At 37.9% G+C, this 121,896-nt stretch overlaps 1 protein-coding gene across 5 annotated transcripts; it reads left to right on the top strand.

Annotated features, from left to right (window-relative positions):
- Positions 1 to 7,434: 7,434 nt before the first annotated feature.
- OPA1 (OPA1 mitochondrial dynamin like GTPase) lies at positions 7,435 to 98,635 on the top strand. 5 transcript variants are annotated; one of them, XM_046002095.1, is made up of 31 exons: positions 7,435 to 7,681; positions 14,124 to 14,442; positions 15,098 to 15,194; positions 16,841 to 16,948; positions 17,443 to 17,496; positions 18,176 to 18,243; positions 27,205 to 27,315; positions 32,085 to 32,138; positions 35,653 to 35,757; positions 37,430 to 37,516; positions 38,208 to 38,321; positions 43,028 to 43,108; positions 43,234 to 43,308; positions 43,619 to 43,690; positions 43,774 to 43,873; positions 44,212 to 44,342; positions 47,171 to 47,243; positions 47,338 to 47,410; positions 49,238 to 49,353; positions 50,214 to 50,278; positions 51,049 to 51,125; positions 57,411 to 57,576; positions 59,780 to 59,932; positions 61,619 to 61,727; positions 62,444 to 62,523; positions 66,215 to 66,355; positions 68,130 to 68,246; positions 69,795 to 69,888; positions 70,589 to 70,703; positions 93,060 to 93,127; positions 95,299 to 98,635. In XM_046002095.1, exons 1-30 carry the CDS (start codon positions 7,650 to 7,652, stop codon positions 93,088 to 93,090), a joined length of 3,018 nt encoding a protein of 1,005 aa, XP_045858051.1. In that variant the 5' UTR covers positions 7,435 to 7,649; the 3' UTR covers positions 93,091 to 93,127; positions 95,299 to 98,635. The 5 variants fall into 5 exon arrangements, with proteins under 5 accessions (XP_045858051.1, XP_045858050.1, XP_045858052.1 ...); XM_046002094.1 differs by having other exon boundaries at positions 7,459 to 7,681; positions 70,589 to 70,699; XM_046002096.1 differs by lacking the exon at positions 17,443 to 17,496 and having other exon boundaries at positions 7,460 to 7,681; positions 70,589 to 70,699.
- The last annotated feature ends 23,261 nt before the right edge of the window (positions 98,636 to 121,896 follow it).

The raw sequence follows: 121,896 nt of genomic DNA, 5'->3' as shown, positions 1-121,896 counted from the left end.
ATTCTGATGGATTCCTGTCTCACATTGAGGTCTTTTATCCATTTTGAGTTTATCTCTGTGTACGATGTAAGAGAATGGTCGAGTTTCATTCTTCTACATATAGCTGTCCAGTTTTCCCAGCACCATTTATTGAAAAGAATGTCTTTGTTCCACAGTATATTTTTTCCTGTTTTGTCAAAGATTATTTGACCATAGAGTTGAGGGTCCATATCTGGGCTCTCCACTCTGTTCCACTGGTCTATATGTCTGTTTTCATGCCAGTACCACGCTGTCTTGGTGATCACAGCTTTGTAATAAAGCTTGAAATGAGGTAACATGATGCCACCAGTTTTGTTTTTGTTTTTCAATATTTCCTTAGCAATTCAGGATCTCTTCTGATTCCATACAAATTTTAGGATTATTTGTTCCAACTCTTTGAAAAATACCGGTGGAATTTTGATCGGAATGGCATTAAAAGTATAGATTGCTCTAGGCAGTATAGACATTTTAACAATGTTTATTCTTCCAATCCAAGAGCATTTCCTTAACTTTCTTAAGACAAAACAATCAATAGAATGATAAATGGAGCCCCGATTTGTAGGGTTTGCTTACTTCTGTGGTATAAATATTGCCACCAAAACTAATGTCAGGCTATCAACTAGATATCAGTGAATGTAGAGTTGGAAAGAGATACACAGTAACATGCTATTATATATTTTCCCCACACAGATTTACTGGATATAAATAACAGTGTGCATAGAAAATAGTTCTTTTTATAATTTTTATAATTATGAAAAGTTTTTATTTTTATAATTTTATAATAAAAAATTTAATTTTTTAATTTAAAAAATTAAAATTAAAATTATTGTTAAAATTAATAAATTTAAAATTATTAATTAATTTAATTACTTATTAATTAAAATTAAGTATTAAAAACTTAAGAATTAAAATTAAAATTTTAATTTTTAAAAAAAATTTATGATTTTATAATAAGTGGTCATAGGTAATCTCTGTTGTCCCCCAAATTCCTAATTCTCATGAACTTTTTGAATCTGATGGTCCACTGTTTCTGATCATGCTTAGGTGGAATCTTTTGAGGGGCTGAGAACCCTCCGAGATCTTGATGTCTCCCAAGTATGGGAACGGTAGTTAGGGGAGAACATTCTCCTCTTTCTGGCCTCTATAAATCTCTACCTTCCAACTTTTGCTTCTCCAAGGCCCTCTGCACTCCCAGGCTCCCAGCAAAATCCCAGGACAGACTTAGGCTTTCTTAGAGAGCTTTTACCAAAAGAGCCATTGAATTCCCCACACATTCCTTCCTGCTAATATCCCTGAGACAAGGAAATTATAAAAACTGCCTCTCCTTTCAATGGGGGAAGGAAAAGAGAAGTCTGGAAAATTAACATAAATTCAGTTCAAAAGTTTACATCAACTAAGTAGTGTATACATCTGGAGAAAGTCTTCTTTTTCGGTTTGAGTGTCCACAGTGGAACCACATTTTCTCAGTCAATAAGGTATTTGACTAGCAGTCCTTGATGCAGCTTTTTTTTCCCTAGTCAATTACTAAAATACTTGTGGAAACTCAATAAAAATATGAACATTTATAACCAGATTCACAGGACTAGCCACTAAGGATAAGACCTGTGCAATAGAATTAAGATTATAGTCATTGGCCAATACATCTTTTGCTGCATAAAACAAAATAAACCCTCTGGCCTTAGGAGAACAAGAAAGGGGGAGAAAAGATGAAGCCTGTGAAAAAATATTGTAGGAAAGAATGGAAGGAGATATTATACATAAAGTGTAACATACCACCTAGCACATTACATGGGTGTCCACTGGCAATAGTAGTAACAATAGTCTTTGTAATAAAAAGATCTATTATAACAAAAGATCCAAATTCATATCAGTAAATTTATTATCTATGAGTTTATCACTATAGGGACAAGAAAAAATTTTAAACAGTAATTTTACACCTTTAATATGATGAAAAAACGCTTGACCTCTAAGATACCTGTTCCAGAAAGCAATAAAGATAAGTAAAGGAAAGATTTCAAGATTTACAATGCAAAAGTAAATTTTAGAAACTACTTAGAAGGCAAAAGTGCCACTGTAGAAAATAAAATTTGTGACATGGAATGCAGACTTGAGGTTTCTTCTTAGATTGTAGGAAAAGAAGAAAAAGGTATGAAAGTCATTAAAACTAAGAAAATGATAAATATAAAGAACAAATATTAGAAGTACAGTTTTAAAGCAACAGCTATTTCCGAGTGTGACTGAGCTGCATAAACTTGATACTTCAAACATACGCACACACTCCTTAGTATCAGAGAGACCTCACTGAAAAGAATTTAAATGGAGCTGTGAGGTAGGCAGAATAATGCCTCCCACAAAGAAGTCTGCATCCTATTTCCTGGAACCTGTGAATATGGCAAAGGAGAATTAAGGATGCAGATGGAATTAAGGTTGCTAACTCCTGACTTTAAAATAAGAAGATTATGTGGTGCCTGGGTGGCTCAGTCATGCTCAGGTCATGATCTCAGGGTCCTGGGATAGAGCCTCATATCGAACTCTCTGTTCGGCAGGGAGTTTGCTTCCTCCTCTCTCTCTGCCTGCCTCTCTACCTACTTGTGATCTCTGTCTGTCAAATAAATAAAAATAAAATCTTGGAAAAAATAAATAAATAAATAAATAAAATAAGATTATCCTAGAGTCTCTGGATGGTCCCAATGCAACCACAAGTGTCCCTAAATGCAGAAGAGGAAAGCAGGAGAGTCATGGTCAAAGGCTATAATATTACAAAGATTCAACCAGTCATTGCTAGCTTTGAAGACAGAAATGAGCCAGAAGCCAAGGAATGTGGGGAGCATCTAAAAGCTGTAAAAGGCAAAAAGCCAGCTTCTTCCTGAGAGTCGCCCTCCAAAAGGAAGCAGCACTGTACACACTTTGTTTTTAGCCCAGCGAAACCAATTTTTTAAGTCTGACCCATAGAACAGTAAGATAATAAGTTTGTTTTGTTTTAAGTCATTAGTCGGGGTAATCTGTTGTAGCCGAATAGGAAACAAATGCAGCTAGAATAAATTCTACATAGTACACAGGCTGTGTGCCTTTCATATTCACCACTCCCCTCCTTCATACACCCACAAGACTGCTTTTCTGTTACATTCATTTTGTTTTTCTTCCTGCATCATTTTTATAAGAAGTATGTGATAAATTTTAGTCATTATGATGAAAAATTTCCAGTATGTACAAAGTGAACAGAATAGTATAAGGAGCCCTCAGGTACCTACCACCCTGCTTCCATAATTATCAACATTTTATCATTCTTGTTCCCCCTAGTCTCCACCCACTTCAACCCTCCCCACTCAATCAATTATAGATGCTTACAAAGTGTACATACACACATCTGAAACTTGGAATGCACAGTTCTTAGCTACACATTATGATAAACAGATACATCCAAGTAACTCAGACTCCTAACATTTCCATCTTCCTAAAAAAGTTCCCAAATGTTCCTTTCCCACTCCCAACACCCATTTTTCCATGTGGAACATCCTCTTTGATTTCAGCATGTGTGTTAGACTGATTCATGTTGTTACACGTCCAGTAGTTATTTCCTGTGTGGTGTTAAGTAGTATTTCCTTGTATAAATTCATTTATCCATTTTCTTGTTGATGCATATTTGGTTTGGTTCCAGTTCTTGGCTACTATGAATAAAGCTGCTATGAACATTTTTGTATAAGCCTTTTTGTGCACAACATGTTTTTTTTTCTCTTAGATAAGTCTGTATGACTGGAATTGCTAGACCAAAGGAGAGGTGTATGTTTAACTTTGTGAGAAACTGCCAAATATTTTTCCAAAGTGGTCATATCATGTACATTCCCATCAGCAGTGGCTGACAGTTCTTGTTGTCTCACATTCTTGCCAAACTTGGTATAGTCTTTGTAAGGCTTGTAGTTTTAGCGAAGAGAGTGCTATCTCACTGTGGCTTTAATTTGCATTTCCTTGATGACCATTAACATTGAGCACTATATGTGTGAGCACTGTGTGTAAGATATATATATCTTCCTTTGTGTAGTGTTTGGATTTTTAACTGGGTTGTGTCTTAGTCCGTTTGGGCTGCTATAACAAAATACCATATATTGGGTAGCATATAAAGACACAAATTTCTCGCAGTTCTAGAGGCTGGGGAGTCCAAGATCAAGGCGACAACGTGGTCTTGTTTTGGTCAGTGAGAGTCTGCTTTCTGCTTCATAAACGGCTGTCTTTTTTGCTGTAACTTTATAGCATGGAAAATTCAAGGAGCTATGTAAGGTCTCTTTTATAAGAGGCTAATACTATTCATGAGGGCTTCCCCCTCATGATTTAAGGCCTCCCAAAGACCCTAAATCCTAACAAAATGGGCCTTAGTACAAACATTCAAAGTAAATTTTTTATCTTATTACTGAGTTGTAAGAACTTTTTATATATTCTGGAGATGTATACTTTGTTAGATAAATGTTCTAAAAATACCTTCTCCAAATTTGATGCTTGTCTATTAAATTTTCTCAGTGTTGTTATTTCATGAGCAGAAGTATTTCAGTTTGATGGAGTCTAATTTATCAATTTAAATTTTGTGGTATTACATCTGTGACCTAAGAAATCTTTGTCTACTTTAGATTTATAGTTTTTTTTTTACATTTAGGACTGTGTCCCAGCTTACATAATTTTTGTTTAAGTATAATAATTTTTATATATGATATAAATTTATAATAAATTTTATGTGTAGCATATGCAGGGTATATTTTTTCCCATATAGATACTCAATATTTCTCACGTCATTTATTGAAAAGACTTCCATCTTTATTGAATTGCTTTGGTGCTTTTGTAAAGAACCAATTGACTGCACAGAGATCTATTTCTGAGCCCTCTAATTTGGTCCCTTCATCTATTTCTTACTATACTATCTTGATTATAACATTAAGTTTTGAAGTCAGTTGGTTATAAATACTCTAGTTTTGTTCTTTGTTTTGGCTATTCTAGGCACTTTGTATTTCTACATACATTTTAGAATATATTGTTAATTTCTACAATACTTGCTGGGATTATGTTGGGAATGGGCTGAATACATAGACCAACTTGGTTTCAGTACCTTGGCAGACTACTAAGCAAACCAAAATGGAAGCCTATAAATGCCTAAGGTTAAGAAAGCAATACTGATGAATTACTGAACTCTACATCTGAAACAAATGGTATACCATATGTTGGCTAATTATGTTTAAATTTAAAAAAAAAAAAGAAGGCAACCAATCACAGTTAACTAGACTTTCCCAAATAAGGCAATCATGTAAGCTATTAGCCAAACAAATAATTTCCTTGCTTTTGCTTCCCTTTCTTCTCTATAAAAGTCTCGTCCCTGGCTCCTGTTGATGGAGCACTCCTAATCAATTCTGGCTTGGCATTGCTTAATTCAAATCAATTTTTGATCAAATAAATGTTTACAATTTTTATTATGCCTCAGTTTATCTTTTAATGATATAGATTCCAATCTTTCACTATTTCATACAATGCAAAAATAAACATCATGCCTTTGTCTTTGCACACGTGGGAATGTTTCAGTATTCATTTCTGCCTAGAAATAGAATTGCAAAAAAAAAAAAAAAAAAGGGCTTTGTGAAATGTAAAGGTAACCCATATATGAGAGGGGTTACCATTATTTGGTTTCTCTTATTTTTTAAAAACAACTGGGAAGTAACAGTAACAAAGGAGTTTTGCACAACTCTGCAATCCTGGAAAAGCTACAGTTTGCAGAGGTCAGTATAGCAAGTTCCTAACTGGACCTGCCATTAAAATAGTCACCACAATAAATATAATAAAGAAAATCCCCAGAGTCCTACATTTGGGAAGTTTACTAGCAATGACTGGGTCTAATACTTGGCTTTGTTGTGAATGGATGGATACTAATTTAGGATTCTGGTGATTAAGGGAAAAGGAGTGGGGGGAGGGTGCCCTTGAAGTGAAGAAGGAGGAATAGGGCCCTTTGATTTTGGTCTTGGTTAAGCCAGCAATGGAATTTATTACCTTTCATGGACCACATCCTTTTATGGGCCTCAATTTCCTCATAAAACACAGAGTGTTAAGGGAAAACAGTATTTAAAGTCATAGAACGGATTCAGATAAGGTAGGAAGAGAATGAAGATAGAGAAGGAAAGGGGTCCAGGATCTCTGCGATCTGGAAGCTTCCTACACCAAGAGTTTTGGGAGTGGAAGAACTAGCAAAGGAGGATGGGGAGTAGCGGATCCCGGAGAAAAAGGAAAAGGTCATGTCCTAAAAACCTAGAAAGGGAAGCCAACTAAGGAGAATGCTGGTTACCCAACATTCTTTTTTTTTTTTTTAATATTTTATTTATTTGATAGAGAGATATCACAAGTAGGCAGAGAGAGAGGGAAGAAGCAGGCTCCCTGCCGAGCAGAGAGCCCAATGCGGGACTAGATCCCAGGACCCCGAGATCATGACCCGAGATCATGAACCGAGATCATGACCCGAGATCATGACCCGAGCCAAAGGCAGCGGCTTAACCCACTGAGCCACCCAGGCGCCCCTTCCCCATTCACTTTTTAAATGGCTTTCATTTGACTTTTAATCCCACTCATTTGTTTAAATGGCTTGTGTCAAAGACTCTGACAGTTCCATATTATCAGTGGCCACTGGACTTCAGCATTTAGTTTGGAATGTTGGGGGGCGCCTGGGTGGCTCAGGTTAAAGCCTCTGCCTTCCGCTCAGGTCATGATCTCAGGGTCCTAGGATCGAGCCCCGCATTGGGCTCTCTGCTCGGCGGGGAGCCTGCTTCCCTCTCTCTCTCTCTGCCTGCCTGTCTATCGACTTGTGATCTCTCTCTGTCAAATAAATAAATAAAATCTTTTTTTAAAAAAAGTGAATGGGGAAAAAAATCATTTTCGATGCTTTTATAAAGTGCACAAACTTACTCCAAACCCACAGCTGCTCATCCGAGCCCTTCTCAGATGTGCCCTTCAGAGGATCCTAAAGCACTTAACCAATCCAGGACTCCTCTTGCTTCCCAGGATTGCTCTGAAAGTGCTTTGTAAACAAGGACACCGAACAATCCACTGGCAACCACTGGCTTTTATTATTCTATTACCCTATCACTGTATTCATTTGGTACTACTCCATGCCCCCCCTCCCGGACTAAATTTTCTTAAATCCGTAGCCGATAGCCACCTAGTGAGAATTTATCAACCCGCTTTCTTCGCCCTACACTCCGCCAGTCCCTGTTGAACTTTCAACTTCTTCCCTCTCCAAATCTTTGACCAGGGCAACTCAAATTTCGTTAATTCCAACCCGGAAACGAAGAGGGAGGGAAAGGGTGAGGGGAAGCGGAAAGTATTTCCTCTGGAGTCTCTGAGCGAGAGCACTACTCCTCCGCGGACCGTTTGTGCTGCCCTCCTAGGAAGGATGGGAGGGTGCTTGTTTTTCTGACGGACCGAGTACGGGTGCCGGGCGGGCTCTCGCGGAAGTCCATGCGCCATTGGGAGGGCCGCAGCGGCAGCTCTGTGCCCTTGTTGCAGAGGGCTTCTTCTTGGGTCATTCCTGGAGCAAGGGCCGGACGGGGGCTGACACCCGGGCTCCCGCGTGGCCCTGCAGGCGCCTGTGTGACCTCCTCGCCGGCGGGATGTGGCGACTACACCGGGCCGCCGTGGCCTGGTAAGTGTGGGCTCCGACCTGGCCCCGTTATTTCTGGGGCCTCCAAAAAGCCGAGTTATTTCATCGCTGCCTCCAGAATATGCATGTAACTCTCGGGTCAGGCGGAGGAAGGTTGGAGGATTCCGCAATATTTTTGAGGACCCGTGGTTACAGGAGCCCTGAGCCGGCTTACCTGAGGTGCCGGCTGCAGTACTGGTCCTTGTTCCTGTCCTGTGCCACTCGAAGATTCTGGGCTCTTTTCATTCTTGGCCTGTCTCCGTTGTCCTTTTGTCCCTGCCTCTTTCACCTTTCTGTCCTTGCTGTTATCGCTCTCTCTGGTTGCTTGTTTCTGCCCTCTACCTCCCGGCTCCTGGCTCTATTCATGTGTCCCCCTCTCCGTCTTTCAACTATTTCTTCTACCTCCACGACAGGTGTACGTTGCTCTTGCGAGTACTCGTTCTTCTCCCAGAGTGAAGAGGCTCTGCCTATTGTCCTAATCGTCTGAATAGACTTGCTTTGGAGTCTGATCTGGGCAGTGACGCAAATAGTGTCGGAGATAGTGATTAGAGATGCCCTCTCAATAGCAGCTTTTCAGTGTTTAGGGAGGAAGATTTGCTTTGGATGAAAAATGGTGAATATAGCATCAACTTTCTTATCACATGGTTATTGCTGCCCTGGCCTGGTTTAATTCCAAGTAAAAAAAGTCTTAGGATCTTTTCATTTCTGTGGGTTACTATATACATTTTAATAAGCTTTAAATTTGACTTTATCTTTAAATGTATTTGTGTTCTAATATCCTTAGATACTTTCAGGCTTAACTTATTGTTGCAGTCTGTTGATAAGAAGTAATATGCATCAAATAAGGTTGAAAGAACTTGGTTTTCCGGAATTAGCCTCTCAACACCTGTCTTGAATTTTTTTCATACCATTGTTTAAAGAGTGTGGATAATTTATAGTTTTTATAAGGAATGGTATCCATTTTTTTATGAAGGTTGAGTCTAAATTTAGAACTGGATGACATACAGTAGTTATAGTCAGTTGGAATAATTGGATAGTTATTTCTCATTTTATGGAATTTGAGTTTCTGAGTAAATCCACAGCTCTTGATACTGCAGTAAATTATTTACTACCTTTTTATTTATACTCCTCCCTGTTTCCTGGAGAAACATACCTAATGTCATTCAAATAAAAAGGGGAAAAGCTTTGCAGAAAAGAGCATGCTTCATTGGAACAATTGAGACATGTAGGAAAACTTTAAAATTTGAACTTAACAGACTGATTAATAACTGATATTTGTTTATTCAGGTGGATGCTGTTGGGCTAAATTGTTTATTAAGTTATTATGGACTCCACAGAGTCATGGCTTGAAAGTGTTTTATGTTGATAGCACAGTTTAGCTTTCTTGCAGAAGAGGATATGTGGAAGGTTAGAAGCCTCAAGCTCTGGAGTTTGTCTTTTGCTGTATTTCTTCTGTATGTTTGTTATGAAGGAGTACATTTAAATTCCCATTCTTAAGCAGATCGGAACATAAACATTTTTTGATATAAGGTATATAAATACATACTCACTGACAAATAAGATAGTGACCAACATTTATTTAGGTGCAATAAATGTTTGTGTAAATTTGTTGAAAAAAGAATTCGTATTAGGAGATGTTATATAGTTAAAAGAGATGAGAGATGAGAGAGAATACATGATTTCGGGAATCATGGAGGGTGGTTGTTCTGCATCACATTGATTTTTAGTTTGGCCAAATATAGAAGTCTATATTCAAAATACTTTTTCAGAACAGTAAAGGCATTGGTACATTTTTTCTAGCATCCTTTGTTACTAATACAGACTCTCAGGACAATCTGATTTTTGTGGTTTTGTAGGTATCAGTTTTTCCCTTCAGAGGAGCTTTCAGGATCTTGGCCTTATCTTTAATTTCTCAAGGCTTTGTCCTTGAGAAAGGTGTGGGTCCCCCCTCACCCCCACCCAAATCTGGCTTGGTACTAGTGGGCCTTTCGGTTAAAAAGATTCTTTCTTCAGTTCTTCAGTTTTCTTTATTTTCTTCCTTCCATTTTTCCTCTTTTTGTTTTTAGACTCCTGTTAGATGGATTGGTGTTCTCAGATTGACCCTGTATGTCCATGATTTGCAAAATATGACCTGTGCTTATCATATATTTTAAAAAAAATAGTAGGCATATGCCACAAATGTGCATATACACACTTATTTTTGAATTACATATATCTCTGTATTACTTAATTATTTACATTATAATTCTACCCTTACATAATCTTGAAAGATGAGATACAAAAAAATACTGTATTTAGAAGCATTGGTACTTTTTCCTGAATCCCAGTGAGTTATTTTGTGTATCCTTTGAAACACATTCCACACACATCCCCACTTTGGATACCAGTTCTCTGAGTCACTTTTTTCTCATGGTTTCCACCTTTTATCTTTATGTTCTACGTTCCCAGGAGTTTCCTTAATGCATTTTTTGGTGTTGCTATTCATTTTTTTTAATTGACTATTACAGCTTTAATTTCCATGAATTCCTTTCAAGCATTTATTAAACTCAAACTTTATAATAGTATCTTAGCAGTAGGACTACTTGGGTCTTTATCTGTTTTGGATATATATTTGGATTAACTCCTTTTTTGTAAAAAGCAAACTTTTGAGGGATACAGTGTACTCACCGATACATTAGTAGAGGTTAGTGTGGTTAATGTTGAAATGACATTTATTGAGTACTTACTCTATGGTCATTGCTAGGTTCTTTCACCTTTTATTTTGTTTTCGCTATTGTCCCAATTACATATGTTCATTCAGTGAATTTATTAAGCATCTACTACTTGTGAAGCACTGGACTAGGCTTTAGAAATACAGTGAAAAGTAAAACAGGACCACCCTGGCTTTATGAAGATTGCATTTTACTGGTAGAGACAAATATTAATCCAATAATTACACTGTTATTTAATACCAATTTTATGTGCACTGAAGAAGCTAAGAACTATAGCAAGGGACTCGAATTAGAATGTAGGTTCCAAGCTAAGCAGGACCGGGCCTGGTTAGTACTTGGATGGGAGAATGTAGGTTCCAGGAGAGGAGGGAATGCTGAGGTGAAACCATTTGTGACCAGAGTTAACAGGAGTAATGGGAGTTAAGTAGGTAGAAGAGTTTGTCCAGGCACAGTGGGTATCAGGGCCTTGAGGTGGGAAGGAGTATGGCACAGTTGAGGAGCTAGATGAAAACTGGTCTGGGTGGAACTGGGAGGTGAGAGGGAGAGAGGCAGGACCAGACCATGGAGAGTTTGGATTTTATTCTGAATGTAGGAGGAGGCATTGAGATTTATGCAGGTTCGTGACAGCGATCAGATTCACATTTCAGAAGAGTGTTCTGATTGTGCTGTGGAGAACACCGCAGTCAGGACTGTTACAGCAGCCCAGGTAAGGAACCCTGGTAGTGGAGACGGGATAAATGGAAGCTTCAAGATCTGTGTTGGAAGTAGAACTTGAGGATGAAGAAGGTATCAAGAATGAGCCCCAAGCTTGTGGCTTGTGCAACTGCTGGACAGATGTTTTTGCCATTTCCTGATACAGGAAGTACTAGAGAGGGTCTGGGTTTGGGGGAGGGAGGAAAGATATCATGAATTTGAATTTGGACATTTGGGGTACTTTTTGGTATCTAAGGGGTGATGTTCAGTAGGCAGTTGGACACAAGGGTCTGGAACTTAACTATTTGTATTAGACATAGAAGTTTGGAGAAACATGAATATGTATATGGTAATTGAGGAAATGGGTGTAGATAAGATTAGCTAGGAAGAGTGAATAGAATGAGAAGAAAAGTGACTTTACATCTGAGTCCCATGAACTCCCAACATTTAAAAGGTAGTTGGGAAGGGGTGCCTCGGTGGCTCAGTTGGTTGAGCATCTGATTCTTGATTTTGCCTGGAGGGGTGGTCTCTGGGTCCTAGGATCAAGCCCATGTTGGGCTGTATGCTCACTGGGGAGTCTGCTTGGGATTCTCTTTCCCTCTCCCTCTGCCCCCCACCCTCCATGCTCACAAGCTCTCTAAAATAAATAAATCAAAAAGGGGGGGAGGGATAGTTGGGGAAGAGGTGCTTGAAAAAGAGTGGCCAGTGAGTAGGGGTAAAGCTAGCAACTTTTGGTGTAAAGGAGTTCCTGCAAGGAGGGGTCAGATATTGCTGAGAGAAAGAAAATGAGAATTGAAAAAACAAATGCCCATTGGAAGGCATCAGGACACTCAGTAAGGGCTGTTTCAGTGAAGTGATACAAATGGAAATCAGGTTGGTTTGGCTTTTAATAGAATAGCTAGAGCAGGGAACTGGAGGTTTTTTTCCATCTCTTCATTAAATTGGGAGAGACTTGACTAGTGATTCCTAAAAAGGCAGAAAGAATTCAGAGGAAACAGAGGGAGTTGCCTTTGAAGGGAAGAGGAGTACTTACTGTAATCTTACAGGACTCAGGGTTCAGGGCTCCGGGGATTGGGGGGGCAGCTAGAGGAGGGTGGGCGTAGATGCAATAGGAAGCAAGGAAGCAACAGCGTGTCTCCTTCAGATGGCTTCCATTTTCTCCAGAAAATTGCAGGAAGTATAGGGAGAATATGGGAGGGTCGAGGAGGGGGGAAAACATCCGAAATGGTCCTATCAGAGAGTAGAACAATGGACTGGTAAACAAAGTAGGATTGTCAGGCATTCTTGGTGAGATGTCTGTGCAGTTTTCTTCAGTACTGCTTCATTCCCTTGGTACAGCCTTAAAGTGATGAGGTTCATATAGGGTTTGTATTTTGCCAGACAAGTGTAACAAAAAGCCAGAGGGCAATTGAGTTTAGACTATTTGCTATTTGCAAAAGAGTCATTGAAACTGTGAACTATGAACTATGAACTATTTATAAGGTGGGTAAGTAGGTAAATAGATAAGGTAGAGACTAATAGGTTAAAAAGAAGATAGAAGGATCCATGCCTTGGTTCTTCCACTAGGATCAAAGATGGTTGTAGTGAAGGGGATTATGGTCTGAGAAGAAGATAACCTAGATTAGTGATTATTGACAATAACTCTGATGTAGCTATTATCCCATTTTAACAGATTTTTAAAAACTGAGCCTTTGGCACGTTCATAATTTGCCCTTGACTGCACACCTAAGCAGTGAAACTATAATGGAACCGAAGTTTATCTGGCTCAAAACACTAAGTGGCTGTAAGAATAGAGCTAAAAGAAGTTTGAGATAAATATTATGGAACCGTGGGCTACTCCCCCCAACCCAATTGGTTAGGCTCTTGATTTTTTTTTTTTTTTTAAATATCTGTAAGTGGTAATGTTAGTCTCCCAGCAAAAATGTCAGCATTACTATTTGCTTCTTCCCTTGATTCCCATGTCTAGTCCATCATTCTGGTATCTGTCTTTCCTTTTTCAGTGCTGCCACCTCAACTCACTCCAGCGTGTTCCCTTATATCTGCACAACTGATATACAGTCACCTTATCACTCCCCAAATTACCAAAAACTGGGTGGCTTCAACAGTAAACATTTATTTCTCACAGTTATTGGTGGCTGAGGGCTCCAGGATCAAGGTGCCAGCATATTTGGTGTATGGTGAGGACTCTCTTCCTGGCTCATAGTCAGGCATCATCTTTTTGTGACCTCACAAGAAAGAGGGGACAGAGAGATCTGTGCCCTTCACTTCCTTATAAGGGCACCAGTCCCAACACAGGGGCTCCGTGTCCATGACCACATACAAAACAAATTACCTCCCAAAGGCCTCACCTCCAAATACTTCATGTTGAGAATTTGGCTTCCATATATAAATTGCGGGAGGACACAAATATTCAGATGGTTGCACATTGCTTTTAGTATCTTCTTTCATTACTCTTTAATTAATTTATTCTACTCAGAAACTTTCAGTCAGGTGCCTTATATAGAGTTAATGATTTTTCCTTAATTTCTATCCCTGGGCTGTCTCAGGATCCTGAGACCTAGAGGAGAGGCCAAAGAATAGGTATTCTAAGCTGTTGGAATTTTTGTGCTTAAAAGCAGGTTTGCATTCATTTTGTTTTCCAGTTTTACTGACAGCAAATAGCAGTTAATAAAAGAAGTAAATGAGAGGACAGGCTCTGGAGCCCAGCTCTTGGGTTTGAATCCTATCTGTGTGGACTTGGGCAAGTTATTTATGTGTGTGTGCCACCTTTTCTCATTGGTAGGATGGAGGTAATACTAGTATTTTCACCACAGGATTTTTAGCAGAGTTAAAGGAGGTAACGCATGCTGCATGCAGCAGTGCCTGGCGTGTAATAAATGGTTAGTAAATGCGAGGTGCGGTTCGACATAGTGGGTTTGGACACGTGCCCGCAGGTGTGTTTTCTCTTGTACATATTGCTCTTTTTTTTTTTTTAATCATTTCCTTTGCACTGTTACCCAGTCTGATCTTTGTCCCATGCTTTTTTTTTTTTTTTTTTTTAGTGAGGTCTGCCAGTCCTTAGTGAAACATAGCTCTGGAGTCAAACGAAGCTTACCACTACAAAAACTGCATCTGGTTTCACGAAGCATTTATCATTCACATCATCCTACCTTAAAGCTTCAAAGACCCCAATTCAGGACGTCATTTCATCAGTTCTCCTCTTTAACTAACCTTCCCTTACGTAAATTGAAACTTTCTCCAATTAAATATGGCTTCCAGCCACGCAGGAATTTTTGGCCAGCGAGATTAGCTGCAAGACTCTTAAAACTTCGCTATCTCATACTAGGATCTGCTGTTGGGGGTGGCTATACAGCCAAAAAGGTGAGTCTCATTTCCATTGTTTTTTTAGTTTTTTTAGCATGATTATTTGAAGGGTTTAAAGCACAAATCATTTTTCTTTAGTGCAATAGACTATAATTTGATATTTTAAAATGTATTGTGTATCTCTACCATGTGCTAAGTTGTTTTAATGATGCTAATAGAAAACTGCTCTCTGAATCTTGGTTATACTTATAAGAGATCAGAATGGCCCTAATGGAAGGAGCATTGGGCTGGAGTGAGGTACCTAGGTTTGATTTTCAGCTTGCCACTTAGTAGCTCAGACAAGAAAGTAGGTGGCATGCTAACACAACCACTTTTTGGCAGCTTTGAGAGTAGAGGCAAGGTGTCATGACCCCTGGTTTGTCTTCTGTTCTGCAGTGTTGTTTAAAGCCAAATCATGAAACCTGTTTAAAATAAGACTGTCTTTTGAATTTTTACATTTTCCGTATTTTGTAAAGGAACATTTACATATTTTATATGCTTGCCAACTAATTTATTTTTAGAAGCGCCAAGGCTACTTTGTTTCTAAAATATTTGTACATAATACATCATTTTTAGTAGATTAGCATGTTTTAATTAGATAATTTAAGGTAGTTTTTCTCTATTTTTGTATGACATTCAGAGCATTTGATTGGCATACTTTCTTTTCTTTTAGACTTTTGATCAGTGGAAAGATATGATACCTGACCTTAGTGATTATAAATGGATTGTGCCTGACATTGTGTGGGAAATTGATGAGTATATCGATTTAGGTCTGTATCATCAACATTAAAACATGTTTCTTGGTCGTATCTTTGGGAAAGAGAAATAGTGGTATTGAGATTTTCTTACCTCGTGAGCTGTGTAGCAGTTTTATTTGAATGGTAGACGTAATAGAATATCAGAGAAAAAATTGTTTAAAAAAAAATAATGCCCTCACCCATCACTCTCACATGTTCTTTCAGTTGCAGCTAATCTGTGTGTGTGGTTGATATTTTAGAGCCATAGTGAACATAGGCTTTCATTTTTTATCTTTTGCTAACTAACAGATTTGTCAGCTAAGCAGCCTTCTAGACATCACTTTCAGTGTTTTGTATTATTACCCAAAACAGATGCACCGTGACCCACCTAACTAGTTAATTTTGACTAGCTGCCTTGTTTACCTCCACTTCTTGTAACCAGGTCCCTTAAAGTCTGCTATGTGTCCAGAGTAATTTCTCCCCATAGTCAGCTACTGTTCCCCTTTTTCTATAATGGGTAAATGAGAAAAAAGGATATTTGATAGTTCTGAGTGCCAAGATAAAGTTAGAGTAATTAAAAAAAATTTTTTTGAATGAAATTATTTTCCTCAGCCTCTATTTTTAGACTTTGTCTAATTTCTTAGCCTAGGTGTATATAGGGGTAGAATTAATTTCTCTGTGTACTTACTCACATGGCATTTCCTTAAAGAGAAAACTGTGCTGCATTGACAGAGGAACCTGCAGGAATTTGAAGTATTCTTTGAGTATTTTTCCAATATTCATGTGGAGAGCTTTCGACTTTGATGTATTTGCCAGTACCACAGTATGGGGCTGAGGACCTGGATTCTGAAGCTGGCCTGGCTAGGCTTGAAGCTTGACTCCCCACTTGTTTGCTGTGTGCACAGGTCCAGCTACTTAACCTCAGTGGCTCAGTCCCTCACCTGTAAAGTGGAGTTGATGATAACTGTTTTGTAGGGTTGCTATGAAGATTAAACAGGTGAATGCTTTTATAGCACTAGAACAATATCTGACATATATCCTTATTTTGAGAATATTTATGTGTTTTGGTCTTCTGCAGAGAAGATAAGCCTATCCTAATTCAGAAGATACTATAAAGTTGTAAACAAAAGTGCTCTGACCATTTTATAAATGAAGCTAGCAAAAATAAAACCAAAGCTTGCCTTGGGCTCATAGACAGTTATTTCTAAATGGTAACAAGTGTGAATTTTCAGAAAGTCTGTGAAAGGACAGAGAAAAGTAATGGAACTCTGTTTCTGAACTTGAACTGAGATTTCATTACTTTTTTTGAGTTTGGACCAGGTGTTACAGGAGGCGTTTTCCCTTTTTTTGATTCTTGGCCTCTTCACTGTGACTTTATCCTTAAAACTACCTCTGATTCCAATACAGTGTTAACCTTGTTAATTTCCTGCTTGCTTTAAGGCATTTAACTTATAGATCAAAGCTGTCCATCTAAGCCAGACATTCGGTGAGTCTTTTTAAACAAATTTCATGGCTCATGGAATATTCTCAGAATTACACATTGTTCCAGATACATGTAGCAGTTGTGGTTGTAATAGGATGAAAAATGCAGACACTTATGTACAGTATTATTTAAATTTTATAAATGTTTTAATAGTGAAATTCTTATTTTGAGAATTTTTTTTTTTTGTCTTCTCCAGAGAAAATTAGAAAAGCACTTCCTAATTCAGAGGACCTTGCAAAATTGGCACCTGACTTTGATAAGATTGTTGAAAGCCTCAGCTTATTGAAGGACTTTTTCACCACAGGTAAGGATGGACCTATTTGATCTCACTTAAAATGTCAGAAACCCTGAAGGAAAAGTACTGAGATATATTCATTGTTGATTCCAGTCTTTTAAATGAAAACATTTAGTACAAATGAAAAACAGGTTTTTGAAAAAAAGACAAAGTTTTGGTGCTTATTGGTTTTAAATTTTGGTTAGTGCAACAAAAATGAAAATTTGTAAGAGTTTAAACATGCTTGGCTTTAGTCAATGAGGGAAAAAGTATTTCTTGTTCCTGACAAGTAGATGAGACTTCCTATGTGCTTGCTTTTCATAATTGGTTAGAACCAATTTGGTGACTTTAAGACAAACTTAATTATGACGGACCATAATGAGTGGAATTTATTGAGGTTAATCCTGTTGTATTTGCCCAATTCATGCCCTATCGTGATATAACTCTGAGATCTCAGACATACTTGTTTGCTCATTCCTGTCAAATTTTACATTTCTATTTCCCCTTTTGCTGGTTTTTCACAGGTCACAAATTGGTTAGTGAAGTCATAGGAGCTTCTGACCTACTTCTCTTGTTAGGTGTGTAAACAGACATTTTTGCTGACCTTAACATGCCTTTTAAATGCTTCTAATAAACTAGTTGCAAATAAAATTGCAGACCAAATTTATGCTGCTTATGCTGAATTTTAAAACTCCAGAACTATATTGGGCAAATTCTTTATCTTACAGGAGAAAATAATGAAATAATTATTTTGCAGTAAAACTAAAATTCCTAAGTATGTATCTATAAGATTAAAACTATTACTGCCTAACCAAAATATTTTCTCAAAATATCACTTGATTTGATTGTTTCTGATAATTGAAATGAAAAGTAATTTTAGTTTGTCTCATCTGTCCTGTCACAGTTGACATTTTAAATTTATTTTGTTACTATCTGTGGTCTGTAATGGCAGTGGTAAATGGCTGAGCTGTAAGTACTCTCATGGAAAATAATCCTTATCAAATATTGTCTTCTTTTTTTTTAATTGAAAATTTCAGTGGAATTTTAAAAACTTGTCCTGTAATATTTAAAAAGGTTTTTTGGGTTTTTTTTTTTTTTTTTTGCATAGGTTACCAGTATGTTCCATAAAATAGGAATAGCTTTTAATTTTCAAAAAAGTGATTTTTGCTCTAAAAATCTACTTGCCTTTAAAATAAGTTGGAATTTGGGCTTTTGACAGCAATGGAGAATTTAAAGGACTACATATTTATCTTTAAGGTTCACCGGGAGAAACAGCATTTAGAGCAACAGATCATGGATCTGAAAGTGACAAGCATTATAGAAAGGTAAGTACAAAGGAGAATTCATTACATCAGTAGTCCTGAAAGAGATAAAATAGTTTTTACTCACCTAGAAGATTTGACAACAGTAACATCTGAGGAGCAAATATAAAAACATCTAAGTAGAGATGTTTTTAATCTTGGTACAAAGTGGAGGTACTATGTGACAGTTCTGGAAATATTGGAGAAGCCCATTTCCTTCAAATATGCTCTATGAAATACTAGTTACAAGCATTGTTTTCAGCAAAGGGCTTTATTGTTAAATATGTATAGGAAAAGCTGATTAAGTGAAATAAGCAGGCTTTTTTTTTTCCCTAGGACTTCTCAGACCTTAATATACTTGTGTGCATTGTGAATCCCAGGAGAAGTCAAAGTGTACAGAGTCATCCAGATTTATTTAGCAACAGAACCTTTTTCCATGAAATACATTCTGTGGACTACTGTTTCCATGGCATATACTTTGTGGAAATATTAAGGGAATAGGAAATGGGCTGTTGGAGGATAAATTGATTCTCTCACATTAATAGTTAACAATTGTGTATGGATTTATTTCAGTTATGTCAATTTCAGTTCTTGTGTTAAAATCCATACGAAGATTTGGGAGAACGACTGATATTACATATGCATTGCCCTTTATTTATATTCATATGTTAACCTGACATTCTCTTAGTCTTCATTTTTTTCATCTTTTGGAATTGGCAACATAACGATTCCTTGGAAGTTTTTCTGAAATAATATTTATATAAATAGATACCTGCAAAAGATATTTAATGAACATTTCAGAATTAAATATGGAATATGTAACTTTTATACTGAAGGTTATTATTGTTTTTTATAAATTGAAGGGAAATTAATTTTATGTTTATTTGGAAGGCAGAAAGAAAATAATTCCTATGCATAGGTTTCCATCTCTCTCCTTGTCCTTTAACTTTGAACTTTTTATGTGATATTCCAAGTTTGAATTCTAGTATTTCAAAAGACTTTTCTCTTGCCTTTTAACTAGATCTTTCGGAGAAAACATTTTAAAATGTGTGTATGTGTATGTGTGTGTGTAAGTGTATTTGCCTTTTAACTTGATCTTGTTTGATACCTTTTCCATTGGCATTTTTACAAAAGGAACACCCTTGACTATTCATGCTACCGGGGAGAAAAATTTGAATAGCAATTAGCCTATTGTGCAAAGCTTATTTTGGGCCAAGTCCTGGTCCCTTAATGCAGGTAGACTTAATATGCACAGAACAGCTAATCTAAAGAGGGGGTAGGAACCTCTCTTACTGGATTAGTAGTGTGGTTTTAGAGTGATGAGGCCTTGTTGCCTAGATCAGTTAGGGGAGGTCTGCATCTTTGCTATTCTCTGGTATGGCCAAGAAGGATTGCTTTGGTGAATGAAAAACCTGTTTCAGGGTCTAACTCAGATAATCTCCTTAAAATTCTGCTAAGATGCTTAATGAATAATTGGTAAGTGATCAGGAGCTTTGCAGTACAGAAGAAGCAAGAGAATGGATCCCTAGGAATATAATTATATTCTCAGATGTCATTTTACACAAAAGACATAAGAGTAAATTTACTGCTTTATTTTATAATTTACTTCGCTTGAAGGTAAATGTTCTCATCTGCTATTTCCTTTTAACTTCTTCATAATTTATGGGGATTATCTTTCCCATTAAAAGCTCAGCAATTAATATTACTAAGTCTAGAGTTGTAATTAAGCTACTTTCATTACAGTTTAAATTAAATTGTAGCAAATGCTAGTATAAGAATTTATTATACAGGAAAAGTATTTCCAGCCTCAACTAGTGGTTTTGAATTTTGTTGATTCGCAACATTACGGGTTTCAAGGCTTGGCTGTTAACCTATGATACGCTTACCTATGAGAGCCCCCAGATCAGAAATGGTATTCAGAGTTTGAAGCAGTCATGTCTTAGCTTAATGGTTGTCTGGGTTGTACCAAAATTTCTGGCCAGACTTAAACTACAAATGTAAAATTTCAACTAAATGTGAATCATTTTATTTTTTAAAGTAGTGAAACATTTCTATAGCTAGAACTAGGAAAGAGATTTGTCCTTTCTAATAGAACACAGGGGCACCTGGGTGGCTCAGTCCATTGAATGTATGACTGAGTTTCAGCTGGGGTTGTGATCTCCCCATCCTGAGATGGGGCCCTATATGGGGCTCCCCACTCATCAGGGAGTCTCCTTCCCCTCTGCCTCTCCCCATACTCATGTACTCATGCACATGCACTCTCTTTCTCTCACCCGCTCCCCCTAAAATAAATAAATAAATTTAAAAAGAACAGGAACAGGTAGGACCTTTCAAAATCAATTGAAGTGAAAATGACGGAGTTGAGAGAATACAGATTCAGATTGTTTGACTTGAGTTAGACAGAATGAATAGCACAATGAACTGATTACCTGTGGCGCCCGGTCTGGGGTCACTAGACTTTTAGGTACTCTGGAAAGTTGTAATTGAGGTCTACCAAAAGTCTACAAAAGTGAAAAGCATGTATTTCTGCATGATGCTGCACAGGTTAACTAAACATCAAGTTTCTTTGACTTTGCAGATTTATATCCATTCAGTTTATGGACAGTAGATATTTACATCATTTGACCAGAAGTTCTGATACATATTACCAAATTTAAAAAATGGAAAAACACCAAAACCACTTTTCAATAAATGGTGTTAGTCAGAAATTTTAGAATTTGTATCCACTGAAGAAAAATACTAGAGCCCTTGATGTCAACTGAATAATATCCTTGAGACCTTCAGAACCACCTGAAGGCAAATTGAGAATTGAAGTGATGAGCCTTTTTAGTGAATAATTTGCAAATCTGCAGATTTCTGTATATCAGTCACAACATAGATAGGTGACAAGACCAGTTAGTGAATCTCCTTTTTTTAGATTCAGTAAGATTGTCTGTGACTAGTGAAAACTAACTTGCTGAATGACAGTTATTTTCTGTGCTTTTGTTTTATCATGTTTTTGATTGGTCATAAACATCTCACAGAAGTAAGCAGTATGGTCATTCTGAAGGTTACAGACACGTTTATAATTTACAGGAAATATTTGAAGGACCTTTTAGAAGTCTAAATCATGAAGAATGGGGATACTGTTTTAAGTATAATTATTAGGTAGTAATTAATGTTCTTCCTTTTCACATATTGCTCTAATTCTTATTTTTGTGGCTTTACTTCTGTTGTACTTCCAGCTGAAATCTCTCTTTGCTTTTCTGCCAAATTTTTTCTCATCCTTAAAGCCTTACTCTGTTGTCCTCTTCATGAAACCTTGCATCATTATTTTAGTTCCATTAACTATACACTTAACACTGAAAATGGTTGCCAGCTAAAACATTATTTACTTCTGCTTGCATTCTATCATAAAATCTCTCTCCTCAGATTAGCAAAATTGAGTGATTGATTTAATATGGTAAAAGAGATGCTAATTGAAGTATATAAATTTCATTTAATGCCAACAAGTAGGCCACAAAATTTTATATGTGTTCACTCTGATCACATGTGAATTTTCCTTGGCCTTTGATATTTGGCAGCTACTGAGGAGCATGGGAATACAAAAGTAGAACCTATGCTTGGTAACTATAATGAAACAGCATTGCTTAAGTAGGATTTATGTTTCTGGGATTCCTTGGGCAGCAGATAATGTACTACCTGTGGCAAAATAAAATTCCCACCACCAATATCATCAAGCAACCACAGATGAGTATACTTAAGTTCCCAGAGCAGCTAACTGGCAACAACTAGAGTAGGTTAGAATCTTAGCTAGGAAGCCAACCCACTTGTGAACCAGAGTATAGTAGTTAGGAAGCAGAGGGATCAGAGGAAGAAAAGCAGGGAAGATCTACATGAAGAAAAATGGAATGGCAAAACAGGCAATCCTATTTTATTCCTTCATAAGCATACTGTCTTTTTATGTCTTTTAAGAAACATTAAGTACATACTCTGTATTTAATACTATTTTTTGGTAACAATTTAGAACAAAGGAGATTTGTAGGAATTATAATATTGATAATAACTATCCATAATAGACTGATTTATTCATCTCTTAAAAATTATCATTTGTAGAAATGTCTAACTAGTAAAATAGGAAATGATATGTCTGAATAGAAGCAGGTTAAATAATCCAAAGGGAAAGACATATTTCCTTCTGATATCCATGAATAAACATTTTTCCATTGACCATAAATACCTTGAACAGTACTATGTATTACTGGGAGGGGGGAAAATAGTTGTTTTTAGCTAATCAAATAGAATTATTCAAATTTTGAAAAGTACTTTAATGCATACCAGTATTTTTTGAATGGAAGGGAAAAGAAGTCTTCACTTTCATAAAGTTCTTTTCTAGACCCAAGTTACTTTTAAAACTAATAAAGCAGAGGTTAGCACTTTTCCGTAAAGAGCTAGATAGTGAATATTTTTTTTTCCATTTTATCTATTTTTTCAGCGTAACAGTATTCATTCTTTTTGCACAACACCCAGTGCTCCATGCAAAACGTGCCCTCCCCATTACCCACCACCTGTTCCCCCAACCTCCCACCCCTGACCCTTCAAAACCCTCAGGTTGTTTTTCAGAGTCCATAGTCTCTTATGGTTCGCCTCCCCTCCCCAATGTCCATAGCCCGCTCCCCCTCTCCCAATCCCACCTCCCCCCAGCAACCCCCAGTTTGTTTTGTGAGATTAAGAGTCATTTATGGTTTGTCTCCCTCCCAATCCCATCTTGTTTCATTTATTCTTCTCCTATCCCCCTACCCCCCCATGTTGCTTCTCCATGTCCTCATATCAGGGAGATCATATGATAGTTGTCTTTCTCCGATTGACTTATTTCACTAAGCATGATACGCTCTAGTTCCATCCACGTCGTCGCAAATGGCAAGATTTCATTTCTTTTGATGGCTGCATAGTATTCCATTGTGTATATATACCACATCTTCTTTATCCATTCATCTGTTGATGGACATATAGGTTCTTTCCATACATAGTGATCCGAAGGGGCACGTGTACCCGAATGTTTATAGCAGCAATGTCTACAATAGCCAGACTATGGATAGTGAATATTTTACGTTTGTAGGCCCAAATGTCCTTGTGGACTACTCAGCCAGTCCACCTTCTTAGTGATTCAGATATGCCTTCTGGTATATTGTAGTATTACCATTTTCTTCTTTTAAATGTGGATTAAATCGGATGGAGTCAAGGCTACTTTGTAAATAGACCGTCATTGCAGTAAGACAGTATCAGACACAGATTTTTGTAGTCACACTGCCTGCGTTGAGATCCTGTCCTGCTTGCTTTCTGAGCTATGTGATTTTGGTTGGACAAGATCAAACTCTGAGTTGCTGGTCTCCTCTTCTGTAAAATGCAGGCCCCCTGCTTGATAGGGTTGTTTTATGTATAGCCCTTTAGCACAAGATCTGCACATAATAAAACTAAACAAATACTGGCTATTTGGGTGATGATGATGGTGATGATGATTACCTTACATTTTTAATCACTATGAGTTTATTGCCTAGTAACGTTATTTGATGACTTTTCTCCCCTTTTCTTAATTTCTGTGGCGTCTGTTCTGGGGATTATGAAAAATGGGAAAATAGATTATAGGGCTGATGTATAGCTTATGGCCAATATGCATTTTTTGGGAAAGCCAATTTGGATTTTTATACTAGAAACTTCGTGTGCATCATTATTATTAGGTAAAAGTGGGTCATAATTCGATTCACTGAAGGAGCAAACATGTGCCAAGCCTTTCCTTAGGTGTCAGCTGTAACACATCTCAAGTGTCAGGTCTTATTCTAGGTGGCGGGTATGCAAACAATGTAAGGGCCTCGTTCTGCTATAAATTTTTAAAATGCTGTTATAAATACAGTATTTTTTTTTTAAGATTTTATTCATTTTCTACAGAGAGAGAGAGAAATCACAAGTAGGCAGAGAGACAGGGGAAGCAGGCTCCCTGCTGAGCAGAGAGCCTGATGTGGGGCTCGATCCCAGGACCCTGAGATCATGACCTGAGCCGAAGGCAGAGGCTTAACCCACTGAGCCACCCAGGTGCCCCTAAATACAGTATTTTAAATGTATTCATATATGAATGACTTCTAAATTTAAGATTATTTAAAATCTTTCCTATCAAAAGGAAAGACTTTAAGGTTTTCACAGCATTTTTGGCTGATGTTTTGGTTTCTAGAGTTATCACTGATTTTCTTGATCTAATAATATTTTTAAAATCTGACAATTCTATAGAAATATGGGACTGTGAGAGATGCAGTATCAAATTGACAATAACTAAGAGATGTTTAGAGAGCATATCATCTGTAAATAACTATCATCTGTAAATAACTATTGTTATTTACAACAATTATTTTTATATATAATGTGTACGATTTTAACATAATTACGTGCTGTTTCTTGATGGAAAATGTCTGAGGTTGGGAAAATATTTATTGAACAAAATGTATTTTGTCCATTTGTAGCCACATTTCTTTCCCTTCCTTATTCCACATGGCCTTAGCTCAGAAGCTGTATTTAGGGTGAGATTTGATGCCCCAAATTGAATAACAGTAACCTCCTTTAGTCATGTAACATAGTGTAAGTAGTTTTTTCCGTGTCTAATTCTTGTTTTCTTCCTACTCTTTTTAGGAGGTAACAGTTAATTTCAGCTACCTTCACATAGCAGTGCTTCAGTAACAAACTTGGAAGGAAAGTGAGGTGTCACTAGAAAGAGGGTGTTTGCTTGTAACGTAATAGATATTAAGTATTTACCATATAATTTATATATAGATATATATGAGCAATGGATTAGGAAGGGTATTTAAGCTATAGATAAAAAGGAATCGTGTGCCTGGTAGACTAGACAGTTAAGAAATGTGGAGTATTTGCTTACTGCTTTGATATTCTATAAGTTTGAGTATTGGTGGTATGTTAATCAAACCATAAGTACACTACTGTATAAGCTAACACAGAAACCTTTAAAAGGATATTGTTTTGAGACGTCTAAACATTTGGATGATGAGAAGTGATTATAGTAAATGACTAAATTAATAAAAATAAGTTGGATTACTCTTTTTTCTGCTTTATGAAAAACAGTCATACAAAAAAAATGAAAAAATGACAGATGATGAGGGGAATGATGAGAACAGTGAGAGTAGTTGGTTGGCATTGTCTTTTCTTTGATAGATATATCTATGACCATAGAAATGTTCATTTAGAAGAGTTATCTCTAAAGACAGCCACAGGTTTTTGTAAATACATTTTGTACTGTTGAATTTGGAAACAGATGTGGACAGTTCAGTTATGTCACCTGCCATTTTGATATTCTCTTGCTTGTCACACAGAAATTTCAACTAGTTTCATCTTTTGATGTATAGTAAATCTACCAGTTTCGTTACTATTGGCATAGCCTAATATATTCAGTCTAAGAATCAGACAAAAATCTCCCAAATTATATGCTAATACTTTCCCTTAATTTAAAATGCCTTACTGTTTGTATTTTTTTCTTTTCTGGGAAATTTTTATTTATAGTAGAAGTCTTTGGGTTATATAAAGTTAAGCCTCTGGATGAGTCTATTAATTAAAATTTTGAATGTAATGTTAACTAGCATTTTGGGAAACTTTCTAGTTGTATTATATAAAATATATTTGGACAATTATTTTTAAAAACTCTGAAGCTATTTGAAACTGCCAATTTAGATTATTTTAATGAGTTTAGTTTTCCTAACTCTTATTTTTATAATGTGGTAAAAATTGAGCCCATTGTTCTCCCAGAACACTGTTCTTGTGCAAATTAGTGACCTCATTCATTGAAACTTTACCCTTTTGGGGTGTCTAATTGAAAAAATATTAGGCTTGTGACATTGTCAATTCTTAGTTGTCTTTTCTCCCACATCTCTTGACGTCTCTTATCTGATAGGCCAGCAGTTAAAAATACTGTACAGAAAATAACATGTATTGAGTACCAATCCACATGTAAATACATTGTGATAAAAATTGCACCAGTTAACATTTCACAATTATTAAATGGAATGAATTTTAAGCATAGAAATGGTGTTTGTGTTGTATATGGGTAACTGGGTTTTGTTTCATTTTGAATTTTCAGAATAACTGTATTATCTCCAAATCTCAGTTATGTTCTTTTATAGTACTTCTGCTTTAGCAATTATAGATTTTTACCTACGTTCTTAGAGGCTGCTTTTACTGAATGTCACAGCAGCTCATAAAAAGTGAAAATTCAGTCAAACTACTTACTTTATGTAGTATAAAGTTAAAACAGTGCCTCAAATGTCATTTTTTAATTTGGAAAGAGATCCTAAATTGTAGTCATATAAGCTTGTGTGAGAAGGTATATAGAATATATGAATTAATGTAAAACTGTGATTAACTTGATGCTTAGAAACTCAAATTAATAGTTTTGAGGGGCTGTAATCTTTAATTGAAGTCATTAGATATCAAGGAAAAAATACTTAATAATAATTTAATAATTAAATAAGCTACTATATATACTCCAGTCTTGTGAGAATTATGGTTGAAAATTAAAAGCTTTTTTCCCCTTTTGATTCAAGTCAGGAGCATACACTAGTTCATATTGGCAATTCAAAAACAGGGGTTGAAATAATAAGTTGTTAATGACAGTGCCACTTTCCTTGAGCATTCCAGTTAGTCTAGGTTTTACTGTATCTTAATATTATATGTCTGGCTCATTTTATTCAGCTGACAGAAGCGTTACTTTTCACTTTTTAAACTCTGCTGTTTTATATTTCTGACACATCTAGTTTTAGTGAGGGGGGAAAATGGAAATGCAGTATAGAGCCCTGTTATATAGCGGCTCGAGAGGTACAGAAATGCATTTCCATTTTTGTTAGAAGCTATCCATTCTTCCCTAACTTACACCTGTTCCTTGCTTGTGCCCTTTGGTTTAACATTGTTCTCCTCCCCAATTTTCCTCTTCTCCTCATTGTAAACTCATGGCAGGGTCTGCTTGGTGAGCTCATTCTCTTACAACAGCAAATTCAAGAGCATGAAGAGGAAGCACGCAGAGCCGCTGGCCAGTATAGCACGAGCTATGCCCAACAGAAGCGCAAGGTGATGGATGATTTAAGGGGGCTACTGATGTGTTCACACTAACCGGGCATTGCTGCCAGGATCATGTCCATAATCCATTCGAGGACTCCAGTGATGGGAAATTATTTTTAACAAAGTAAAAATATAAAAGACACCTAATACAAATATGTAACTTTCCTGGAGTGGATTAATAAACCCAAAATATTAAATAAATAGGAGTTTATTTTCTGAAACTGAGATTCTCTGTGAGGGTCCATGGATTTGTATTTAGAGAAGAATTATGAATTGTGGTTCACTTGGTCCAGTGACTGTATGGAGTCACCCCAGTTTGTAGCCAGCTTGTCTGTGGTTCGCCCAAGTTTTCATTCCTAAAATGTAAAGGATTACTGTGGATGACTACTATTTAAATTATTTAAAGAATGCAATTTACTTGTTTTAGTAAAATGGGTCAGCAGAAAACATGGCTATGTCTTGTAGAAGAAAATATTCTGGTATAAATTTTGGGCAAAGTTATTCAAATACACCCTGATAAGCTCATTGATTATTTCCACAATCATCAGTGAAGTTAGCACAAATAAATTTTCACCTTGGACTACTGAAGGATTGAACATTGGAAATTTGATATGATTCAGGTCCTAAAGAACAGATTCTAATAAAAGTTGGCATAAATCTATACAAACGTTTGGTTATAGATGTAATTAAGAAGTCCTTAAAAGAGTGCTTTTGGCTATTAGATGATTCTGTGGTGTAGATCCCAAGGTTAATGTTCTGAAAAGACTTGAGTCAAAATGAAAGGAACGTAATGACTTCAGAGTTACGTTCTGAGATCTTGACATCAGCTTAATTAGGTTACATATATTAGATCAGGAAAGTTTTTAAAGTGGTATGTAAGTTTTACTCAGGAAAAGAGATTTCAGCCATTTAATTAGCTTCCTGTAGGTTCTGGTTTGAAGTCAACCAATATTGTAATGATTTAATGAAGTTTTGCTTACTAACCTTACCTCATTTGGTGATGGGTAATACTTGAGAGTACTCCTCACAGTTTCATTTATCTTGTCAGTGTCACTTCCTGACTTTTCACAATTCCATGGCTGTGGAATCAATTCCTGTATATTTAACTTTCAGTGAATGAACAACATAGGTAGAAATTGAAAAAAGTTATTTTCCTATTTGGTTAAGTTAAAGTACATGCCTTAAACCAAAAAGGGCTTATGTTAAATGGTGCTTTAGCATTCTCTGCTCTGTGTGTCTTTGAAGTGCCATAAATAGTCTCACAAATTGGATGCTTAAGCCGAGCCATCTGTTCTTAGGATTGTTACACAAAGAAGGGAAGGAGTTACTATGTTCTGGTATGTTAGAAATATGAAGAGCTCTACTTACAATTTCTTGTTTTCTCATAATGGTAAAATAATTTGAAATGAGCACCATAGATCTGCCATCCTAAGATTCTAAGATGTGGTTTAAGATTATCGATACACTTTTGAATCAGATGATTAAAAGGATCTTAGTAGTGAATAATGTTAATTTTCTACATTGCTCAAGGTTAGTGTTCATTTGAGGCCTACTTTACTAGGCTGCTTTCAGGTTTAGAAATCTCATTTCTATTTCTGATGTCATCAGATTGTCCAAGGAACCTTTTATTTTGCATTTTCCCCATTTGTAAAACAGTAGCTGGCAGGATTGCACCTCCATGTGTGTATGGCTCATTGAGGCGTACTTAGTAGAGTACCAGACAGTCTGGCCCACTCCGGAGTTACTCGGTGCAAAAGGAAATGGAACTTCAAAAACAATCCATGCTCTTCTGTAATGAGATCATTCCCTATCTGTCCTGAAAGATCATTTCCTTACTTCACCTTCCCCTGTTTGTCCCTGTGGTGAGTACACAGGTGATTTTTCAGCCCTTCACTGTCCTCATGATCTGAACCCCAGTTCATGAGATTTGTGTCATTCCTCTAAACATTTGAAGTTTTCTTGAGGTGCAAAACCACAGCTTATTGTTGCGTTTAAATTATTCTTCCTCCCTTATCTTCCTGAAAATGTAGGTAGGCCTTAACTTCTTTATATCTTATTAGTAACAGGTAATAAACTGTCCCTATAGCTCATGCAGAGACAGTAGATTCAAACTGCCTTTGGTAGTTCTGCCTCCTATGAATACATAACATAAGTGGAAATGTTTACGAGTCCTTTACCTTTGTATTTTGGTATTTCAGAATGGCCACAGTGCTTAGTAGGAAGAAACACTTGAAATATGAAACTCAGGCTTGGTTTTGTGAGGAGCTAGTAAAGGTTTTTCTTTTTCAGCTTTAGCTTGTTTCTGCGGAGGATTCCGCTCTTTCTCCATCAGTTTCACAGCCCTGGAATTGTAGAAAAGCTCTGGTTTCAAGACCATTGATACCCATTTCTGTCAGGGTGAGTTTTAAATTAATTTCATAATGCAAACTGAATATATTGAGCAACGGGACAAGAACTTAACTCTTGTCATAAGTGGCAGAACTGTACCAGCGAAGTGCATCAACATTAAATATAGCCAGATTGCTGGTTAAGATACTGAATAGATGACAGGTGAAAAGTCAGATGTGCTGTTCCCTTAAGAAAATACGGAAAAGTATCTTCTCATTATCTTTAATATTTACTTTAGAAACCTGAAAGTTTTCATCTTATTTGCCAGAAAATATTAGGTCTGATTCTTGACTTCCACCACAACACCTGTCTTAATATGTTAATTCTGATATTCCATTAAACTGAGCAGATAGGAAGCATAGTGATAAATCTGTGCATGAGTTATGCCTAACACTCATGCCAAAAAGGCAAATGATAAACCTAAAGACTCCTAAAAATAAAAATTTATAAAAATCTTAAGTCACTGCTACTAAATACTAATGTTAGCATAAAGATTGTAATTAATAGTCTAATAACCTTGTATCATTTAACTTACCCTTTTTATTTTACCAAATTACCAAGTTAAACTTCTGTAGACCTTGGTTTCCAGTAAGCATTCGAGCTGTTTTGGTGTAATTAGTTACTTAATTATTGTCCCAGATGTAGAGCCCTGGTGGGTTTTTCTATTATAATTTAGGGTATATTGCATGAAGCCATTAATACTCACATTCAAAATTAAAACAGTTTATACTAACACTGCTTATATATTTCATACTAATTAGCTGCAGTCAGATGAGTATTTAATGAACAGTTACCCTTTTAAATGAATTGGGAATTGAATCGACATAGCAGAATTTTTATGAGTGCATTATTATAGTATGATGGCATGCCATATGAAAATAGTAAGAAATTATTTATTTCTCCATCGGTCTTCAAGATTTTGTTCTTCTGGTTGTTGGTGCCTTCTCAACTTGCTTATTTCCTCACATTTTAGGAGAATATTAATAATTCTTGTCCATTTTACACAAACACAGTCAAATGAAAAAGCTTTTCTCCATAAGTCTGCTTGCTATACAAGAATGAGAAGACAGTAATACAGAGTTTGTTTTATATTATCTTTTCTTCTAATTACTGAATCATATTTGCAGAGATTTTTAGGCATAGGCTTTTAAGGAAAAAACAGTATGTTCGTAGCAAGCGTTGCCATTTTTATTTAAAAGAAGTTTGGGGAATGTTTTGAGAAACTATTTGGAAAGAGGAATTAAAACCTCAAAATACATTTTTATGTGTGGATAAGAGTTATTAATATCTATCTCAATAAGTAAATCACTTAAAATTTTCTCATATGTAGTTGCTACCATAATGTCTTGATTTCTTAAATAACTTGAATGAAAGTGAACAAGAACTTACATGAATTTCACCTTGAGTTTTGTCTCCTATGAAATAAAGTCATGTTTATGAATTTTGATTATCAGAAATTAGATAATTATTTTGAAAGACCGAGTATGACAGCTTCTGTACCTCACCAAGGAGTCAAAGAGCAGTTATATGGATTTGTCATAAATGACATCATTTTAATAAAATTGATCAGTTGTTCTATATTTTGAATCATACTGTGATTAGAGCCTGTTAATGCGATAAAGTTCTTTGTTGTTTCGGATATTTTATCTTAGAACTGTTAGCATTAGTAACAATTGGAAGTAGTTTCCACAGTAGCGATAGATTTTATCCTACTTTTGTTTTATGTTTAAATCAATTTTAGTTGCCTTACTCAATTTTATTGCTACTGATACATTCACTCTGTTGTGGGTTAGCAGATCTTGCACTGGAATTGAATTTAAAAACAAGCATCTGGCTCTACTTAAAGCTCTGAAAATACAAGTTGTTCTTTGATTTATTAAATACTTCTCTACTTACAGAACAGAAATGGGTAATAGATGCTTAACATATACACTGTGACTAGTGAATTTTTTTAGTAGCTATAAATGATAAAATAAATGCATCTAAGTTCCCAAAACACATTTCGGAGGTGTCAGTGCTCTTTTTCTCCAAGCATCCAAATGCCTGGGGCAGAGTATAAAACAACCTATGAAAACTATAGTAACTGTATGTGCTGATCTCTTATTTTTTTAACAAGTCCTTCATCAGAAATGACTAAAATAGTGTCTGGAAAAGGATTGGTTTTTAAGGCTTTTACCTATTAATATAGTTAAAAATTTTTGATAAGCAATTTCAATGTTGAATACAGATTTTTTTACTTTATTAAATCATGTAACTTAAAATTTGCTTTGATTAAATATGCATATAAAGTCAATAGATTTTAAAAATACTTTTCAAAAAATTTAACTTACTGTACATTTTATGTAAATCTATTTCTACTGAAATAAAATTAATTTATTTTAAATATTTAGGTGACAGACAAAGAGAAAATTGATCAGCTTCAAGAAGAACTTCTGCATACTCAGGTAATTCTGATGAATAGAAAGAACGAGGGACTTGAGGGGCACCTGGGTGGCTCAGTGGTTAAGCATCTGCCTTCATCTCAGGTCATGTCCCCAGGACCCTGGGATCAAGCCCCGCATCAGGCTGCCTGCTTCTCCCTCTGCCTGCCACTCACCCTGCTTGGCTCTCTCTCTTTCCCTCTCTCTATCAAATAAATACAATTTAAAAAAAGAAAGGGACTTTATCTTATACTTAAGTTTGATAATGGAATTTTTTTAAGAGAGCAAAATTTGGAGTGGTTTGATGATACAACCTTATTATAAATAGATGTAAAAAAATGCAAAAGTAAATTAAGAAATAAAGAATAAAAAAGAAACTTGGTAAGTGTGCTTTTCTCATTTATGTGTAAAAACCTATATCTGAGTGAATTTTATACTTCTAATTTTAATGAAAAACTGCTGTGGAAAAAAAAGTGGGGGAAAGTGACTTGTTCTTATGTAGACCTATGCTTGCATTTTTACGTAGATAGACTAGTAATTCAAGTCATTTAGTAGGTTGATTTGAGTCTACTGTAGTTCTAATCATCCCTCAGTATCTTTTTCCTTTACTTCTCTAATCCCAAAATGAATCAGATAATGGCTTTTCTAAATGTATTTCTGACACTGATTTGGAAAGCTCTTCTCCTGTAGTTGGTTATAAAACCTTGATTATTTTAAAGACTTCTTATTCTGTGCAATCTGATGAGTAGGTAAATTCTAGTGCAGAATTGCCATATCACTCACTCCATCATTAATTAATATATTTTTATGATTACTATATGATATAAATACAATTGAAATATATAATCTAGTTATTTTAATTTACATGGATAACAACAATATGCAATAATAATTAAGTTTTTGTCTTTTAAATTAACACTTTTTTTAAGGAGGGTCTCTTTTTTGGGGAAGAAATACAAGGGACAACCTAGATGAAATTAAACAGTATATTTTGAGTCACAGATTCTCTTAATATCATTGATTTCGTGATATCTATGCATTGATCCTCATGCCTGACTGTACCATAGAATCACTTGTGCTCTGGCCATCTCCATGTATATTTTTAAAGGCTTCTCAGCCAAGCAATTCCAATCTTCAATTCAGCCAGAGGTTAGAAATCATTGGTCTCAAAGTGTGGTCTCTAGAGCAGTTGCATCAGTATCCTTCCAGGAGCTTGTTAAAAATGCAAATTATTGACCCCTTCCTAAACCTGAGTCAGAAACTCTAGAAGTAAAACCCAGCAATCTTTCTTTTTAAAAGCTCTCAAGTTACTCTGGTGCATCCTTAAGTTTGAGAACTATTGTTCTTGATCTTTGGAGGACAGCTCAGCAACACGTATCTGCAGAATGGCTAAAGATTGGCACCTGTACCGGGGCACCTGGGTGGCTCAGTGGGTTAAAGCCTCTGCCTTCAGCTCAGGTCATGATCTCAGGGTCCTGGGATCAAGCCCCACATGGGGCTCTCTGCTCAGCAGGGAGCCTGCTTCCTCCTGTCTCTCTACCTGCCTCTCTGCCTACTTGTGATCTCTCTCTCTCTGTCAAATAAATTAAAAAAAAAAAAAAAGATTGGCACCTATACCAAAGAATTATTCTATCCCCAGAAAATGTAGATCCGCATAATTGATTCCATATTTACAAAGAAATGAGCCAGGGTAAATCCTACCACCCTTGTGTATCTATATTGATATCAACTCTTTGACTTGTGTAATGTGTAGTGTCAGCCATGGGCATTGACACAAACACTATGAAAAATTCTTGATATAATAAACCCTAGGGTTAGCTATCTATACCAGTGATGTGCAGTCGAAATACAATGCAAGCCACATGTGTGATTTAAAATTTTTGCATTCCAAAAAGGTAAAAAGGAATAGGTAGAACTGATTTTAATAATATATTTTATTTAACACAGTGAATTCCAAATTAGGATCATTTAACATGTAATTAGTATAAACATAGTAATGAGGTATTTTATTTATTCATTTATTTACTGAATTGTAAAAAGTCTGGTGTGTATTTTACATTTAACAGTGCATCTCATTTCCGACTGACTACACTTCAGAGTGCTCAACAACTCCAGTGGCTAGTGGCTACCATATTACACAGCAGAGATCTATTTATGTCAGAGTTTTGTTGTATATATTACATATACAATGTATAAATGAGCAGGTATTGCTTAAAAATGTTTATAGTAGAATCTAGCTTCTTGTTCTACCTGTCTCATATTACTGAGTTCTACTGCAGAATATGTTTTTTTAAAATTCGACTATAGTTGGACATTGTCTGAGGATAGACCCCTGATTGCCTATTACTTTATTCTTGAAAGATTACAACAACCTAAAAATTTTCCAAAGAATGATTTTTCCATCTTGAAAGGCATGATATAAGTTGGACATAAACATTCTGCTGGTTTTAGGAAGAAGTAATTCTTAATAGTGTCGGAACATTGCTCATATTTAGAGAAGAGATGATAGTATACAAACTGAGAAGATCAAGTAGAAAAGGATTGCATTTATTTGAGAAGAAAAGTGTGTAGCTAAGCATCTACTTTGACAAAGCAAGCTGTCTACATGTATCAGTCTTTTTAAAAATTCTCTTTTTATATCAGTATTTTAAGAATTAATGTGAAATCTCTGGCCTTGGAAGCTTAACCAAAATTTGGAGAGTTTGAGTTCTTGACTCTGACCTATAATCAAAACCCTGTGATAAGCTACCAAGGGACCCTAACCTCAGATCCCTAATCTGGGGAACCTTTGCATCATGTAAAGACTTTAGGAAGCTAATGCTAATAAAACATTCAGTATTGGGGCACCTGGGTGGCTCAGTGGGTTAAGCCTCTGCCTTCGGCTAAGGTCATGATCTCAGGTCCTGGGGTCGAGCCCCGCATCAGGCTCTCTGCTCAACAGGGAGCCTGCTTCCTCCTCTCTCTCTGCCTGCCTCTCTGCCTGCCTCTCTGCCTACTTATGATCTCTCTGTCAAATAAATAAATAAAATCTTTAAAAAAAAAAAAAAACATTCAGTATTGGGCCTGTCACATAATACATGCTCAAGTACTATAGCTGTTGTTATTTCATTTTAATATACAACATAAAATAATGTGGGGAATGGGAAGAATTTGAATTTTTGTCAAATGTCCCTATGGTAAAGACTTAAATGTTTGATGTAATAAGAAATACTGTTTCAGTAGAGTATACGTAAAAACTTGCTGCTTTAAATTCTTACATTTTACTATTTTTAAATAATTGAATTTCTTCAATGTAAATAGCAAAGAATTTTCCAAAGAAAATGCCAAGTTATAATAGAAAAATGAATTCCATTGTTTGTATGAGAATTTTCATAATTTATTTTATCCTCAGCATTTTCAAAGAAGCTTCTTAAATGAAATAATTCATTTTAAATATTCGGAAGATATGACTTCAGGATTTTGGAAGATCTTAATTTAGACTTAATTAAATTGTTAACTCATCTTTTTCTTATGTAATTATGGTGTTATTTTGTTACAGTTAAAGTACCAGAGGATCTTGGAACGGTTAGAAAAAGAGAACAAAGAATTAAGAAAATTAGTATTGCAGAAAGATGACAAAGGCATCCATCACAGAAAACTTAAGGTATTTTCTTAATTTTGCTAATTCCAGAACTTTGCCACTTCACATTGTACATTCATCAATACCAGTTTTTAAAGCCATAATGTGTTCTATCCTTTTCTTTCTAACCTGATATCCTTTGGAGATAGGGAAGTCTTTTCCTATATTAAGACACTTCATAAATTATAGTCTACAGATATTTGTTTCATATGAGGCCCATAAAATCTTCATCCTTTTAACAGTCATTTCTTGTGAATCAATTTATTTTTCAGAAATACCCCATTTGTCTTTAGGCTGATTTAAGTTCTACAGTTATAAAATAAGAATTGTGAGTTGAGGGACATTTAGATATGACTTGGCATCATATCTTAAATTTCCAGTGAATGATTAGTCCATTTTCTTCAGTTTTATGAGAATTACTGTTTTCTTCTGGAAGGTTTCGTAGGCATTTTACAGCATTTTTGTAAAAAGTGTATGCTGGTATTTTTATCATCAGCACGTTGGTAATTACCAGTATCAGTAAGTTAAATCTCGTTATTGCCCACTAAACCAAACTGTATGTGCTGAATTAGTTGAATTAGTAACATTTTTAACGTATATCTCCTATAAGTAAACAGAATTTATATATAGCAAACCTACAATAAGTCATGGCACATGTATTCTGAAGCCAGGGTCCAAAGATATGTAGTTCCTCTTTAACCAACATGGGTCCAAAGATAAGTAGTTCCTCTTTAACCATCATGTGTTAATAGATCTAACTGTAAATCATGACTTCATAAAACAGATAAATAGCATGGCTTTATTCATAATTTACATGTGGCAATGGAGTAAAGTCATGTCCACATGTAATATATTTTGAGAGTTCACCTCAGAAACGGTATTTTTTTCTCATAAAATGAAATGGTAATGAAAATTTCAAGAATTTTTTGTTTATTTTTTGAAGGGATAGCAGTTGCTTTCCATTTAATTACTTCTAGGTGTTAAGAGCTGAAAGGAAATGTTGGCCCTCATTTTGTTCCTACCTTGTATTGAAATTTGTCTTTAATTTAAATGCTTGGCATGGTAGTCCTTTTTTTCCTCACTTGTTTATTTGTTCATTTGTTGTTCAAATACTTTATTGAAGTATTTGCCGGGTACCATGTTCTGTCCTGGTTCTAGAGAAAGAAACAATGCAGGATGTCTGCCCTTGATGCTCTCACACTTGAGTCTGTACAACTGTCACAGTACACTTACTCATTCTTACTGATTTAACAGTCTTCTTAGTGATTTCTTCTCTACTTTTATCCTTTCTCCAGTTTCTCTCTCTCTCTCTGCCCCCCTCCCTCTGATAGGGGATGATTTCCTTGTAGTTGGTCACCTGGCTCCTTTTTGGCCTTTGTGGTGTTAATGGTCTTCCTTTGTTGGGCATTTAATATTTGTTCTTCAATATTAAACCGTAACTTCCCTCTTTTAACATTTAATTGGAAGGTTAGGAAATCCTCAGTTAATGTACCATATTAAATCAGCATATCTCTAAATTGAGTAAAAGAAAATGGAATTTTATTATATACTGTTTTACTATGAAAGTATATTATGTAATTAGGAAAAAACAATATAATTAAACATTATGGAAAAACATTTTGGATTTATTGACTTTTTTTCTCTTGACACATCTGATTTTCTTAATTTGTTCATATTAATTTTTGAAATTTTCTAGAAATCTTTGATTGACATGTATTCTGAAGTTCTTGATGTTCTATCTGATTATGATGCCAGTTACAATACACAAGATCATCTGCCAAGGGTAAGTGAAAAATTTATACATAGTGAGCTTGCTCTTCAGCAAAAGAACACTTCAGATTTTAAAAAAGTTATGTGTGTGTGTATTGTATGTATATACTCAGACACACAGTCTAGTCCATTCATACATATGGACATACGACACATATAAACAGAGATATATATTTTTTACCTATATGATATTATTTATGTGCTTTAGGTGATGTCTTAAGCATTGACTGTTGTTTGACTCTTGGTCCACTGGCTTACTTATATGTAATGAAGTAAGGTTATCAGGTACTTGGCATTATGTATTTGTAACATCCACGAAACTAAAATATTGGAACAGTGGATTAAATTAGTCATGAGGGAAATTTAACATCATAGAATTGAAAATGTCTTTATAATGAATAAGCTAGCTATGGAAAAGATTCATAGAACATGAGTGATCTGGTTTTAGAAGTAGTAGTTTAATTTAGCACAACTTTTTGTTAAAAATTTGGATATAAATACTGGATCCAATTAGTATTTTACTGTTTATATTTTCAGTATGCATAGAGGTAATGACCATCTTTGTTTTTATGGATGGGATTTTTTAAATCATTTAACTGTAGTATTTTAAAAGACTGAAAAAAATCTCAGTGATATTTCAAATCTGTTTAAGTAAAAGTGTGTATTTAAAAAATCTGAACTGATGTTATTTGTTCTATGGTAAGGTTGTTGTGGTTGGAGACCAGAGTGCTGGAAAAACCAGCGTGTTGGAAATGATTGCTCAAGCACGGATATTCCCTCGAGGATCTGGGGAGATGATGACACGCTCTCCGGTTAAGGTAGGACAGTAGGCCATCTGGATGAAGCTCCTCGGGAACATAGCTGCTGCAGTGAAGTTTGTTATGTTGAAATGAAGAATTATAACGAAAAAGAATGGATACATAGCCCTGGGAATTAGTCCTATTGTGGAAATTGGTGCAGACAGAGCCTGGAGACCAGTGTGACAGGAGCGGAGCCGGTGATAGATGAGAGATGGAAGAGGAGGGCAGAGGTGTGGTGGGACCAAGCTACACTAATACATTGTTAGGACTCTGGATTTTATTCAGAGTGAGGTCAGTGAGAGGTTGAGTCAGAAAATGAGAATATTGGAAGTGGAGTCTGTAAATGTAGATAATTTTCCAGTTTTACTCTAAGAAGAGTGGAGCAATGGGGCAGTAGTAGTTGAAATATGTTGGGTCAAGGGAAGGATATTTACAGACTGATTGTAATGAGTTTGTAATGAGGTAAAATGATGATGTAAGGGACAGGGAACAATTGCTCGCAGTAGCAGTCTTTGAGGACAAAGGCTGGGACTCAGCATGCAATATATAGAAGTTCTCACAGTTCATCCATTGCCACAGGAAAAAAGTCTATGGCTACAGTCTTTCATTCAACAAATATTTATTGAGTGCCTAATATGCTCTGGCACTGTTCTAGGCAGTGTGTTAGTTAAATAAAACAAAGATCCTTTCCATAATGGAGGATGAGTTCCAGTAGAAGAAGCAGGCAATAAGTAAGAAGCAAAATAAATGACTAAATTACATAGTATGTTAGAAGGTGGTAATTGTTGTGCCACAAAAAAAAGAAGGTGAAGCCAGGTAAGGGTAGGGTGCCAGGTAGACTGCATTGAGACGGTGACATTTGAACCAGGACTTGCACAAAGTGAGGGAAGAAGTCATGTGGATATCTAGTTCAAGAGTGTTCCATGCAGAGAAAAAGTTAGTGCAAAACCCCTGAGGTAGTTAGGTGGCTGTTGTGTTCAAGGCCAGTGTGCCTAGAGCAGAGTGAAGAGTAGTGGATGATGAGATCAGAGGAATTAATGGGAGGCAGGAGGAAACAGGTCATTAGGTCTTTGTTGGTCATTGCACGGACTTCAGTTTTTATTTTGAATAAAATTGGGAGCCAGTGCAGAGTTTTGAACAGAGTAATGCTACATTTTTTAATAGAGAAAGTGCTCCTGTGCATACAAGTGGAGAGAGCTCAAAGGGAGAGGGAGAATATCCCAAGCAGACTCTGTGCTGAGTGAGAGCCCGACACAGGGCTCCATCGCAGGACCCCAAGATGACGACCTGAGCCAAAATCAAAAGCTGAATGCTCAATCGACTGAGCTACCCAGGCGCCCTATAATACTACTTTTTAAAAAGGCTCACTGTACCTGCTGTGCTGAAAATAGATGTAAGTAAGATGGGTAGATAGAGAGAGACCAAATGGGAAGCTATTGGAATGGAATGTTCAGGTGATTCTTTCACCAGGGAACTAGCCACAAAGATGATAAGAGATGGTTGGATTATGGATCGATTCTTAAAGCAAAATCAGTAGGATTTCTTGGCATGCTTGATATGAAGAAGTGTAAGTCAGTTATCAAGATGATGTCAGTGCTGGGGCGCCTGGGTGGCTCAGTGGGTTAAAGCCTCTGCCTTCGGCTCAGCCCCACATCAGGCTCTCTGCTCTGCGGGGAGCCTGTTTCCTCCTCTCTCTCTGCCTGCCTCTCTGCCTACTTGTGATCTCTGTCTGTCAAATAAATAAATAAAATCTTTAAAAAAAAAAAAAGATGATGTCAGTGCTTTTGGCCTGAATAAATTAGAACATGTAATTGATATGGGAGAGTTTGGAGTAGTGGGAGTTAGCTCTGGAGAGAAGATTGGGAGTTTTGGACTTGCAAGGGATATTAACAAATAAGTAGCAGTTGGAGACCTGGGCTAGAGACATAAATTTAGACGTCATAATCAAATATCTAAAGGTGGTATGTAAAGCCATGATCTTACTAGGTAAGATCACCGAGGGAGTGAGGAAAGAAAAGACATAGGATGAAGGATTTTGTCCTGGGCATACCCAAGATTAAGAGGTTGAGGGTGGAGCGGACAACAAAGGAGCTTCTCAAGGAGCCAGCAGTGTAATAGGGGGAACCCAAGCAATACAGTGTACTGGAAGTCAGGTCAAGAAAATATCTAGGAGGAGGCAGTGATCAGTGAGGTCAAACACTGCTGACAGATCAGGAAAGATGAAGACTAATAATCAGCCATTTTACCAGTGAAGGCAATTAAGTAGAATATGTGCAAGTATCCTTCTGCTTGCTTCTACTTGCTCAGTGAAATGAGAGGCTAGACTATCAGCTGTGAAGTATTGAGAGGGGAGAAGGTATTAAAAATCAAGTGAAGGGCGCCTGGGTGGCTCAGTGGGTTAAGCCGCTGCCTTCAGCTCAGGTCATGATCTCAGGGTCCTGGGATCGAGTCCCGCATCAGGCTCTCTGCTCAGCGGCGAGCCTGCTTCCCTCTCTCTCTCTGCCTGCCTCTCTGTCTACTTGTGATCGCTCTCTCTGTCAAATGAATAAATAAAATCTTTAAAAAAAAAAAAAAATCAAGTGAAGAAGTCTTTCTAGGCAAGTGGTGACTCCAGAAGTGAGTTGATGAGATAAAGCAAGATATAATAGGATTCCTGAGCCATACTAAGGTCTCCATTAAGATCTGTGGATATAGGGGCGCCTGGTTCAGTCAGTTGAATGTCCAACTCTTCAGTTTTGGCTCAGTTCATAATCTCAAAGTCATGAGATCGAGCCCCACGTTGGGCTCTGTTGCTGGGTTGGGGCCTACTTAAGATTCTCTTTCTCCCTCTGCCTCTCTGTCCACCCCTCCACTTGCACATCTGCTCTTTCTCTCAAAAAAGAACTGTGGACATAAATTTGGGGGAAGCTATCGTATGGTTATTTTTTTTTTTCTTTTACTTTAGCTGGTGGGTGTAGAGTAATGGGTGAATTAGAAAATTGACATCACCAAGAACAAAGGCCAGAATAGATAATAAGGCTAGTGCTAAAATCTTCCAGAAATGAAGTCTGTTCATAACTGCAACAAGCAGTCTAGTGTGATTTATAACGGAGTGCACTGTTTTGGATCTGGGCATGAATTCAACTATGTTGTGTAAAACCAGTTTCTTTTCCATTGCTCCATGGTTTTGTGTGAACACACCAAGCTTTATAGATCCATTTTACTATTGATAGGCACTTGGGATATTTGCGGTGGGGGGAAAGTCTGTACCTCATAGCTTGCTCTATAATCATCTCTAAAAAAAGAGTTGTAAATCTACCTTCTACAGGTAGGTTGTAGGTTGTTGTAAATCTACCTTCTACATTGCTACCAGCACTCTATTTATAGTGGCTCTTATATGAATAGTGTTATGAACGATGCGTTATATTTTAGGAAGGAATTAATTTTCTTCTGGCAAGTGAGTAAATCATGGACAGATTTCCTTGAAACAGACAAAGCTGGTTTCTTTCCAGTTCACCATTACTTCTCTAGAATTTACCAGGACTTCTCCTCTTTGATAGACTCTGAATTCCGTGTTTTTGTCTCCCCTAGACAGATTGCCAGAATCTTGATTTAGCCTCTTTAGCAGATTCTTTCTGTTTTGCTAACTCATGTGTAAACATGTTATGGGGAAATTGTGGACAAAAGGTAGGGCTTGGTTTTGGGAGATTGATTTCTGCTGTCAGTTTTTTTTCTGGAGCTTTAGCACCTTAAGCCAGGCCTGCTTTGATACCCTCTGATCTCTAATCTTGTCTCCTCAACCCAGTAAGATGCTTCAAGTTTTAACCTTTTCTCTTACGTTATCCTGTGCTACAAATCTGCAAGCACCCCGAGGAAAACAGCCATAGGAATATGCCTCTAAAATCCTCTGGGGTCTTGGGCCCAGTCCAGGATGCCATGGCTGCTCTCTGATGCTTTCAAACAGCTGAGTTTTGTTGGTTTTCTTAGCATGTCTCAGTAGAAGGAATTGTATTTTAAAAGTAAAATTGGGTCATTGTAAAGAAGCCTGAAAAGCTGCAGTTGAAAAGCAAAGGAATGTGAACTTTAGAAGTTCTCATGAAAGCCCTGACTGTTCATATATAAGTTGTTAGAGAATTCTTTATGCAGATATCTCTCACTCCTTGGGTAGAGGCTACATTAGCTCCCCTGTGGTCAGTCTTATGTGCGCCTAGGTTTTGCTGCACTGTCCATTTAGTTCTGTCTGTTATTTCTCCCAGGAGGTAGTGAGGATAGTAGGTTCTTTGTTTACCCTCCAGCAGCACTTGACACAGTTAGTCCTGAATAGATAGAAGTTGAATGAATGAATTGTCCTTTACCTAAGTTAACCTTTGAAGTTAAATCCAAGGTTTCTTTTTGTTTTTCCAAGTTGTAGTTTGATGGTTCTGTGCTTAGTAGTCTTATAGCATTGACTGGAAAAGGATAGGGGCAGCAGCATTTTGTTTTAGGTCATGAAAGATCAAGAGTAGCCAGCAGTCTTGTTGGGAAATCAAAGCGCACATGCAACAGATACATGGATAATACAGATAAAAAATTCTGTAGTCTTTGCACTGCCATGTTGACAGCCCCCAGGGATGTTCCTTTATGTGTACTGTGAGGGGATGCCTGGATTTATGCAGTGAGGTGGGCTGCTCTAGACCCTGTAAGTCCTATGGGATCAATATGAATTGTAAATGTATTACTACATCTTGATTTTCCATTAATTTCAGGTTACTCTGAGTGAAGGTCCTCACCATGTGGCCTTGTTTAAAGATAGTTCTCGGGAGTTCGATCTTACCAAAGAGGAGGATGTAAGTAGAATTTGTATGAGGTTCATGTGTGTAGCTTTTAACTCCTATAAGCTTATGAAAGACAGCTAAACTGGAATATTTGTTAGTTGAAGATTTTCTAGGATTTTGTTGTTTTCTCTTAATAGCTCGCAGCATTAAGACATGAAATAGAACTCCGAATGAGGAAAAATGTGAAAGAAGGCTGTACTGTTAGTCCTGAGGTAAGTGTTGTAATTCATTTTAACAATGTTCTATGAAAATTCAGAGTTTATGATTTGAGATAAATCATGATTGGCATTTATGTTTAGATTGCAGCTATTCTAAAACACACAGATTTTTTTTTAATATTCCAAATAATGTATCATTTTGTGAGTAATTTTCTAGAATAATTAAATAAAAGGATCAGAGAAAGAATAACTTCTTTCTGAATGGATGAGGTACAGAATTTTCAGAACATATATATCATGAATAAATTCCTAACAGATTGCCCCCCCATGGTGAGTTTTGTTTTGTTTTGTTTTCCCTGAGTAGACCATATCTTTAAATGTAAAAGGCCCGGGACTGCAGAGGATGGTGCTTGTTGACTTACCAGGTGTGATCAATGTAAGTATATATAGAACATGTATTTTGTCTTGTTCCTATTGTGGAAAATATGTATAACGATATTTAAAACCTTTTTCTTCAAGACTGTGACATCAGGCATGGCTCCTGACACAAAGGAAACTATTTTCAGTATCAGCAAAGCTTATATGCAGAATCCTAATGCCATCATACTGTGTATTCAAGGTAAATCTTATCAAAAGGTTTTAATTGCACTGTTATGCTTCCCTCTTTAGCAGGCTAAGCTTTGCTCTAAATATGCACATTCCATAAACATACAAGATAAATGTCTTGCCCTCCCTAAATCATTCATTTATTAGTAAATAGGATTGATATTGACAGTATTTTGATAAATTTCACTGTAGGCAGCGCAGATTTTTATTAGCTAGAAGTTCTTTTCATAACTAAAATAAATGTATTAAGAACAGTTTTCTTACTATAATGTAAATACAAGGGTGTAGCATATAGAAATTTTAAAGTCTACTTTGCAGTTGTTATAGTGTCATTTTTCAAATTTTTTTCAGATGGATCTGTGGATGCTGAACGCAGCATTGTTACAGACCTGGTCAGTCAAATGGATCCCCATGGAAGGAGGACGATATTTGTTTTGACCAAAGTAGACCTGGCAGAAAAAAACGTGGCTAGTCCAAGCAGGGTGAGGGCAAGTTCTTCATTGTGAGAGAACAGATTCTTTGTATAAGCTTCAGCTATGATAGGGACTGGTAATAAAAACAAAAACACAGAAGCAAAAACTTGTGGAATACTTTAGTGGGATTTTTCTTCTCATTAAAAACAAAGTATTAGAAAGTTAAAGTAAATTACTTAAGTGCAATTTTGAGGTTTAAATAAAATTCCATAATTTCAGTTTGTTTGCTTCAGAAATTCTTAGAAAACTATTAATGCTGCTTACTCTAATTTAAATAATCTTATATGCTGACAACCATTAACCACTTATTAATTAACCACAAATTAATAATGATTGTGGTGTTTCTTTTCTAAAAAAATTTTTTTTAAATTAGTGTAGGCCTAGTGACACTACAGATTCCTTCTGGACATTGTGTATACTTTTTTTGTTGGTTGTTTTTTTTTTTTTTGCAAACAAACATTACCTTTCCTAACTGATCAAAGACTATGAAGCAGATTTTTATAATACGGAAGGCAATGGGTTGGTCTCAGGCCTCACAGTTGTTACTCATGCTCCACCACCAAGCTGTGTGTCCTTGGGCAAATCTTGATACTTCTCTGCATCTAGTTAGTGCATAATCCATCCTATTAGTCTAGCTGATCTCTAGGGTCATTTTCATTTCTAAGATTCCGCAGCTTTATACATCTTTATACATGGGGTTCAGTGTCCCTCTTTCTCCTCTAACAAAGAGAGAGTTTTATTTCAACATGACATTGTAACTATTATTAGGGAGCAAGTCATGACTTAGAGCGAGTTCTTTACTTAGTTCTAAAAGCGGAAGGCAGTGATTGAAAGTATAGAGTCTGTAGCCAGATTGCTTGGTTTCAAATGCTGGCTCTACTCTTTGCTAGCTACATAATGTTGGGTAAATTTTTAAGCGTTTTTAGTGCTTTTGGCTTCCTCATCTGTTGGAATGAAGATGTTAATGGTACTATCTCATAAGTTGCAAAGATTTAATGAGCTAAATATTTGTTGTGAAGTGGTTAAAATAGTGCTTGGCACTGTCTTATATACATGGTGGCTGTCATCTGTTATTATTATATCTTGATCCCCCATAGAACAACTTCAGGTATAAGTACCCATCCCTTGTGCTACTGCTTAGAATTTCTTTCCTTCCCACCTGAAACTTGCTGCGTGTGTGCCTCTTGTGCTGTGTTCCCAAGGCAGACCACCCCAAAGTTCACCAGTTCGATAGAAGGACTCACAAGACTCAGCACATAGTCATCCTTACACCAGCATCTGTTAACAGTGATTGGATACAAAGCAGAATCCCAAAAAGCCAAAGTACAAGAGATGGTATCTGGAGGAAACCAGACTCAGGTTTCCAAGAGCCCTCTCCCGGGAGGGTCCTGCAGCAAACGCTTAATCCCTTCAGCAACAAGTTTCTCATGAGAGACTCAACACCCATTTTTTTTACTGGGGGCTGTTCATGTAGGCCCCCTCAAGTACCAAAATTCCAGATGCCCAAAGGAAAGCAGATGCTCAGCAGAAACCACATTACTGACACAATGAGCCACTCTTTTGCGGGGAAGGTTTTGTTGCAATGTGGGAATTGTTTACCAGTGAGGTCCTCGGATGCCAGCCAAGGACAGCACGAACAGGCCTTTCTAAGGACAGCAGTCTCATGCCTGCTATGTTAACTCTTTTCTGCATAGCGTCCATGACCTTTGCTTTGCCTTGTTTTGAGGGGGAGGACTTGCTGTGGTGGTGCTGGTCCTGGTATGGAGACAAGTAGAAACAAAGTAGAAGCGAATTCTGTGCCTCCTTCCCATGTCCCTTCATTTCTTTCATTCCTTTCCCCTCTTCCCTAGGATAGTAAGTTTATATTTCTTTTGAAATGCAGTTGAAGTTTTCTATCAATCCTTTTTTATACCAAAGAGACAGCATTAGCTCAGGGTGTAACTTGTCTTGGAGGAGTGATTCTTACTGCAGTGTTAATGTGAATGGGCTTCTGGGAGCAGAAACTTCAGTTGTGTGAATGATGGATCTCTATGCATTTATGCATTTTTATGGGGACAGAGTTTATAGTTTTTACTACATTTAGAAAAAGGTTTTTGACCCTAAAAGAGATGAGAGCCAATGGATCCCAGTATTTTTGAAAGTAATATAAGACAGTCCACCTTGGTTAGAATTTATTTGAAGAAGAGTATAAGGAAATAATCATTGCAGCTGCCATTTATCAGAGTGCCTCTGCATACCTGGCACTGTGGTACGTATTGTAGTGCCGCAGAGAATCTTCTCAACAGTCATTTTGAAAAAAGTAAATAGCGGGGCGCCTGGGTGGCTCCGTGGGTTAAAGCTTCTGACTTCGGCTGGGGTCATGGTCCCAGGGTCCTGGGATTGAGCCCCGCATTGGGCTCTCTGCTCAGCATGGAGCCTGCTTCCTCCTCTCTCTCTCTCTGCCTGCCTCTCTGCCTACTTGTAATCTCTGTCAAATAAATAAATAAAATCTTAAAAAAAAAATATTAAAAAAGTAAGTAGCTTCTTCAGGCCTCGTAGCTAGTAAGTGGTGGAATTGAAATTGAACTAAGGCCTGACTCCACTGCACATCATTCCAGGTTTTACCAATGCATCTTAGGTCTTAATAATATATCTTTTAGTGTAGTAAAATTAAATATATTCACATTTTTCCCACAAATAGCAATTGAGAACCATTTTAATACTTTTGTACAGATTTATATATTTCACTGAACATATATGTATGCAGCGTTATTAAATTTTCTTTTCGAATAGTCTGTTGTGCTTTAAAAAATTACGTAAGCATATATCTCACATTTATTTCCCACTTTTAAAAATAGATTCAGCAGATTATTGAAGGAAAACTCTTCCCAATGAAAGCTCTGGGTTATTTTGCTGTTGTAACAGGAAAAGGTATGGAAAGAGGGATTATTACATAATTATTACATAAGTTTTTCTTGTTTTCAAATAAAATTAATTTTCTTAGACCTCCATCATCTTTCCCTAGGAAATAGCTCTGAAAGCATTGAAGCTATAAGAGAATATGAAGAAGAATTTTTTCAAAATTCAAAACTCCTAAAGTAGGTATATGGTTTAAATATTTTAAAATTTTATACTGAGGAAGTAGCTTAAACTGTTTTCACTTAAAAGTTTGTTTTATAGCTGTTAGTTTAACATTGGATTTCCAGAATTTTTCCCAAATAGCGATCTCTATCTAAAAGGCAAGTCCTCAAGCTACTCAGAATGAGAAACAGCTTATCACCTGGTACAACACATGCTCGTGTGATAAACTGCCCCTTGGACTGTGGGCACTGAAAGATAACACAGACACCTCTTTAGTTTTACTTATGAAGTGATATTTAAAAATCAGTACTTAACATTTTTATTTATCTTTTAAAGAAACCCATCTTGTATTTTATATTTATTTTCTTTCTTTCTCTCTCTCTCTCTCTCTCTCTTTTTTTTCTTCTTTTCTCTTTTCTTCTTTTTTTTTTTCTCTCATAAGTAAGTAAGTAAACTCTGCCCCTGATGTGGGTATCAAACTCAAAATAAGCTTCGCCTGCCCTAGGGGGCGCCTGGGTGGCTCAGTGGGTTAAAGCCTCTGCCTTGGGCTCTGGTCATGATCCCAGGGTCCTGGGATCGAGCCCTGCATCCGGTTCTCTGCTCGCTAGGGAGCCTGCTTCCTCCTCTGTCTCTCTCTCTCTGCCTGCCTCTCGCCTTTCTGCCTATTTGTGATCTCTCTCTCTCTGTAACATAAATAAATAAATAAATAAATCAAAAAAAAAAAAAGATTCGCCTGCCCTACCAGAGTGCCCTACCAAGGGGTCAGTCGGTTCAGCATCTGACTCTTGATTTTGGAGTTCAGGATCTCAGGGTTGTGGGATTGAACCCTGTGTTGGGCTTTGCACTTAGTGGGGAGTCTGCTTGAGATTCTCTCTGTCTTCCCCCTGCCCCTCCCCCTGCTTGCACCCATGCGCACACTCTCTCTCAATAAATAAATAAATAACATATTGTTTTAGTGTTTCAAAATTTTATGTATTATTTGAGAGAGAGCGGGGCAAGCAGGGGGAGGATCAGAGGGAAAGAGACAAGCAGACTTTGTGCTGAGCACAGAGCCCAATATCAGGCTCAATCTAATGACCCCAAGATCATGACCTGAGCAGAAACCAAGAGTCAGACAGTTAACCAACTGAGCCAGGCATCCTTAAATAAATAAAATCTTTTAAAATCTTTTTTAAAAAAAAGAGTTACATGCTGAACCAGCCAAGTGTCCTCAACAGTTACATTTTGAGTACACATATTTGGTTCTCTTTCAGTATTGGGGAAAGTTGGAGTAGGGATGGGGCTGTCAAAGGGATATCCCTAAGTAAATATTGACAGAAATTAACAGAAAATAAGAGCCAGACAGAGAAACAAAAAGGAAGAGTTAAGGGACAACTGAATTATATTAAAACCTTATATAGAGATTGTCTAAAAATGACAACATATATTTGCATCTGTATTAGTATAGTAAGTCAAGATAGCTCTTGAAAACATAGTCTTGAGTATTATCTGGGGGTACTGGAGCTGACAAGTATATGGAACTTAGCTGTCCAACATGATAGGCACTAGCCTCAGGTGGTTATTTAAATTTGAATTAGTTAACTTCAAGGAAATTTAGACTTCTGTTCCTCAGTCATGCCAGCCATACATTCCAAGGATTCAAATACCCCATGCGGTTAGTAGCTCCCATGTGGGTAGCTCAGACAGAGGACATTTTCTGCATCATAGAAGATTTTATTGAACAGCACCAGTATAAAATGTGAGAGTCACTATTCTCATATTATAACAAGCACATTTTCAAACCTGGTGAGAGTGTTGTCCTTTTTGCCATTTTTATGTACATAGCTTTTGTTATTTTTTAATAGGACAAGCATGCTGAAGGCACACCAAGTGACTACAAGAAATTTAAGCCTAGCTGTTTCAGACTGCTTTTGGAAAATGGTACGAGAGTCAGTTGAGCAACAGGCTGATAGTTTCAAAGGTAAGTTAACAACTTCAGACATTTCTTTAGTTGGCAGTCCTAGGTATCCAGCAGATTCTTTATTCCCTAAACAGTTGCTTTTTAGCTCATTGTCTATTAGCTAGCATGTGGAAAATGGGAAGAATAGAAATTTTCAGTTGTTCAAAAACACTTTCTCCTTCAGAGGAAACCTCGCAAGGAGCACTTTGCAGAGTTTAAACAGAGTGAAAAGTTTGCAGTAGTGTTTAGGGGAAAGCTTTGTAAACTAGAGATTCCCCTGATTCCTCAGATTCCTCTGTTTCAGGGGGAAGAGGGGAATGGTGTTGGAGGCAGAGCAGCCTCTGCTTCAGCTCTGTTGTCCTAGTTCCTGAAGCCCACACTTTCCTGCTCTGTGGCTTTGTATCCATAGTTTCATTTGATGGGAGTATACTTTCCTTCCCTTTTCCCACTTGGGAATTCTACCTGCTTAGTCCCTCAGCAACCCTATGAGTATTGTTATTGTTCCCATTTTACAGAAGAGGAAACTGGGACACCAGGGTAGCTTACCTAAAGTGAGGCACTCAGTATCACACACAATAAATAATAGACCCAGGATTTGAATCGTTGTGATGTGACTCCAGAGTCCATGCCTTAGCAGCTGTACTAAGCTGTTTCAGCTCTGTGCTGTGTGGATTGAAGAGGAGAAGCAAGTCAAGAAGATTGGTTTGGAAAACTGTTGCAATAGTGAGATTCTGAGATGTTGAGAGCCAGAATACTCAGGAGCCGTAGATACACACCAGAAATTCAGTTAGTACAGAGATAAGTGAGATCACCTTTAACCACTGCAGCTGGATAGAAAGAGAATCCTGACTGAAACTGGAACATCTTTCCTTCTTCCTTAGCAACACGTTTTAACCTTGAAACTGAGTGGAAGAATAACTATCCTCGCCTGCGAGAACTTGACCGGGTAATGTTTGTGTGCCTCATGTATTTTGCATATGGCTTGTTTAATATTTTGCTCTAACAGAATTTATGTTGATGAGCAAAGTCTGGTAAGCCAAACTGCTTTGGTTTTGACCATAGCATTACTAATTTAGAGCTGCAAGTATACAGTCTCTGTATAAATGCCAGAGTGCAGTTCTCTCTTCTATAATAATTTAAATTATTTAGCACACAATATTAAAAAATAATTTTAGATCATAAGATGCTAAAGCAAGTGTTTAAAAATGTTTTCTGAAAAAGTGAAGAACATTTCTTTAAAGGTCTTAATAGAATTAATATATGTGTAATGTAAACTTTTAAAAATTATACATCAACTTTTTTACCTTTTCAGTATTTACCATGGAGAAATATACTCTAATTTAGTGGGACTTAAATATTGGTTTTCTTTGATTTTAAAATGCTATCTGTTGTAAAACACTGCATCAGTTTACTAACGCTAATAGACTAAATTAATATGTATTGATATTTTCATGTAACATTTGTTACATGAAAAAATACACTCAGAATTGAGTGAATAAGATAGACGTCTGTGTCCATGTCTTTGTTCTTATCTGGCTACTGGTATTCCTAAAAAAGAGTAGGAGAGAAGAACATTACTTGCTGGTCATGCATGCTTCAGATGTAATCTAACCCTACTAGCCTGTCAGAGGCCTTCTTTTTAGTTATCTCTGAAATTCACATTAGGGCAGATTAATCTTATGAAAATCTTACTTACTTGTTATCTATATTACCTAGAATGAACTATTTGAAAAAGCAAAAAATGAAATCCTCGATGAAGTTATCAGTCTGAGCCAGGTTACACCAAAACATTGGTGAGTATTTGACCTTTTCTCAAAGATTTTACTATATGGATTATAACAAAATATTAAAATTTAGATTGATAGATCAGTGATTTATTGTAGCCTTGGCTCATCCCTCCAAACAGTAAATAGCATAAAAGTATTTCTTTTTGCAAAATCTAACTACTATTGTAGTCTAACTAATTTTTTAAAAAAGGCTATTTCAACTGAACTCTCAGGAAAATATTTGTATGGCTTCTCCCAAACTAATTTCTACTGTAAGATAATACTACAACATACAAAAAACATTCTGCTTACTGAAAGTGGTCAGTCTTAAATATAATAAATTATATATTTATTAAGTATCTTTCAGAAAAGGTATTCTGAAAAATTGCTTTCTGCATGGTCTTTTTAAATCTTAATTTGTCTTGGACTTCTTTTTACCTTGTAAAAATTTTGATTTCTGTCAAGTCATTTAGGCAAAAGTTATATTAAGTTGTGTTTTATATAAAGATTAGTCTATCAAAACTGGTTATTCTTATAGGGAAAGGGAGGGAGAAATAAAACAAAGCAAAGTCAGAGAGGGAGACAAACCATAAGAGACTCCTAATCATAGGAATCAAACTGGAGGGGCGGTGGGTGGAGAGATGGGGGAACTGGGTGGTGGACATTAAGGAGGGCACGTGATATAATGAGCACAGGGTGATAGAATGATCACTGATCTCTGTCTCTGAAACTCATAATATACTATATGTTATTTAACTGAATTTAAATAAGAAAATAAATTTTAAAAACCTGGTTTTCTTGTTAGATTAATCACAGAGAACAAAACTATAGTGAAAACTAATTTGTAAAGGGAAAAGAGTATGTATTTTCAAGTTCTCATTTCTGAGTAAGAACAATTGGTGCTTATTTATTTATTGTCACCTTCTATTTATGTTTAAGTGAATTTTGGCACTCTTAAATTTGTTGGAATAGGGCACTGAAACCGAAATAGGTTCTTGTACCTCAGGCAAGGTGTGTATAAATAGCCTTGATTTTTTTTTGGGGGGGTGATCATATTTTAATTAACAAATTCCTTGTACATGAATTATCTTTCTAATGAAGTCTATAGTGTTTTTAAGAATTTATCGTTCTTGGACTAGAACTAAATATTTTCTGTTCTTCTGTTTGCTCAGCTGAAGATCCAGATTGAGCCTAGAGAGTATATCCAGTCCTTAAATTTGAATTTAATATTCAGTATTATTAGTTTATTTAGTATTGTTAGTTTCCCCACATCAGTGTCCTTTTTCCTCTTCAAGGAGCCAAAGTTGGTCTGTTTCCAGTCTCTTCTCCTATCCCCAAAAGGATTCTTGATCTTATCTATACTTGTTGATTGATTAATCAGGTTTATATACACAGTCCAGCTTATGTTTGTTATTATTTGTATTTTAAGCCAGTTCTATGGCTTTCTGTAAGCCAATTAGCTTTTGAAATTGCAAGATATTATGTGTGTGTGTACACAAACACATGCACACATGTGCACACAAAGAGTGAATACTACTTATGGTACTAGGTTGTATGAGGATAATGTACATGAAAAGTGATTTGTAAACTATTATAACTAATAATGCTGTTTATGGGGGGAAAATATGGTGCCTCTGTAAATTTCTGTCATCATCATGAAATGGGTAATTTTGTATGCCTGCACTAAAGTGAGCAATGGATACAGATGTCATTTATTTAACACACAGGTGGCTGAAGGGAATTGTGAAGGGATGAGAAGCCTGTATTTCCAGGCTGCCTACTGATAAGGCAAGGGAAAGAAATAGGACATATGGCTGCTAGAGATTTATTCTGTGAGCTGCTGGATCAGATGATTCTATATTTTTTCATCAGCTTTTTTTTTTCCCCCCTGGACTCTGTAGCTTAACACAAACATAGATCAAAACAGCAGTTCCTAATTGGAAGTGTTCATACCACACTGAATTCAACTGCATTTTACCCAAAGCATTTTATTTTTGCGACATAGTTGTTACTGTCCTAAGTAGTATTTTTTGTTACTGTTGCATATGCCTTATGCGATATTTTAGGGTTGACTAAGATATTAGTTATTTAATTACCAAGACTACTTGATCTATACTTTGTGATCTGGAAGCAGTGTTACAAGTATTTATGTCCCAAATTTGATTGTTTATAATTTACTTATAGGCATTCTACTGTACTGTAACTGTGTTTTAAAAAAATTTGTTAGGGGTTTATATTTGACATATGATGCATTATAGGCAGAAATAGGCTCCCAGCAATTTCACGTAATATACCTCATCATCAGGAATTGATTACAAATATTAAGCAGGAGATACTGGTATACCATTAACATTAGGTGACCATTATTATAGTTTTATATGTTTCTCATAGTCATTTAGAAGGGTAGCTGGCTATATTGATAGAAATACACTTTTTAAAAAATGGTATGATGGTATGCATATAACTTTTGGTTAAAAATGTTAAGTTTATTTTTTTAAAAGAGTGAAAGGAAAATGGGAATGCACAGTCGAGTTCTCTAACTCAGAGCTGAGGAATTTAAAAAATTTCTGATATCATAATTCTAGATTTAATGGGTAAAAGGTGTTAGGTAAAGGCAGTGACAGAAAATTGCAGAACCCAGGAGGTGAGAGCAAGCAAGGTGACAAAAGTAGCTGAAGACTGTTACCTATGGCTTTAGCATAGGGGAGGTGAGTAGCAGGAGATAAAACAGTAGATACAAACAAGGGCCATATAAGCCTTGTTCAGAAGCTTGGAATGTATCCCATGAGCACTGAAGGCCACTGAATAACTTTAGGGCAGATTTGCGTTTTAGAAAGATCTTCGTACTAGGAAAAGTGGAATGTTACGAAGAAGAGGGAAGTGAGCAAAGAGACAGTTGGCTGTTGAAATTATGTAGCTGAGAGGTGATGGTGGCTCGAACTTGAATAGTGGTTGTGCAGATGGAGAAGAGGAGACAGTTTTGAAATATCTGAGAAGTTACCTAGAAGGTGGAATTGATAGGATTTAGTGATTGGATGTATAGGTAATAGAAAAATTAGTTAAACAGTGAGTACATTTTTATCCAGTCATTACATTGCTGTGAATTTGTAGGAATAAAGATATATTTGACAAAGGTGAACACATAAGAAGCTTCACTGTTGTTTTACTTATAAGTGTAAAAAAATTGAAAACTTGTGTTTTCTCTTTGAATTAACATATTTGATTTATTCATAGAGTGGAATACTGTGATGCCGTTGAAAAATACAAGATGTTGGGGCACCTGGGTGGCTCATGGGTTAAAGCCTCTGCCTTCAGCTTGGGTCATGATCTCAGGGTCCTGGAATCGAGCCCCGCATCAGGCTCTTTGCTTTGCGGGGAGCCTGCTTCTTCCTGTCTGCCTGTCTCTCTGCCTACTTGTGATCTCTGTCAAATAAATAAATAAAATCTTTATATATAATAAAAAAAAAAAGAAAAAGAAAAAATATAAGATGTTGACATGGAAAATTGTATAATATGCTTTTAACTTTTAAAAAGTATTTATAAATCAGTCTGTGTAATATGATCCACCTATGTAAACACACAAATATTTATGCAAGCATTAAATGTTTTTATTGATAAATTAAGCTGTGAATTATACTACTGAAAAAGGAATTATGGAGGACTTCTTATATTTTCTATATTAGTGGAAATTATAGAGTGAGTCCTCTGCTTTAAAACAAGAAATTTCCATTTTGAAAAGTTTTTTCATTAAAATGGAGTAAAACAGAGGTAAAGTTCCTGGAGATAATGAGGGGAATAAGTAGAACTATAATGTTAAAGTTATATTTTGTGTATTTGTGGAATTTTCCCTAGATGATGGCAAAATGTAGAATAGAGAAGTCTACAGTCACATAACATGTTAGGAAATGTAAGTAAGGGTGCATGTCAGGGTGGCAGACAGTGTAAGCACATGAGCTGGCCTCAGCACAGGGATTTTTGCATGAGAGTTGAGGACTAATGGTCCAGAAGAAAGATTGTGGGGTGAGGAGAACATGGCTTCCACTTCCTAACTGTGAGCAGCTTCCAGTCAGCAGAATGTAAGGACAACCACTGTCTGGAAGGGAGAGCCAGGAAAGGTTTGAGGATATAAGGAACAGGCAAAGAGTGAGAATGTAAAGTGGTTTGTTTGTTACAGAACAGAGTGTAGAGGGCACAGTAAACATGATGATGATGAAGGCAGGGGAGCAGGCGGAATGTGGACAGAGGACAACAGCTTGGTGGTGAAAGGGGAGGTGAGGATTGGGGGGTGAGGATAGGTGACAGCAGCTACCTGTGGTGAATTGGAAAGAGACCTCCTGTAAGAAAGTTACCATAAACTTGTCAGGATTTGATGGTCTGGAATTTTGTTACTATTTCCTTGAGAGGGTATCTGAGATGTCAATTCTTGGCCCAGACTCCAGGGAAGAGATGACAGACCATGTCTGTTCTGAGACTGGAGCAGCAAAAAGCTTGATGGTGAGAGGTTGGATCCTGGCCTTTTGTTCATCCTTCAGAAATCTTGAATTTGTGTTTAAAGTTATATGAATATGAATTAATTTGGAATTAATGAATAAGAGACCCTTAGAAGCTTTATTTTTCCAGTTTGCTCCTAAAAATCTCCCTGTCACTATCTGTCATTAACACTGACTAAATTAACTTTATCCTTCCGGTCCCCTGTGGTATATCCTTACCTCCTTACACTAACTCTTTGGTGTTCTGGTTGTCACTGAAAACAGACCTGAAAGTTAGCAAGGGGAAACCAGCAGCTAACCTTATTGACTCAGTAAACTTGTTTTTACACAAGATGTTGAGTGAATATGAGGAGTTTGGATAGAAGGGAGTGTTGACACTTCTCAACCAAGAAAATTGCAACTTGGCCCTTGGTCAGCTGTTTCTGCTACCCTGAGCTTTGTGGCTGCGTAGTAGCAGGTTGAGGTTACTCTTAAGACTGACCACTTTGGGGGCGCCTGGGTGGCTCGGTGGGTTAAGGCCTCTGCCTTCAGCTCAGGTCATGATCTCAGGGTCCTGGGATCGGGCCCCACAACAGGCTCTCTGCTCAGCATGGAGCCTGCTTCCCTTCCTCTCTCTCTGCCTGCCTCTCTGTCTACTTGTGATCTCTGTCTGTCAAGTAAATGAATAAAATATTAAAAAAAAAAAAAAAGACTGACCACTTTGGGTAAGCAGAATGTTTTTTATGTGTAGTATTATCTTATAGTAGAAATTAGTTTGGGAGAAGCCAAATAAATATTTTCTTAAGAGTTCAGTTTTTTCCTTGATTGAAATAGTTGTCTTTTTCTTGTTTAGAGATCTTTGTTCTTCTAAGATGTCTTTAAGGCAGGAAGGATTCTCAACTCGATTATCCATCTTTTACATTGTTACCTTTATTTATCGTGATGTGTTGGACAGTTTTATGTAGCAATATCCAATAACATCTCTGTGCTGTGTGCTGTGGTCTGATAAATTATTAAAATTATACCAAGAAGTTCTCAGACTTGGACTGCCCTTCACCATCAATACATACAAAGTATGTATTAATATTAGGCAAATAAGCCCTTGAAAAGATGCTCAGAAGTATTAACTATTAGGGAAGTGCAGAAGAAAACCACAGTGAGATACCACTGTAAACCTGGCAGAATGACTGACCATATCAAATGGTGGCAACATGTAGAGCATCTAGAACTCTCATACTGTCTGGTGGGAATGTAAACTATTTCAACCATTTTGAAAAACAGTTTTGGCAGTACCATAAAAAGTTATTTGTATAATTGCCATATGATACAGCTATTCCAATCTTAGATGTTTTACCCAAGAGGAGCAGCAGTATGTGCCCATGCAGTGAATGCTTGTAGCAACTTTATTTGGAATAGCCAGTAATGGGAAGCAACCCAGATGTCCATTAACAGGTAAATAGATAAACAGATTCATATAGTGGAATACTACTCAGCAGTAAAAAGAAGTGAAACATTGATAAACACAACAGTGTGGATGAATCTCAAAATATGCTGAGTAAAAGAAGACAGACAAAATAGGAGTATGCTGTATGGTTGCATTTATGTACAGTTCTAGAAAATAAAGCTAATCTCTAGTAATAAAGTGGATACAATGGCTAAAACTTTTGGAGACGATGGAGTTCATTATGTTGATTATGGTGATTCACACAGGTGTGTTCATTTTGTCAACATTTTAAATATGTGCAATCTATTATAAGTGAGTGATGCTTCAATAAAGCTGTTTTTGAAAACAAGGTTATGTTTAAATTTTGGTGTTTTTGAAACTTTTTTTTTTTAATTTTAGGGAAGAAATCCTTCAGCAGTCTTTATGGGAAAGAGTATCAACTCATGTGATTGAAAACATCTATCTTCCAGCTGCACAGACCATGAATTCAGGGACTTTTAATACAACAGTGGATATCAAGCTTAAACAGTGGACTGATAAACAGCTTCCTAATAAAGCAGTAGAGGTTAGGATATAATTTAATTAAATGGGTAAGAAGCATTATCTGAAGGGAGTAGGAGCTGTGAACTTTAGGTTTTATTCCCATCACAGCCATTGTCTCTCCTTTGGGTCATTATGCTCCATTTATTCTGTACTCCTCCTCTCTGTGGTGGGATTAACCTTAATGCTACTACTGGTGACTGCCATTATAAAAATTTACTAATTGGTATGGTGGTAGCCTGAGGGTATTTGTTCTTTTCCAAAGATAGCATATAACAAAACCAGCAAAATTTGCTCGAATGTGAAATGCTTTTAGCTTTTTCTATGGTTAAGGATTTCATATGGAAAATGTTTAATGGATAAAACATTTCATTTATTGATTTTCTGCAGAGCTCAGTTGTACTTAATCATTTCCTTAGTTTGGGTCCTGCCAGAAGGTTAGACTAGGAATTAAAAGAAAGTACCTTGAAGAATGCTTTTCTGTTACACATGGTCTCCCACTTAGTAGCTGTGTGAGCCTTGGACTGGTTGCTTAAGCTTTTTTTTGTCTGTACGTTAGGGATGGTCATGTTGCCTACCTCACAGATTGTTATAAGAGCTAAATGATATGTGGGGTGCCTGGGTGGCTCAGTGGGTGCCTCTGCCTTCGGCTCAGGTCATGATCCCAGGGTCCTGGGATGGAGCCTAGCATGGGGCTCTCTGCTCAGCGGGGAGCCTGCTTCTCCCCCTCCCTCTGCCTGCCACTGTACCTACTTGTGATCTCTGCCTGTCAAATAAATAAATAAAATCTTTAAAAAAAAAAAAAGTAAATGATACGTAAATGTATGTAACATGTAAAATATTTAGACATACCTGGCTCACAGTAACTGCACAGTTAGTGCCAGCTGCTATTATCTAAGTTGATCTGCCATACGTGTTACTCTGAAGAATGATTATTCTAGCAAAGACTCAGCGTTTCCTGTGCCTCTGTGTGAGGTTGCTCACAAAATTAGAATCAGTGTTAAAGATAATTTTATTTTTCATTTTCTTAAAGAGAAAATTTCAACTTTTTAATTATTCGGGTGTGTTTCCCCCTTTCCTGTCCTGCTCTGCTCCTGGCTTCTTCACCTCTTTTCTCAGCTTCTTTAAGCTTTCTAAGAACTGACAGCTGTTCTTCCAAAGCTGCACAGAGCTGACGCCTGTCAGTTCTCGACACATGTACTTCAAATAACTAGGGGGCTGCTGCCACCACTCCACTAGCTCTTCTCACAGCTGGCCTTGACATCTGTCTGGGCCCTGTCCCTAGGTAGGATATTGTCACTGCCTAAGGCTTAGCTGGGAAATGGTCATTCTGTTTCCTGATGCTTTCTCCCTTCATGGCTGTGTGTGGCAGAAAGAGGTAAATCTGCTGAACAGTCAGGAAATACAGATTCTCACACCTCACTGGGCATTTTTGGACGGTCACGTTGTTTATGCTCTGATTTCTTAATGTTTAAAATGAAGAGGGCTAAATAAAAAATACAACATCAACTAGCCCACTTAATCCTAAGTAGATTTAGTTCTTAGTTACTTTGGACACTATGCTCTTCCTTTCACTGGCCAGGTAATTATGAGTTAGTTATTAATATAAGTTGAATATTACTTATGTGGTATAAGTAATATTCAATATGATTGAAGGTATTGATGCGTTGGTTCATATATTTGCATAAAGGCAAAGATTTGAAGACTGGATCTTCACAATGATGTGAAGAAGATAAATTATTATGACATTTTAAACTTTCTACAGTATGGAAGAAGCAGGCAAACTCACATGTTATACAGAATGAAATAATTAAGTGAACTAAGTGTGGTGGCTGGTTGGAGTGCAAACCTATCTCAAGGGGGTAGCCCCAGTTCAGCTGCAGCTAGTGTTGTATGGGAACGCTGGTACAGTGCTGTCATTCAAGAGAGAGGCTGGAAACACAGGTTTTATATGAAGTCTATTTTTAGTGTTGGCTACTAATTTTTTAAAATTTAAAACACTATGTCTAGGAAAAAATGTCAGGACACCGGCTCTATCCTACCAGCTACCAGTGTGAGATATCTAGGCCAGAGTTTGTATTTGCTGCCTTTAAAAAAAAAAATTGTGGTTTCATATGTGTTTTGTGACAAGCTGACTTATTACATCCGTTTGGCTTAAATTCACGTCTTTGTCATGTTACATATTAAAGTATGTAGTATAAATATAGCTTTTTTTCTTTTAAATCTAGGTTGCTTGGGAGACCCTACAAGAAGAATTTTCCCGCTTCATGACAGAACCAAAAGGGAAAGAGCATGATGACATATTTGATAAACTTAAAGAGGCTGTTAAGGAAGAAAGTATTAAACGCCACAAGTGGAATGATTTTGCAGAGGACAGCTTGGTATGTCATTTGATTATTATATTATATTACATATATATATATATACTTACAGATATATAGTTATATGTAATTATATATTACTATGTATTATATAATTTGATTATTCTATTATAATGTAATATAATTATATTACAGTGTCATCCTCACAGTTTTATATAATTTCTCAAATTTATACCCTTTTTATAGGAAGTTGTTTCTATATGACTATTTCATTTAGGATCTGCATTTAAAATAATGAGGAAAAGAAATAGTTTAACTGTCCGTAATGAGCCCTTTAACAATTCTCTGCTATTTCTTTCATGGCTGTCATTTCAGAGAAAAGTCAAATTTCGCAGTAAAAAGCCTTCTTTAAACTTTCACAAATTGTTGTAGACTAGCCATTACATGAGCCTGAACCACAGATGGCTCAGAGGATAGCTGCTTCTCATTTTTACCCTTGGGGGTAATGAAAGGTATTAGATGCATTGCTTTTCAGTGGATTTGAGTCACAAAATATTAGACTCCTAAAATAATGCTAATTACCACATGTTGAATGATTAAAAGGTGCCAGAAACTCTATATTTTCTAAGCACTATTTTATTTAGTTCTTAAGCAGTTTTACTACTGTCCTTAGCAAAGCTCAGACTCAAGCCCTGCTCTAATTACAAAGCCTGGCTCTTGACCTTCACCAAATCCTTCGCCTCCAACAGATCTTTTGTTATGTAAAACGTTCACATCACCATAAACCTTGTTAATAAGCTCCTGCTGGGCTCAGACAATTCCAAAGAGGTACCTTTGAAAGATAAGATAGAACAGTTTTCTAGAAAAATGCATATTTCACTGGGGGCTGGTTGTAATTACAGTTTATTTTTAAACAAGGGTTTGTCTTTGTGTTTGAAAGCTGTATTCATTCTTGTTAAATGCCTTTGAGACTAGCTTCCTGCGAGTGTCCTTTTTCATTCATTCATTCATTCAAAAATTATAAAATTTAGAAATCAATTTTCTTATAATAACTCACGTTTGCTTATAGTTGTCCAGACCTTTTAAGCTTCTCTCTTTTATACTTTTCAGTGATGTTAACAGTGAGACAGGTTGTTTTTCTCTTTTTTGAAGATGAGACATACAGATCATATGACAAAAAGGAGAGTAGCGAAGATCTGAATCATTAACTCTCGAGTACTAGGGTTCTAGTCAGATTTTATGTAGTTACATGTATGATATGTCTCTATCTTAGACATAGATCATTTAATTTGGTATAGGAAAAAGTCTTCACTTTTTGTCAGAAAGCTGACAAATAGATAGTAGGACCTCCTGTATTTGCGTGGGAGCTACATTTATATTTTAGGTGTAGCTGTTATTTTGTATATTTGATAAGCTATGTATTTGAATAAAATTACTAAGATGATAAGGCATAGGGGTGCCTGGGTGGCTCAATGGATTAAGCCTCTGCCTTCAGCTTAGGTCATGATCTCAGGGTCCTGGGATCATGACCTGAGCCGAAGCCCGGGCTTAACCCACTGAGCCACCCAGGCTCCCCTATGCCTTCAGGCTCTGCTCTGAGGGGAGCCTGCTTCCCCCTCTCTCTCTGCCTGCCTCTCTGCCTGCTTGCGATCTCTCTGTCTCTGTCAAATAAATAAATTAAATGTTTGAAAAAAAAAAGATAAGGCATCAATCAAATTAGCTGTTTCTCTTTCCTTGTCATTTCAGAGGGTTATTCAACACAATGCTTTAGAAGATCGTTCCATATCTGATAAACAGCAGTGGGATGCAGCTATTTATTTTATGGAAGAAGCTCTTCAAGCTCGTCTCAAAGATAGTAAGTAGGGACACAGGTTATTGAGTTCTGAGTATTCCCAGTGGTGAAGGAGTTAAGTCAACTTGATGAACATTTGTTTTTAATAAAAAAAGTTTTTCAGGGTGCCTGCGTGGCTCAGTGGGTTAAAGCCTCTGCCTTCAGTTCAGGTCATGATCCCAGGGTGCTGGGATGGAGCCCCACATCGGGCTCTCTGCTCAGCAGGGAGCCTGCTTCCCTTCCTTTCTCTGCCTGCCTCCGCCTACTTGTGATCTCTGTCAAATAAATAAATAAAATCTTTAAAAAAAAAAAGTTTTTAAAAAATAAATGAAACCGACATTTCATAGTCTTTGTGGTAAATACTATAATTAAATATTTTTGTGAGATTTTTCAGTCAACTGCTTAGTAACTACTGAAAATACTAAATAAACTGGACACGTTTATATGTACTCATATTCTTAAAAAACTAAAATTGAAGACTATTTTAGTGTTTGACTCTATGTTTATAGGATCTTTGCAAGCAACTGTACCTTTCATAGATTATAAACACATATAATTAAATTATTTCTTCTATATGTACCATATCAATCATGTAATCTTTTCATTTATTTCCGCTGACTTTATATTGAGATAGCAGTCGGAAATAGTTAAGAAAATAAGACTATTATTAGTTATAATTTATGTACTTGGTAAATGATCAAATTCTTGATGAATTAAAAAAAGTTTTTTAATTTTTCTAGCTGAAAACGCAATTGAAAACATGATAGGTCCAGATTGGAAAAAGAGGTGGTTGTACTGGAAGAACCGGACACAAGAACAGGTTAAAACAAACATATCTCTGTGTTATGATATAATTTCATTTATTTTAATTCAGATATTAAAATACAGGTTTTCCATGCCTCCAGACCAAGCTTAATAATTTCAAATGTTTTACATCAGCCTTTCTAAACTATAATGAATCTTTAGAATAAATAGAAAACTACAAAAGAAAGTTGCTTTGGAGGGGTTTTTTAGGTTTTTGTTTTTTTTTTTTTAAGTGAAGTAGCTGTGTTATTAAAAGGAAGGGGAAATGAACCATGACCGGCACTTTTGTGGTAGATTACTTTGTTCATTTCGGTTCCCTGTTTGAGGTAAAGCGAAAATTAAAATTATGAACAGAAATAAAAAATGACAGGGATTTCAGAGGATGTAGAGTGAATATGATTAGAATAAAAGCTATAGTGACTTTTTTTTTTTAAACCTCATCTGATATCAGTTACCTCTGTATTTTTCTGTTATTTTGCTGTTGTATTCCCAAAATGGTATAAATTTTCAGATAGGAAGAGGAACTATAGAATTTGTTCATTCAGTAAATACTTAATGAGCACTTCAGAAGAATAAAACAGTAAAAGCAAGTATAAATAACGACAAATGAATGGAGGGAAGATGTACAGATCATTCAAGTCCCTATCCTCAACCCTCTTTTTATTCCTTATCCGTAGGGCTTCTTTTGCTAACTCGCAATCAGTTTTATACCACATCTCATTCTTATGTTCATTCCTCAAACTAAAGAGAGAAAAGAGGGTATAAGAATGAAAATACGTAAGTGAAGGAAGTAATGAATAAGAAAAAGAGGTGGAATCCAATCTTCTTTCTTTCCTTCAGTCTTTAAATCCATGTAATTAGAGAAAGGAGGCCAAGATACGGAAATATCAAGAGAAAAAATTTTAAAAATGGAAAATTACCAAATACCATGTCATTCCTGTTTTCTTATATTTTTGTTCTCATCTTAAATACAGAATTAAGTTATATAATCAACACCCAATACATACATATATATTTTTTTTTCTTTTCTTTTTTTTAGTTTCATCCATTTTTTTGTTTCATAAGCTGTCCGATGTGAGTTCCAATTTGTCTTAAAAAAGTGAAGGGACAGTCTTCCTCTTCTCTTTTTCCTGAAAGGATTCTTTTGGAAAAATGAGTCATTAAGGGACTGGAGAGAAGCCAAGGAAGTGGACAGTTAGTGTTTGGATCATGCATGTTTTCAGGGAGCATCAGTTATCTCTCTTGACACATGGGTTGAGAGGACGAAGTCTGTCAGAAGTTTTAGGAGATCCATCAGAGGTTTCTGATTTTAAGACTAGAAGAAAAATTGATTGAAAAGCACAGGGATGAGGCAGGTAAACTTGGAAGGAAAATGATGTCTGACCATCATGGCTAATGGGCAATTAGGCCTGAAGTCCCCAGAATAATCAATGATGGCAGCTTGCCTCAGCAACTAGTGGCAAATGTGCTTTGGTCAGTCACTGTCAGAGAGAAATAATTCTTAGTCGTAACTTATTTTCTCGGGAATTTGAAACCATATGGGATCCCTACAAGAAAGGAGAAGAATTAGTTTTAGATTAATGCAGGGATCTGTCGCCTAGGAGAGGAATGTGGAAAACCTTCAGAGAAGAGCCGTCTCAGGGTTTCAGGACAGCATGCGTAAGACCCAGACTGACTTTAGAACAGAGGCTGTAACTGGAAGTGTAGGGGCAGGGGCATCAGGACCGCCTGGGAAGGTATTTGTATGTGTTATGTTTCATTTTCTGTTTCAGAAGAAATCCCCTCCTGTCAGATTCACTGAACCAAGTTCTCATTCTCTAACCTTTTTATCCCTCCTGCTCCCTGTTGAAAGCCACTATTCTAGACCTCATTCCTAGAGACTACTATGAGAAACAGATTCTGGAAGAGGTTGAGACTATACCCAAGGCTCACACTGCAAGTTTCAGTGGTTGTGTAACAATTCCTTCTGTCTTTTTGAATGACTGATTTAGCAGAAAATTTTAAGATTGTCCTAGTTAAAGATGAGACGTCTATGCTCTGAAAACTGTTTTGTTCTTTTATGTTACTACATTTTCGTTAGTTATCTAGGGAAAAATCCATCCCATCGAAACATTCTCTCCCTGTCGGAGCTGAATTGTGGAGATCATCTTCAGGATGGATGGGAGAGTAGTGTTCTCGTGAAGACCCACTGTGGTCAGGGGATAGGTGGACAGACAGAAATGAAAACAGGACAAGAGTTAGGGAACATTATCTAACTTAGAGATTTCCTTCTTTCTTCAGACCACGAGCAGATGTTTAAGGAAACTGTAAAATTCTCTTCATTAAGTAATAGCTCTTAAAAAGTGTCATGTGTTAGGAGAATATTAATTAGTAGTTTCATTTATAAGCCAGTTGTTTACATTTACATCTTATTCTTCTATACTTAAATAGGGGCAAAGTGCTGTCGGTGGTAGTAGTTTGTTGAGAATAATTGGTGAATATGAAGCTAGTTTCTTTTACTATGCAATTTTGAAAGGATTGAAGAAAAAGAATAAACATAATTTGACACTGCATGAGTCTTATTTTCAGATTTATCCCTAGTATGTGTTTTCCTCCTTTGGTCATCAGACTGAACAATTATAGAGAAGGAATTGGAAGTACATTTAAGAATAATAGGCACCGGGGCACCTGGGTGGCTCAGTGGCTTAAGCTGCTGCCTTCGGCTCAGGTCATGATCTCAGGGTCCTGGGATCGAGTCCTGCATCGGGCTCTCTGCTCGGCAGGGAGCCTGCTTCCCTCTCACTCTGCCTGCCTCTCTGCCTACTTGTGATCTCTCTCTGTCAAATAAATAAATAAGAAATCTTTAAAAAAAAAAAAGAATAGCCACCTTGGGGTGCCTGACTGGCTCAGTCCGTAGAGGTGCTACCCTTGATCTCGGGGTTGTAAGCTCAAGCCCCATGTTGGGTGTAGAGATTACTTAAAAATAAAATCTTAGGTGTACTTGGGTGACTGAGTGGGTTAAGCGTCTGCCTTTGGCTCAGGTCATGATCCCAGGGTCCAGGGATGGAGCCCCACATCAGGTTCCCTGCTTAGCCAGGAGTCTGCTTCTCCCTCTCCCTCTGCCCTTCCCCTGCTTGTGCTCTCTCTTTCCTGCTTTGTCTCTCATGCTTGCTTGTTCTGGCACTCAAATAAATAAATAAATAAATAAATAAAAATTAAACCTTTAAAAAAGGGGGAGGATAAGCACCTTGCAGAAGCAGTCTAAAGCACAATTTTTAATGAACAGACATTTTTTAAAAATCCCAACTGTGTATTTAATATTTATCTGGAAAGAAACATGTCAGCAGGTGCAAGTCCTTATAGTCCTCTAGTTCTTAGATACGAGGCATTAATAAAACATTATCTCTTCCCGTGTATTCAGGGTCCTTTTTCCTAGACTGATATTCCACACTAAGGTCAAGAAGTAAGGTACCTGGTACTGTAACTTTGACAATAAAACATTTCAGCAAAAGTAAAACATGTAACAGATAAGGCTTTTTTTCTTTTTGCCTCACCTAAGTCCAGCCCGTTGTTATGTATTCATAAGCCAGGATACTATGTTCTTTTTTGTTTCTTGTGTGGCGCTTGTGTCCCCTGTTGTGCAATAGCAATATATTTATTAAAATTTTTTATAAGTGTGCCAAAGGATGAACCATCTAAAATACAGTCCTCTTTTAAACAATTTAAAGTTTGTCCACAATGAAACCAAGAATGAATTGGAGAAGATGTTGAAGTGTAATGAGGAGCACCCAGCCTATCTGGCGAGTGATGAGATAACTACGGTCCGTAAGAACCTCGAATCCCGAGGAGTAGAAGTGGACCCAAGCTTGGTAATACATATTGCTGATTAACATGAACTTGCTTCCTTAATCTTTGTTTCTTGTGGTGAAATGTGACTATTTCTCACATGTTATTTGGGTATTTAACTGCTTGATTTGACCTTGGTCATGTGTACTTTTGTTGGCTCTAAAAATGAGTGTAAGAACAGTCATTTTGACTGTGTACAGAGCAGAGATTTATTCTTGGTATTGCTTTCTTAAACATAATGCTTTAATTTGTAAGTGAGGAGATTGAGACTTGAAAAAGTGACGTACCTAGGCAGGTTCAGCAAGGAGCTCTGGCAGGAGGGGGTGAAGCCCACCCACATCTCCACACCCCACTCCACTGCTTCAGGTTGCAAAATACAAGTTCTACTTCAATACAGTTCTTTTTTATTTGTATTTTCTCAGTCCAGTGTACCTTAATCAGGTATGAGTAGGTTGAGAAAAAATAGAAATGTTACAGTCTTATTAAACTGGATAGTGCCTTAGGGTTCTCTCTCATTTTCCTCATTCATAATAAATATGAGAATAAAAATAAATATAGTTCAGACTGTGTTTTACTTACCTTCGTGATGCTTATTTGGGAAAATTTTAAAAAATAACTCTCTGGGCCTTTGTGCCCCAGTTAGAGTGTAAGGGGCCGAAATTTCATTTTAATATTAGCTTAAGTTAAGTGAAACACAATTAGAAAAATAATTCTAAGGAGAAAAATAATCATACAAGAAATATCAGAGCCACCCATTAATTCTTTCAGAGACTATCTACTATTTATGTTTCTGCACTTGAGAAATAAGTATACTTAATATATAAATTCCACCAGAGGTCAAAACAAGAAAAGAAAGGAGATAAAATGCTTTATCTAGCATTATTTATAAATTAAAAATGAAATTAAAACTAATGATTACATGGAACTACTAGTTGACTATAAATTAAATTTATCCACATTTGGACTTTGTCCACGTATTAAGATATGGACTGACTATATATCTTAATTTCTTTTTCTGAGCAGGAAAATCTCTGGTTTTTTCCAAGAGACATTTTGTTCAGGATACTTTATGAAGCTATGAAATAGTTAGCAAAATATAATGACAAGAATAGCAGATGGGCTAGATATCAGAGGTGTGAATTCTAGCACAGTTTGACTCCATTCATTAGTAATAGTACCTTTAGTAACTAATATAATCTATTTGAGCTTCAACTTTCCTCATCTGCCATATAGTGTTGGTGATATTTGTTTTGCCTACTTAACATTATTACTGTCATGCTCAGAAAAGATAATGATGTCAAAGAACCTTGAACACTACATAGTAATGACATTAGCGGGGGTCATTTTGCTGTGGTAACAATGAAATGAAGTAATCAAGAAGGAGATATTGTTACATTGATGGACATGGTCTGAGATCCGCTTCCTAGTCCTAACTGTCCTTAGATTAGGCTCACCTCCCCTTTTTCCTGGGGGTTCATTACCTCTAACTAGGGGAGATGATAATCTCAACCCTATCTACTCTACAGGATGATTATATGAATATAATAACAACACTTGTTAAAAAACACTGCATATTTGGAAATACATAAACTGGTAAGGGTCAGAGTAGTGGTAAATCTAATCTTTGTCTTAAAATATTTTTAATGGATAAAAATGTTGGTTAGAATAATAATATTACCATTAGTTTTAATTATTTTTTTTTGTAAGTAAACTCTTTGGATGACTTTTCAGAATGTGTTTGGTTAACCTACAGAGTGTACAGTAACTCTGTTTTTTTGTTTTCTTTTTTCATTTTAGATTAAGGATACTTGGCACCAAGTTTATAGAAGACACTTCTTAAAAACAGCTCTAAACCATTGTAACCTTTGTCGGAGAGGCTTTTACTACTACCAAAGGCATTTTGTAGATTCTGAGGTAAGGTGTCCAAAAACAAGGGGAAATGCTTTTAGTGATTGTTATTTAGATGCTTAAAAGTGAACTATAGCTTCTGCATTAGTTTTAAATCCTTTGATATACTGGGGAAAGTAAGTGTGATTTATGAAAAATAACCTAACTCCTGTCTTTTCTAAGGTATTTCCAGTTTATATTTTACACACTATAAAATTTTGTATGCAGATAATGGGCTCCAAACCACTTTTTAAATTTTTTTTTAAGAATTAACTTCTTGGGTCAGCTGGGTGGCTCAGTTAAGTGTCTGCCTTCAGCTCAGGTCATGAACTCAGAGTTCAGTGATGAAGACCCACTTTGGGCTCTCTGCTCAGCAGGCAGTCTGCTCCTGCCTCTCCATCTGCCACCCCCCCTGCTTGTGCTCTCTCTCTCACTCTCTCTCTAGTAAACCAATAAACAAAATTAAAAATTTTTTTAATGTTAGAAAATAATGCATTTTTATGTTTTATGAAAATAATGCATTCTTCTTGTGGAAATGCAATAAACAAATGTAAAAGAAAATTCTTCTTGTGAAAATCAATAAACAAGTGTAAAAAAAATTGCAAAAGGAAATAGTCACCTAGCTAAATATTCCCTATTAAGGAATAAGTCACTTATAATTTCCAGTCCTAGAAGTAATTTTAGTTAACATATTTATATATATCTTTTCAATTCTTCTATACTTAGTTGTGTGTGCATGTGTATGAAATAGCAATCCTTTTGGATATAAGACTGCAAAAACAATTTTTATTGTGCTTTTTCCTGTATTATATTGTAATTCTTTCTTCATATCATTAAAATCTCTATTTGAAAGGAGTGTACAAAGTTGTACTTTGTTCAATGCCACGTTTCATAGGATAACCCCTAGGTGGCAGCAGACGGATATATTTTGAGCATTTTCTTACAAGCAGAAATGCTTTTTAAATTCAGTGACCTTATTTGAGACCCCTAAAATAAGAGCTTTTGTGTTTTCTACAGCTAAAAGTAAATTTGTATTTAAATATACCTATGTAAAAAGTGGCAAGTTTTTTGCAGAATTGAGGAGGCCTCTCTACAGAATAAGCTTCTTTTAAAACATATCATTAATTTGCCTTTATATACAGCTGCATTTCAAAACTGGCTTGAGTGTAGAAAAGAGGTTAACCTAAGGGTATATTTAAGCTAACATGGATGTTAGCTGAAACTAAATAAAAATTTAGGGTATATGCTATGAATTTCTACTTGTGTATAATGTCATGAAATTCTCTACTTCCCAAATTTATTTGCTTTGTCATTGGAATCAAAACAAACCTCTGCTTGGGGGGGGGGGGGCGGGAGAGTATGGGTTGATGCCAATTCATGCAAATGTTCTTGGATCTGTATAGAAAAGATTCAGTGGCTTATATCTACAATAGGAATATATGTATTAGGTAAATATGAGGGGTTTTTTTTATTTAAGTTTAGGGTATGGGTACCAACTTCAGTAGCCATATGTGTTTATGATTGTGGTTTTCAATTTTAAATTTGCATCTGGTAATCTTATTACCTAAATTTCAGTTGGAATGCAATGATGTCGTCCTCTTTTGGCGAATACAGCGCATGCTTGCTATCACTGCAAATACTTTGAGGCAGCAACTTACAAATACTGAAGGTAAGCCACAGAGGGACCGCTTTGTAATTCTAACATCAAAAAAATAGTAATAACTCCTTTTTAATGGAAGGATATCAAAATACTTCCTTAAAAATAGATTCATTAGGGGTACTTGGGTGTATGAGTTGGTTAAGTCCCTGACTCTTGGTTTTGGCTCAGGTCATGATCTCAGGGTCATGAAATTGAATCTGTTTGAAATTCTCTCTCTCCCTCTCCCTCTGACTCTCCCCACCCCTCATGCACACTTTAAAAATAAATTTTAAAGTAAAAATAGATTTGTTAGAAAAATTGAGAACTATAATCTGCCCTTAAAATATTAATGAAAATAAATCATAATTGGAAAAGATAGAAGTTAAAACATACCAGGAGTCTTCCTTCATTACACAAAAACTGTTAGAAAGGGACTTCTAAGCATCACTTAAGTTTTTTGGGGAAATCCTCACTTCTTTAAAGTGTTAGGACTTGAGAATATGACTTCCTCTGAGAATATGACTTCCTCTGAGAATATGTATTAGATTCCTGCTGGATAAATGTACTATGTAATAGGTACAGATTCTGCCTATAACTGTGAGAAGTCTGAACTCAATAGATCTAACATGATGAGAAAAATTGGAACTTACTCTCCAAATATTGCTAATTTATCATCCCCGTGCATTCATAAAAATGATGCCCTTCAAGTTTGTTTGTTTACTTTAAACAGTCAGGCGATTAGAGAAAAATGTGAAAGAGGTATTAGAAGATTTTGCTGAAGATAGTGAGAAGAAGGTAAAACTGCTCACTGGCAAACGAGTTCAGCTGGCTGAAGACCTCAGTAAGTAGTTCTTCTTGCCCTCCACTTATTACCTTTTTTCCTTCCGCATTTCCATTATTGGATCATCCATTTAATTGCAAACTGTAGAAAAGTATATACAAGAACTTTCTTCCCATGAACTATTTGAGAAAAAATTGCTGACCTGTATCCCCATCACTTTCAAGTACTTTAATGTGTGTTTCTTAGAAACAAGGATTTTCTCCTAGCAACCATAATGCAACCATTAAAATCAGGATTTTGACACTGATAAATCACTACATCTAATTTTCAGACCCTCTTCAAGTGTCATCCTGTACTTTCCCTGATCCAGCTTCTTCTTTTTTTTTTTTTGAGAATGGTATTTAGAAATCAAGAGTTAGAAACTAGATACGCTGATTATGATTGGAATATCACGATTCCCAGACCCTCTCAATGGAAAGAGCTGGGGAACAGATTTTGCATGCATTCGTGTGTGTGTGTGTGTATGTATGTATGTGCACGTTCCCTTCATTGCACTGTATTGTCACTGTTCCCTTCGTTGCACAGGCATCCTTTTCACGAGTTCAGGCTCTAACCACCCGACTCCAGGCCACACCACAGTAACTTGCCCTGTGTTGACAGTCTTTTCACTGAGCTCATGCTCTGTCACTGTGCACCAGATGTTTCCCCCTTCATCCTTCCCACCTCTTCCCCAGCAGCAGGACATCCTCCTCACCCAAAGCCAGGCCATGCTTTTTTGGGGGACACCCTCTTCATCCTACATGTGCTCCAGTACTGTGCACCAGACTGGACTGCCCTCCTGCAGGTATAGTCCCCTCACTTACTAGGCCAAGCCACCAGCACTCCCACGTGAACACCCTCTTCTGCCAGATTGGGCTTTAACAGTTACACTAGATGTATGAGGCTTTCCCTACCGTCACCACTCCCCCACCCCGAACCTGGCTTGGCCTTTCTGATCCCTTGTCGCTTTGTGTGGGGGGGATATTTGGTTCTCTCTGAACGCTAGTCGGTTCCTAGCTTTAAGGTATTTGGATTGCATATTAAGATTTATTTAGATCCTTGAGAACCCGAGGCACTCCGTGAAAGAGTAATATTAAATAAAAATAAAAATACTGAGGTTGGTACTTCCATTTGAGCTTACCTTGGTACAAGTTACCCCTCATTAATTTCATGAAACAAAGTATTTTTCCTTAAATTTAGTCTTAGGAGTTTTCTGATATCTAAGAGAAAGCAGATACTAAATAGGAAGAAGTTCTTCACATTTGAAAACCATTTCTAATCTGAACTTAGGTCACTACAATATGCTCCCTAAAATAACTAAGAGAAACCAGCAGTTTTCCTGTTTAACACCCAGTGCCTCAGCAACGCACTTCTCCACCGCCGTTGCCTCCTCTCTGTTACCTCAGCTCATCATTTGTCCTCTCTGCTGTCCCTTCTTCCCTTAAATAATCTTTTTTTTTTTTGAAACATATCTCATTTTAGCCTTTATTTTCATTTTCTGCTGCTTTTTTTAAAATGTCTTTCATGTCACTTTATCGAATAATTAAGATTGTGCTAACTTGTAGATCCGTGTTTGTGAACTGCCTTTCACTAGCTGTGTTACCTTAGGCAGGGTATCTCTCAGAGCCTTAGCCCCTTTGTTTATAAAAATGACTCCTGTAGTTACTGTATTGCTTGGAGGGGCTTTGGGAGAATTACTTCAAAAACCACTTGCAAGTCCCTGCTTCAGTTTTATGCTCCGTTAGTGCTGTGACAGAAAGAGGTGTGTCAGTGTTGCAAGGGGTGCAAATAATTTCTTTCGTATCCCTCAGGACATGGTTATCAGACAGCAAGATACTTCATTGTATTTCACCAGCATATATAATTTTAAGTAATTAAAAATAATGTGTCTTTTCTCATATTTTATAAGAAAGCTTTATATAACCCCATTACTTTCCGGGCCCAATTTGATTATTTCAAGAAAGTGAATTGCTAACACAGATTTGTACCCTGTCAAGCCAAGTCTTACATTATCCTACTCGTTTTCCTGAGAAAGTACTTTATGACTCCCTTGAAATGATTTACTGTTTTTGTACATATAAAATTATGGTCGTGTTAATGTACCAAGTAACGTCCTTGCAAGTGTTTCACCAGTGACTCAGCTTCATCATTCACACTGAAGGAGCAGATGAGCCATGACGTTGTCTATTAGTTGGAAAAGACTCTTGGGAGTATTTTTTCCATATTTTTTTATCTTTAGTGTAACACTTGGGAATATGGTCATGGATCCTTTTAGCCAGAAAACTTTTAAAGGTTTAACAGTAACTACTGTATTACTTGTATGAGAGTTTTTCATATATAGCGTATTCAGTTAGAATATCATGTGTTGATGGAATTTAGAGAAGGGAAAACTGTCAAACAAGCTTTTACTACAATTTCAAAATAGTACAGGGGTAGAGTATCGTGGAGTTTGGGAAAATTTGGTGCAATCGTATTTTTTGCCAATCTTACTAAACTTGCTCGATTTTAAATCCTTTCACTACTTTACTTTGGAGATTCATCAACTGATTGTCCTGAGTTAGGAGGGTCAAAGAAATGTAACAAGAGCCTACCCCTTCTAGTGTCAAGAACAGAAGTCATACATAGGAAACAGGACTCTTTGGAGACGTGGTGGATTCCATAGCTGGAGCAAGAAAAGATTAGGATGAACCTGGAGCATCCTCAGATGACAGAAGAAGGAAGTGGTTGAAGGGTGATGAGGACATGTCAGCAAGGTGCAAAGCCAGCTTGAGAAGGCTTCCGCTAGCCAAATGAGGACAACTGGGGTATCGAAAGAAATAATGACAAATACTAACTGTAACCCACTGAATAAAATGGGATTCCATAAGTTGATAATTATATAAATTAATAAAATGGATTATATAGATAAACAAAATTAGTGATGAGGAATGGGGTGGTTATGTAATCACACAAAGTATCTCCTCACAAAATAATTAAAAAAGGAAAAAGAGTAACTTTACAATGGAGAAGCCTGGCAATAACCACCTTAATCAGGTTGTCAAAGTTAATATTATCAGTAATGGTCAAATTAGAACTGTGTGCCCACCTTGTGGAATGCAGTAAAGAAATGCCAAACATCACTTCTTGGATATTTTTACCAAAGGATGTGTAACTTAAATCCAATCATGAAGATACATTAGACAAACCCAAATTGAGGCATAGTCTGTAGAATAACTGGTCTATAATCTTCAAATGTATCAAGATCATGAGAAACAAAATAGGAAGTATTTCAGGTTGAAGGAGACTAAAGAATGAAAACAAAATGCAGTGTGTAATCCTGAACCTAATCTTGTTGCTCTATAGGATGTTATTGGGATGTTGTTGGATGTTATTGGGACAGTTGGTATAACTTGAATGGGGTGTTACATGATAATGATACATCAGTGTAAATTTTTTTAATTTTGATTATAAAATTGGGATTATTTGGGAAGATAATCTGCATTTGTTGCAAGTACACAATACAATATTTGGGCTTTCTGGGATGTAGTGACAGTAAATTATTCAGGAAAAATATGTTCTTTGTAGTGTTCTTATAACTTTTCTCCATATCTGAAATAATTTTTACATAAAAAAAGGTAAAAAATGGTTTAATTTTATTTTTATAACTGGATTTGTTTGTATAAATGGATCGTGGTCAGATGAAAATAATTTAGAGAAAATGAGAATTTTTAAAAATATGAACTCTGAATGTGTTGAAAGGCTTAGTTACATCCTGGACATTTTTTTTTCTTTTTTACATAGGCTCCACATCCAACGTGGGGCTTGAATTCATGACTCTGAGACCAAGAGTCACATGCTCTACCAACTGAGCCAGCCAGGTACCCCACCTCCTGCATAGCTCATCTTTCCACCTTAATTCCTTATTTGCAGCATCTAATTCCACCTACAACTATTTAGTGTTGAAATACGCCCACTATGACCTTGATGAAATTCTTTTGACTTTGTAGCAAATTTTATTTCAAAGGATTTTTTTGTAGATACTTAAATACAGTGTCAACTTAGATAAAATCCATTTGGATTCCCAGTAAAATTTGTAGTAATGTTTTCAATATATTTATTGAAACAGACTACATTTTTAATGCTTTCTTTGAAGAGAGGAAGATTGGTATAGTTTTTTCATAAGGTACTGTTCTATGATTTATAAAATCTATTTTATAATTGTCATCATATAAAACAATACTAACATCTCATAGATAATGCTAACATCTCATAGACATTTTGGAATTTGTTCTACCCACCCTGGAAATGGAGTATTTGGGCACTGGTAACAATTGCTGTAATGTTGCTAAAGTGAGTTTCAGCAAAACAGCATGGAATTCTTTTATTATTTATTATATGAATGTTATATCAATTGTTAGCAAGGTTATTGTGAGTTTTGGACCTTTATATCAATTGCCTGGGATTTAGAGCTTAGGTTTCTTTCTAAATTCTTGTTCACTAAAGCCCGAGTTTTCATTCTGTACGTAATCAAAGAATCATTGATACCTGGGAGTTAAAGGGGCATTACAAATCATTTAGATCTAAGATCTATAGTCTTTCCCTTTTATTTTAAAGTACATTTCATTTTTATATCAGAACTTGAAACTGTTTATGATGAGTTAAAGGATACTTTTCCTGTGCTCGATGTTACTTTGTGTGCCTTATATGCATTCTCATAGGTACAGTCTTTTTTTTTTATATATATAGATAAAGAAATGGAAGCCTAGGAACACATAGGTAGGAAGTGGTAAAGCCAAGATTTGAGTCCATGTCTTCAACTACTGTGCCGAATTAACTTGAGAATAAACTCAAGCCTTTGAAAAATATAATTACACAAAATGTGGTCCTTTACATTTGGAAGCTTATAGTTAACAATGTCCTTTATGGAGTGGGTCAGAAAAACATACATATTAATGATTTAATATTTAAACTTTCAAATGATATGAAAACTGATAGAATTAGAACATCTAGATAAGGGAACACTGAAGTGTAAACCAAGACATTCCCCAGGTTAAAGAAATTAATTTATGACTTGTAAACATGCTTCAAATTAATATCTATCAAATTCCACCATAGTTAAGAAGTATGTACATTGCCCAAAATTCAGACACAGCTTTTCAAGATCCAGTTGTAACAGATAGAGAATGTTTACTTGAGCATAAACATTGTTACTCCAAGTTGAGAGGGGTTTTTTTGTTTTTGTTTTTTTGCCTGGGAGTTTTGAAATCTGTGGTAATAGGCTTCAGTGTATTGCTTCCTGCTTCTTGTACTTTATACAAATTGAAGGTGTGCTTCAGTAAAAATTGAGTAACTTCGTATTTCCATCTCATTTACTAAGTGAAATGTGAAACAGTGATAAACTCCTTTACTTGGGCTGCCATTGCTTTATACTTTATTTTATTTAATGATATAGTTTGATGTCCCTGATGTTTAAAATAGTATAGCTAATAGAGCCTAGCAAATTAGAATTTTCCAATATCCGCAGCTTTTTTCCTCCTTCAGTTAATTTGCTCTGCTGACTCCCTACACGAGGTGGCAACAGCTGGCCTTTCACTGGAGCTGGGGGATTAGGAAGCCGGAATCACAGCAGCGTGCTCGGCCTCTTGCCTCTGTTGACTGTTCTTTATTGTTTGATGCCTGGGCATCTCCCAGACAGCCAGCAATTGTTTCTTAAAACTTTAAGTTTGTTTCTCTTGGGAGTGTACAATGCTGGTGGGGCTTGTCTTTGTGTCTCTTCACTTTCCCAGTCTCCTCTTATAATCCATTCTGTGCTTTCTCTTGGTAATTAGAAAGGAGCAAAGTTACCAGCTTTGTATCTTAGTGTGCATGAGATTCAGTTTTGACTCTAAAAACTTAGAAGGAAATTTTATTTTTCTCTGAGCTACCAGATATTCACTAGCAAATTATTTTTGGAGTAAAAGTTTTGTTCATTATTAGTATACTAGGGTATTTTTGAAATTATGATGATAAAAAGGGCATGACAACAGAGTGAACCAGTACTGCCATTTTAAAAGCTAAAATTGGAAGAGAAATGCACATAGCTGCTTAAATTTTAAAAAGATCCTTTACTGGTACAGCATAGGGAATCAAGTTGATGGTATTATAATGGCACTGTATGGTGACAGATGGGAGCTACATTTGTGGCGCACATAGAATACCAGACTTGTCTCAACATCACTGAGTTGTACACCTGAAACTAATGTAACATTGCATGTCAGCTATACTTCAACTAAAAAATTTTTAAACCTTTTTTATTAGATCTAAAACATAATTCTGAGGGTGCCTGGGTGACTCAGTCTGTTAAGCAGCCGACTTATTTCAGCTCAGGTCATGGTCTTGGGACCAAGCCCTACAAGTTGGGCTCTGAACTCTGCAGGGAGTCAGCTCCAGGATGATTTCTCTCTCCCTCTTCCTTTGCCCCTCCCCCCATGCGTGTATGTGCTCACTCGCGCTCTCCCTTTCTCTAAAATAAATCTTTTGGGGCGCCTGGGTGGCTCAGGGTTAAAGCCTCTGCCTTCGGCTCAGGTCATGATCCCAGGGTCCTGGGATCAAGCCCCACGTCCGGCTCTCTGCTCCGCAGGGAGCCTGCTTCTCCCTCTCTCTCTGCCTGCCTCTCTGCCAACTTGTGATCTCTGTCTGTCAAATAAATAAATAAAATCTTTAAATAAAATAAATCTTTTTTAAAAAGATCACTGACATTAAATAAATAAATAAATAAATAAAGCATGATTCTAAGTGTGTATGGTGGTTAAGAAATATATCTTTGTGCTATGTTAAAACTTTAGTAAGAGATAGTCAGAACATATCCAGATGGAAACTTTAGCCAGAAAGATACTGTTGTTCTTGATCTAGAAGACTACCAGGATACTCTTGGGTTTAATTTCTGTTGGTTATTACACATTCCTAAACTTCTTCCACACCTGCCATATCCTCAAAGGCCATTATGGATGAAAATAGTGACTATGAAGTAGTGTGAGACTGAAAATTATCCTAAAAGATGACTATTATACTCAGAATCTGGAACTTAAAATTATGGAAAAGAGAACTCCTATTTAAAACTATTTTTCTAGTGGTAGGGCTCTGGCATGCAAATTTTAACAAGTCTCCATAGAGGATTTTTGCTGAGCACCACCACTACCCATCCTCCTGCCCCTCAAGTCCATACTCTAGAAAATTCTAACTATTCACAGCATTGAAATTGTCATTTTATATTAACTGGGATAAAATTGACACATATCTTCTTCTAGTAGAACCTTAGAAACCATGTGACTGTTGAAAATTGGTAAGTTATTTGAACTCTGTAGTAGCATATTCATTTTATGTCTGTTGATGTAACCAAAGAAAATAAATTTTATTTTTTTAAGATTTTTAAAATTTATTTGACAGAGATTACAAGTAGGCAGAGAGAGAGGGTGGGGAAGCAGGCTCCCCAGTGAGCAGAGAGCCGGATTCGGGGCTGGATCCCAGGACCCTGAATTCATGACCTGAGCGGAAGGGAGAAAGGGAGAGGCTTAACCCACTGAGCTACCCAGGTGCCCCAGAAAATGAATTTTGAAGGGATTTGAAAAGGGAACAGGTAGCACTGAATTGTAGAATTCTAGGTAAGTAGGCCTAGAGAGGATTTTTTTTAAAGGCACAATCATGGAGAATAGAGTAAGGTCCCCTGGAGAGAAAACATGAAGTATAAGGACCATAACCCGTGCAGTTTCACTTGTATCTGAATACTGTTAGTTCATTTCTTTGGCCAGTAATTGTAAGACCTCAGTATAGGTTTCTCATCTCTCCTGGCATTTAGCACATTTCTAAGCAGTCTTTTCCCTTTGTCTGTTTTTTATGTCTCTTCCTGTGCCGCCTTGCAGACTATTACCACTTGCTCAACCAGGATTTTTCCTCCTCCCTACTTATTTGCCTTCCTCCAGTGATTGAAAACCTTACTGAGTTACTGCCAGTATTGTTTAATTGAGCAGAAGACAGGCTTCCCACTGTAGGCAACAGTAGATCAACTGAAATAACCAGTTTAAAAAATAAAATTTGGTGGGGGTACAGGGGGAGTCACCTGCATGACTCTGTCAGTTAAGTGCCTGCCTTCTGCTCAGGTATCCCAGGACCCTGGGATAGAGTACCACATAGATAGAGTCCTGCCTGCTCAGCAGGGAGCCTGCTTCTTCCTCTGCCCCTCCCCCTGCTTGTGAGGCATGCTCACTCTCTCTCAAATAAATAAATCTTTAAAAAAATTTCTTATCTGTTTTGATCTGTTCTGCTAAAGTGATTTGGTTCTTTCATAAATGCACCATATCTTGTATGGTATATATTGTAAGTGTTCAGTGACTATTTAATCATGACCTTTTAATACAGATTCTTTATTAGGCTCCTCCTCCTCCTCCTGGCTTAAAAAAGAGGAAGGAAGCTAACTCTTATCCTGAGGAATCTTTCTGACACTCTGTCCTGCGGGAAAGCTACCATATCATTTCTCTTGTAGAACAGCTTGCATTTGCTCTGTTCTCCCCTGTCTCCACCCACCCACTCCCTTGCTGACATCTTGTGATACGGCTTTCATTGCTAATGAAACCACTTGCTTCTAGGTCACCAGTGATTTCCTAATTGCCAATCCATCCAATTTACCAAAACACTTCCATAATTTTTTAAGTTGATTGGAATTACTTTCATTGTCTTTAACATTTGGGTACATTTTGTGTACTTTTTGGAATGGTTATTAATAGAAATTAGTATATTTTTAAAAACGGAAAGGTTGGAATATTTCTCTTGTTGATACAGAGTAAGATAAACTTCTTTCTGTTTTGTGTTACCAGTGTTTGAGGTCTTTAAGGCATCTGTTCAGGGTAGAAGCAGTTGAATTTTACATTTTGCCTTTGTGAAATATTTTTCATAGTAAGTGAAATTGACAAAGACTAAGGAAGATAGCAAAGGATTATTTTTACCTTGAGTCTGCACAAGTGAAGTAGACTCTGCTTTGTGTTGTAGCGAGAGAGACAGACAGACAACACAAAGAATAAAGTAATCCTGAGGGAGAGTCCTCTGTGTTAGAGAAGTAGTTATTTACACACAGAATTCCACATGACAAGCCTGAGCAGTGTGCTTCCCAGGTTATTGAGAAAATCCAGTCTCAAAATGGGGCATTTAGAATCAAGCACATTTTTCGTGGTCTAAGTGTATCTTTTAAAGGCAGCATTCAGGGATATTGATAAATTGGTATATGATGGAAATGGTATTTACTTCTCTGTAATCTTATACAGGCTACTGGTAGTCAGTGTTTTAGAATATAGCAAGTATATTCTTTTTGCCTTAAACTCACATTTTAACTTACTAAAAGTAAGAATAAAGATAAGAAAGGTATTCATTTATCATTTTGAAGTAGGTTTTATTTACATATTGTGATGTGTTTATGTGTCTATTGTTATGTAAAAAGGCCAGTGTGCATATTTTCAGCTAGAACTTCAACTCCCCCCCCCCAGGCTAATAATGCTTAACCACTTCCTCCTTACTGAGACCTTACTAGAATGAAGTAGTATCTTTTTTTTTTTTTAAGATTTTATTGATTTATTTGTCAGAGAGAAAGAGAGAAGGAGAGCACACAAGCAGCGGGAGAGGCAGAGAGAGAGAGAAGCAGGCTCCCCGCTGAGCAAGGAGCCCTATGTGGGACTCGATCCCAGGACATTGGGATCATGACCTGAGCCGAAGGCAGTGACTTAACCAACTGAGCCACCCAGGTGTCCTGAAGTAGTATCTTTAATGTTGGGATTAAATTGTGATGTGTTTTGGTTTTTGTTTTACGATTTTCTCTCCATTGCTAGGATGGAAAAAAACAACATTTAGTCATTGAGAACCAAATCTAATCATAAAACAGGCTACTGGCCTGTGAAACACTATGTTAAAAAAATAAAATTAAGCAAGATGTGAATAATTTTTTTTAAAAGGAACAGTCTTGGAGGATTAATTGGTGCGCACTGAACAGGTAACCTCTGTGAAGTAGGGTTCTCAGGGTAGTTGGGGAGGGGAATTAAAAGCAAAGGAATTTTAACTATACTATTTTGTACATTTCTAAATTTCTTTTCCCAAATAAGCATAATTCAGAATTACTTTAGAAATTTCATATTCTTAATTATTATATTCATAGAAGTGACAAATCTAATTCATGATATAATAAATCTTAAAAGTGACTGCTTTTATTTTCTCAAATGATTTCTATTTATTTTCTCAATTTCTTGGTGATTGTGATGACAAGAGACACTTCATGGGAATAGATAGTAATTGCTCATCGTGGGTCTTCCTCAGTAGTTGTGATTCACTTTGAAATCTTCTGATTTCCAGTAAATGCCCACTCCGTATCTGTCTTCTGTAAACAAATTGAAATCTTTCTTGAACTGGTGAAGTTTTCAAGCTCATGCAACCCATGCAAGATAATAGATTTTCCCTGCTTCATTGTTACCTGTTAATTTCTCTTAGGACAACTGTTTCGTATCTTCCTTAGTATTGGGCATTGTAGAAATGAGTTTGCTGGGTTTGTTTGTTTGTTTTTGTTTTTTTTTTTATTATTTATTTGACAGACAAAGATCACAAGTAGGCAGAGAGACAGGCAGAGAGAGAGGAGGAGGAAGCAGGCTCCCTGACAAGCAGAGAGCCTGATGCGGGGCTCGATTCCAGGACCCTGAGATCATGACCTGAGCTGAAGGCAGAGGCTTTAACCCACTGAGCCACCCAGGTGCCCCAGTTTGCTGGTGTTTATTCACTTCAGTTACATCTGTTTCTTAATAAAGAATTCTTAATAAAGAAATGCAAGTCTTTCTAAACTAACCTGTTGAGTCTCCTTGAGGCAGTACTTCATTCTCTGAGTCACAGGTGCAAACTACCTATCTCCACCAAGTAGACTACCAGGATTTCAGATGTTGGTTTTAATCCCTCTTACTATCACAGAACTAGTACATATATTTGCATTGTGTGGAAAATTAGAAAATATTAGGCACGTGGGTGGCTCAGTCTTTTAAGCTTTTGCCTTTCAACCCCACATCTGGCTCCCTGCTCAGTGGGGATCCTGCTTCTCCAATTTCCTCTTCCTCTCCTGTTCCCCCTGCTTGTGCTTGCTCGCTCGCGCTCTCTCTCTCTCTCTCTCTCTCTCTGTCTCTCACATAAATAAAGTCTTTGGAAAGAAAATTAGAAAATACAGAGCGCAAAATTTTTAAAACAATTGCCACTACCCAGAGATAACCACTGTAACATTGTATTCTAACAAAAATTTTAGTGTGGTCTCAGGGACATAATTTCTGCACATTTCTGGAATACATTTTTCATGCGGAGATCTTAGCTTGGCTTTCTCTTACACTACCAATCTTCACTACCTTGCTATTTTTCCTATTTCTGGACCCTTCATTTATCAGAGTAAGCGAAATTTCTCCTCTTTTTTTCTTCATATGGTACTAGTTACATTAAATAGGTCAGGTATTCCAAAGGATATATTGTAGCAAAACACACAGAAAATCACTCTGCTTTGAAAGTTAATCCCAACCTTGTATCCAGGACCCTGGCACTTCCCATGTGTGCTTATGCCTGCAATATGTCTGTCTTCTCTCCAAAGATGTTCACATCAGCCCCATCTTAAAGCCACTGGATTGATTCTTCCATGCACTCTGCCTTGATCTTGACTTTCTTATCCAGAAAAACCTTTGAATGTTTGCCTGCTACCTCCACTTTAACCATCCACTCTCAACTTCGTAATCTTTTATTCTCACTTCTGCCAAATTTGTTTGTTCCAAGATCGCTGCCAGTCAGGAGAAAGCAGTGAGCCAGGCGAGCATTAAGGAATAGAAAGTATGTTCCGGTGTAACCGCAGCATTTGGTTCTTTGGGACCCACATGGATCTGCTTGGACCTCTACAACTGTGTAGAGCTTTGTACTTTACAAAACGTGTTACATTTGTCCACGTTTGCCTTGTAAAGGCATCTGAAGCTTGTGAGGTATTCTCCCCCATTGTTCAGATGGGGAAGTTAATGATGATTGAGGGAAAAGATTTAGCTAGTTACATAAATATTTATGGCAACGCTGGGGATAACAGCATGTGTTAGAGTTTATTTTCGGATTTGTTTTGGGATCTGCTCATCTTTAGTCGTTAGGTTTGTGCTTGTGCGTGACCAAATTCATGTAATTTGGCTTCCTTTTTTATATTATTTTCAGTGTGCTAGTTTTTTTTTTTTAATTTTTTTTTCTTCCATTTTATTTATTTTTTCAGCGTAACAGTATTCATTCTTTTTGCACAACACCCAGTGCTCCATGCAAAACGTGCCCTCCCCATTACCCACCACCTGTTCCCCCAGCCTCCCACCCCTGACCCTTCAAAACCCTCAGGTTGTTTTTCAGAGTCCATAGTCTCTTATGGTTCGCCTCCCCTTCCAAATTTTTTTTTTTTAATAAACATATAATGTATTTTTATCCCCAGGGGTACAGGTCTGTGAATCGCCAGGTTTACACTCAGTGTGCTAGTTTTGATCCTACTCTCCTAAACTAATTATTAAGAATCAAGAACAATGAATTTGTCTCCTAAAGATGTGTATAATGGTTTCATTCTTTAAAAAAGATAAATATATAGGTTTATAAAACTGTGTGTTCTGCATTGGTCTTTCAATTTTGTGATTTTCCTTTTCTGTAGGAAATAAGAAATTGTGATGAAATGTGAAGGTGATTTTTCTGAATTAATGATTATATGTAAAACTAATTCTGAAGTTATTTTCATTTCTTTGAGTCTTATTCTGACTGGAACCAACATCAACAATGATACCTCTTTCCAGGGTCATAGTGAGAAATAACTGAGAACTTATGGAATCAGCCTAACAAAACATGAATTCCTGTTAGCTCTTCTTGTGATAAGTTTAATAATAATCCTTTGTCCTAGTGCAGCATCTAAGTTAAGAAGTATCATTGTATTTCATTTTTGTTTTTCATCTCACTTAGCTCATAACTTTATTGAAACCTGCAATTTTTAGTACCATATTTTTTTCATAAGCTTTTGGTAAGGTTCATAAATCAGATTACAGTCTTTATTCTCATATTATTTTCTTCTACTTTTAAAGATTACGTTAATGAGCTGACTGTTTAAGAATCATTCTCATGATTCATTCATCTGTTACGCCTCCTTTTAAAACTTCAGCACTGAAGGTCTTTTGACAAACCAATATTTATAACAGTTTGACAGCAGGATGAGGAACAGCGTTTGTCTTTGTAACAGCTTGAAGAAAGACCCTTTCCAGGACCCAGTCATGCAGTTACAATCTTGACCTCTTTCTTATGCTGGGAACATACATACAGCAGCACCTCCCATGTGTTTTCTTGTCCCATTGACTGTCCATTCACTTCCCATCTGTTTTGCAGCCTTAAAGGAACAGAAGGGGCCCTCTTCTTATAAATCTGTCTTCGCAGGTGATAAATGATGTCCTGTCTCTTTAAGGGCTGCCTGGGTGGTTTTCTTTTTCTTAAAATGTTTCAGCTTTCCTTCTAATAAAATTCAGAATAAAATATACTTTTAAGAAGAAGAGGAAAATAGGAAAGAAAAAAGTGATGGATTATTTTCAAACTTTCTTAATTGATTAGGACCGAATATTTTACTAAAGATTTTTTAGCCTTCTCAATTAATTGCCTCAATCATATTTTAGAAATTGTTTTGATATTTAGATTTTTCTGTGGAGACAAAAGGAATGTATTTATTTTGAAATAGTGTATTTATTTAAACTTTTTTTTTTTTTTTTTAAAGATTTTATTTATTTGACAGAGAGAAATCACAAGAGAGGCAGGCAGAGAGAGAGGAAGGGAAGCAGGCTCTCCGCTGAGCAGAGAGCCCGATGCGGGACTCGATCCCAGGACCCTGAGATCATGACCTGAGCCGAAGGCAGCGGCCTAACCCACCGAGCCACCCAGTGGGGACAAACAAAGCAATGTATCATTAATGACTTAGCATGTAAAAAAATTTTAAAGATTTTTTTCACCATAATTTGAGTTGATAGATGTAATTAATATGGAACATTTTAGTACTGGATACAGAATAAAATAATTCACAGTAGATGACTATTTATCTTATGCTAGAATCTTAATTTTTACACTGAAAAGACAGTCATGAATCCCATAAAAATTTATTATTTTTTCTTCTGTTGCTAAAAAGAAATGCTTCAAGTATACATATTTATATCATTGGATTTTCCAAGCATTGAGCAGAAATAAAAGTGTTTTTTTTCTCCCATGCAGAAATTCCTTTAGAAGCCTAATGGGACAAATATCGCTCCCCAAAAAATGTTTTTAAATTACTGATTTTAAAAATATTAACAGCATAAAAAGACCACTTTTCAAGTTTTATGCTGTATTATATGAAACAGCTGCCTAGTGGTATGCCTTCCACGAACTAGTTTTTTTAGCTTGTTTATTGATTCCCTCTCCTGTTTCAAAAAGGGTTTGCAGCATTTTGCAAAGGTCTATCTGGTACAAAACGTAGAAATGCTTAAGTGGAAAGTTGGGTGAAAGGAAAGAGAAAGTTAAGGCCCATGAGATCATGTGAAACTTGGGATAAGATTGGTACCCTCTCAAAATACTTGTTTAGGGGTTCTTCTGTTTTGCACGTAACCTGAAAATTTAGCTCTGAGTTTCCCAGATAGCTGATGCAAAATGGAAAGCAAAGTTGATTACGTTGCTGGTGGCTATCAGACCCAGCAGTTGCTTAGTGGAAGCATAGGTGTTGCTAGCACACAACACCTGAGGGAAATTTCATCCCTCTTCACAGACGGAACACTGAGTTATATGATAGGATACATCAGATGACTGCGTATGATCATGAATTTTGTGGGGCTCTTGGTTTTGGCTCATTGTAGGCTAATAACATAAGTAGTTCTAGGTGAAATCAAAATGATGCAGTCCAGATACATAGCTGTTTGACTTCTCTAAAGATGAACTTACATAGTATCTAATATCCTCCATACAGTCTTTCATACATATGATTTCTTTTTGCAGCTGAGCCTTGTAATAATCAAGTAGTAGAAAGTTCAAGGTTTTATACTCATTGACAGTAACAAACACCTGGAATGGAGCTACTCTGTTGATTAAGGGCAGATCCGTAAGCATTAATAGTTAGCTGAGAGAAATTACAGGGCCATCTACTTACAAAAATGAAAGAGCTGAGTGTAAGGCTACTCTGTGTTCATTCATCCTGAAGTCTTTTGGAGAATTTGCTTTAATATATCACGGAAATGTTTTAAGAGGTTTTGATTATATTGGCCAAAAGAGCCTGGTAGAAATGCTTGCAGTTAAGAATTTTAAAAAAGAAAGAGAAAAGGAGAGAGGGAGGAAGAAAGGAAGGCCGGCAGGCTGGCAGGCAGGCAGGCAAATTTACTAACAAGTCACTTTGAGCTATTTATATATTCATTAGACCTAAGTTGTAATTTATCTTAATAGACTTTCTTAAGGCATCTTTCTTTCTAAATCATATTGTTTTAGGGGTCTGATTACAGCAAATTTTTAAAATAGTCATCTTTACTGTTTGACTTATGTTTCGGTTAAGTAGATTACCCAGCAGTGAATGAATATTCATAGGCATCTATTGCATAGCAAGTTCTGTGCTAGGCCAAGTGATATTAAAAGACACTTTTTTGTCCCACATTGATTCCAGTTGTTTTTTTTTTAATATTTTATTTATTTATTTGACAGAGATCACAAGTAGGCAGAGAGGCAAGCAGAGAGGCAGGCGGGGGGGGGGGGGGGCGGGGGGGGGGAGCAGGCTCCCTGCCAAGCAGAGAGCCCGATGCGGGGCTCGATCCCAGGACCCTGGGATCATGACCCGAGCCGAAGGCAGAGGCTTTAACCCACTGAGCCACCCAGGCGCCCCAGTTTTTTGTTTTTTTTTAAAGATTTTATTTATTTATTTGACAGCGAGAGAGATCACAAGTAGGCAGAGAGGCAGGCAGAGAGAGAGGAGGAAGCAGGCTCCCTGCAGAGCAGAGAGCCCGATGCGGGGCTCGATCCCAGGACCCTGAGATCATGACCTGAGCCGAAGGCAGCGGCTTAATCCACTGAGCCACCCAGGCGCCCCTGATTCCAGTTTTATACAATAGTATAAAACTGATGTTTCTGATGAGCCTGGATGGCTCAGCCATTAAACGTCTGCCTTCGGCTCAGGTCATGATCCCAGGGTCCTGGAATCGAGCCCCACATCGGGCTCTCTGCTCTGCAGGGAGCCTGCTTCCTCCTCTCCCTCTGCCTGCCTCTCTGCCTAGTTGTGATTTCTCTCTGTCAAATAAATAAAATATTTTTTAGAAAATCTGATGTTTCTAAAATTATGTAGCCCTGTGAGAAGAATAATGTCATTTGCGGTTGAATTTTTATTCCGTGCTTAATACTGAATAAATTATAAAAAGTAGTAAGGAGCAAACAAGACAATTAAGTTTAAAAGGATGCAGTTAAAAGATATGATCAGTTAGAATAGTACATTTCAGTTCTGAGCTTTATTTTTTTTTTAATATTTTATTTATTTATTTATTTGACAGAGAGAGAGATCACAAGTAGGCAGAGAGACAGGCAGATAGAGAGGGAGGAAGCGGGCTCCCTGCTGAGAAGAGAGCCCGATGCAGGGCTCGATCCCAGGACCCTGGGATCATGACCTGGGCCGAAGGCAGAGGCTTCAATCCACTGAGCCACCCAGGCGCCCCTCAGTTCTGGGTTTTAAAGGAATGCAGGCTTTGAATTCTTCTGGATAGATTCCCTCACACTATAGATAAACTGGGGCTGTGACATGACTATGAATGTTAAAGGCAAGGAAGGACTAGAAGCCTTGCTTCTGCTGACTCCGCTATCATATAGCTCTTAATCCATTATGTTCTCATCTTTATAAAAACCATATAAAGTTACTACCCCATTGATTATTAGAGGTGTTAGTGCAGGGGTTTCTAACATTTGTTGTCATAAAACACTCCTTTCATTGTATACTCCTGAGAAGTCTATGTTTTGGAAGATCTGTCTATAGTAATATATTTTTTTTCATTAGAAACATAGTTAAAATTATATCTTCTATCAGACTAAATAATAATTTTTCTGGGAATAGGTGTAATTCTGGCCAAAGATTTCCTGAGATAATAGAAATAACCCAGACCCCTAAATAGAAATAACTTCAGCAGACCCCTAAAAGTCCAGGGACCCCACCCAGCTTTGAAATTCCTGTGTCAGTCTCAGACAGCTTTCCAGAACATAGGAAATGATGCCTCCTTTTTCTATAACAAGCAGAAGTATTCTGTTCATCTTCATTAATAAGTCTTTAAAAATAGCCATGCCTGTTTGAAGGGGGGAAAAAAACTACAGTGCCAAGATTTGGAGGAGAAGTATGAGATTTAGCAATACACCTATCTCTTTGGTTTTCCCTCTCATTGACTATAAAAGGTGCTCTGTTTTACTTGTGCTAAATCTGTTTTGACTATACCTTTGAGACCTTAAATCTGGTCTCTTGTCCACCTTTTTCCTCTGTTGGGTATTTTCCTTGTTTCCCTGTACTCTAGGTAATTCCTCTAAATACTGAAGTTCTATAGAGCACTTACAGTATAATTGTCTAATAAAAGGCAAACCTTTTTAGGAACAACAAATATTACATCTTAAGAACTCTTCCTTTAGTGAACAACTTTTTTACAGCGAAATCTCACCTACTAGGTGTCTTCAAGCTTGGTACAACGTAGGTATGCAGCATGTTACAAAACAGTTCTTTTAAGGTACATTTTGATCTTTGGATGCAGTGGTTTGCTGAAAGTACACTGCATTAGTAACTGCAGTTCGTTTCTTTGTGCTTTCTTTTAAAACCTCAGAAGTTGTAAAAGATTTATTTCAACGCATATAGTAGTGTTTTGTGTGTGATTCTTTGTTCCTATTCTAAACTGTTATTAACCACTGAAGTGAACCTTCTCCCTGGTTTGGTCTTTTGGTATTCACAGTGTATTCAAAACCTAATTACAGATTAGTCTATATTTGAGACTTTTAGAGCAAGTATCAGAAGATTCAAAAAGAAATCCAGAGTAGCAGTATCATTTCATGTGGAGATAAAGAGACCCAAAACATGAATGGGTGTCAAGTCATCTGAAGAAAAGAAAAAAGAGAAGGAACTTCATTCACTGAGACGGATGGTTTATGAGGTGGGGATTATGGGAATATTCATGACTCAAGAAGCACAATGAATTGATGTTTGAAATAGTTCATCTTTTAAGTAAACATTGGGTAAATGGAAAGTGGACTCCGTATTCACTATATGTAGAATTGCCTATTTCAGAGTCGAAATAGCAGTTCAAACAGAAATAGTGGTTTGTTAATCCCTTCCTGAGTTGGTTTAATTTATCAAGTTAATCTGAAATTTTATAAGAATCTCTAGCTATAAATATTTAATGCAAATAGTAATAGAAAAAGTTGTTTTGTAATTAGCTATGCTAATCTGTACACACATTTCCATGGGAAAATAATTTCTAAATAGCAAAATAGTTAAATAAAGTAAGATCTTGGAATTTGAACACTAATACTGGGACTTTGATTTGGAAAGTTCAGAAAGTAGAAAGTTTTAGTTGCTAACACTTAACCTTATTTTTACAGATAACTCTGTTTCCTGTGTGCAGTTAGATGACAGTTTGTATATAAGAAGAGCTGAAAACTTAGAATTTAAAATGAATGAATTCAAATATAAAATAATACTGTTTATTATTGGTAATATAGATTCTTTGCAAGCAATGAAATCTGTCTACTTTCTAAACCTGTGTGTGTGTGTGCGCGCATGTGCGTGCACATGCACACACACAGCATAGTTTAGTCTTCTTAATAAGGTGAAATAATCAAATTGATGTTTCTCTTTACACTGGTATTATATTGTTAGATCTAAGTATTCTCTTCTGTGTTGCTTATATGATTTGGGTGACCCACCAGCTGTCCTTGACCTTCGTGGTCAGTGTGTATGTACCCTGCCTCCTGTTCCCAGGGTGGCTCTAGTTCTGGCCTTTGCTCCTGGCTTCTGTCCTCTTGGTCATTGACATCATACCCAGGAAGCCCATTAAGTGATATTTTTCCTTCTTAATAACCTATAGCCTTTATTTTTTGTGCTATACTTTTGGGAACTTCGCTTACCACCTGTCGAGTATTTATTGAGCATGTATGTTGAGTCTGACATTGTTGTAGATGCTAAAGATGCTGACTTTTTTTGTCCAGTTTCATACGTTTGTATTATTTTCCAAGGATTTCTTCAAATGTGTGTAGATCTAGTCTCCTTAAGAAGTAATAATATTTATTATATGTTTTTTAGTCATTCATAGGCACATACTTGGGAGCATGCTTGGTAACTAGTCCATTCTCTAACTTTTACTACAGTGTGTCTTACTTCACATAGAAGGTAAAACTTAAAACAAACACAGTTGAAATAACAGCATTTGTTTTGTTACCATTTAGAGTGTGTGTATGGTAACAGATCTGGTATGTTTCTGAATTAGAGCGATGTCACAAAGCTACTTCTCCAGGCTTCATGTCCTTGTCTTTGGCAGTGACACCTTTGGTCTATGAGAACCAAATGAAATGTGGGAAATAAAATCATTCCACATATAGCAGACACTTCATAGACTTAGAATGAGGTAGGTAGGAGGTGATCAAAGAGTTCTTCTCAAAGGCAGGATAGCATCTGTATACCCATGTCACTCCGTTAAGTGCACTGTATTAAATGAAGGAACAAACACAGAAATAAATTTTTATATTTAATGTAAAAAGGATACATTTATCACAATTACTCTTTTTTTTATTTGAAATGTTTACCTCCACCCTCTCCTCTCTCTTCTCTTCTACCCCCGTTACTTGCTGGTTACTTACTTAAATACCCTTTGTGTCATTCTTGGGATTTCAGAGTATAGTGGCACAGTGTCCTGATATTCTAATTGTAAAATATGTAAAAACAGCTTTTTGGAAGGGAAATTTGGCAATTTTATTCTGTGGTTTTCTTACTAAAGTTAATTAGATAAGCCTTTTACTGTCATTTGGAAAAAAAAATTGCGTATCTCTAATTTTAGAAGAATTTGAGTTTGATTCAGACTCCACAGTTAGCTGCCTGCATCTGAGTAGCCCTTGGTTTCTTTCAGTACAAATAGATCTTGCTCTGAACAGTCTCTAGTGAGTGATGCTGCTATACTACCCACTCTCAGGTTGTCTGTCCAGCTGAGAATGGAGGTCATGGACAGGGCAAAAGGATGGACAGAGATGGCCCTGCAGCTGCCCGATTGTACGTAGATCGTGGAGAAGATAGAATCAGAATTCCTCTTCATACAGTACAGCTTTCCCAATTGAAGTGGTTCTCGGTGAAATGTTTAGAGGAGCTGCCAAGGCTTTAAACACCTGGTTTAGATTTCCATATGTTGTGCCATTTAAGCCGGATGATTTTTTAAATACCCTGTTCATTTCCAAAATTCTGTGAGACAACTTAAAAAACTCCTTTTCTCCTACTCTCCCCTTTTTTAAAAAAAATTCTTCAGCTGATGAACTGCTCTACATGGAACTCTCTAAGTACTCGCTGGAGAAAATGGGTGAAACTGTTTCTAAGCAACAAATAAATTAATTTTAAAAATAAAAATACAGCCTTATTTTGAGAAAGGTTCTATATTTTTGGTTTGACTGTTTATAGTCAAAAAGTACAGACTAAACTTCATGAGATGGGTTGGGATTATTTTTTCCGGTTTCTCTAGTTTATTTTCACATACAAGGAATTACTGTTACCTCTGCGATAACTATTCTCATGTTTGCTCAGTAAATAGTTTGATTAAAACAGTATACTTTTTTTTCCTATATCTAGATTTTTTGTTAGTCTCAGACTAATACCAAGAGGTAGAAGTGTTAAATTACCGGCAAAAAAAGATGAAGACGTTATGTTCTTGATCTGGAACCATATAGGCTTTGTTGAGTTCCTATAATGCTACTAAGAATTCATGAAGAGGACAGGTCTTCCTTTTTTGGATGTTCATCAAAACTCCTGTCTCACTGATAGAAATACTTATGTCTTCAGTTGCAGATTCTTTATTTTGAAATATAAAAGATATAAATGTTGAGGTCTTGGGTGGCTCAGTCACCTGAGTATCTGAAACCTGAAGTTTCAGCTCAGGTCATGATTATGAGATGAGCCCCACATGAGGCTCCATGCCCAGCACAGAGTCTGCTTGAGATTCTCTCCCTCTCCCTTTGTCCCTTCTCCTGCTTGAAAGTACTCTTGCTCTCTCTAAAATAAGTAAATAAATAAATAAATAAATTTTTTAAAAAGATACTAATGTTGAAAATCTTAATGGTTTTTCTATACCTATAATGCAGAATACAGTTTTGTTTCTAGATCAGTATCCAGTTTATCTGGTTTAGAGGAACCAGTCACTTTAATTGATAATTCCCACTAATATATAGAATTGTGTTAAAAGAACAAAAATATTTGTCACTGTGCTTACCACAAGCTATATTTTGAAGGAGGAGTTGCATTATTAAGTTGGCAATGAAGTAGAATAAATCACAACTTCCCTTGTTTTTAACATTTGGAAATTGACATGTACTGTGACTAGTGTATATCTGTGAAGAAAATCTTTATATTTCATAGAGAAGTTATAGATTTTATTTGGAAGTCTATGAGCATGAAAACCTAAAATCAAATAAAATAATGTAAGTCTGTCTTCAGTGCCTGCAGTGTTTTTAAACTGTATTCATTTATAGCTAGAAAAGTACCTTTTTTATATGTATTTTTGAAGTGTTGTGCCCTTTTCATGTTTGTTGCAAATATTTCCTGCAATTTCTTTGATCTACTTTGACATATAAAGTATGCATTTTAATGTGGTCTTACTGGTAATCTTACCCTTTGTAACTTTTCCCGTTTATCCTAGAAAGTCATTTTCCAGTCTAAGGCCTGTTTAATGCTCACCTGTATTCACTTTTAATTTTTAAAAATGGCTTGATTATTTTATTTTATATTTTCCTCTGTTCCAGATATTGCTGACTGAGTCCTGGGTTAGACTCCAGAGAATCTGAGAATTCCCTAAAATTCTATACACAATTACCTGTGTATCTATACATACATTTTTCTGTGTAAGGTTCTGTAACTCTCACTACATTCTGAAAGGGGTCTGTCACAAACCCTACATTCCCCTTCCCAGAAAATTGTTATGAGCTACTACTACAATTTATCTTAATCTTTTTTCGATATAAGGCGGTATGAGGTGCAAAAGTAATTTTTTTTCCCTTTTCCCTAATAGAGTATCCCAGACCATCTATTGGACAATTATCTTTTAAGATTTGTGTTGCCTTGAAAAATAAATTCACTTTTAACTAATTGGTTATCTTTTTATCTCTGCAGAAAAAGTCAGAGAAATTCAAGAAAAACTTGATGCTTTTATTGAAGCTCTTCATCAGGAGAAATAAATGGTAATAAATAAAAGTCCTCTCGCTGCATTGGTACTGACTAAATGCAAAATCTGTATTTTTTAACTTATTATTATAGTTTATCATTATAGTTGACTCTATCTTGCTTGTCCTTAATAACAGTTTTAGTGTAATTAAATAATTTTGATAGCAGGAATCTCTGAAACTAATTCTACATTTCATACATGTAATGTCCCTTTTGAATACTTGATTGTCTTCTGGCTGAACTAAAACTATCCTCTAGAACTCATTTTGAACAGAACAAAGGTAAAACAACAGCTTAGAACAAAGCTCTAAGCTGTTTTTTAATATGCATGTGGCTCATAAGTTTTCTGCCTGTAAAGAATTAGACTGTAGCCCTCATTATTTTATTGCTTATTGTTCACATTCCAGTAGGTAATTATGTGTATGTTAAGTTGCAAAGCATTTATTTGGCTTGATTAGTAATCCTAAAACTTTTCCTAAATCTTATTCTCTTATGTTTAAAAATATTTCTGTTGTTTAAAATAACTCAGGTAGCCTTAGAATGTAGTACTCTTCTAAATGTGTGGACTCTTGTCTAATTCTGTAGTCTGGCATTGGAAGCATGTTCCAAATAAAGTATTACATATTTAAAGACTTGCCTTAGTAGCTTAGTAACCTGCTGATTATTGCTAAAGAATTATAATTAGTAAGTCTTTTGCTTTTACTGAAGAAATTGAGAAAGGGAAAATGCTATAATTAAGCCATTATCCTGTATTTAAAATATTTAATTAATCACTTCATTTGTGAGCCTTGCCCTGTAGGCAGCCTGCAACACATTCAGAACTGGAAGGAATAGAAAAGTGAAAGATTCCCTCCCTAGCTGCATTCATTTCAGGAAAGGCCTTTAGCCAAACTACCTGTTTTCCTCTATTGGAGGTACAGTATATTTGAGAAAGCAAGCTAGAAAAGGAAGCACAGCTCAGATCCTCCTCATCAGAATAGCATCCCAGCAATGAATAAGGGAGGAAGGAGTTAGAAAGCTTTCCAGTAATGCTTTGCTGCTTTGCTCTATCTCTCTCCCTGAAGTTAAGACAGATGTATATATGGGTGTATACAAAATGTATCTAGAAACTAAGTATCAATCATCTTGAACACAATCCAAAAGTAATTCATTGTTTTTAAGTGTCTGTGTTCATAAATTATTTTATACAACTTCAGTGTCTGAAAATTTTCTCTTAAAGCCATAAGGTTGTTATATCTTCCTCGCTGTCATAATTACTATCAATAATTAATGTTAGAAATAAACATTTTGAGAGCCTTTTTGATTTGGAGCTTCTCCTCTTCAGCACCAACGTTCTCTTGAAATTTTTGTTTATAAATGTGGTTCAGGGCAGGGGCGGGGGGGGGCGGAGAAAATTCATGAAAATCACAGAAACCCGTTAAAAATAGAAGCTTCATTTCTGTCTTTAATAAAATGAAGAAGCCTAAAGCCAGCCAGTGTTTTACATAATGGTTGATGTCACTTCCCTAAGCTGGTCAATGTGACATCTTGGTGTTACCATTGCTACTGAGAACATGCCTTTTCCTGTCAGAGTGTCTGTGTCAGGTAGAGTCCATGGTGGTCCCAAGAGCTAAGTTGTAATGATATTTGTCTATGAGGAAACCACCCCAACTTTCATTGTTCCTTACTTGTCTTTAGTCTCTAAGGCCCTTCCCAACCCTTGGGATTTATAACCCTGTGAACTGTTAGTAATTCTATTTTGTACCCTGCAAAGCCAATGAAAAGAATAAACATGACAAAATGGTAGTAGCCTTGCTTCATTCCCACCATTTTAGAAAAGTTACCAGGAAGGAACTTTAAAGAATAGTTTCTTAATGATAGGGTTCCTCAGCCTGATGGTTTTTAAGTAGTTCATTCTGATAATTGCTGAAGAGGTTTATACCCAATACAGTCATACACAGTTTGCTTCTGCTGATCGGTTTTAATAGGTTTTTAAATTTTTGCCATAAAAAATAAATTACAGCATTTTTTGATTCACACATCATGTTAATAAAATTGTTCTATTGTTACATTAGGTGATATTTTGAATTTAATAAAACTAGCAGACAGGCAGTTAAGCTTCCGTATTTTTATAATCATGCAGTAATAAAGTTTAGAAATTTTGTATTGGTCTCATACCTTAATTTATCAAATATGTTTATTTTTGCAGAATCCTACCCATAATATAATCACCTCTGCATACATGTGAAGAAAGAAAACTTCAAGGTCTCTTGTCCTGCCTTTTTTCCTTCTGCTATTCCACCTTTTTAAACATAAAATAAAGTCATGGGATAAAAATAATTTATGCGTGTTCGAGGCACTGTAACCATCAGTTGCCTTCCGAATGCAAGAACAATGGAAATGGCATTAAAATTCTATTTTATTGTATTGAAGTGACAAATTGAGATAGTACAAGTGGTGTGGCAGTTAGATTCAGTCCCTGAAGATAAGAAACCTGCTCTCCTGCTTGTCTCGTTTGTGGTGGCACGTGTTCAACTAATTCATTAGCTCATGTTACTCAGTGTCTTTTTTTTTCAGGGGAAAAAATGCCAGATGTTGTGAAAAGCTATCAATTGTATATAAGATGATGGTAACCCGCTAAGTTGTTGTCTTTATCTGTAATGCTCTATATGCAGTAGTTATCTGATTATGAAAATTCAGTTTACATTTATCATGTGAAAGAGGACTAGCTAACAGAAGAGTGCCTCAAATAGGTGAATTCGGATTTCAGCAACTCCGGGTACATCCCGTGAAAGAGGTCTCACCCTTCATTGCTGGCTAAGAGGGCTGCCTTAAACGCGAAGTTGGCAGTGGCTTCCCTGTTTGCTTCCGTTGATAGTTTCATCCTTTCTGTACCCATTTGAAATTCATTCATTTTGGATGTTGTATAGGTAAGTCGGTGTTCTGTTAACCATGGGTGTTTTGAACCTATGGGCAGAGCTACTGGGTTGTGACACAGGGTAAGGAAGATAAAGAATAATCAGTTGACTGATTTCATTGAGATTGTTATCAAGCACTCTGGTGGGCTTCAGGAAAAGGCTTTCTGTCACAAGACTGTTTTAAATAGAAATTATTTCAACCGAATATCGTTGACCATCTCCCTCTTAGCTGAACGTGTAAAAACAACATAAAATTTGATTCACTGCAGTTCAGTTACTATACCCTCACAGCATTTTTGTGTGTTTCAAATACTTTTTTATTGGCTCACGGACTTTAAAGCAAGAAATACGCCATTTTGGGCTTAAAATCTCTTTCTTGTTTATCTCTGCTCTTTGTTGCCATTTCATTAAGCCTTTATTATTCTAATAAAAGTGCCCATTGTGTGACAGTTTTATTTTATAGTTTACTTAATTTTACAGCTTTTTTAGAATTATGTTTTGGTAACAGTTTCCTTGCTACCCCACTTTTTTTTTTTTTAATTTAGCATCAATATACTCTTCATTGTGATTCTCTAAGATCTGAGAACATTTAATACAAAGTTGGAAGGATATCACAGAATATTTCAGAAATTGAGAGTTCAGTAAATATTTATTTTATACTGTTTGATAAGAAAGGTAGATCCAGTTTTACACAGCTGGTAGCAATCTACGTTGTTATTTGGTAGATGAGAGTCAAGAACATTTCATGTGTCTTTCACCTCTCGGGCTGATGGGTGAACAGAAAGGGAATAAATATACACAAACACACACACACACACACACACACACACACGTGTTCCATGCTAGGTTTAGAGATGACCTCACTGGTTAACTCCCTCTAACCAGTGCTGTTTGGTGGTAACTCCTCACTGAAGCAGGCACCCTGCAATTATTAATATTTTTGTTGTTGTAAAACACAGCCACTTTACAACTATAAATCTGTTTCTAAAGAAATAGGACCATGTTTATTTGTATGTGCTATGGATAGGAAAAAAATACCCTCAGCTGTATTTCTATAGCTTTTTCCCAAGCAGAAGGTTAATGTTAAGTCAGTACTTTTTCACATCTCTTTGTATAAATACAAGAAACAGTGATGGGTGTCTTCATTTTTGAGATCAGTATTTATAAATTAAACACACAAATAGATGATAAAAATTAATGTGATTAAAAATCCCATGTAAGAGTCCAGACAACCCCCCTCATCCCCCACACTAATATGACTTCTTTCTTTCATGGGCTACATTTTTTTTTTCCTTTTTAAGCTGATCTCATTCTAAGCGTGCCTCCTCCCCACCCTTGGAAGTTAGGTTGATGCAGATGTTATTTAAAGAAAAAATAAAATTCAGATTCTCAACAGTAAATCCTGTGTGTTTTGTCTGTAGTTCAAAAAATTACAAATGATTCGAATTTAAACAAATCACTTCAGAAATTGAATATACAGGAGTTAAGTTCTAACTTGACCAGAAATCATTTGTTTTTCATGGCAGAATTTGTCAAGAATAGGGTGAACAAAGCCCTATATGGAAGACAGAACAACTGTAAGTAGATGATATCTATAATTGACTCGGTCAAGGTGTCAATTTTAAAACTCCAGATTCGTAGGCAGTGCACAACAGGAAATAAGCCGTTCTCGCTGCTTCACAGTTGAATCCGCTGAGCTCTAGCTATCGGTGGAGCAATCCGCCTTTCTTAGTGTCTTCATTATATTCTCTCCTCTTTGTATGACCCCCTTTTTCAGACTTTACCCTGTGGACTCCTTCCCACAAATAATTTGGCCTCCAAATGCAAATGAATAGTGTAAAGATGAGTAGGCAACGTTGCAGAGAGTGATGCTTCCTCACCGTATAATTTGGGAAATTTACATATGATGGTAAGATTCAGAGTGTAGACTTAAAAGGTAAATTCCTTAAGTAGTTAATAATTTTATATTTATTTATTTCAGATGTATTTATCTTAAAAAAAATAATGGTATTTTAGTTTTCCACTGAAGGGGATCAAAATAGTGCTTTTTCTCTCAGTTCTCTCAGTTCTCTAAACTGGCGTTGGCTGTAGTTTCAGGTACTTAGCAGTGTAGAGATGTGCTTACAAATATACTTACTTTTGAATGGTCATGGCTACATGTTTAAATATTTAAAACATAACCTTGTTTTTACTTGTGCACTGTGAATGAACTTTGTATTATTTTTTAAAACCTTCATACTCCATGTAGATGTTATTGCAATTTGATTTTGCCTGTGCTTAATTAAGGTCATTTGTATAAATTAGTAATAAAAGATATTTAAATCATGTTATAATTTGATATTGGAAAGCATCTTTTAACTTTTCTCTGTATTAATGAGGAGGTGAGAGAGAGAAAGGGAGAGAGAGAGACCTGTGCACCTAGGCTCATAATTTGACCTCATAGTGTAACCAAATTCATGGTCTCATAAGCCCCTTAATGTGGCTCTTTTCTGAATACTTATATTTCACATGCTTCACATTTCACTGTTGTAATCCATGGTCAAACAATGCCTTTTTTCATGTCTTGATATTTGTCAAAACATTTTGGTATTTTCTCTGATAAAATATATTAAAAATGTCTTTTAATTGGATTTTGCTGCCACGGCCATCATTTTCATTAATGATGCTAGCATGTTCATTTGTACAGGAGGCTTACTGGAAAGTCATACCCAAGTCTTAGAACGGGAAGAAATTGAGGATCCCTTACTTCCATCGACCACCTTGTTATGAACTCCTATTTCTCTCTTTTTTTTTGTCTTCCCAGAACTTTGCTCCTAAATGATGCTTATTAGATGGTTGTTGATCATTTGATGTGTAAAATAAGGCAGAGTAGAGGTGTGCCTTATCCAGGATTCCTATGGTTGGCTGAAGTCAAAACTAGGGAAAGACTCAAAGTCATGATTGCTTCTATAAGTAGTACATTCTAGCTAGAAAATGGTTTATTGCTGGTGAGTTAATGTCAAGAGACAGTCTTGGAATTCCTTTGGAAGTTTTGTAGAAAAGAACATGTTTTAGTCACGTTAGCCTGTATGTCACTTGTCACTATTAACAGACCAGTCTCAATGTGAGGCTCAAAAAGTAGTTGTACTTTATTATCCTTTGTATACTTCAGATTCAAAAACTGCATGCATCAGAAAAGGTTGAAGAATTTACTTCCTGTAGATTTAACAGAGTGATTTGTTCCTTCTCATGCTTCCAAATGAAAAAAAATCATACCTTTTAAAAATTACTCATTTTTTAATTGAAATATAGTTAACATAATATTAAACTGTTTCAGATGTATGAAGAATTCTCTACCAAAATGAAGCAGCTATCATGTGCTTGTAAATAATACAGATGTATTGTTTAATTGTATTACAAAATGTGTTTTAAAATAATCAAACACATCCAATTGGTGATAATTAAAATGGTCATATTCTGCACATATAAGTTAATAGATATAGAAAACTTTAGAGTTAAGATGAGTGCTATAAAAATTGTCAAAGATTAAGAAGCGGAACAGTATCAGGAAAGTTTATTTTTGTTTATTATTTATTTAAATTCAGTTAGCCAACATTTAGTACATCATTAGTTTCTGATGTATGTTCAGTGATTCATCAGTTTCATATACCACCCAGTGCTCATTACATCACATGCTCTCCTTAATACCCATCACCCAGTTACCCCATCCCCCCACCCACCTCCCCTCCAGCAACCCTGTTTGTTTCCCAGACTCAGGAGTATCTCATGGTTAGTCTCCCTCATTTCTTCCCATTCAGTTTCCCTCCCTTCCCCTATGGTCCTCTGCACTGTTTCTTACATTCCGCATATGAGTGAAACCATATTATAATTATCTTTCTCTGATTGACTTATTTCACTTAGCATAGTACCCTCTGGTTCCATCCACATTGATATGAATGGAAGGTATGGTGGCTGAGTAATACTCCATTGTATATATGAACCACATCTTCTTTATCCATTCATCTATTGAAGGACATCTCGGCTCTTTCCACAGTTTGGCTCTTGTGGACGTTGCTGCTATGAACATTGGGATGCAGTTGCCCTTCTTTTCACGTCTGTATTTTGGGGGGTAAATACCCAGCTGTGCTAGGTCTTAGGGTAGCTCTATTTTGAACTTTCTGAGGAACCTCCATTCTATTTAAATGTGAGTGGCCTTTACCCTGAAGAAGACAGTTCTATAGAATAAGGGTGAGAAAAATGTGCCTCATAAGGTTAAATAAGTATCTTGAAATGAAGGAGTTGAGTTAGGTTCACATTCCCTAGGGCCAGTGTTGAGGCTCATTTGGGGACAAGTCACTGAGTAGCAAGTAACTTTTGTAAATCCCTGTTCCCTCATTCTTTGCGGTAAAGAATTCTTGCTTGTTTTGTTTTTAACTAATTAATCCAGGTGTTGTCCTGGTTCCTATCCAGGTATTTGAGAAAATTTAAAAACACGGTTTTTTAAGAACCTGTAGGCCCAAGGCCCCAGTGAAGACCCAGTCACCAGCCGTGACACTGCCTGCTGCCTCCCCCAGAAGCTGTGTTACCAATACAGGATACACTCCATGTTTGAAGCTGAATGTCTGTTCTGCTGCTCCTTCTTGCAGTCACTTAATCACATAGCAACAGCATGAAAATTAGAATTGTATCCACTTGTCAGAAAATATAGTCATGGTTTACCTGATTTAGCACTTGCCAGAAGCTTGTGAGACCTCTAACATTTCTGAGAAAGTAGGTAGAGAATAGACTAACTCCATCTTGCTCTACTAAAATTTTTCTGAGAATTAGGCCAACTCTGGAGGAAACAATACTGCCTGGACTGCCACTGACCTGCCTCTTGATTTATCAAATATGCCCTTGACTCTCCCAGATCCTATATGATGTACCTATTTGAAGAAAATACTCTTCTGCAAGGTATCCTTTGCAGAAGTAAAACCTAAGAACATAACTGTTATTTAAGTTCATTAGAGTAAGGATTACGAGACAATTAAGTTCTAGCAAAGCTTCCCGCTCGAAACAAATGTATATGTCACTTTTCTGTCAAAAAGAATTCAAGACCTTAACCTGTTTCTTCACTTCAGCTGCAGGAAATGCTGAAATTAATTTACCTCTTAAGGAATCAACCTATCCATTTTTCTGCTTTCCACTTTTTTTTGTTGTTGTTGTTGTTGTTGTTTTATATATATTTTATTTATTTGACAGAAATCACAACTAGGCAGAGAGGCAGGCAGAGAGAGAGGAGGAAGCAGGCTCCCTGCGGAGCAGAGAGCCCGATGTGGGGCTCGATCCCAGGACCCTGGGATCATGACCCGAGCCGAAGGCAGAGGCTTTAACCCACTGAGCCACTCAGACGCCCCATTCCACTTTTGTTTTTAATCTCTCTTTTCCATAGGTCCTAACATGGAAGTAGTCACACATCACTAACAAGCTACAATGCTTACTCTCTCTCCATCAAGAAATGTATTTGTCTAGAGAGCTTAAGTCCAAAGTACCCACTTATAACACCTTAGCTATGCTTTAAGAGCACAGCACGCACCCAGCTAAAACAGTGAATCTGCCTCCTTACCTCCAAGAGCAGTACTAACAGGAGGAAGAGGTGCCTGGTGTGTTTTGGGAGAAAGGTACAGACGGTAGCACACCCTTACTAAGGGCCCATCAGAAAGGTCCTTGCAGGACTCAGCGCATAGCAAAGATGTGTACTGTCACTGGCCATTAGCATTTTGAGGTCCCTAAGCCTTTTTAGTATCCTATCTTGACAAGAATTGGTCCCATGAATTTGGGGGGAGGGGCAGTCTTTTAAGTTTTGATGTTAAGAAAAGAACTCGAACTGGTATGTCTTGTGTTTTGCATTCATTACCCCAGATAGTATTTCCATTTTGTCAATGAGGAAATTGGCTCCGAAATTTTAAGTAACTTGCCCAAGGTCATTCTAGTGAGTAGTAAAGTCTAAATTTGAAAACAAGCCTGGTTACAAACCCATGTGCACTTTGCTGTCTCTCAGACATAGTTTCAGGACAGTGAGCTTATTTATGAGGTGAATTATTTGAGCTGTATCCTGGCCCCCGACGTTCATAAGGGACTTAGAACGTGCATAAGGGACTAACCCTAACTGAGGCTGTTGTTGCATCACAAGAATGGGGATCTCGGCAGAGGCAGGGGGCTCCTGTGGGGTCCTGGGGGATAAGATGATACTGAGATTCAGGGGGTTCTAATCTGCCTGCCTGCCTCAGACCTCAAACCTCAGTAGTAATTAGTACTTGGTGATTTTTTCCTCAACATGGTAATCATGTTAATTTTGCCATCTTACCTATGTTGATTCTCTACATTCTTTTGAGTTAACCAGATCCAGGATTATTTTTACCCCAGTTTTTAAACCCTGGATTGAATCTCTTCTCAAACTTTGGCTGCCTTTCTGTTTCTAATAAGCTTAAACCTTGAGAGAAAGGCTGTTAGCAGAAGCCTCTACAATTTTGACTCAACTTTTTTTAAGAACATCATATACATTCTTTATTTAATTTTCTTGCCTTGAGTTTCTAGTTTCCCAGGACTTGGAAATAGATACTTTTCTTGCCAGCATCCTCTTGAGTTTATCTTCTCGTGTATCAGATCACCCTTAATTAAACACCCCCGCCCTTTGCTGCCTCTCCCATATGGGAGGCTCTCAGCACAGCGAAACCACTCCCGTTTTCATACATCCAGATTTCTCTTTTTAAACATCTGAGACATCTCCTTTCTTGCTAATTATACTTGCCAATTGCCATGGTCATAGCTGAACCAGGATTGTGAGATGGTAGTTTCATTCATGTCAAAAGTACCGTGTGTGTCGCTGCATGGACGGACGAGGCGTTTGGATCTTGTTCTCCGTTGGGCACCCCCATCGGTGCAGTTCGCCAGCTGCGCACCCTATGATTGGCTGGGCTTTTGATGTGCAGATACTACAAGTTGGTCACAAACGTGCGTACAATGGGCCTGTTCTGGTTCATGTGAAAATCAACATCCTTTTTTGTGTTCCTGGGTGACAGGATGCTACAATACTATTAGCATTTGCAAAGAGTGTGCTCTGTCCAAGGGTGTAACCACAGATCGTGTGCTGCTCAGTTTGTGTTTCTCTATTATGTGAGAGACACAAAGAAGCTGAAGGCTGGCAAAGGCCTGTCAAATCTCGTAATGTAGCGCTCGACCCCCAAACTCCACTTGGCCTCCGAGCATCTCTTGTTCCCCGTTCCACCCCTTTCCCTGAATGGGCTCTGAGGTAGGTAAATGAATTCAGAGGCCTGGTAGGCGGGGGATTCCTTTCTGACCTCATTCCTGTACCATTTGTTTGCAGGCTTGTAGGGGGAGAGGAGGACATTTTGGAATCCTTTGTGTTAAATAATTTTCTTGCAGGTTGGGGAGTTAATGGTAACTTTGTCTGTAGCCAACCGAGCAGAAAGCCTCCACGGACCAGGCGTGGCATGCTCAGCCAACCTCCTCAAAACTACAAGATGAGAATGTGGAAATAGGGAAATTTCTAGAGCAGATGTATACGCGGCGTGTTTGCCATCTGGTTGTGGGAAGCCGAGATCGTCCTGTGTATATAAAATAGAGTAGTTCTTCCTTTAAAAAAGAGTTCCTCTTTCTGAACTACCATAGCTTTTATTATTAACGCCTGTAGTTTGGATAGTCTTCTGTACAACCAGATATGTATATTTGGAAACATTTTTGAAGGCTTCCACGACCTGGCTGACTGTATGGAGGATGGTGTGATATGCAGAGGCTTTCTATCCTTTTTTTAACCCTCAGCTTCACTTTAGCCAGTAAATTATAGTTTTAGAACGATAGCTTGCCTTTTGCAAAAGAAGAAATGAGGTCCTGAGAGAAGAAACAATTTGTTCAATTAGTGGCAGAACGAGAACCCTTCTGTCCTGACTCCTAAGCAAGTACAGGCATCCTCCCTTACCTAGGACTCCAGTGATCCAAGGGCAACCCCATCCGGAAGCGGGTGACCCTCCTCTTGAGGCATCATCAGGCCAGCAGTGTCCTAACGCTCTGTCACGGTGCCTACGCCATTCCCCTCACTCCGTCTCATCACAAGAAGGAGGGTGAGTACAGGCCAATAAGGTATTTGAAAAAAGAGACCATATTCACACAACTTTTATTACAGTATATTGTTATAATTGTTCTGTCTAGTTATGGTTATTGTTAATCTCTTAGTAGGTTTACTAAACTAAACTTTATCATAGGTATGTATGAATAGGGAAAAACATGACGTCTATAGGGCCGGAACTCTCTGCAGTTTCAGGCATCCACCGGGGTCTTGATCATGGGGCACTGTTTCTATTCTGAGAAGATTTAAGCCAGGCCACAAACTCAGTGCCCCCAAAGTCAGGCATTTTGCAAAAAAACCTGGGGAATCTGGATATTTATTTGAAATCACCTTACTTTTGAATGTTAGCGCTATTTTAAAAATCTTGGGGCACCTGGGTGGCTCAGTGGGCTGAGCGTCCAGCTCTTGATTTGGGCTCAGGTCACAGTCTTAGGGTCCTGGGATCTAGCCCTGTGTCAGGCTCTGCACTCAGCGGGGAGTCTGCTTCTTCCTATCCCTCTCCCTCGGCTTGCTCGCTCACTCTCTCTCTCAAATAAGTAAATATTTTTTTGAAAAAATCCTAAACGGTATGTAAGTCAGACAGAAACATCCACAACCAGCATGCTGCCCGGCCACGGATCACCACGTGAAAACTCTCAGTTTGACCGCTGCCGGCCTCAGTGAAGCTGAGTGACAACACTCCTGAGAGCTTCTGAAGAGAGCATGATTTCTGGGCATGCTTACAGGTGCACAGATGTTCAGCTTCATTTAGAGGCATGAAGCCTTAACTTTAAGTGAAGTTAAATGATGAGGCTGGACTGAAAGGGAAAATCTCATTTATTAAATGCCAACTATATTAAATATATTTCGTATTCTTCCTTACATCGGCACTATCACTGTTTTTCAGTACGTGGATGCCTGCTGGAAGGGCTTCCCTGAGTGTCCAGGCTGACAAGTTGGCTAAGTCTGTCTGGGATTCCATGTAGGTTTGCCTGCAGAGCCTGGAAAACAAAGTGGGTATTGAATAAGCGGGCAACGTGCCCGGAGCCCCCTTCCATCACCCACTCACCTGTCCAGACCCGGCAGTTCCTTTTCATGTTGTAAGCTGCAAAAAAGTGTGTACATTCCTGAAGAGATACTTAATATACTACTTCCAGGACCATGGACAAGTCGGTGCTGAGAGGAAACCCTGACTGAATAAGATGCACATATTTAAGTAAAAGTCTTTTGTTCTACACGCCTGCCTTTTTCAAGTTCTGAAAGTCACGCTGGTGAACTTCAACAGGGGAAAATGGCCCTGAGGCCAATTTTGCACAATTTAAGTGAATCCTGAGTATTCAGAGCACATTCTATTTTTAAGGTTTACAGAGGAAGAGGTAACCCAGAATTCTGGTAATTATTTTGTTTTTGTTGCTCGGCTTTAATAAAATCATTTCACTAACTAAAGGGTACTGTATCGTAAGGGAAAAGCCAGTTGTCTACTGTGTATGTGTGTGTGTATTTATCCTGGATCTGTAACAAAGGGTTCATCTTAGTTCCCAAAAAAAGCCATCCTATTTGGAGAAATTCTGTCAGGAAAGAAGGCAACGACACAGGCACACACACAGAGCTCAAGCCTGTGTGTCTGGCTCTTCAGAAGGGCAAAGAAGAGCCCAGGACCATGAAGCACAGGAGTCCTACTTCAGATTAAGCATGCTCTGCTCCCCACATGACCATGTCAGAGCCGCTTCCTTCCCCAGACCAGATGTGTGAAAGGACAGCAAGTTGGTTAGCCCCACAGGTTTCCTCCAGCCCAGATAACCTCTGAGTTTCTGCCACTGATTAAACTTAGCATCCAGAGAAACCAAGGAAACATGTGTCCTTGTCCAACTAAGTCAGGCAAGATGTTTTCCAGATCACATTCTTTTTTCAGTGAAAGCCATTCTAATAGTTGCCTCCAAACCAGGTACAAGGTGTTTCTCTATTGAATCTTTCTAAATAACTAGTTACCACGTACTGTTTGTCAGACACTGTTGTAGGCACTTAAACTATGTGAATGTTGATAACTTCCACAACCCTGAGAGATAGGTACTATTATTTTCCCCATTTTATAGGCAAAAACAAAACAAAACAGCTTTTAAATTGTCCACATTGTCAGAGTTTGCTTAGCTTATAAGTGGCAAAGCTGGGATTTCCACCTTGATCTGTGCGCCTGTGCTATAAATTGTTTCTCGCCCATAAATGGCCTGCATTGCACGGTACGATGCAAGACGAAGAAGTTACTGTTGGCAAAGATGCCAGAGAAGTTTGGGAGGTTGTGAGTTCAGAAGGGAGGCATTGGGGAGCTGTACGTAAGGAGAGGTCCTGCTTTCTCAGGAATGTTTACACAGAGAAATAGCTTTGCTGGCTCACAGGTGCCTTGGCTCCACACACCTGTCCTGAGATAACCCTGACTGTGAACAAGACAGCTCACAGCCAGCAGTTGCTTCCTGCCAAGGGCAAAGGGCATGAGCCTGTGTTAATCTGCACTAGAACAGGAATGAGCAGAGACCTAAATCTAAAGTAGGGTTCTTTTTTCTTTTTTCTTTTTTTTTTTTTTTTGGTATTTTTTTTTTTTATTAACCTATAATGTATTATTTGTTTCAGGGGTACAAGTCTGTGAATCATCAGTCTTACACAATTCACAGCACACACCATAGCACATACCCTCCCCAGTGTCCACCCCATCCCTCCTACCCTCTCCCCTCCAGCAACCCTCAGTTTGTTTCCTGAGATTAAGAGTCTCTTATGGTTTGTCTCCCTCTCTGGTTTCATTTCGTTTCATTTTCCCCTCCCTTCCCCTATGATCCTCTTGTCTTGTTTCTCAAATTCCTCATATCAGGGAGATCATATGATAATTGTCTTTCTCTGATTGACTTATTTTGCTCAGCACAATACCTTCTAGTTCCATCCACAGTCGTTGCAAATGGCAAGATTTATTTCTTAATTTTTTGATGGCTGCATTATATTACACTGTGTATATATATATATATGTTATATATATATATAACATATATACACATATGTTATATGTGTATATATGTGTATATGTGTATATATATATGTGTATATATAACATATATATATATACACAGTGTAATATAATGCAGCTATATACACACACACACACACTATAGGCTTCCAAAGAGACTATTGGTTGGCTGCCTGGGAGAGTGCACGGTGCGAGCTGAGTGAACTTAGGTTCACAACAAGGTAGAAAAGGGATTGCCTTCTCTACTAATAGCCCTGCTGGGATCCCAGGCCATGCTTTAGCCACCATGTGGGTATAAGGAAACTGGATTTGGAGCATTTTAGATCACCAGTATGGTGGTTTGCATTTGCTGATTTTGCATTTTTCTAAACTGAATGGGTTTTCCTTTATTCTCATTTTAGACCACCACTTAAACATACTGTGTTCTGGGTACTCTAGATATAGTTATTTGGAAATAAGACAAATGAACTTTTCTTAAAAAAATTTTTTTTTTAAGATTTGCTTATTTATTTTAGAGAGGGCATGTGCACTTGCAAGCAGGAGGGGCGGAGGGAGAGAATCTCAAGCAGTCTCTGTGCTGAGGGCAGAGCCCGATGGGGGGCTCGATCCCAGGACCCTGAGATCATGACCTGAGCCAAAATCAAGGGTCAGGGGCTCAACCTACTGAGCCACTCAGACACTCCAAATGAACTTTTAAAATATCTGTGAATCCCAGGATCTAGAAATAAATTGGTATCTTTTGGTGAAGTCTGTCAATCTGTAAAGTGTACATTATCTTTCCTTTCATTCACAGCCAGGCTCCTTGAAAGAGAAATCATGTACCATTCCTCGTTCAGCTGACTCTGCCGAACCCCTCGTCGAGGCCACCAGTGTCCCCTCAAGCACTCTTTTACTTACTTGGCCATTTAACACAGTGGCATCCGTTCCCCCTCCCTCCCCTTCCCTCTCGCTCTGTAAACCGTTATTTCCTTAGCTTCTGTCCTTTGATGACACCACTTTTTCCTGGATTGCCTTCTAGTAACAAAGCAGCTGCTGATTCTCAGTGCTGTTAGCAGACCTTTCTAAATGGTGGTCTTTCCCAGAGCTCTCCCTCAGTGTCCTTTCCTCAATCTCACGTTCTCCCTGGCTGGTCAACTCCTGCCATGTTTGCAGTGACTGTCACTTTCTGGCTCTGTCCCAGTCCTTTCCCCATGCCCCAAAGCCCCATCTCCAGTTGTCCACTCCCATGTCCCACAGACACCTGTCCACAGCAAGACTACTGCTTTCTCCATTAAACCTGGCCCTTCTCCAGACCTCACTATTTTGGTGACAGACACTGACTGATAGGTGCACAAGACAGACATCTGGGAATCTCCCTCTCCTCCCGATACAGGAACAAACCCAATCACGAGTCTCCCTAGTTTTCATCCTACTATCCCACATCACCATCCTACGGCCTCTGCGCATATCAGACGACCCTCACGTCTGATATTGCCACCACAGACCTTCACCGTCCCCCCATCCATCCTCCACACTCTGGTCAGAATGATGTGTCCAAAGTGCACACGTGACCACTTAATTAATAACTGTCTCCAGATAGCTTTCAAGGTAAAGTTCAAAATTGTCAGCTCATAGCTCTTCCTGATAAGACATCTGCCCACCTCTCTGACAGCAGTTCCAGCCCTGCTCCTCACCCCGCATCGCTGCTGGTGCCCGGAGCCCCCCGCTCCACCACACTGCCTCTCTGCGCACACACTGCTCAGGCTGGACCAGCTTCCTTGCTCTGGTGACCCTCCTGCCTTCCTGGGGACCACGATCCAGCACCATCTCCTCTGGGGACTTATGTGACCCCTTCCTTACTCCCTTTTCTCCCACCTGAGTTAACTGCCTTTCATCAGTATCTTAAGCGCACGCCTGTCCTAACACAGCGGCATGTCCTGGAGTCACTGTCCACTCATGCATTTCCTCACAAGATTGAAAGATCTTGAGGACAGGGACTGTGTTCTCTCTTTTCAGATACCCAACACTTAGCACATCACAAATATGGAAAAACTGTCTAAATGAGTCAATGGTTCATGTCTATAAAGCATAGAGTACATAGATACTGATTTACATACAAATTAATGTTTACTGCTCTCTGTGTGTTTACTCGTGTGTGTGTGTGCGCGTGCGCACACGTGTGATCTCTTTTTTCGTTTGCTAACTGGCATAAACAACTTTTCACTTCAATTGGCAAAAAATTGGACCCATAATCAGGATTCGCTGTAACTTGGAAAGTCCTTTTCATCTTTGGTCTTAATTTCCTCACTGATAAAACAGAAGGTTTGATTGGATATTCACTAAAGGTCCTTCTGATGCCGATAATTTGTGAAAAGTTTAATACTATTTTTTTTTAAGATTTTATTTATTTGACAGAGAGACAGAGAGAGAACAGAAGCAGGGGAAGTGGAAGAGGGAGAAGCAGGCTTCCTGCTGAGCAGAGAGCCCGAAGTGGGGCTCCATCCCAGGACCCCAGGACCATGACCTGAGCAGAAGGCAGACACTTAATGGCTGAGCCACCCCGGCGCCCCCTGAAAAGTTTAATACTATTTTTATATAAAACTGCCTCTTACCAATAAAACTACCCTTAAAAATAAAAAATAAAACAACCCTTAATTCGCATACAGCCATCAGAGCTATTACCTCATTTGATCTTCACAATGTATCAATACCTTAGTCATTGTGATAGGGTGAGTAGAATTCGGCGATTAGCCTATTTTAAGCATTTATCTAACCTTAATTAAATGGTTTGACTCTACCACTAAATTTCTGAAGTATTTTGTTTCTTTTTTTTCTTTTTTAAAGATTTTATTTATTTATTTGACAGAGAGAGATCACAAGTAGGCAGAGAGGCAGAGAGGCAGGCAGAGAGAGTGAGAGGGAAGCAGGCTCCCCGCCAAGCAGAGAGCCCGATGCGGGACTCGATCCCAGGACCCTGAGATCATGACCTGAGCCGAAGGCAGCGGCTTAAACCACTGAGCCACCCAGGCGCCCTGAAGTATTTTGTTTCTGCAAAAGTATTTGTTTCTGCAGCACAGGATGCATTTCTAATTCTTGGAGCTGTCAGAGCTGTACTCAAGGCGTAAAACATGTTCATAAGGAAATGCTTGCCTTTTCTTACTTGGGGTCTGGAGACCCTCTCCTCGAGTAACTGCTGTCTTGCAAACCTGGTCTTCCTCTGCACCTGAGTCTGGTAGAAGGTGGTCTGTGCACCCCAGGGGTTTCAAGACTCTTCCAGGCTCACAAGGCCAACATGACTTTGTAGTAATACTAACATGTTGTTCGCCCTTTGCACTGCATTGATACCCACTGGCTGTGCCAGAGTCGCGGCGGGTGACCCTGCTAAGATCGAGTCAGGCAGGGATGTCGTGCTGCCTGCACCGCCACACACTCACCGTTTAGAAAAAGGAAAATGCCAGTTTTACTTAACGAATGGCTTGATGAAGTAGCAAAGTCATGTATCTTATTATTTTGTATTACTATTATTTTACTGATTTTTACTTTTGCTTAATCTCCACCTGTAAGTACTTTTCATGCCTTTTTCATGGTCTGTGACGAATTCGGAGGTTCACATAAAACACTTTGCCACCCAAAATTTGATGGTCATCTTGAGGAAAAATAGTTATGCAGTTACTTGATTTGTGACCTGAAGTCTCACTTTTTTGAAGGGACACAATTTTGGTAAGGATGACTGAGAAACTATGCTAATTCCAACTTAGTCAGGCGGCAGACATTTTCTCAAAAATAAGCAGAGTGGGCCTGCCACTTCATGGAAAACAACTCTGTTGTATTCGTTTCCGATGATAAAACTTACACATTTAGGCAAAAAGCGGAATCTGGAAAAACAGTGAGCGTGACAACTTCTCAGTATTTTTCTGGCGAAATGAATGATGACTTTGATGAATATCTTTTTTTTAAAAGCACGTTTTAAATTTTTAATGGTTTTGAGAATAACTGACACACAGTGTTACATAGTTTCAGAGGTACAACATAGTAATTCATCCTCTCTGTGCTATGCTCACCACAAGTGCAGCTCCCATCTGTCACCATGCAATGCTGTTACAATGTCATTGACTGTATTTCCTATGCTGCGCCTTTTATTCTCATGACTTAGATGAATGTCTCTTTTTGATATTGTAAAAAGAAATGTATCAGAAGATCTGCATAACCAAGAAAACCAGTATTTTCCAAATGGCTAATATGATGATGGGGTCAAGTCAAGCTTAGGGAAAGCTCCTTTGCAAGGGGGAGGTAGACCTATAGATTTTACGTCAGAGTTTGAAAAGTTCATTGATAACGATTACGGAGTCTACATTGCAACTAAACTTTCTCAAATGTTGATGTAGTACCAAAGAAGATTCACAATTACCTGGAAAGCTATTAAATTCTCCTTCATTTTCCTAATTACATTACTGTGTGAGATCAAGTTTTCTTCATACACTTCAATCAAAACAATACATTGTAATAGGTTGAATGTAGAAGTGGATGGAAGACTCCAGTTATCTTCTATCAAGCCAGACATCAAAGAGAATTCAAAAAATAAGCTATAGTTTTTAATAAGAAATGTAATTTATGTTAACATGAAGTTTTATTTTTTAATTAATGAGTATATATTTTAAATGATTCTCCATGTCAATTTTTAATATACCAATATCAAATATTATATTAAATATTAAATATCAATACATGTAACCCATCTAAAGAAAAATTTCTCTGGGATACACGATAATTTTAAGAGATTAAAATTCTAAAAATCACTGCTTAACTATAGGACCTGACCATTTCTTTGTTTAAAATATCTGAAGCAGAGTCACCTGGGTGGCTCAGTCAGTTGGGCGTCTGCCTTCTGCTCGGTTTGTGGTCCTGGGATCCTGGGATTGAACCCCGCATTGGGCTCCCTGCTCGGCGGGGTGCCTGATTCTCCCTCTTCCTCTGCTTGCCACTCTGCCTACTTTTCTTCTATCTCTCTGTCAAGTAAATTAAAAAAAAAAAAAAAACCAAAAACTTAAAAATAAAAACCTCTTTAAAATATCTGAAGCAGGGGCGCCTGGGTGGCTCAGTGGGTTAAACCTCTGCCTTAGGCTCAGGTCATGATCTCAGGGTCCTGGGATCAAACCCCGCCATCGGGCTCTCTGTTCGGCAGAGAACCTGCTCCATCCCCTCTCTTCCTGACTCTCTGCCTACTTGTGATCTATCAAATAAATAAATAAAATCTTCTTTAAAAAAATCTGAAGCATGCAATCCCCATGAGAATTACCTCTTAGTTTCTTAGCCTAATTCAAGATGGATTTTAAATCCATAGCAAGGGTTAAAAGTAGTCTAGCAAACGTCAGTGATTGTTGGTATGTGACTTGCAGGTTGAACTGTTTGACAGACAAATTGAGGAAACTGTTCTAAGATTAGGGGTGATATGTGTAGTGCAGTGCATGAAAATTTTTGTTTGTTTAAGGACCCATTGTTGGTAGAGGGTCTCAGCCCTCAGTGTCAGGGAGAATTGTGCTTCCCCTGAGCGACTGGTATGCTCTAACTATCCATAGACCATTTTTCTCCCTTTTCTTGGGCTTCTAGGAAGCCCAAATTTACATTCTGAGCTCAGCCTTGCTCCCATATGGAAACTGACATTTACTTGTAACTTACTTGTTAACATTGACTGGTGGTACCAAGCTTTCCCCTGCCTTGGTTACATTTTGCTCTAATTATCTTTGATTTCTTCATCTGAATTTTTGTGGGTATTTCCAAAAGCGACCTCCAGTTCTTCTGCCAAATATAGGTAAAACATGTAAACGTAAGAACACTCAACTCTCAGAGATGCTGCCACTTTGCTCTCCTTCCAGTACTGACTCCAGCTCCTTTCTAAGCAGCAGGAGGCACGTCTGGGGTTTCTTTGTTATGTCCTTTGATTCGTCTGCAGAAGAGGGACAGGGAGTAGTGAGGGAAGCAGCATAGCAATGCCTTAGGAAAATCTGGCTCTCCATGCAACCTGCGCCAAGAGCGGAGAAGCTAGCCAGACCCAGAGGCCGCGGAGCAGGAAAGCAGCCAGCAGGCAAGCCGGTGGGTAGGAGGAGGGGGGAGGCCAGCCCCCAGGCCTCCAAGGAGGAATCTGCTCCTCTAATGAAAGGGCCCTTCTTTCTAGGGGATTATAAGAATATTCATGACCCTTGAGATCAGCAGGTGAGGCTCAGCCCTCCCTACTCATCCTTTGGGCAAATAGTCCAGAAAGCCGAGGTTGCCAGGACGAGAAAGGAACAGTGGGAGTTGGGAGCTTTTCCTGCTTCCCTAGGCCCCCAACCCCCTTTATTTTCAGAGGAGAGCAGGGTGGGGGGCACTTGTCCTGAGGTGAAGCAAGGACTGTGTCTTTCATTTCTAAAGAGCAGGCAGCGAGGCCGAGGCAGAAGTCCCGTGACATGACTTGAGACACAAAATGGTATCTTAGCATCGAAGACCCCCTTTGACAACAAGAAGAAAAGCCCTTTTCTTCCCAGCCCGGATTAGGCGAGGAGGGAATTCTCCCGAACATGTGTGCATTGTTTCGTGGAGGGCAGCCAGGCTGGCCTGGGGCTTGCCTCCCAAAGTCAGCCCAAGGAAGCTTGTCCCCGTGTAATTAAAAGGGAAGGCAAACAGCAGGGAGGCTTGTTCCGCTGCCGCCCACCAAAGTGGGGTCCCGGGGGGCCGGTGTGGCCCAGGAAATTGGCTAAATTAATGGTTATTGGAGGCCTCACTGAATGTGTGGGCCCTGGAGGCAGAGAGAGGGCAGGCCAGGCAGTGTCCTCAGAGCTCTTCAGATCAAATGGAAAAAAGAGTCATTCTCAGCTGAGATGTCTCAGCAACTTGCCACCTGACCACGCAGCAAGCTGCCCTGGGGACAGGCACCTGCAGCGAGGGGTCAGCGCCTCACGGAAAGCAGAGCCTCCAGGCGGCCTTTCCAGGCCCTCGTCTGTCCAGCTGACGCAGGCAGGGCCCCTCTCTTTCTCCAGCTGACGGCAAGGCCGGGAGCCAGGAGGTCACAGGTCATGGCCGCCGCGGCAGGGGCCTGGAGCTCACAAAGGGGCAGAGTTTCTGGAAAGTAGTCTCTTGTGTTGGTCCATGGGAAAGCGCCTCACTCAGAAGTTACTGGGGGGGACGTCAAACCCTGAACCGGAGGCTAACATGTTTGGCATTTGTAAGGTTTAATTCTGTTATGAAAAAGAAAACTTTTTCAGTGAAAAAAAAAAATCTTTCTAATTGCCATTTCCTGAAAGCTTCAGTTCAAGGCTGTGACCTTCATGCCTCGTGTTCCCGGCTGCCTCCTCGGCATTCACACAGGGCTACAGGCGATCGGGAAAGGCCAGGGAGAAGGTAACAGTGACAACAGCGACAGCCGGGAAGCCACGCAGGGCTGTCTCCAAACCCGCGGGCCCCCAGCTTTCTGCCGAAGGCCACAGACTTGCTGAAGGCCCGGGCAGGTGAGCAGGCAGGGCTGGGGCCTCCACTTTTTCTGGAAAGTGGTGGATCTAAGTCAATATGGCAGAGTGGACATGGCTTGTCTGACTCTGCAAATATTGGACCAAAGACTCGAGTACGGCCATGCTGTTGACAGTTCCGAGACGGTGTCTTTGTTGTCTTTGTCACCATGAAGTGCAGCCCGGGGGAGTCCAGCCTAACACCCTGTGTACACAGAGGGGCCAGTGTGCTCGGAGGCCTCTGTGTTTGCTCTGCCAATACGTGCGGGCGGCCGTGCCTTCCAGCCTCCCACTGCCGGGGGACATCTGGGGGTGTGAGCCTAGCCCACCCTCTCCTGCCTGCCCCCTGGGGAGAGGTGCTGACCACAGTAGCCAAGACACGGGCTTCCTTTCCTCTCTTTTCAGTTCGTTTAAAAAAAAAAAGTTTGCTGTAGAATGCACAGGTGTCATCTGTCAGCCTCACGGACTATCCCAGAGCACCCCACCCTGTATCCAGCAGATCAAGAACCCGAACGTTCCCAGCATCCCCCAAGCCCGCCTGCGACCTCCCAGGCATCACATCCCGCAAGGCTGATGGCTCACCTGACTTCTAGTATATGGTAGTCCCCCCTGCGTTAAGCTGCATGGTTTTGAAAACTTCCCGTGGCACGTGAAGCCAGCCTGCAATGTGTCTGTCCCGCAGGGCCTGGTCACCGCACAGCCTGGCACCGACGGCTCCCAGCTCTGCCCTGACCCAGGCAAGCCCCTTCCCTGCTCTGGTGTCAGGGTGGGCTCTGGGAAAGCGCAGAGTTGGTCTCATGTCCCTTGGGGCCCTCCCAGTACCGGTGTGTGGTCCCTGGGTCCACTCTACTGCCTCCAGCATGAGGAGTCTAAGCCATGGGCAATGCACAGGCAATGCAATGTCCCAGGAAGGTGGCAGATGCCCAGCCTACCATGCCCCACTGTACCTCCATACCTTCCATACCACTGTCCGGAAACATCAGAAGACAGGTTGTTTACGGATTCCCTCCATGCCACCGAATACACTGGAGTCATTCCAGTCCTGAATCTCGTCCATTCTTCTGCCTGAAAACCCTCCCAGGCCAACTGAGAGAGGGAAGGGGGGGCCTCCCTCTAACTACGCTCTGCTATGTGACACCCCACTCCTTTCACATTCCTAAAGCAAATTGGGGGCTGGGAGATGAGAGGCAGCTTAAAATGGGTGACAAAACATGCCAGAGCTAGGGGTTCAACTATCTCACTCAACAGGTGGGGAAACTGAGGCCCGGAAAGGGAGGGGGCTTCCCTGAGACTACGTAGAGAGTGTCTGGACAGACTCCCTCCAGTTTGCTATATCCATCCTGGAATGCTTTTAAAGAACTTCATTGCTAATGTCAAAGGACACACACAGAGACCCACAAACACACAACAAAAACAACTGTTCCCACCATGAGAATTCTCCAGGTCACCTACTTCTCCAGGCGTTGCATCGCCTCTTCCCCCACCCCCACCGAGGGCTCTTTCGGAATCTGCGCTTCCCATGATCACAACAATCCTGGGTCTTGCTACTGGGAGTTCTGCATTTTGGATTGTGTCACCCCGTGTCACATTCTTGGCCAAGAAGCTGACTTGAAAACTCTATGTTCCTGAGAGACTTCTGTTGCCAAGGCAGCGGGCAGAGCCTCTGGATTTCCCTCTTGCCTGAATCCAGAGTCCAGCTCCCTCTCTCCTGAGCATGCGCGGTGGACCTGCTACCGCCAGATTGCCAAGACGCGCCACCCACCAGAGGCAGAAGGGCCTGGCAGAGACCACCAGCGCAGGGGCCTCCATGGGGGGACCCGGATGCCCTACAGCCCCTGTAATCTTGGGAACATTTCCCTTGTCCTGAGGCCTTTGCTTCACTTCCCTTCAAGACACACACCAGCAACACGCCAGACCCCACCACTGGACTCCCTAAAAGCTGGAAGCTGGGGGCGAGGCTGGGGTGCTGTGTCTACACAGGTGCCCAAGAATCCTTGGGAAGCTCTGGGGGTTCTGCAGCCTTGGGAGGAGCCCGCTCCAGGCGTGTGGCTTCCGTTCCATTCATGTCTTCCTCCTGGCCTGGAGAAACACAGGTGAACAAGACATGCACACTCAGCTCGAGGGGCTCATACCATTTGGTAAGGACTGAACTTGAAGAAGAGAGTCATAATCCTGATCACAGGCAAAATAAATAAATAAATAAAAATTAAAAAAATAACTTTAGACAACCAGCACTCCAAAAAGGAGCAGAAAGAGAGCAGATCCAGCCTAGGTGGGCTTTACGGAGGAGGTGGCCTGTAAGCTGACGTTCAGACAATGAACCATCCTGGGCGCCTGGGTGGCTCAGTGGGTTAAGCATTTGCCTTCGGCCCAGGTCATGATCTCAGGGTCCTGAGATCCCTGCATTGGGCTCTCTGCTCAGCAGGGAGCCTGCTTCCCCCTCTCTTTCTGCCTGCCTCTCAGTCTACTTGTGATCTCTCGCTCTCTCTCAAATAAACAAATAAAATTAAAAAAAAAAAAGAGGTGCTTCACCTTATAAAAAAAAAAAAAAAGAAAGAAAGAAATGAACCACCCTGTTTTCCCTTTGGCATAGTAAGCTCTTACTTCGTTGTCGTGAAGCCTGGGAAAGTTTACAGTGAAAATGCACTTAGCAGGGTTTTTGGCACACAACAGGCGCTCGTTAAACATCACACACGGAGTTAGGTAACCGCAGCTGACGTGGTGTGATGAGAGCTGAGTCTGCGTCTTTGTCTGGGGAAGCAGGCTGGGTGATGAGATGGAAGAGTCAGGTTTGGGTTACATTGCAACCAGCTGAGTTTAGGTTTTCATCCTGAAGGTGATGAAGAGCCTTTGAAGAATTTTGAGAAAGAAGAGACATAATCAGAATTGCTTTATTGAAAGATCATTTTGACCACAGTAATGGAGAGTAGCTTTGGAAGTGAGGAGCTGGAGGTCAGCGTAAAAGTGGAGGCTCGGTGACCTTTATGAGTCTTCACCATGGTCCAGGTGTGAAGTGACAAGGGTCACAGCCTGACCCTGGCTGTAAGGATGAAGCTGATGGGACCAACTTGGGTGTTCACTCTTTGTCTGTGGCTTGGCATAGTATCTCCTTCAGTGCTGGTGTGGGGGCGGGGAGGAGCATGGGTGGGTCGGCATTTGAATGATTCCCAGAGAAAGCCATCAGGAAGGATGCCCCGGAAGTGGGCAAGGGTGGTGGGTGGGCCAGGTTAGCAGCAGCTTGCCTTGGCCCCATCCTGGTTCTGGCCTGGACTCAGCCTTGGTTCCAGAGACAAGGTTTTTCTTAGCTTCCATTTGCAGAGCTGAGATGGACTCAAGATCCCAAGGCCTGGTTTTAGACTGTTTGTTAGGCGGCATGCCTTTCACTGAGCACCCCTGTCTCAGCACCATATTTCTTACAATCATTGGGTGAGGTATGCTTTATTGTGCCCATTTCAGATGAGAGAGCTGAGGCTCAGAAAAGTCAAGTCAAATACATAGTAGAAATAGAGCTATAGTTCAGGTCCCGTGATTCCCTGACCAGGGCTTTTTCCAGAGCACACCTCTGCCTGTGTTTAGCACAGTGGAAACCTGAGGTCATACCAGGCCATATGGAAAGAGATGTAAATTTTTTTTCTAACAGTATTTTTTGGTTTAAAAAAATAATTACAAAGATTATATTCTTTTTTTTTTTTTAGGTTTTATTAATTTGAGAGAGAAAGAAAGAGCATGCATGCATGTGCAAGAGAGAGAGAGAGAATGAGCACACAAGCAGGGGGAGGGGGAGGGAGAGGGAGAAGCAGACTCCCTGTGGAGCAGGACCCTGAGATGATGACCTGAGCCAAAGGCAGCCACTTAACCGACTAAACCACCCAAGCAACCCACAAAGATTATATTCTTAAATTGTTATTTTTAAATAATTTTAAAGTTATTAATTTTAAATTAATAATTAGAATTATTAAATTGTTATTTTTAAATAATTTTAAAATTATGTCAAAGTCACAGAAAAATTATAAGAAAAGTGACAAGTATTCCATGTACATTTCACCCTGACTCTTCTATTGTTAAAAGGTTAACATCGTTGTTTATGTTACACATATTGCCTTTGGATTCAGGCATTTAGACCATTTTCATTTAATGTGACTATTGATAAGTTGGTCTTAAATCGATCATCTTGTCATTTTATGTCTGTCATCGTGATATTTTCTACTTATCTGATTTTTTGTTCCCCCTTTTCTCCTTCTTTTGGGATAATTGAATATACTTTATGATTCCATTTTATTTCTTTTATCAGCATATTAGCTATACCTCTTTGTTTTGATTCTTAATGTTAGCTTTGGGTTCATGATGTAAATCTTTACCTCAAATAATATTATACTTCACATGTAATGTAAGAACCTTTCAGAGAACACTTCCATTTTGTGCTCTCTCAACTTTGGGCTATTCCATCATACATTTTACTTCAACATGTGTTACAAATCCTCCAATACATGGTTGTTATTTTTATTTTTGTAAAGATTTTATCTATTTATTTGACAGAGAGAGAGATCACAAGTAGGCAGAGAGGCAGGCAGAGAGAGAGGGGGAAGCAGGCTCCCTGTTGAGCAGACAGCCTGATACAGGCCCGATCCCAGGACCCTGAGACCATGACCTGAGCTGAAGGCAGAGGCTTAACCCACTGAGCCACCCAGGTGCCCCAAGACTTTTTTTTTTTAAAGAATCTTTCAAAGGGATTTACATGATTTTATGCCCTTACCCACGTTTAGCCATTCCTGGTGTTCACCATTCCTTTCTGTAGATCTCAGATGTCCACCTGGTATCATTTTTAATGATAATGTAATCATTTAATGTAATGATTACATTACATAATGTAATGATAATGTAATCATTTTAATGATTACCTTAATATTTTGCATAGTGTAGGCCTGCTGAAGATGACCCCTTTCAGTGTTCATATGTCCCAGAAAGTCTATACTTCACCTTCTCTGGGTATAGAATTCTAAGTTGCTTTTCTTTTTTTCAGAACTTTCATGACGTTTCACCACCGTCTTCTGACTTGCATTGTTAGGCGAAGTATGCTGTCATTCTTGTTTCTTTTTTACACACTGTGCCTATTTTTTCTAATTGCTTTTATTTTATTTATTTTTTTCTTCTTACCACTGGTCTTAAGCTATTTGATTAGAATATGCCTTATATTTTTCTTCATATTTCTTGTTCTTGGGGGTTTATGGACTTTCTTCCATCTGGGCTGGTTTTTGTTTGTTTGTTTGTTTGCTTTTTTTTAATTAAATGTACAAAAAGTTTAGCTATTACTTCTTCGGTATTTTCTTGGGCAACCTCTCCTCTTCTTCTGTCACCCAGTTACATATATTAGGCCACTTGGAGCTATCTTGCAACTCATTGACTGTCTGTTTTTCCTGTTCTCTTTTTATCTCTGGGTTTTATTTTGGCTCTCATTTGGTGTTCTGTTGCTATGTCATCAAATTCTCTCATCTTCTCCTCTGTAGTCACCAATCTGCTCTTAATTCCACCCAGGGTATTTTTTATATCAGACCCAGGATGATGGAAACTTGGGGGTGGAGGATGAAGAACATAATTCCTGCATTTGGACGAATCACAGATTTCACAGAAGAGGTGACATTTGAGATCAGCCTCAAGTGACAGGGAGTAGGGGTATTTTAGGAAGAAACGGATGCAAAGAGAGAAAGGATTATTCATCACTGGCAGACAGACCAGCAGAAAGCAAGGCACAGAGGTCAGGAAGGGTCCTGCTGGTGTGGACACCAGCTGCCTGGAGTATGCTAGAAACAGGCAGCGTGTGAGTGAGGAGAGCCTTGAATGGCAGAGTGACTCTTAGATTTTTAGAAGAAAAAGCATTAGGCTGGGACTGCAATAAACATCCTGCCATAAAGCTCAAAACCAAATAAAACAAAACCAGAATTCCTCAGACAGGTGGAGTTATAGATTCCTTGCATCAAAGTCATTTCCTCTCCTTGGTAATTAGCTCTTCCATCAGAAACAGGAGGGTTGAACATGACTTCTTCACAGTCTTGTATGCTTGATCTCTAAGGCTCTTTTTGCTCTAAATGTGCACAACTCCACAAGTCCACATAATTTAGTAGCATTGGAAGTCATTTTTTGTGTTTGGGCAAGAGAGTGACATGCTTTTAAGGAAATGATTACTTGAGCATTAATGACAGGCCCAGTAAGTAAGTTGTCATTATATTCATGCATAGTGAGACTCACAGGAAAGGTGCGATTTGCATAGATGAGAGCATGTGTTTTTCCCACTCATGGAAGAAGTGAGGATGAAGACAGGGTCAGTCAGAAGCAGCATGAAGGATGTGTTTTGAAGGTCTATTTTGCAGTCAAGTAAACATCAAATGATGGCTTCATGGGTTGATTACAACCCAAAAATGTTTAAGGGGAAATCCCAGATGAAGGCTGGGACACCATTTATGACCCAGCTAAGTTTTCCAAGCTCTACTGGTATAGCAAGAATTAAAGCAATTGTGGGTTCTAGTTCTTTTTTTTTTTTTTTTGAACTTGAACTTTTTTTTTTTTTTAAGATTTTATGTATTTATTTGACAGAGAGAGAGATCACAAGTAGGCAGAAGAGAGGCAGGCAGACAGAGAGGGGGAAGCAGACTCCCTGCTGAGCAGAGAGCCGGATGGGATGCGGATGGGATGCGGGGCTTGAGAAGCCTGAGATCATGACCTGAGGCCAAGGCCGAGGCTTAACCCTCTGAGCCACCCAGGCGCCCCATGGGTTCTAGTTCTAATGAGATTCTGTTACCTATATGAGTCTTGGTTTCTTCATCTATAAAATAGTAAGAATAATGCTAACTTCAAAGATTTTTGGTAAAATTCAAATATGATTAACATGTAATTAAAGATAGGAGTTTCATCAATATGCCAGCAGATTTTTAAATATGCCCAGTTTGGAGCTTGAACTCACCACCCCAAAATCAAGAGCTTCATATTCTACTGACTGAGCTAGTCAGGTGCCCCACAGCACCATTAGCATCTACTAATTTTTTAGTAGAAATTGACTAACTGATTCTAAAATTTGTATGGCCATGCAAAGGACTTAAAAACTAAAACAAATTTGCAAAGAAGAATAAACCAGAACAAGATAATCAATAAAGCAGGTGGGGACAACATGATATTGTGTTAAAGACAAACAAATAGGTCAATGGAACAGAATAGAATACAGAAATAGAATAAACCTATGCATATATGGACACCTGATTCCTGACAGATGTTCAAAGACAATTCAATAAAGAAAGGATGTTTTTTCAGCAAATGTTTCCAAAAACAAATGAATATGCAAAAAAAAAAA

Source organism: Meles meles, chromosome 4, assembly GCF_922984935.1.
Source record: "Meles meles chromosome 4, mMelMel3.1 paternal haplotype, whole genome shotgun sequence".
Classification (NCBI taxonomy): Eukaryota; Metazoa; Chordata; class Mammalia; order Carnivora; family Mustelidae; genus Meles; species Meles meles.
The sequence above is the reverse complement of the archived record's forward strand: the minus strand, read 5'-3'. Positions and strand labels throughout refer to the sequence as shown.

Bases quoted from the DNA above. Each gene is read 5' to 3' on its own strand.
- OPA1 (XM_046002094.1), top strand. From the start codon at position 7,650: ATGTGGCGACTACACCGGGCCGCCGTGGCCTG. The intron at 35,758-37,429 runs GTATTTTCTTAA...GAAATTTTCTAG, and splicing joins TCCATCACAGAAAACTTAAG to AAATCTTTGATTGACATGTA. The intron at 47,411-49,237 runs GTAGGTATATGG...ATTTTTTAATAG, and splicing joins CAAAATTCAAAACTCCTAAA to GACAAGCATGCTGAAGGCAC.